This window comes from Eubalaena glacialis, chromosome 15 (assembly GCF_028564815.1).
Source record: "Eubalaena glacialis isolate mEubGla1 chromosome 15, mEubGla1.1.hap2.+ XY, whole genome shotgun sequence".
Taxonomy (NCBI): domain Eukaryota; kingdom Metazoa; phylum Chordata; class Mammalia; order Artiodactyla; family Balaenidae; genus Eubalaena; species Eubalaena glacialis.
Window position 1 is genome coordinate 13,962,807 of NC_083730.1, and position 144,179 is coordinate 14,106,985.

The window sequence follows — 144,179 nt, forward strand, 5'->3', positions numbered from 1 at the left end:
CCTGTGTCCTCCTTATAAGGATCCTTGTGATTACGTCGGGCTCACCTGGATAATCCAGAATAATCTGCCCATCTCAACATCCTTAACTTTATCGCCACCACAACCCACAGATCAACAAGTATCCCAGCAAAAAAGGAAAAAAGTCATCACTGCAGCCATGGTCAGAGAGTTAAGCAACTCCATCTCAGAACTGCATCCTATCTTCTCCAAAGCCCATGTTCTTGCTATTTCTAACATGCCATTTGTTTCACCTATTAACTGTTTTTAAGGTCCTCCCTGACGGACTCTACATTTTCTATCTAATCTTATATCCCCTATATCTTAACTTGGTCTTCCCATCATACTTTTTCAATACTCTTCTCCCTCTTGTTTGCAAATACCAAATGCATGCTGGATTGTGTTCCTTTGTTATGTTATTCTCAGCCTCTCCTCACTTTTCTTTGAAATGTCCGCCCTTTGATTATTTTTTGTGTAATGTATAAGAAAATAGATACATAAGTGTTAAACTAAAAAAGAGGGTCATCTCTGTGTCAGTCACTGAAATTGCCTTGAACACCAGCAGTGGTACACATCACATTCTTGAAACTCTGAGCTGGGTTGAGAAGCAGGGGCTTCACCTCACTGTGGGGGTCAGAGGATCCGCAGTGAGCTGTCTGGGATGTTATCAGAAGGACTTATGCGTCTAACAGCATTACACCACACGACCTGTACAGTCCTTTACATTTTGAGATTCTCATTCCAGTTTCAAAATCTAAAAACTAGCACACAATTCTGGAAACATTTGTTTCATTTAGGTATAACTCAAAAATTAAATATATGCTCTACAGCCCTCTTCCGAAGCTAGGAATTACAGGCCTCCCTCGAAGATGGGTAACACTCTTAATTAGAGACATAAATAACTGTAACATTTATATCAATGGGTTCCACAGGATTGCTCATATTTGATTGGATCCTGGGGAGAGGGCAGTCTGTAGTAATTGCTCGATTCCCCACATCAAAAAGCAAGCAAACAAATTAAAAAACCCTGTTCTGGTGAAAATGGACGTGGTGAAATGCTTGCAGTGTGACGGGTTTATTATTTCTTTGAGACTTATTTGAAGAGTAATGCCAACCATCCCAGGTAGACTAAAATCTATGTGAACTGTCTAGCCCATCAAGAGAAGACCCCTCCACCGAGCCCCTGTGTCACCCATACCAAGACTCAATCCCTCTGCTGTAGCCTCAGGCTATTTCCTCTCCTTTTCTCAGCAGAAATGGACACTAGCTGGTCACTAAGTCTGTAAAATAACCCCCAGGGCTTTGGTCACCACAGCTATAACCTGCTCCTCAACCCTGTCCCTCCCATAATCCTCCTCTCCGTAACCTTTCCTTAGCTGGCGCTGTGTGAAAACTGATCCCATCCCTCATCTTGGAATCTTCCCTGAATCTGTCTCCCCCTAAAGAGGACAGAAGTGAAACCAGCGCTGGGTGTGACACTGGGACAAAGACAGGGACTGTCTCAGCCCAGAATTATGCATGCTGTGAAAAACAGGGCTACTCGATTGTGTCTTCAGAGGATATCATTACAATGAAGAAAACACAGCTCCTGCTGGATGAGATGCCTGACAAGGCGCAGCCAACACAATGATGCCATACCCAGGGGAGGAACACAAACGTCCCAGGGTTTGAGCATAACTCCCCAGGGAGATGAAGCCAACAGGGCAGGAGGGCCCTTGCCAGCAAAACCAGTTGTAAACAAGTCAAGGTAAATGTGAATGAGTCCTTTTGTTCAATGAGATTCTAAACCCTGGGAAAGCTGAGAAGCATCATATATGTGTCATATATCATAGAAGTATCATACATCAAGACACAGATGACAAATACTTGCACTGCTGTCGTATACCTCACAAGCAGGAAGTAAATGCACCAATTGATAACAAGAAGCAATTTCTTCAGCCCCCTTTCCTTATGTAAAATTGAAGACATGCAGTCAGAGCAGACAGATGGAGAATTATTCAAGTTCTGCCTTGGTTTTCTACTTCTGTTAGGGTCTTTGAGGGGCCCCAAGAGATAACACTCTTCTTTCTTGCCTGCTTTATGAGCCAATTGAGAAACAGATCAAGAAAGATGGCAGGTGAAGGCTACAACGACACCTTTATTAAGCTGATACTGAGGACATAGCTTATATCTGCGAGCAAATAAACTTTCCAGTACTGAACCGCAGTCACAGCAGCCTGGACCATGGCAGCCTCCCACCCGGCCCTGCCCCTCCCCAGCCCACCGCTCAGTTCACGTCTCCCTGAGGGCAGGGTAGCTCCCAAAAAGGAAAACAGAGAGGGGCTGAGCCAGTCACATTGGTTTGTTCTCTCTAAATTTCCTATCAGCCAAATCACTCCATCTTCTCTGAGCAGAGGGTGAGACAGCCCCGGGTGTTACATAGTGAATAAATGAATGAATATGTAAGCAAGTGTAAGGTGTGCATTGCATGCATGTGCATATGTGTGCCTGCACAGGTGTACATGTGTGTCTGAATGTACATGTATGCCTGTATCGAGCACTAGAGCCAGGTGTACATATTTGGGCAGATTCATTTCAACAAACATTCCTTGAGTACCAATGATTATGGCAACTGTGAAGAGGAGTATTACATTTCTCTACAGGCAAAAAGCTTATAAGCTGGTAGGAAAGATAGATACGTAAGCAACCATTTGTAGCACAAGATCAAAGATGCTAAATGCAGTAACAGCACAAAGAAGAGGAGAGTTGTTCTGATCTGCAGGATGGCAGGGATATTTGAGATCAGCTTGAGAGGAGACGGGAGGTGCCTGAGGGCATTCCAGGCAAAGGCATAGCAGGAGCTCAGGCCAGAGGTGGAAATACAGGGCATGTTTAAGCAATAAGTCATTTGTCGTGCCAGGGCAGAAATTAATATGAGAGTTACTACACCAGACCAGACCAGACCAGGGATAACATCTTGCCTTTTTTCACCTGATTTCATAGGGTACACGGTAATGAATGATGGGAGATGGCCAACTTGTGAAGAACTTCGACTGTTGTACTAAGAAATGTGAACTTCCTTTCTTAAAGCAAAGGGAAACCATTATGTCCAAGCGGAGAAAGGCAATGGCAAGAGTGGATTGGAAATTTCAGGGTGAAGGGGTTATTACGTTGGCTTGGGTGAGAGAAAATGAGGGCCTGAACTAGGTGACAGAAAGGAGGGATCAAAGAGGTGACACTTTTACCGATACACTCGAAAGTATTCTATTAGCTGAGGAGGTTGCTTTCGGATCAGGGGACTGGCTGTATGATGATGTCACCCACACGAGGAGGAAGAGGATGATGGGGTAAGAAAGATGAAGTTAATTCCGAACTACTGTGTCTGCCCTGAACTTTGTAACCCCAAAGCCTACACAGATGTTGACTTCGGGGGACTGTGTCCTCTAGCTGGTCAGGCAGCAAAGAATGAACGTTTTCTCTCGTCACTATGCTTCGCCTTCCAGAGAAAACTGTTTACTTCTGGAGGAGGCCAGTTCCTCTCCCATCTGGAACCTTTCGTCTCTAATGAATTCACCTCTGTAGCTCAAACTCAAGAAAAGTCTCAATTTGCATCCTCAGTGGGAGCCCTGAAGCAGCAGCGTTCCTAGAACAGGGGATGTATTGCTCTTGCTCTGGTCTGCTCTGCTCAGAGTCTAGCAAGTCACTACGGTGGGCACGTCCAGGGGTGTATGACCTGAGAGAGTGATAAAGGGACCTAAAGCACATCAGCTGTGAATAGGCACGTTTGTGGGTCCAAGGAGAAGTCAAGTTCCAGGAGAGGGCAGGCTGCCTGGTGGCTCCAGTCAACAGATGAGGCTCTGCTGGGCCAGCTGGGATGCAGAAGCAGAAGAAAGCACCCTCAATCTGCCACATCAGCCCGGAAGGATGCGGAGAAGGCCTTCAGCTGCAGGATTCAGTAGAACCAGGGTCTAAAGAAAGGATGAAGATGGAAGGGCAAACACAATAGCAACTGAGGTGGATTCCGAGAATGAAGAGTGGTTAGCCAGAAATATGGCAGCTAAAAGCCAACAGTGGGTGGATTCCCAAAGGAGGGACCTGAGAATTGAAAGGGATTGAAAAATCAAAGATCCAGTGATACAAAGACATATGCGCTATGGGCTGCTGCTGGTTCTAAGGGGTGTGGTGCCGTCTGCGAAAGCTCAGCAGGCACTGGGGTCACTGGTCTGCAGAAGAGTTGATCGCTGTTAACTAAACTATAAGCTCCTGGAAGGCACAGAGTGCAGAGGTGAGGTCTTGACCAGCAGGCCATCAATGGATATTGGTTGATCAATTGCTTAAATAATACTTTCAAGAGGACAGTCTCTTAATTGGTACTTTATACTTTTGAAATGGCTTTGATTTTTCTAGTTTCTCTCTTTCTCTCTTTCTTTCCCCCTGGCAGCTGTTATTGCTTCAGCAAACTGAAGCTGCTGCTATTTCAGCATCATTGCTAAGAAGGGCATCGGAGCATCTTAATGTCAGGCTGAGCTCACTCATCCAGATTAATTCCTTAGATGTTCAGCAGAATTTCGAGTGAAGTCACCTTTTGGTCGGAACAAAAGGCAGATAACTCACTTTATCCGTGAGCCTTTTATCTTGTTGACAAACTGCAATTCTCATCCATTCCAATTTTCATGGCAATCCAAGAAATTGCCAGAAGAATAAATGTGGACTTTGGAAAGATACACTTTGCTCCTTGCTGTCATGTGAAGTCCTCATCGTCCTGGCAGTTTCTGATTCAGTTCCAAGAGGACTACAGAAACATGATTACTGTGTTCCCTAAGCTTCTCACTGGTTTTAAAGAAGTAGCTGGTTTCCACTTTCTTTATGGAAACTTTACGAATTATCTCCAAAGGCCAAGAGTCCAAGAAGACATGCAGAATCTTGGAGTTTGAGAGGACATGTGAGGTCACCTAACCCCTCCTGTGTCAGATGGGTAAGCTGAGGCTCAGAGAATGATCCTTGCCTAAGGTCCCACTAAGTGGAATGCTGGCACTTGGAACTGAGCTGCCCATGTTCTAAATAGCATGACTCCTCATTGACAGAAATACAGTGGATCCAAATATTTAAAAATGAATGCAAAAAATGATTGAAATATAATAAAAAGCAATCAAAACAAAAAACGCAAAAATAAGGGGGGAAGTCTTAAACAAAAAAATAATGCATATGGCGTTTGCTGCCCAGACCAGGTAATCATTCTGCTTAACACACTTATGCATCCATAAGATAAAGCACTCTCAAGCTGTCTATACATGTAGACCTCAAAAGGCACGTTATATTCCCTTTTTCTCTACAAAAATGACAAGCAGTTATAATCTTTTTCTGAGCAAGTGATGACCATCCCTAGCACGCAGCATCATGAAAACTCGGGTAGATAAGTTTCACTTTCCATCTCTCAGTTTTTATCCCCAGAACAAAGGGAAGTTATAAGGCATTGCACTAACAATGGAAGCGTAATCTCTTTTTTTTTTTTTCCTGTTTTTTTGTTGCTAGGGATAAGACCACGTGTGCCATAAAACTCTCTCCCGTCTAGCTGGTTTTGCAAACTTCTCTGGGACCCGGTTTTTACAGTTGAGCAATTAATTCTCTCTAACACTTGGGAGCTGCTGAAATAAAGATTTCAGAGAGAGCAGTTCATGACCTTATGCCTTTGTGAGCTGTACTGAAAACTGACTTCCTGCATTACTGGGAGAGAAAAGTCTATTAAAATCTCTTGGGTGAATACTTCAACAGCCTGATTTCATTTTGAAACTAATCATTTGTTATAGTTTAGAAGGCATGATGAATGATGCCACTTCAAATATTAATATTGTTATAACCCTAGATAACATGCTTTTTCCTCGATTCAGAGCTTTTTTACAACATGTCAACAATTTCATAAAGCCCCTCCTATAACATTTGAAATCTGGTCAAATACAAGAAAACAAAAAACCCCGTTGTTTGATATTGTTGAAAAAAGTATCAAAAACTGTTAAATATCTATAAACCTAACCCCCCAAAATCACATGAAGTTATGGAAAAAACTTAAAACTCTAATAAAGGATATAAAAGACCACCTAAATAAGCTGACATATGTACCATATTTATGAGTGGGCCAACTTAGCACAGAATAGACGATAATTTTCCTTAAATTAATCTCTAAATTAATGCAATTTAAGTCAAAATCTCAAGATGATTTTTTCCAGCTTTACTGAGATACAATTGACACATAATAGTATTTAAGCTTAAGGTGTGCAATGTGATGACTTGATACACATGTGTATATACTGTGAAATGATTACCGCTCTAAAAAATGAAGCTTATTAAAACAGACAGACATTCTACAGCTCCTCCCATCAGGAGATAGGTGGAGTCTTTTTTGCCACTTCTTGAATTTGGGCTTGGTCATATGACTTGCTCTGGCCCACTGGGTACTAGCAATTTGAAGAAGCAGAGGCTTGAAAAGCATGTGTACATGGGGGCTTGCCCTGCCCCCAGCTGCTGGAGACCCCGAGATCATCACGTGAAGAGGCCTGGGCTAGCCTCCTGGAGGATGAGAGGTCCACCCATCCCAGCTGAGGTCCCCATGATGTGAGACCACACCTCGACCATCCATCCCCAGGAAGCAGGCCCAGTCCAGAAGGACCACCCTGCCAGCCCATCGCAATTCATCACTGTTGGCTTAAGCCACTATGCTTTGGATTGGGTCTGTTATTACAGCAAAAGGTAGCTGATTCAAGCAGGGGCACAAAAAGTAGAAACTGCAAAGGAAAAAAAAAGAAAAGGATGAATTTAATGACATCAAAAGTAAAACTTTCTTCAAAATAAGACAACCCTAGACAAAGGTAACAGAGAGGAGATGTGCTGGAAGAAGATATTTTGCAAAACTAGGACAAAGGATTAAAATCCAGAACATCTAAGGAACTCCTGCAATTTAGCAAGAAAAAAACAGAAAAATGGGCAAAAATATGAAAAAGGAATTCACAGAAGTAAATGCAGAATGGCCAATAAATAGATGAGGAGACTCTCAAACTCACTAGTAATCAGAGAAATGCAGATTGTGTTAAAAATGAGATACTACATGGCGGTGTCTCAAAAAACTAAAAACAGAACTACCATATGATCCAACAATTCCACTCCTGGGTATCTATCCGGAAAAACAAAAACGCTAATTCAAAAAGATACATGCACCCCAATGTTCATAGCAGCACTATTCACAACAGCCAAGACAAGGAAACAACCTAAATGTCCATCAACAGATGAATGGATAAAGAAGATGTGGTACATATATAAAATGGAATATTACTCAACCATAAAAAGAGGGAAATAATGCCATTTGCAGCTACATGGATGGACTTGGAAGATATTATGCTAACTGAAGTAAGTCAGACAGAGAAAGACAAATACTGTATGATATCACTTGTATGTGGAATCTAAAAAATACAACAAACTAGTGATTATAACAAAAAAGAAGCAGACTCACGGATACAGAGAACAAACTAGTGGTTACCAGTGGGGAAAGGGAAAGGGGAGGGTCATTATAGGGGTAAGGGATTAAGCGGTACAAACTGTTATGTATAAAATAAGCTACAAGGATATAACGTACAACACAGGGAAAATAGCCAATATTTTATAATAACCATAAATGGAGTATAACCTTTAAAAATTGTGAATCATTATATCGTACACTTGTAACTTACATAATATTGTACATCAACTAAACTTCAATAAAAAAATGAGATACTACCTTATAACCATTCGACTGGTAAAAAATATAATGTTGTGTAACAGCAAGTGCTGACAAGGACGTGGGGAAATGGAAGTCCTTATTGCACTACAGATGGGCAGGAGTCACTTGTTGCTGCCATTTTTGGAGGTCAGTTGGGCAATATTAGTGAAAACATGTATATGTATATTCTCCATGTGACCCAGAAATACTGTTCCTGGGTGACAGCCCAGAGGAACTGAGAGGTGCTGAAAGAGACTCATGTCGGTGTGTCTGCACTAGCATTGTCAATGTAAATGGCTGTAAACAGTCTAACTGTCCTTCAGTGAAAGAGTGGACATGTTATCTGTGGTACATGCACAGGATGGAAAAACTAGACAACAGTCATAAGCAGTAAATAAATTTGACTTATACCAACATGGTTACATCTCAGAAACATCATGACGAGTGAAAAAATAAGTACAATGAGACATATAGCACAAAACTGGTTATGTGAATGAAAGTCTACTTTATATATATGAAGGTATGGAAGGTGAGTTAGAAGAACACGTGATAAAACCCAGAATGGATGTTTATAAGAGGAGAATAATATGAGCAATTAAGGGACTATAATAAAATAAAATCAGAAATTTAGTTTTATATGTGTACCTACTGCTATGACAACATGAGTTTTACTGACAAAATTGTGATTTGGAAGACCAAGTAAAAACATATTTCTAAACCAAAAAAGAGCTTCTTTTACGTAAGTAGAAAAAAATGCAGAGTGATCTCCCCAACTTTGGCAACACTTTGCTGGTACCACTAGCATCACTATTAGCCTATAACTAAATGGATGCCCAGTGGAAAACAAAACAGGACAAAAGGCATCTTTCCTCTTGTTAAAGGAAGAATCCGTGTAGGGAACTCCCAGGCTTGTTGCTGAAATCATATATTAAAGGGCTAGTGGTCCCCTTCCCTCTTACCACAGACTGGCCTCCACAGTGCACTCTGTTCTACGGCTGTGCTTTGTAACAACTATTTCTTTAAATATGAATTCAATATCTGTGCAGGGCCTCCTACGCTATACCTCTCTTGAGTATAATTTCATTGAATTTACATCCAAAGGTGAAACCAAAATTTTTTTATATTCTTACCTGAGAACAGCCACTCATGTAAGAAATAAGGTGTTGTTTCTTGGGTTAGTTAAGAATTTGTCCTGGCTCTGGTCTTATTACTTTGGTTATATCTGGTTGAGATTTTCACAGCCATTTGAATTTGTGAAATAGACCCTCCTTTGCCTTCTTCCCCAGAGAGCAGCCCATGATGAGATCATAGGTGTTCTGTGTAGTGGGTTGGGTGGGGTTAGGATGGGGGAGAGTGCTAAGCATGAGGAACAGACAAAATCCAATGTAATGACACATAATTAATATTATGTGTCAACGTGGCTGGGCCATGGTGTCCAGATATTTGGTAAAACATTATTCTCGATGTTTTGTGAGTGATTTTAGAGGAGATTAACATTTAAATCGGTGGCCTTTAATTGGACTGCCCTCCACACTGTGGGTGGGTCTCATCCAATCAGTCAAAGGCCTGAAGAGCATGGAGACTGACCTCTCTCCAGCCTGATGGCCTTTGGATATGAGCCTGACAGCTCATCCTACAGATTTTGGACTTGCCAGACAATTCTTTAAAATAATCTCTCTCTCTCTCTCTCTCTCTCTCTCCATATGTACATATCCTATTGGTTCTGTTTCCCTGGAGAACTCTAATATACCAAGGAACTCCTGTAAGGAGCTGATCAGAAGACAAAGAGTGTATGCCGTCAGCTTCTGATCTCAGGATTGGTGGTTTGGGATCAGTGATAAGGAACAATTTCAGAACAGCATAGTGGAAAGATGCTCAGATTTTGTGTAGGTAGTGCTCAATTTCCAACAAACAGAACTGTTTACATAAGAGGGGGAAACATCCCTAAAACAACAGGCACCCCCCCCCCCCAAAACCCTATCCATTTTAACCACAACGATTCACCAGATGGCTCGGCTTGATTTCCCAGAATGTGAAACAATTCTATGAGGGAAAATGAGCTGATTTTAAAAACTGGAAATAACATAGGATTTTTTTTTCATTTGTTTTGTTTTGCTTTTTACTCTCATCACTCAATATGATCCAGTTGCCATAATGTACGAGTCCTATGTGGGTCAGGTTGGATGCCAGGTTAAACATGAAGAAGTCAGAGGGAAATGTCAGGCCAGTGAGTGGAAAGGGAAGGTGGGTCACTCAGCCTGCTGGAGAAATAGGATAACAGGGAATTTTTCCCTGTTGTAAATTTCTAATATTGCCATCATGAAATTGTCTGACCAATAAATAACCTTGTCTAGATTTAAGCATTCCTTAGGAAAAACAAACTAACATGCTAACCTTTCATCTCCATTATGCTTTGGAGAAGCTCAACTGACTTCCCCACGAGATCACAATCACATCACTTTTTCCTGGTCATCGTTAGGTTTAACTACAGGCAAAAGAGGACACGTACACTAATCAGAGTCATAATAGACGTGTGGATGGAAACAGAATCCTAGGGTCAGAAGGAAACTTGGAAAAGTGTTTGGTCCATCCCCACGGCTCTTGGGCCGCACCTAAACTCTTTTTTTTTTTTTTAACATCTTCATTGGAGTATAACTGCTTTACAATGGTGTGTTAGTTTCTGCTTTATAACAAAGTTAATCCATTATACATATACATATATCCCCATATCTCTTCCCTCTTGTGTCTCCCTCCCTCCCACCCTCCCTATCCCACCCCTCTAGCTGGTCACAAAGCACCAAGCTGATCTCCCTGTGCTATGCAGCTGCTTCCCACTAGCTATCTATTTACATTTGGCAGTGTATATATGTCCATGCCACTCTCTCACTTTGTCCCATCTTACCCTTCCCCCTCCCCGTATCCTCAAGTCCATTCTCTAGTAGGTCTGCGTCTTTATTCCCGTCTTGCCCCTAGGTTCTTCATGACCATTTTTTGTTTGTTTTTTAGATTCCATATACATGTGTTAGCACACGGTATTTGTTTTTCTCTTTCTGACGTACTTCACTCTGTATGACAGACTCTAGGTCCATCCACCTCACTACAAATAACTCAATTTCGTTTCTTCTTATGGCTGAGTAATATTCCATTGTATGTATGTGCCACATCTTCTTTATCCATTCATCTGTTGATGGACACTTAGGTTGCTTCCATGTCCTGGCTATTGTAAATAGAGCTGCAATGAACATTGTGGTACAGGACTCTTTTTGAATTATGGTTTTCTCAGGATATATGCCCAGTAGTGGGATTGCTGGGTCGTATGGTAGTTCTATTTTTAGTTTTTTAAGAAACCTCCATACTGTTCTCCATGGTGGCTGTATCAATTTACATTCCCACCAACAGTGCAAGAGGGTTCCCTTTTCTCCACACCCTCTCCAGCATTTATTGTTTGTAGATTTTTTGATGATGGCCATTCTGACCGGTGTGAGATGATCTCATTGTAGTTTTGGTTTGCATTTCTCTAATGATTAATGAAGTTGAGCATTCTTTCATGTGTTTGTTGGCAATCTGTCTATCTTCTTTGGAGAAATGTCTATTTAGGTCTTCTGCCCATTTTTGGATTGGGTTTTTTGTTTTTGTGATATTGAGCTGCATGAGCTGCTTATAAATTTTGGAGATTAATCCTTTGCCAGTTGCTTCATTTGCAAATATTTTCTCCCATTCTGAAGGTTATCTTTTCGTCTTGTTTATGGTTTCCTTTGCTGTGCAAAAGCTTTTAAGTTTCGTTAGGTCCCATTTGTTTATTTTTGTTTTTATTTCCATTTCTCTAGGAGATGGGTCAAAAAGGATCTTGCTGTGATTTAGGTCATAGAGTGTTCTGCCTATGTTTTCCTCTGAGAGTCTGACAGTGTCTGGCCTTATATTTAGGTCTTTAATCCATTTTGAGTTTACTTTTGTGTATGATGTTAGGGAGTGTTCTAATTTCATTCTTTTACATGTATCTGTCCAGTTTTCCCAGCACCACTTATTGAAGAGACTGTCTTTTCTCCACTGTATATTCTTGCCTCCTTTATCAAAGATAAGGTGACCATATGGGGCCGCACCTAAACTCTTAAAGCCCTTAGGAATTTACTGTGTTGAAGACCTCCAAGGACAATACCTCATGTGTCTTCGAAACTCATTCTAGTGTCTAAGAATACATACTGTCAGGAAGTTCGGCGTTGTGAGCGAGTTTGGGCTCCGCTCACACCCACTTCCTCCGGCTCTGAGCTCGGGTGGAGATGGACGGCAGCGGTGCCCACAGTCCAGCCCGCCACACATGTGACGGCCGTCACCAAAACAGCCCCTGCCCACCCCCGCCCCTAGCCTTCTCTTCTCTGGGTTAAATGACTGCTGCCCCTTTAATATCTTCTCATTGGTTTCATTCTCTGGATTTAGGCCCACCTGTGCCTAATCTTGGACAAATAGTCCAGTGGAGCATTGGTCACTATCGGCTCTCCGGTGACCAACTGTCCCAGTTTGCCAGGGCCTTCCCAGGACATGGGACTTTCAGAGCTGAAACCAGGAAAGTCCTAGGCAAACCAGGACACACTGGCTGAGTTGGTTCTCTAAAGGGGAGAAATGTCTCACCCCCAAATTTCGAGGACACTGCAAAAATCATAGATTTGTATCTGTGCCTTGGCTCAAATCCTCAGAGTGTGTACAGAGCCTGACTTCTCTCCCTCAAATTCATTGCCCAAAAGGTGTCTCTCTTGTTGGAAGGGTTACGGGCAATGAGCCGTCCTCCGGTGCTGAAACAAAACATCTCAATTAATGACGTGTCACTGTCTGGACACGGCAAGACCAGTCTTAAGGTCCTCTTTTGTTGTTCTGTCCTCAGCACAGACCTCCGTCTGGAGGGGACACGGCAGAGTGTTTGCCCCGCAGGGCACAGCACCTGGGTGTCCTCCACCAGTCACCTGGGGGAATGGACACATGTGGGGATGCAGCACATCTGAGTACAAAAAAGAATCAGGAGCAAAAACAGGAACAGAAATGAAGTGTGTGAGGGGGAGGAGAAACAGAGCAGGGGGAATGAAAAAAACAAAACAAAATGTGGGGCATGGAAGGGGGAGAAAATGGCCAGAAGTGTATAGAAGAGGAAAAACGTAACTTTGCTTCCCTCTCCCCTCCTAGGTTCATTGGCTGGGGCCCTGTGAATTAGACTAACAAAAGACAGATTAACAAGAGAAAAACAAACAAGTTTATTAACATGTGCATCGCACATGCACAAGGGGGCACTCAGAGATGAGTGCTTCACGGGGTGGTCAGAACTTGGGCTTGTATGGCATCTTAACGAAAGAAAAATAAATGTCTAAGGAAGTGACAAGACAAAGGAAAAGGACTTTGAGTTTCTAGGGTGGCAAACTGTGGGAAGGTTAAGTATATGGGGAAATAACGGAAGATAAGGGTTCTTTAGGAAGTTTGTAACGTAGGTTACTAAGAGTATAGAGTTGTCACCAGTGCTGAACTTCTGTCCTTCCTGGTAAAGAGGGGAGGGGAGACATCTTTACAAATTTATGTCCTGCTTTTAGGTGAATACGGGGAGGGTGGAGCGCTTTTCTTATATCTGCTTCTTCTCAATTGCCTTCAGCTCAAAATAATCCTTATGCCAAAGTGGCATGATCTGGGGTGGCATATTCTGCTACCCTCCCAGGGCGGGAGCAAAAGCAATGGAGAAACTAAGGCTAGAAACATACTCAAAGGCAGGGAGAAATTGGCCAAGGACACAAAATGAAGAAATAAGGAGGAAGAACCTGAGAAGTCTGTGTTGGTAGGAGAAGTGAGAGCCTCCCCCGACCCTCTCTGTGTTTACCTTAACTTTTAGCAGAATGGTTCCCATTCTTGGAATTTCATAGACCAGAAAAAAAAAAAAAAAAATCAAGGCTGAAAAGAACATGAAACTGAAAGTACCTCCTACTATGCTCGTTATTTCCAAAAGCAAAGGGCACTGTACATTCTCTCAGTAGAGGAAAAAAACTGTCATCAGCAACCAAGTGCCAACATGCACACACAGGACATTGTCCTTATCCCTCCCGCTTTGCCAAGGGATGCTGAAAACTCTGTCACAGGCTGGTGCCAGGTGTCAGCCCGGCATTTGGGAGGCCCTGCTTCAGTGAATCTGAGTTCAGCCCTGCACTTCTTTAGAAAAGTGCTAAGAGCTAAGGTTTATCGATCACTTATGTGCCAGCCCCTGCCCTCAGTCACTGTCATCTCGTGAAATCGCATCAATGATCCAGTTCTATTTACTGTCCTCATATTCCAAATAAGAAAACTGCGGCCTGGAAGTGTTAAGAAACTTGTCCACAGTCAAGTGGTAGAGGAGGGATTTAACCCAAGTCACCTGACTCCACGGCCAGTGTTTTAAACCACGATGCTGCCCTTCGTAAACGTGCTCCTTGACTGAGGGAGCCTTCTGGACTTTCTGGACACCTCTGGAGGGTTTTCAGAAGCTCGACATCAGTTTTGCTTATGCCTCCAAGTGAAAAAATACGAGGGTCTCCCTACGACTATCTTTCCTGAAGCAGAAGTACTTAAGAGACTTGAAAGCAGCAACTGCAGCCTCTCCTTTGGTCCCACGTCCCTGCCCTGGCTGGATGTCAGCGCCTCACTTTCCTCCCAGGGTGGAGCCTATCCTCGCCAGTCGCTATTCATATCTATGTTTGTTCAGGGCCTTCCTTCCTGCCTCCCTTTTTGCCTCAAGATCTTCCCTTTTCAGCAGTGCTGGCCTTGATGCCTAACTCCAGCTGCACCTCAAAATCAGGACCACAGAAAGATACTGTCAGGTAGAAGTTTCTTACTTTTCTGCATTGGAGACTTGGTGCCCACAGAATGAGTGCTCAGACCAAAGCTGTGGGTGCACTGGGGATTAAGTGACAGGAAAACAAGAAACTGGATTGTCCTCCTATTCAAACCCCGTCTTGTAAGTGCAGGAGTATTTTATCTGTTCACCATTTGCTGACTGTTTCATTAACAATCTAATAATGACGGGAGCTTTCATTACGGCTCTTCTGGAAGCTTGAGGGCAACAGTCTGTATTAGTTTACTATCCTGTTGTGTAAATCAGAACATCCGCATCGGGGCTGGAAGAGAGTTTAAACTATCCCCAACATGGTTCCAAACAGATGAGAAGTCCTCCTAGCTTTAGAAATTTCTAGAGAAGAATCTTCCAGGATCGACTCTTTTAGCCCATCCCAATGTTTAATAATCCTCTTTGCTAAGAAATTTTTCTTCCTTTAATCCAAATCCTTTCTGCTGTAAACTTGTGTCTTATGGGTGCCCTTAGAGCTAAAAGCACCACCATCCCTACTACTTTTTAATGTAAACTTCTTATCTGAAGGAGAGAATTCTTTAATTTTTTCTCATTTTCCAACCTTTAGAAGTTAACTTCTCTATCCTCTTTTGTACAATTGGAAAGGGACAGCAAATAGGTCTGGTTTAGCAATTCTCAGACCTAGAACTCCAAATTAACCTGCAATGCCAGAGTCCCACCTCAGCTATGCCAAACCAGAATGTTTGTGAGGGGGACTCCAGAATTTAAACAACCCCAGGTCATTCTGATACTGACATTGTTCAGACAGGCATCTGGGAACCCCTGACCCAGTCTAGTTCATTCTTAGATTTCCTCACGGCATCCAGATGGAAGACCTCCAGTGAGACTGCAATCACTACATCCCAAGAAAACCCTTCCCAGAGGACGGCCAGAGCCCTCCAACCAGAAGAATGTTTTTCCTTTTACCAAGCCAAAATTTGCCTCCTTGAAGTTTCTATGAATTATGCTACATGCGGCCTCGGATGCCAGAGTATTTCTAATTCTCTTCATTAACTTTTCCAACCCTGGTAGTATACAAATCACATTTCCAGGTCAACATTAAAAAAATAAATAAATAAAAATAAACAGTCCCATTTTCCAGGAATTGGTTACATGCACCGGGAAACTACGTATCCGATTGTCCAAGAGCCCTGGTTTTGTCATCAGCACATCAATGAAAAAGAAGCTGTCGAAAGATCTAGCTCACTGGTTCTGAGACGTTAGTGTGAAGCGACCACCCTAAGGGCTCCGGCAGATTGCTGGGCCCTGCCCGGCTGTATCTGACTCAGCAGGTCTGGGGCCCGGCCTGAGAATGGGTTCTCTAACCAGTGCCCAGGTGCTGCTGGTCCACAGGCCACACTCTGAGAACCACTGGGCTAATTCCTGCATATACCACCCCATGGAATGAAAACCTACTGCATCAGAATCAGCTGGGGAAGCTTCAAAATGTACACGTCTATACGGCTCCGGACTCTGGAAGTGCAACCAACATTCCATGGAAATCTTCTTGCTAAAATCTGAGAATCCCTGGTCTGTGGTTTTGACACTTTAAAGAGCGTTGGGTTTGAGGCCTGTGGTCCTCAAAGTGTGTGGTCGCCGGATCAGCGGCGTCAGCATCACCTGGGAACTTGTTAGCGATGCAAACGTCATCTTGTTTTAACAAGCCCTCCGAGGGATTCTGAGGCACAAAACGTTGGCGCCATGGGCACAGGCTAAGCTCACAGACAGGGTCAACCTCTCACTACTTCCCCGGCTTCTGCTTCTTCCCAGTCTTGTTTTGTTTTGTTCCGTTTCACTAGAGAACATGTTAGTTTATTCTTTGGGAGGTTCCCAAACGTCAAGGAGTTGACAGGCCAGGTGGGGAAGGTGGCCTGGGAAAGAATTTTGAGTTTGAAGGAAGCTTTACCTACTCTATTGTGAGTTTAAAAAAAATTTTTTTTATTGTAAAATATACACAACATAAAATTTACCATTTTACTGAACACAAAAGTGTTCAGTTCAGTGGCATTAATTACATTCACACTGTTGTACAACCATCACCACCCATCCATCTCCAGAACTTTTTCAACCCCCTAAACTGAAACTTGGTCCCCATTAAGCACCAATTTTCCATCTGCCCTTTCCCCCAGCCCCTGGCAACCACCATCTTACTTCCTGTTTCTATGAATTTGACTGTTCCAGGTACTTCATATGAATGGAATCATACAGTAGTTGTCCTTTCGTGACTGACTTATTTCAATCAGCATAATGTCCTCAGGGTTCATTCATGCTGCAGCGTGTGTCAGAATTTCCTTCCTCTTTAAGGCTAATATTCCGTTGTATGTATCGGACACATTTTGTTTAGCCCTTCCTCCCCCCATCAGCATGCAGTTGGGTTGTTTCCACCTGTGGCCACTGTGAATCGTGCCGCCATGAACACAGGTGTGCAGAATCCACTGGAGACGTCTGCCCAGTTTCCCCAGCTGAGTCCAAAGATGCTCTCCCGCCCAGACAGTCCCATCTTGTTCTGGAGCCACATACGGTGAAGGCAGGAACTGATTAAGAATCTGACAGGTTGAGAATGAAGTCACTAGCTTAGGTGTCGGTTCCGGGGCCCAGTTAGAGCTGCTAAATTTTGCAGTGGAGCCCAACTCTTCCTCCTGAAAATCCTCCTTCACAGAATGTTTCTTCCACAAGGCCAGGAGCTGTGCCTTTCTTACTCACTGCTGTGTTCCCAGCTCCCAGGACACGGACCAGCCATGAGAGGAGCTCAGAGTAGATGCTGAATGAGTGAACCATACTAGGGCCAGTGTCTCCCAATAGGGATTTCTGGGTCACAGAATCTCCCTCCTCTGCTGATGCTGATTGGCAATGCAGCCCAGCCTAGAAGCCAGTTGTCTCCAGAAGCCCTTCCTGCTCCGGAGGCCCACTCTTTTCTTGCTCATGTTAGACCCCTTCCCTGGTCCTGATGGCCATCTGGGGTTCTATGTGGACGGCTGCCTGATGAGTGCTCTTTGGACTTCTGAGTGCACATCTCCCCCTCACCCTTCGACACAGGTGGGGTTCCTGACTTGCCATCTCTTCGGCCCCTGGGAGCAGTGACTCAGAGCCAACACGGGCTGAGTCCCCCACCTGCTCCATCCTGCTGGGTTTAAGGTCTGGAGCTCAGGTCATGTAGAAAGCAGGGAGAAAAACAAAACAGATACTACTTGCCGGTTGACCTGAAGCTCCTTGGCCTTAGTGCAGGCAAGCCACAGTGGTCCAAGCATGACTTCTGGGCAGCAGAAGAGAGCTGCGACATATAAAGTTGTCTGGACTTAGAAGGTCGCATCTGGGGCTGGTGCAGTAGAGTCAGGAGACAGGGGAAGATGTTTTGTACGACCTTAGATTCACTTCAGTCACTTAAGCTGATGTCCGGGGAGCCTACAAATGGGACAGATGATGTCTACCTTCCAAAGGATGCTTCTTCATTTATCTTGAATTCGTGGTTCAAGTTCTTTGGTGGGGAATTAAAAATTCTAGTGGACAGTGGAAGACAATTCCTGCCAGTTCAAGTTTACCATTTCATAAATGCTAAGCTACCTTCTTCATCCCTATTCACCCAACCCTTTACATGTTTCTGTCCATAGCAAAAGCTTGATTTTGAGTTGTAGGTTGAAGGATGGCCATGGTCTCCTGACATATTGAAGACTCTGTTAATTCAACCAGACTGCCTCCTGGAGACTTATACTAGGAGGAGGAATCTGGGAGAAAATGTTAAGTGCTGGGGTCTGTAATAAAGTCAGTGGAATGCAAAGCATTTAGACTCAAAGCATTTGCCAGAATTCTTCCCCTGATACCTTAGAGGATTTGCTGTATGGGTATGCTGCACTAGTACATAATTTCTAAGAGTGTTTATCATTTTCATCTTTATAATATTTATTGAAAGCTATGAATTCATAGCACTGCACTGAAAGATCTTTATATGATTGACACCTATAGCAAATATCTTTCGTTGGCCATGCCAACTTTCATTTGTATACTAAGCAAAAGCAGTGAAATTTGTGACTTTCAAGGACCACTCAGTTGCCAACAGCACCATGAAGTATTCAGAAGAATTAATTTGATAGGCAATGCTTACTGGTTACATTATTCCTTTTAGCTTCTATGGTGCCGCATATAAAACGTTAAGGAAAATTACATTTTCTGAACCCATTTTGACACGCACAGCCCTTGGAAGAGAGAGAAGAGACGGGTGCTATTTTAGGATCTGTATTTTCAAAGAACAGCAGCTCCCTAAGTGACGAGAGAGCAAGTAGAACCAATTTTAGAATGAAAGGATGGGTAGGTAGGAGGAAAGGGATGATACAGGTTTGGAATGATGAATAAGACACAGTCTTTGCTCTTAATAGGCTTGCGTTCTCGTGGAGTGGGTGAGCCGGATATACCAAAATAGTAGTAACCATACTTTCCAAATTCAAATTTGGGACACATGATCTGAAAAGAAGGGGTGCCCTTTATGGGGACAACTGGACCAAATGTTTGAAATGTTAGCAGATTTAGGACACGTGGTTGCCATACTCAGAATGGAAGACAGGGGAAGGAAAGCTCTGTAGGAGCCCACATATAGCCTACGTAGCTTCGGGCTGGAAAGGCCCAGGACACCACACTCTCCTTACTCCTCCCACCTCCTGACCGGCTACCCTTTGCCATGTACTGAATTAAGGGTTGTGGTGGATGCACCCTGGGCCAGCCATACACGTCCCTTCTCACCGGCCACATGCGTTCCTGAGCACGCCTGGGCTTAGGTCTTGAAGAGACTTCACTCTTTGGTTCAACACATGCATGCCATGAGGCTGTCAGGACGGAGAGGTGGCAACAGAAGCGCAGGCTATACCCTCATTTCAACTTCAGAAATACTAACACAATTCTTTAATGTAATATTGCATATCTACTAAACAAAAAAGGAAAGGAAGAGGCAGAAGAAGAAAGAAGTGGGGTTGGACAGGGACAAAAAGAGAAAGAAAGAGAAAACTCTGTTAGGCCCGAAGAGAAATTGGTAATCTATAAATTGCTAGTGGTACTAAGAATAAGTTTATTCTTGCAGACGAGGAATCTGACAATATGTGATGCAGTGTCAAAGGCTTTATACACTTTTTCACCCAGTAGTTTCACTTTGGGAAACGATACATCAAAATGGCAACAATTCTAGTAAAAAATCCATTGCAGCCCTATTTATAAAACAATAATGGGAAACAACCCATACTCAATAATAGGAAAATGTTAATCAATAAAATATTTTTAGACACGAGATACTGTGAGAATATACCCATAAATGGAAATGTGTAAATGAAATATTTAGTGAAGAAAAGCAGAACCTGAAATTATAGGTACATGTTGATTACAGCTTTGTAAGCTGATGTGTATATCACTATGTATCCAAACAGAATTTTTATGAAACAAATAGCTGTTTTGTTTTATCAAGTTTTTCTGAAAATCGCTTGCATTAATTTTTTTTTTAAGGGAAGAGTGAGTGTGCAAGGGTACTGGTTGAACTGTCACAGTTTTCAGCCTCACTAGGCTTCTTATAGGTTCATGTACTGAGAGGGCTGTTGCAGGTAGTTTGTTACTAATAGTTAAAGTATCAGTCTTTGGCTTATTCCAATAGTTTAATAATAATTTTAGAGGTGATTCAACCCTGTTGTCTGTATAGTAAAGTCACTACCACATGTGACTGTTTTGAGATGCGTATGTTTTGAGATGCTTTCTTTAGCGCAGACAGAAGGGACAGAGTCACACGTCACTCCCCGGCTAAGAGTTGGCTCCTGGACGTGTGTCACACATGTGAACATCAGCTGTCACGCGAGGGAGGTTGGAACTGATGAACTGTCGTGATATGTGTGACAGCCCTGTTCCCAAAATACTAATATCTAGTGCCTCCTGATCGCTTCAGTCTTAAAAAAAATTACATTTCCTCCTTCCTTGTCATTCAAATGCCTTCACTGGGTCCCTCCTGCTCCCATTTGCCTACATCGCGCCTTCTCGGCCAAGATCCCCAAAGGAGCCGTGGCCAGCTGTCCTCTGCAGAGTCTCTGTCTCGGGGACTTCCTAGTTATGCGATTTGGTAAGTGCTTCCCTGAGCTCTCTGCAACGTTGAACGCTGGGGGCCACTGGTCTCCCTGATCCTTTCCCCAGCTCAGGACTCTGCCCGACTTGCTGGCACTTGGGAGAAGCTAGTCCAGAGGACCAGCCAGACAAAGGCTCCCTGGAGGGGCTTCACCGGCAAGGCTGCAGAGCCACCCCCATGGCTGGCTGAGAACAGAGGAGGGACTCAGTCCCCTGGGGGCTGCTCCCTTGCCAGCTCACCCCGGGACCCCGCCCCCATCCCCTCTGGGCCATAGGCAGGTGACAGCAGTTCAGGAGACGTCTGACACCAGAAGGACCCAAGGGCAGGGAGCCTGTGGAAGCGTCAGCCCCGGCCACGGGTTTCCCTCCCACCTTCCTGCTCCTTCTTCCCTCCGAGATGATGGGATTGAGAGCTGGGCCTCAGAACAGCGCTCTGTGTACCTGCCGTGTAGCCAGGACTTTCTGAAGGAAGTGCTAGAAATTCCCCCTGGAATTGCTCAGCTTCTATCAGCTGTGTGTGACATGGATGGAAAGGCTTCCTACAACCCACCTCTCACCCTCCCCCACTCCTGCAGAGTCGCAAGTGGCTGCCAGGAAGGGATGCAGCCAGGACAGTGGCGGGGACTCGGGACTCTGGGAGCCATGGGAGGGCGGCAGGTTCTCAGCTCACAGTCTGCAGGGAGGATGCAGCTGACCCCGACTGGCTCAGGGCCTCCCCGGCAACCAACACTCCTGGGCTGTGGTTCTGCTCTGCAGTCAGAGGCTTGTTCCCAGCTGCCCTGGTTCAGTGGGAAAATCTGGGTTCGAACCGGCAAGCCCCGGCAGCTGTGGGCAGGAGGCCAAGGAGGGGGCCTCCTTCCTGATGTCCTGTGGCTGATGGCCCAGGCACGGACCCTGGAGGGTGTCCACTCCTGCACCTGTGTCTGGCTCTACTTGAAGGCTCCTCTCTGCATGTAATAAAGCAGACACCTGTCTCTGGGATTCCTGTTTTGACCCTTGAAACCCAGGAATGGAGCTAGGCCAGATGTCCCTGCACAGCCCTGGTCTCTGTGGGCCTTACAGCAGGACTTGCTGCTGGTGGTGACAAGGACCACCCAGCACAGGAACCCGAAAACAGAAGGAGGGAGAGGGGAGGAGCGGGGTGTGGGGCGGGAGGACCCTGAGCCGATCCCGGTGCCAGGCAGCTCCAGGAGCCAAAAGTCTCGAGGGAACCGCAACATCGGAGCCTTACTGACCATTCACTGGCTGCCTTGGGACCCTGAGAAAGAGCTAGAAAGTCACTTCTCCCACGTTTAGAGGTTTAGGTTACCAGACAGGCAGCCTGCAGCGCAGGTCAGCTGGCGAATGGCTTTCTGCTTCTCACCTTCACTTGCTGATGGGAGCCTGGCCCGGCTGCTATGAGGGTGGGTGGTCGGCAGCAGGTGGGCCCTGTCTGCAGCCTCAAGGACAGCCTTGAGCCCTAAAGCCTCCCCTCTCCCTGTGCCAAGGCTGTGGTTGCCCCGTGATGCCGATCAGCACAAACGGCTGGAGAATTGCCCGATCTTGGGAAAGAGCCTGCTCTGCACTGAATGCTTCTGGCCTCCTGAAATTCACACATTGAGATCCTACCCGCCAAGGTGATGCTATTAAGGGGTGGGGCCTTTCGGAGATGCTTAGTCCTGACGGTGGAGCCCTCGTGGATGGGATCAGCTGCCTCATTACAGACGCCCCACAGAGCTCCCTCCTTCCTCCCTGCGAGGACACAGCCAGGAGTCTGCTGTCCATGGCAGAGGGCCTTCACCGCAACCCGACCAGGCTGGCCCCCTGACCTTGGACTTCCAGCCTCCAGAATGGTGAGAAATAAACTTCTCTTGTTTACAAACCACCCAGTCTGTGGAGGTTTATTATAAATGGACCAGGACAAAGCCCACCTTGGGCAATCAGCCCCTCCACGCACCCAACTCCCCGTTACCACCCCCTTGTCTTCCCCTTTCTCCCCCCAGACCCCCCGCCCCCCCACTTCACTCCGACTCCACCTTTGGGGTGCTCTCTGCTGCTCTCCTCTCCTCTCGTCCCCTGTCTCTTGGCGCTTTCTCCTTCCTTCTTCCCTGGTGCCGGGAACTCCTGGTTCTAACCTGACGGAGCACGGTGCTGTGGCCTGATGATATCCAGCCCGGGGAATTTGGCAACACACAAAACAGAGACAAATGCACACACACACTCCCACTCCCCAAACCCCACTCCAGCCACCCACAGCTGCGCCCAGGGGCAACTGCCGTGCAGACCAGCTGCTGCCCATCTGCTGTCATTCCCCCTCTTTTCCAAATGACATCTTCCAATATCAAAGACACTGCCAGCTGTCAAAATCAGGTTCACATTTTCATATACAGGACAATGACTGCCGAAGAGAGACTGATGTAAACACATAAATAAAAGGAGGGGAGGAAGGGGAGGCCGCTGGGCTGTCTCCCTCCAGACTCATCATTTCTACAGAAGCAGGGACTGAAATGACCTCTGAGTTGTTAAAACAGCAACTGACAAGCACAGCCTCGCAGCCATCAAGGCTCGCATCAAAGGAAACTAGAAAAAGGCATAAAAGAGTTTGATCTCTGGAGGAAAAAGGCATGGAGGATGCAGAGTGCTGGGAACAAAGGGAGGCCAAGCCTGGGAGTGGATTATTCGTTCTGCCGCCAACATAACGAACGATGTGTTATGAGCATGGAAGAAAGCAAAGTGAATTTCTAACCGAGATAATGAGGAAGCCAAGACTGGGGAGCAGAGCCAGACAGGAGGGGGGTGACCTTCTTAATTAAGCTTCGAAGGATGTCATCCTTTCTTTCTTGAGAACCAGCCCTCGTGGACACATCTCCCTGATAAAAGTGTAAAGAGTTGCTCCCGCCAAGCTAAAGGCCCAGAATAGGGTTAGAAGTTAGGAAGTTAAAGTCCTTATTCTTGCCCTGTTACCTTGAACAAATCACTTAAATGTTCTCTGCCTCCGTTTCCCCATTTATAAGATGCAGAATCCTAAAAGCAGACTCGAGGATGGTTTGGAGCACGGTTGGGGAAGCAGAGTGTACAACTCCAGGGCCCATCGGGAGAGGCGGGGTGGTACCGTGGATGGAAATGGCACCCCACTGACAGCTTGCCGAAGGGACACGTTTATTTTTAAAGGGCGCTGAATTTCATAGGACATAATGACAGTCTGCAGTGTGTGTTCCCCGTGCCTGTCCCACCCACAGCGTCTATGATGAGGCTGTCCAGCCTACAATCATGCAACAAGGTCAAAGTCAGATCCAGGAGGAAAAGCACTTCAGCTGATAGGCTCTTATGCCCTTCCCCACCTCCACTAAAATGGGGAGGCCAGCCCAAGTTGTTGGTAAGCAACAAAGGCCTTACGGCAGTGGTCTTTTGGACCTAGTTGTGGCTATGACAGCTGGTGACTCCAAAGGGTGTGGTGATCCAAACGCCTGGAGAAGCAAAATCATTCATCTATAAGCCAAGAGATTCCAGAATGGGAACTGATGGGCAGCCCCTAGGGATTCTGCAGGAGCTGTAGCATCATAAAAGTCCTCAGCCTAATAAAAAGGGGTATGTCTCACTCAAACATTGCAGGGAATCTTGGTCCCTCAATTTATCCTGAGACCTCAGAACAGAGCTGGAAAGCCAGGCAGCTCTCCCTGTGATGTAGTGACACAACCCTGTCAACAGGCAGAAGCTCCAGAAGTCACATTGAGCAACCACAACTCACTGCAGTACAAAGAAGTGAGTTCACATGGGGTCTCCCAAATTCTCCCACCACCCACAGGTGGTCAATCTGACAGCGGAGGTCCCACACCATGAGGCTAGGATGGTGCCTGCAGGGCTCAGGGCAGTCTGGGGACAAGTCACAATGATGGTGCTGTCCCTGCCATCACTGGAATTTGTGGGTCCAGGAGCCAAGTGGAGGAGGTGGCTCCCTTTCTGCCCATGCAATTGCTTCAGTTCTGTGCCACTGTCATATGGGACCTATGTTGGCTGTGGTTACATGAGACATTTAGTACGTGGGTTACAGAATGGAGAGGGATATCTAGAAGGGATCTCAACATAACCAGGAGTGAGACTGACTCTGCTGAGCAGGTGGCTTCTGAAATGGCCCTGCCTAGTGATTCTAAGGCAATAACTAGACGTGGCCTTCGATGAGGTGTGTTTTGACAGCTGGATCATATTGGAAGGGAATACACTGATACTACATAGTGGAAGGCGTGTCATGGGGCGTCAGATCCACGCCCTTCCTGGGAGCAGCAAGCTGTCCCCACCTCTCACCATGTTGTATCACATAAGACACACTTCCGCACAGCTGACTGGAACAGAAGTGGCCTGAGCCAAGGGCAGCCCCAGAAAACTATCACATGGGCCAGGCCACCTGTCTCTCTCTTTGGAACTGGAGCTAAGAGGCCGTTGGCCATGGAAGGGGAATCTGAGGTGTGATGCTGGGAGGTCGGGAGGGAGTGGGACGGGCCACCTCCTGAGGAAGTGGCTCTGTGGACGGCTGAGGCAGTGGGGCGGAGGAGAGAGGAACACCCAGCAGAGGGAGAAGCAGAGGCTCACAGCAGGAGAGCGGGGTCCTGCCGGCCACCACGCAGAGCCCTCACAACCCCCGACAGTGACCCAGGCCAGTTCTCGCTGGTCATGGGTATCCTTAAAATAAACCCCCTTTTATAAAAAAAAAATTATTTTATTTTTTTTTCAGTAACTTAAGACTCTTGCTATGAAAAGAGCCTAACTAGAGCACATTTCCTACTGGACTAGGAAATGATCTATTCTACATGGGTGCTAGGAATCTGGTGACATAGTAACTGCCTAGAAATCAGGCTTTGGTTTTCTCATCAGAACACAAGTCCTGGTTTCTCAGCATATCCAGCCTGAGGACATTTAACACCCTAATGACTAAGACACCTGCTTTACTTCAGTGTTCCTTATTCTTGTCATCATTGATAAGATTAAGGACTGCTTTCACTGTAGTTACTGTATGGAGAGCTTTTACATTTTCTTAGGTGAAAAGGGGGGTGGATAGGAGGGGATGGGGAGAAAGAAAAAGGATTGTTTCCTTTCCAGAGAAAGAATCGAGAGCGAGAAACAATGGCTGGGTCTCTCCAGCATTAAATGAAAAGACAGAGAAATCCAGGGAGTCCTGCGGGATCTCGAACAATGAGGCACTTTTGGCCAGCAAGCTAATTCAAGGTTCTGCTAATTCCCGAGGGTATCTGCTGCAAACCTTTTCAGAAGCCTCACACAGGCTGCCCTTCCTGCTGCCCTCACAGGTGTTAAGCAGTGGTTTCCAGGTGCAGATGGCTGTTACTTTGGAGACTAGACAAGAGCATAAGGCATCCTTGGAGGAGCTCTGCCCTGGGGTTCAGGGAACGAAGAAATCCTAGCCACCCCCGAGCCAGGCCTAGCTTCTTGGAGTTGTGTCCACAGAGAGGGGTCCCTGGAAGCTTCCCAGACAGGGCTGGTCTGCTGAGTGCTGACGCAGCCCCGAAGGGTTCGTGGCCAGGCCAGGGGACCTGCTCAGCACCTCTTGGGTGCAGCAGGACACACCGTGAAGAGCCCCGAGCTGCGGCGGGTGGCAGTGGCACACCGCTGGCTCCCGGCTGAGGGGCGCTCCTCCCACTTCCATCCACCATCTCCTCCTTTGTCCCAGTGTCCAGGCAACTGCAGGGAGATCCCGACAGGGCAGCGGGGTGCCCAAATGGCGGCTTAGCCACCTGGCCTTTAGTAACTGGGCGCTGCTAGTCGCGGTCACGTCAGGGCGGCTGGACCATTTCGTTTCAGGATCGACGTCCAGCTCACCTCAGCTCCACCTCCTGACACTCAGAGGCCACAGGGCGGGATGTGTCAACCTGAGGGCTCTGGATGGATCCTGAAGGGTCCACGACCCCTGCAATGCACAGGCTTCGTGCACATGCACATTTTTCTGGGGAAAATCCGCAGACTTTATCCAGCATCTTGAAGAGATCTGGGAGCCCAGAGAGCGACATGGGCTCTCCATAGTAGGAAAGGAAAGGTGATTGGAGTGCTGGGGTTTTCTGGAACAGGAGGCAGACAAGTGACTTCCGTGTTGCTCACAGAAAAGCCTGGACTCAGAGGAGAGAGTCCAGGCTTTGGCATCAGGACCGCTTCCCTGTCACTGAGTAGTCTGGTGACCCTGGGTGAGTTTCTTATCCTCCCTGAGGAAGGACAGTGCATTCATTAAACATCTACGATCCAAACCTCTTCCCCACTGCACGAAGCCTTCCGCGGGCCCTGCGACCCCATCTCCACCCCCCCCCCAATTCCCCAGTTCCTACATCTGCAACCTCTTCTCTGAATGTTCTCTTCACCTGCACGTTCAAACCTCAGCCTGGCTCCCTCCAGCGGGCGCTGCGGCTCCGCAGCCTCTCAAGTGACACTTGTCCTCCCGCCTCCTTGCTCCTGCTTGGCCCCCAGGACTTTCCCCTCCTCCCTGAGCCGGCCACACCCCCCCCCATCACCTCCCCCACTATGCCTTGGATTAGTCAGGGTTCTCCAGGAAACAGAACGAAGAGGATGGATGTAGATATACACAAAGAGATCCATTATGAGGGACTGGCTCATGCAATGGTGAGGCTGAGAAGCCCCACGATCTGCCCTCTGCAAGCTGGGGGCCCAGGAAAGCCGGCGTGTAGTTCCAGCCCAAACCTAAGGCCTGAGAACCAGGGGAGCCGACGGTGGCAAAACCCCCAAACTTGGTTAAATACAGCTCTGCCTGCTCCACACCCGTGCTCACGTGGCTGTGCTCTGCCGAAGAGGCACAGCCACGACAGGGACGGGGCAGGGGTGTCTCTCCTTAAAGACATGACCACGGCCGTCCGGGGGGCCTTCCTGCCGCTCAGCGTCACAGGTCCCGAGTCCACCCACTCTCCGCTCTCCAACCACTCCTGCGTAGCATTTTCCTCTCTCCTCGGACCCCCGAGATGCCCCTTCATCCTCACTCTCAGCTGCTGCCCTGGCTCTACTTTCACTCTACACATTTCGCTTCCCCGGGCTCTCGCTGCCCCGTCTCCCGGCGGCTCCGGCCACATCCTCTGCGCCGTCTCAGGGCGGTTACCAGGGGCGAAGTGTCCCTGCTGCCCTTGCGCACCAGACCCCTGCCCACGTCCCCGCTCCCCTTCACAGCAAGACCACCCCGTCCGCAGTCACGTCCACTCATGCTCCCCTCCCGCTGTTGGCTGAACCCACTTCAGTGGGACTGCCACTCCACTGCTCCAGAGGAGCAGCTCTTGCCCAAGTCACCGATGACCGCCTCAGGTGTCCACTCTCGGCCCTCATCTTACTGATCCCTCAGCACCACTGGATTAGTTGGGGACACCCTCCTCCTTGAGACGTGTTCTTCTTTCTTATTCTGAGACACCACACTCTTCTGGATTTTTACTTACCTCCCAGGCCCTCCTTTTCATCTCCCGGCTTGTGGCACGCACCCCTCGTCCCCACCTCTGGCCACTGGAGGGACCCAGGCTGAGTCTTTGGACCTCTTCTCTTCTGACTACACGTGCCAGCCTCCTGATAAATGCCAGCCAGATGGTGATGGCTCCCCACGTATCTCTCCAGCCTGGACTCCTCCCCGATGCCAGGCTCCTACATCCAACTAGTCTACATCTGTGCAAGGATTTCCGGTCGGCATCTCAAATCTACCCTTCCCAGAGTTTTCCCTATTTCGCTCAGCCCACTACCTTTCTGAGAAGATTATTGCCAGAGAAATCACAAAGTCACCCTGAAAATGTCTTTGACTATGCATACAGCAGACTTAAAACATCCCTTTGGGTTCCATGAGCAGGAAGAACGCTCCAAGAACCAGATGAGGAAGCCAAGGAGAAGGGCTTACTCCCCAAGGAGAACTTCAGGTGTAGTCAGGGAAGATAATGAAATAGGAGAAACTCCTTTGAGATGCAGCTGGGGTGCCCTTTGGAGGCCAGATCAGAAACCTAAGGGAACGTTCCCCTTGTCAGGGCTGGGAACCCTCACAAAACCTGTCTCTCAGGAAAGAATCTGTCACTTCTGTGAACCAGGGGCTACTGCGCCCTCCCTTTGCTCAATGCGAATCTGTCACTTCTATTTCAGCTCTGTACGTTGGGTGTCAGGAGGGCAGGCAGACAACTCACCCCCCCTTAGTTCACTGGTCACCAGAACACAGGATCGGAACCTAGCCCTGATGGAGAAGAAGGTGTGACCCGGATAGCCTGGATGTAACTTTGGGTCGTCTCCCGAGAGAAGGGGATGAGACTGTGTGTGGAGGGGAAGGAGAATGAGATGGCTGGTGACCAAAAGGATGTACTGGGGCAGAGACAACGCCATTTCCTTTCCTTCTGGGCACACAGGAAGAGGATGTTTCCCAGTCTCCTCTGCAGTGGGTGAGGCTGAAGCACAACTTTAGGTTGATGCGATACAGGCAAAGACTGGTCCCTAAAACGATGCCCTTGTGTAATGCTCCCTTTTATCCAGTCCTTTGGTAACCTTGGAGGCCACATGTTGAGGATGTCAAGTGTCACAGAATGGATGCAGCCGAGGTCTCTGAATGACTATGTCACTCAGAGTCCCCAAATGACATACTGTCCCTCCATAAGTCCTGCCCTTCCCCCACCTCTGCCTCAGACCACCATGGACTTGAAGTAAGCGAGCAACGTTTATTGTACTAGGTCACTTTTAGGGTTGTATGTTAGAGTAGTTACCTTACCCCGACTTATACAGTAGGTACTCAATAATTACGGTGACTGAGTGTTCTAATTCCAGAGCCCAAAGCTTTTAACCACCACACTCTCTTTAACTGGCTTTCTATATGCATTTTTCCCATTTCTTCATAAAATAAAATTCTTTCCTGATTTTAAAAGTAATACGTGCCCAGAACCCAACACCAACAACAGAAGCAAACAAGCTGATGAAAAATGGACACAGCCCTTGACTAGACATTTCTCCTAAGAAAATATACATATAGCCAACAAACACATGAAAAGATGTTGTTGACATCATTTTTCATTAGGGAAATACAAATTAAAACCACAAAAAGATACCACCTCACATCCATAGGATGGTTGCAATCAAAAAACCAGAAAATGTCAAGTGCTGGCGAGAATGTGGAGAAACGGGAACACTTGTGCACTGCTGCTGGGAATGTAAAATGATGCAGATGCTGTGGAAAACAGCATGGCAGTTCCTCAAAAAATTAAACAGAATTATCATCTGATCCAACAATTCCACTTCTGGTTACTACCCAAAAGAATTGAAAGCAGGGTCTCAAAGATATACCCACATACACATTTTCACAGCAGCATTATTTACAATAGCCAAAGGTTGGAAGCAACTCAAGTGTCCATCGACGGATGAATGGATAAACAAAATGTGGTTTAACATACAGTGGACTATTATTCAGCCAGAAAAAGGAAGGAAGTTCTCACACATGCTACAACATGAATGAACCTTGAACACATTATGCTAAGTGAAATAAACCAGTCACTAGGACAAATACTGTATTACAGATTCCACTTACATAAGGTTCCATAGTAGTCAAATTCATAAAGACATAAAGTAGAATGATGGTTGCCAAGGATGGGGGGGGAGAGGGGATGGGGGACTTGTTTAATGGCTACAGAGTTTCAGTTTTGCAAGCTGAAAAGAGTTCTGGAGATGGGCTGCACAACAATGTGAAGGTACTTAGAACCATTAAACTGTATGTACACTTAAAATAATTTATTAAGATGGTAAATTTCATGTTATGTGTATTTTATCACAATTAAAAAAATTTTTTTTTAAGTACTATCTGCTCATTTTTAAAACATGACAAAATATAAAGGAAGTTTTAAAACCATCATCCTCTATCACTCCAACAGAGTCTACCACTGTTGAGAGAGTCTTTTTATGTAGCCAAAGTGGAGCTGTTTTATAAAACATTGATTCAAGACTATAAAGCGAAAGCCCAGTCTTGGTGGAGAAAGCAATCCTGTTATAGAGGGGGAGAATTAGCCCACTTTTTGCTTCCAGGCAGACTGGAACAACTCCAGTATTTCTTTCTAAATCTTCACATTTGAATTTGGTGAATATTGTCTTTGTAACCAATAGCGCAGAGGCCTCTGGCGTGTTTGGATGACTATAATTAGTTTTGGATTCAGGACCATACAAATTGATACCTGGGGCATTTCTTCCTTTCATTCACACATGTATGCATTCATTGAATAAATATTTGTTGACTGTCTACATATGCTAGACAATGGGCTAGGGGTTCAGGAGACAGCAGTGAACAGGAGAGGACACTTACCTTCCAGTTGGGGAGACAAACAGTAAACAAGTAAACAAATTGCAAACCGTGAAGGGCTCTGAAGGAAAGGCACAGGATACTGCTACGGATACTGCTATCGAAAGGAACAGGAGAGGAGATGACATCTGAGCTGAGACCTGGAGGATGGGAATGAGCTCCCAAAGAAAGTGCTGGAGACTCCGAAGGACATTAGGACATTTATAGGGACAAAAGGAATCTGCCGCGATGGAGGTCAGAACAGTGCTTACCTCTGGGGAGGGTACTGACTTTGGGAGGTACGGGGGGCAGGCTTCGCGTGCTGGAGATGGTCTGCATCTGAATCTGGGTGAATATATATGCAGAAAAGTATGTAAAAATTCATCCAGCGGCACACTGTTTGTGCACTTATCTTACAAATAAAATTAAATACCCCTTCCCCCAAAAAAGGGAAACGAAAGGGAGGGGGTGGCTTTCCAGGTGGAGGGAATAATAAGCAAGACGCTTGCAGGTGGACTGTCCCTCGTGGAGAACAGCCAGAAACCCGCAGCTGGAGCTGCGCAGAGGGTAAGGAGGGCCGTGGGGTGAGGTTACACCTGGGGAGAAAATTAAGACTAGGGCTCTAGGGCCAGGGATTTTAACTGTTTACACTTTTCAGAAATATATTCTTTTTGAACATATCTTCATGTTTTACGTGTATCATTTTTAAAAGTAAATAAGGCCATTTGCTTTTGTTTTCAAAGCGTTGCTTTCCACCTTTCCTATCTGCTTGTTCTAAGGAGGTTAATGGCTTTGAACATCCTTTTCTTGTCTCAAGGGGAAAAAAAAAAACCCCAGGAGTGTAAAGTCCTCATAATTCTTTCTCATTAGGGCTGCGGTCCTAGAATGCCCACTCAGAATACACAGGTCATTTTCTGGTTCGTGGAAGAACAAAGGGAACCGTGGCGGCTGGGGGATGGTTCCTCACTTCATTCATTGCTGTAACATTTACCGAGTCTGTTAGATACAGACACCGCTTGTTTTCCAGATATTCCCAAGTCCAAATCTCTCCCTGCTCAATTCAGCATGGAACCAAAAGCTGTGACGCTAAGTCTGAGGCATTAGGATCCGGGGTGAGGGCGGGCCGCGTGCACAGAGGGACAAGCCCATCCAAGGGGAAAGTGTCCTGGCCTCGCGGTCAGGACGGTTCCAGTTGCGGCGCCCGGAACCAGTTGAAGGGACGCGGAGCACTTTCTAGACCAACCCTGGGGAAACTGTCCCGAGCCTATTGGAAAGGCCCCTTTCTCACCGTCTTCGAGACCCGCACACACTGATGCTCCGAAGGGCAGGTGGCGCGGGGTTGGGGCCCACCTCCCCGGCTCTTCGGTTCTTTGGGGCCGCCGCGCAGGGCGAGGAGGCGCGAGCGGGCGGGGCGAGGCCCCCACGTGGACCCAGCGCGGGCGGGCGGGGCGAGGCCCCCACGTGGACCCCGCGCGCGCGCGGGCGGGCGGGGCGAGGCCCCCACGTGGACCACGCGCACGGGCGGACGGGCGGGCGGGGCGGGGCGGGGCCTCCTCCGGGGCCCGGTCGCTTTTCCGGAGGGACCGTCCTTGGCGGTGCGGGCCTCTGTCAGGACATTTCGCATCCTCAGCTCTGGCAGGATAACACCCCTGGGGGCGGCGCGCCGGGGGAAGATCCTCTGGGCGGCTCTCTCTGTCCTAAAATGGGTTCGGAGAAGCGCAGAGGGGCGTCCACGCGGACGGGGGAAGGGGGGCCGAGGCCGCGGGGGTCGCTGAGAAGGACCCTCCTCGCCCGCCCCGCCGCCGCCCCCAGCTCTGCAGCCGGTCAGTCCCTGGGCGTCCGAGGTCAGCCGGCTGCACCCGCCGAGGCACCTTTGTCAATAGTCAGTTTTTGGCATATGTGTGGGTCTATATTCGGACTCTCTAGTCTCTTCCAGGGATTGATTGACTTACATTTAAATAACTATCTGTGGCTACTGGCTACCAGATTGGACAGCTCGGGTTTAGACTGAGCATCTCAGAAAGGATACTGTTTGTAAGGCTCGTCAGAGAAAACATTGTTCTGCCTTGGGCTCCACAATAATAATTATTTGAACATTCCATGCTTACCATGTGGTTGCTGAAGAGGAGTTAAACTTCCACTGAAGTCCAGAAAAATGGACTTCCATTTTTCTCTATCAGTTTACTGTCAGGTCTTTAAGGGCTAGAGGCCCAAGGAGAAGAGAGCTCCAGGCTCTGAGGTCCCGCATTCAAATGCCGACTTCGCAACTTAGTGGGCAAGTTCCTTAACCTGTCCTTGACTCGACTTCTCCATCTATAAAGTGGGTATCATAATTATACGTATTTCATAGGCTTGTTTGAGGGTTAATAATACGTGGAAGTGCTCAGGATGATGCCTGGTGCATGATATGGACTCAAATAAAAGCTAGTCATTATTACTTCGTGTAAAACAAACAAAACCCCACAGTAGAGGAGGGGGACAGCCTACACTTTCTGAAGCCCCTTTTCTTGTCTTCTGAGGACCTCTTGTGTGTATCAGTACATGTTTCAAGCACTTTAGCTTTGGTAGCTGTGCAGGCACTGGGGGGTCTCCACGACCCCATTGTTATTATTCCCATTTTGCAGATACGAACGAAGCCATTTAAATATTTGTCCAAAGTCACACGGCTACTGGGTGACAGAGTCAAGATCTAAAGCCAGCTTTTTAGGCTTCTGAAGTTTGTGCTTTTAACTTAATGATTTTCGAAATTTTGTGCATCGGAATGGAGAGCTTGTGAAGGGCTCGCTCTTGCGCCCTCCGCCGGCATCCTGTGCAGGGGGGGCCGGGGGTGGAGGTGGTGGTGCTGGAGTCTGTATTTCACAGGCCCCCCAAGGGGCTCCCCAGACGGCACTGGGAGAAACACCGCGCTCCACCAATTTCCCTCCACGTGACGGGCCTTTTCCAACTGTTTTCAATCAAGAGACCATCTTTGCTAGAGTAAACACACCTCCACTTTCCATTAGGTGGAAAGCCTGGTTTAAGAGGAAACTGGGACTCAGAACGAGCTGGGCACAATGATTTATTTCCACTGAGATCACACACACTCGAGAGTAGTTCACTTCCTCCTCGCCAGGTTTTTCAATGTAGCCAGAAATATGCCTATTTTGATACTGAACTCCAGAGAAGATGCTCAGCTATGTGGAAGCATTAGGACATCGCATCAATTTATCATGAGGTGGGTGGGGTGGGAGAGGAGATCTGAAGACCCACAGGCAAAGCCCCTCTGTGGAGCTGAACTTCCCGTCCGCTGCGGGGTGACGACTTTCCATCCTGGGGGAAGCACTATTGTCTCTTGTTCCGCCGAGGCCCCGCCAAGGTCTGTTTGTGTCTGGCGGAAAGGAAGCTCATCCACACCGAGGAGCACAGGCAACGCCGGCAGCCCTGCTTGAAGCCCGGCGTGGAAACGGCTTGCTTCCTTTGCCGTGCACGTCTCTGTAAACACACTGGGGAGGAACTCGGTCCTGTGTGTCCCAAATAAGGTTGAAGAAGTTACGAAGGGATGTCGCTGTAGACCCACAATTTCTGTTCTCTGGGAAAGTAATAAAAGGGCCAGCGGTGGCCCAGCCGCTTAATCTTGCCGTTGTCCCTTCAGAGGAGGTACTTGGAAGCCTCCAGGGTCCCACCCCAGCTGCCAAGTGCGCCCCCAGCTCTGGACTGAGGACCTGGCAACCACTGCGGGATCCTGCTTCTGACATGTTGCCGGATGCCCGCTGGAGATGTCTGGCGCTGCGTCTGAGAAGAGCAAAGACGCAGGGGGACCCTCTGGGCTCTGTCCCTTGGTGGCCTCACATTCCCGTTTCATCCCAATAAAAAGAAAAAAGCGTTAAAAGAATGCTTTTAAGGAGAAAATATTTGCAAAGCACAAAGGACTGGTGTCCAAAATATAGAGAATGCTTAAAACTCAATAATAAGGAAACAAACAGCCCAATTTAAAAATATCAGCAAAAGATCTGGACACCTCACCAAAAAAGACAAACACGTGAAAAATGCTCCCCATCATATGTCATTAGAGAATTGCAAGTTCACACAATAAGGTGCTACTACGTACTTCTTGTAATGGCTAAAATCCACCCAAGGACAACAACAAATGTTGGTAAGGGTGCGGAGCAACAAGGACTCCTGTTCACCGCTGGTGGGAACGAAAACGGGGCGCCACTTCGGAAGACAGTTTGGCAGATTCTTACAAAACTAAACATAGCTTACCATATGATCCAGCAATCGCACTCTTTGGTATTTACCCAAGTAAGATGAAAACTTACATCCACACAAAAACCTGCACATGGATGTTTAGAGCAGCTTTATTTATAATTGCCAAAACCTGGAAGCAGACAAGATGTCCTTCAGTAGGTGAGTGGATTAACAAACTGGCACATCCAGACAGTGGATTATTCAGAGAAAAAAAAAAAAAAAAAGCTATTGAGCCATGAAAAGAGATAGAGGAAACTTACAAACTTACATGCATATTACTAAGTGAAAGAAGCCAATTTGAAAAGGCTACATACGGTGTGATTCCAACTCTATGACCACCTGGAAAAGGCAGAACTATAGAGACAGTAAAAAGATCAGTGGATGCCAGGGGTGGGAGGGAGGGGTGAATAGGCAGAGCATGGGATGTTTCGGGCAGGGAAACTACTCTGTATGATACTACAATGCTGGATACATGTCACCATACATTTGTCAAAACCCACTGAATGTACAAGACCAAGAGTGAACCTTGATGTAAACTGTGGACTTCAGTTAGTAATAACGTGTCGATACTGGCTCATCAGTTGTAAACAAAAAACAGATATAAAATGCATGTATAGGATGACTGCAATTATGTAAAACAAAAATAGCAGCTAACAGAAAAGAACAAAGCACAGTCATAATCCAAAGGGAGGCATGCCTAATTTTGACAGGCCCTAAAATAGGAAGGCAGGTTCTGAATAAGAAAATATTTTTAAAGGAAATATAACATTGTGTTAGTGCTCCCTGTATGCCTGGCACCACGTTGGAACGTTTTAACCCTCACAAAAACCCTAGAAGGTTGACACTCTTGTAATCTTTGTTTACGGGTAAGGGAACTTGCTCAGAGGCCCCGGCTCAAGTGACAACCTTGGGATTCAAAGCACTACATTATACTGCCTTTAAAAATTAGTAGCAACTACGGGCTTCCCTGGTGGTACAGTGGTTAAGAATCCGCCCACCAATGCAGGGGACACGGGTTCGAGCCCTGGTCTGGGAAGATCCCACATGCCGCGGAGCAGCTAGGCCCATGCGCCACAACTACTGAGCCTGTGCTCTAGAGCCCGCGAGCCACAACTACTAAGCCCGCATGTCACAACTACTGAAGCCCACACGCCTAAAGCCCGTGCTCCGCAACAAGAGAAGCCCGCACACCGCAATGAAGAGTAGCCCCCGCTCGCCACAACTAGAGAAGTGCCACGCGCAGCAACGAGGACACAATGCAGCCAAAAATAATTAAAAAAAAAAAAAAAGTATCAACTAGAGTGAGGTTAGTTGTCCATCCTCACATCCTTCTGTCTGTCTTCCTCTGGCTCTCCTCTCAATCCCCTGTAACTGTCGTCTTAAAGTTACCAGTGACCTCGTGACCGTCAAGCTCATGGCCATACCTCCTGATCTCTACTGTATGTGGCAATAACGACCATTTCATTCTCCAAGTTTATCTTCCGGTGTTCAGGGAACATTCTCCGCTATCTGGATTCTCCTTCTCAGCCTTCCTTGACGGATCGGCTTTGCCCTCCCCTGCACCCACCAAAATATACATTGGGAACTTCCATTCTCTAGGTGTGTGTTTGGGGGGAGGGAGAGTTGAGGAGTCCGTGTTTTAGTCACGCCCTTCAGGTGACTCTGCTGCAGGTGACCCAAGGCCACACTGTGAGACAAACACTGCATGACCAGGTGTCACTCAAGCACCACAAATTCAGCAAGAGCAAAAGAATCCATGTTCTTTTCTTCCAAACCCCTGCCCGTCCTGGCTCCCTCCCGTCTTCGTGCCCTGCTGCCCCGCACCTGCCCTTGCCTGTCCCTCCCACCCTCTCACCTCCCTACCCAACACTCCTGAAGTCCATCTTCGATGACATTTTCTTTGCCATCTCTTTACCTCTTCACTAAGAATATCTCACTTCTTCCTTTCTGGCCCAGCGGAAATGCTGTCCTTTGAAAACCCTTTCCCAGTTCTCAGCAGGCAGAGTTCACCTGTCCACCCGCTGGGATCCCACAGCTTGTGACCAGGCTGTAGCTGGTTATGCCCCTCGTGACACTCAGCTCCCAGCCAAGAGATATTTGCTAAACGGCTGATGGAATGTGTGCACCAGAGGTGATCTCATTTTGCTAAGAAGACCCAGCAGCAAAAAGGAGAGAGTGAAATTCCTGCACTCGCACGTAGGACCTGAAAGACACCAGAGAGCGCACCTTTACTTAGAGAAGGTTGCTGTGTGTCAGGGGTCAGCAAGCTTTTTCCATAAAGGCACAGACAGTACCTCAGGCTCTGAGGGCCACGTGGTCTCTGTCGTAACTGCTCAACTTGGCCATTTCCGACGAAAGCAGCCACAACGAGACAAACGAGTGGCCGTGTTCCAAGAAACTTTATTTGTGCACACTGAAATGTGAATTTCATATCATTTTTTATGCGTCATGAAAACGTATTCTTTTCAACCATTTAAAGATGTAAAAACCATTCTTAGCTGTGGACCGTAGTTTGTCCATCTCTACGCATTGCCGACCTGTGAGCTACGGCTAACCCTGTGTCCTTCAGCACAGGACTCAGTATGCGAGCTTCGTTTTTTGACTAGAAGGCCCGCCTAAGTGAAAACTTTATCAGTACAAGTAGAGGAGAGCCTAGAATCTTGATGACAGAGGACAGAGCACCTGCTCCTCCGCTGGACCAGACACAGTCAGAACCCGGTGCTGCCACCTAGTGCCCAGCCAGCCCCAATTGGGGTCTTTCCTCTCGCCGTTCCCTAAGGACCTGGAAACATTTCCTGTCCTGTTAGCACATGGTGACAGCTGGGGTTTGTGCTCCTGACCACACCCAAAAAGGACTTCAAATCAGTTAAAAAAGTGTAAAGGTAAAGAATTATAAAAACTTGATAAATCACTTAAAGTGAAAAAGTAAGCTTCAAGCCACAGAATTCTAAGGTCATTTAGCTCAGTTTCTACCACTCTTTTCCAAGCAACACTCAGCTTTCGGGTAAGAAAAATGAAGGTCCGGGAGGGCCAGGTGTTCAAGACGACAGAGTTTACGGCAGAGCCGGCCTGAGTCCTGCCTACCTGACCCCCATGCGGGGTGCCCTGCACTGTCACGCCATGCCTGTAGCATCCTGTGACCTGGGCACAAAGAATTGGAGGAGCCTGGGGGCTAAGAGCGGCGGGTACCAGTCCCAGCCCTGCCACTGAACCGCTCTGTACCCTCAGACACTTGGGCGGCCTTCATGCCTCAACCTCCCCAACGGTAAGATGGAACGGAGTACCCACCTCGTATGGCTGCAGTGAGGCTGAAATGTGTCTGCCCCCCGCTGGGCATGAAGGCGTTCGCCACCATCACGAATTTCCTGAGCACCTACTGTGTGCCAGACGCTGAGTGCTTTATGTATTTTGCCAGATTCAATCCTTGTAACTATTCTAACAAAGTGGATGTTATCCCCATTCTGTAAATGAGCCTGAGAAAGGTCATGCGTACCGTGGGTGGGTGCTGAAAATAAGGCTTTACCAGCACCACCTCTTGTACAAGTTCATCTGATGGAGGCTTCCAATGCAAAAGTGAGTTACCATGTCACAAATACCCAACCCTGATATGCTAGCAAGAATGAGCACCGAGTACTAGGTGACCTAGTGGCATTCTTAACATCCAGAAAGGCTTTTGGGGTGGGTGTGACTGTCACTGTTCCTGCTTGAAGGTGACTTTGCCTCCGTCATTTTTGGTCTTTGGAGTGTCTTTGAGTTGCGGTGGCTGGTAGAGGGAGTGCTTGGGACAATCTATATATAACTGTCAGAGCTTTGCAAACATCAGCAGTGAAGTGTCTTTTCTGTGTGCCCTGCTACTGCATTTCTTAAGTTCTGAAGTCTTAAAATTAATGGAATAGTCACCAAATGCTCAATAGTCACCGAGACATCTGGGGATAATAAAAACCTTTGCAGAGCAAGACTCAGAGTTCCAACAGAGTATGTTGGTGCATGTTTCAAACCTTGGATGTAGGCAACAGTTGCTGCTCCTTGAACTCATCTGAGACAGGCAAACGCTGAAAGCCTAGTTCTAAAAGGCCTGAGGTCTCCCAGCTCTGCAAACTTTCCCTCACCCCTTCAACAGAGATACAGAAAAGAGGCATTCTGACTGACCAGGACCCAGCCCACTCCTCTCTCAGGAATCCAGAGGCCCCATGGTTCTTAAGACCAGGGGTGCCTATCGCTTTATATGGTTTAAAAGGTCATTGCCCTGGGTTCAGTGGAGAAGCAGTTGCAGGCCAGGAAGTGGGGCAGGAGGTAAGCACTAATCTGAAGTGGGGGCCTGGCCTTCATCACTGGCGGCATGTCTGTGGCACTTAACCCCTCTGAACCCTGAGCTCCTAATCTGTAAGACAGGGAGGAGGAAGACCCCATACCCTTCACAGTTGTGCAGGCCAATAAGCACAGGGAACAGTGCAAAGGAAACTCTAAAGTACCATCAATGCGTTTAAGATGTTTATAACAAACTGAGATTGCAATGGCTGAAAGAGGAGACCGCTCAAATTGCTTTTATGGCCAGTTGCCTGCATTCTTTAAGGTTTTGAGCACAGGTTTACAATCTCAAATGTTTTCTGCCTTACGTTCAATTTTCTCTACATCAGGTCAAGTGGGCAATGACGTTGGCTTGCTTGCATTGTCCTCGTCTCCCACCAGGTGGCGCCGCTTCCCAATTAGCAATTTCTTTTGGTGAGAGGCTGGCCGAGCGAGACCTTTTACAGTGGATCAAGTTGGAGCTGCAAGAGGAAAAAGAAAGACAATGAAGAGCCACCCAGCCCCCCCACCTCACCCCTACCCCCAAATTTCAAGTAGCAAATCAGGATCTTGGAATTAAGAGCTCTGGAAACTTGAGGCCAGCAGTCACTGAAGAAGAGGTGTGACTGCAGGGAGGAAGGATTTTTGATGCCCACACTTGTGATGTACCCCACTTTCCAGAGCAGGAAAGAGGGAGCCTAAAGCTATCTTGCTTCCAAGATGGACAGACATTTGCATACACACAGAGTTCACGTCATGTGTACCCATGCTCCAATGTAGGGGCTCACAGTTTTCAAAAGAGGACAGCATTTAAGAATTAGGTCAATTTTTCCTGAAACGTGGAAAAGTTATTTTTGCACATATGAGTACAACAGCTGTGATTCATAAGCAGTGGTATACTAAAATACTGATGTTAGATTGACCTTAGGTATCCAAACCGTGCAAGCGGATGGGCGTGCTCTGGGAAAGGATGGTGCTGCCCTCTGCAGGCGGTCTAGGGCACTGCAGTGAGAACACGCCCTCATCTGAGTTTACACCTGCCTCTCAACCTCGGGCCCCAGAGCCCTTCACTCTCATAATAGAACCCAACTTCAGACTGTCTTCCATCGCCGAGGAAAGGTCCAGAGATGCAGCCACCATGTTTAAAGTCAGGGCACCTCTCTCTTCCTTCATCCCCCAGACCTCAACTCATTTCTCTGGACAGAAACGGGCCCTTTCTATGGGTGGGGTAGGCGGGGGGAGTCAGCATTTTTCTTTATCCTTTGAGAGGAAAGATGGAAGGGTTATGGGGTTAACTACTGTCACAGCTTGCCTCCATTTGGTTTCACTGCCTTAACCTTAAATGTTTTTGTAATCAGTATGTAGAATTGAAAAAAGGTGTCCTCCAAGCTCACATGGATGGTGGTGCTCAAGTACTAGATGCCACCTGTTAAAAAAAAAAAAGAGAGAGAGAAATTATTTTACACTGTGCTTTAATCTTTTTGGAAACTTCTCAGAAAAATTAGATGTTTAGCACTTACATAAAAAATTAAATGTGGATTTGCCTTTGTTAAGACCTTGTTCTACTTTGGTACTGCAAGGCTCAGCCCATGGATATAGAGCCCATAGCTACCTCCAAATAGATTTACTTTTTGAGCACAAGAAATATTTTGTCCTTTATAAGTGGATAGAGCTGAAACAACTAAGCTTGATATAATGAAGAACTACAGTTACCAGGCTCCTCACCACCCAGCGAACCACTGCCTTCACACAGACTTAACTCTCGTCCGCACTTCCCTCGTCTCTGAAAACAGAATCACAATTCTCCTCCTGTTCACTGAAACGGAATTCAACTAACACTTGGGCGCCTCCTTGGTGCTACTTCATCCCGCTGGACCTTTCCCACGTATCATGTAATCCTCACAGCCGTAACTTCTACAAGCTCATCTTCCATCTGGGGAAAACGTGGCTCTGAAGCCCAGGGCTCCTTCCATCCTCCTCCTTCCCGTCGCCTCACCCTAACCGGTCTCTCAACTTCCAAGCCTTCTTTCAACCACCCGACACTTTCAAAAACTATCGTCAACGTATTTTTTCTCTACTTAAAACTTGGCAACTTCCAATTTTTCATTCAATCAACTCCAAATTCTCCAGTCTGGCTCTATTTTACCTACTGAACCACAAATCTCGTAAATCTTTCAAGATGTTCCCTCTACGACAGCTGCCTGTGTCACCTCCCGACCTCACAACCCATCACCTCGGGTCCTGTGCCTTTACACACACCTTCTGCCTAGAGCGCGTCCCTTGGTCCACACTGGTCCAAACCCCGCCCATACTGTCATGTCAGGCTCTCCTCCACACTCACCTCCTCCATGAAGCCTCACACAAATCCCTCCAAGCCTACACTTATTTCTCCCTCGCCAAGCCGCCCCGGGCACTATCACAGCATCGGGATGTGGACTGAGGGGCATGCAGGCTGCTGGTGAGAGTGTAAACCGCTTGGAAAACCACATGGCGAATTTGGGAAAACTGAATACTTGGCATGTCCTACAACCCAGCACTTGCATTCCTAGATGTATATCCCAGGGAACTCTCGCACATACAAGCCAGGAGACTGGTACAAAAACTGCTCCTGTTACAAGAGCAAACGAGTGAAAACCACCCAAATGTCTGTTGACAGAATGGATAAATTGTGTGTGTGTGTGTATTGTTCTCCCCCAATGCAACGGAATATTGTAAAGTTAGTGAAAATGAATAAACTGAAGGAATGCAACATCAGGACTGTAAAACCAGATGAGTAGAGATAGTCACAGAAGATGAGGTAAAGGGTACCCTTTCTATAAAGCTCAAGAAAAGTAAAAATACACTATATTTGGGGAAGGAGGATGTAAAACGTGAGGGGAAAAGAGGAATAGTGAAATTGATAGTAGTGGTGACCTTGCACAGTGGGGGAAGGAAGAAGGGTCGGTTAAGGGACACAGGTGATGACACTGGAGGTGTGTGTTAACTGGAGGCGGGTCCATAACTGCCGTGTGTTACGTATAGGTGCCTGTTTGCTGGCTAACGGAAAAGCCATCAGGGGTCCTGTGATCTTTTCAAACCCACTGCCCAACTGGGTACAGAGGGAACGTGTGTTAGGTGGCTCAGGACAATCATTCTTAGTGTCCATCACTGCACGGAACGTTGGGGACAACTGGAGGGGCTGGGCCGAGTGACATCAGTCATCACCAGAGGACATGACTGATGCATGGATACGTGGAAAGCGCCTCCCCACAATCTCTTACAAAATTACTGATTGTGTAAAGACTGACTTGAGTCTGGATTACAGAAGACAGAACCAATGTAATCAAAGGTACTGTATTGGGAGAGTTGCCTGGAAAACAAAATGGTATTAACAAATTTGAGGAAGTAAGTTAGGTCCTCTACGCTTTTGGTGAGGGAGGGCCTGAACCAGAAACACCGCTCTCGGGTGATAAGGACTCTGTCTGAGCCGCCACGGTGCCCTCTGGCACACAGTGTGTGCTCAGGAAGCACAGAAGTGCAGACTCTTCTTTCAGCGGTCACACAGGTGACCCATATATATAGTAAGGCTGCTTGTGGGAAACATTTCCAGATGGTAAATAACTTCGGGATTCACTGCCCACATTGCAGGAAAATAACGGGTCGATTCTCTAAAAAGGGAAAAAACCCCAAACCCACCAGGTATGATGTCCTCCTATCTTTCACTTGTACAAAATTTGCAATAAAGCACAATTCTTAAGCCGTTTTTCACTTTTTTATTGCTGTTAATTCAAGGAAAAAAGGTTGCATAAAATCCAATCTGTTCTAGAAATATAAGTGGCCTTTCCAGTACATAACATTTCAAATATCAAAGTATATGGTAAACATACAAATAAGGAGAAGGTAACATACCTCCTATGTACAGTACAGTCTTTTAAATCATAAAATAAGCTCCATAAAGTACAACTGGCAAGTGGTTCACAACGCGGTCCAGATGGGGCTTATCAAACTCTCACGTGAACAACCCGACTGCAGCTCAACAATTAATTTAATAATGTGGTCCAAAAATACCCAGGTCAAACAAAATACATTTAATCAAAATAATTTCCTTTACTCGGACTTCTTCTCTTTTTAAATTAAAGCTTTCGTCTACCCCCCTTCACACCACCCCCCTTCCTTCCCCTTTAACTCCCACCCCGGAAAGAAGGTTTCAAAATGTACATTGGTGCTATAAATATAAATTCTATCTGTGAAGCATTACACAAAGCTTCTTTCTTCAAGTGTTTCCTTTTGTCTGGCAATCTGTTAGGCTTCTGAACCGAGACCAGATATTCAAGTTCCTCCTCTGCTGCACACCAACGTGACCCCACACAACAAACATCTGTCGATTCTGCCCTGTACTGAGGATGGGGAAACAAACCCAACCCCAAGCCCTCAACCTGCGACTCTACAGTGGTAGCTGCTCACTGCTGTTGGATGCAGCAGTCCAAACCTACACCCCGTCTTCCAGATAACCTCAGTGCACTTTAGGAAATCAAAAATTACCTGGAAGCAATTTAGTACATAGATAGGCTTTAAAAAAACTTTTGTTTTTAAACAGCAGCATTAAACTTAGTGATGTGACACTGACATGATTCATACCATCTTAACATACTCAGAATTCAGTCTTTCACATTATAATCAAGCATAGTGGTAAACTGTTATAAAAGTGACTTTGCTATGAGACAAGTTAGGGAACAAATACCTGACTTTTGTAGAAACGCAGAGCTTCTGTTCAGATTGCAATAAAGCATACACATTTTTAACACAATGGAACACTGTAACAGTTGGTGTAGGAAAAGAAATCTTGACTCAAGTGTCTCTTTTACATGACACAGTGGTAGACTACAGGTAAAACTGGCTGTTGATTTTCATGACAAACACAAACACACAGAAGAACCACACTCACACTAGTTTGTTCACTTTATGTCTCTCTGAAGCAACAGGCTAAAAAAGTATGATAAAGTAAAAAGTTTGTTTTTTTTTTAAAGAAAAGGCTCTTTGTCCACTTCACATGTCATATTTTCTCAGTTTCATATGATTTTACTTCCTCCTCTCTCTTCCACTTATTTTAATTTTTATTTGGACAACAAGCGCTGCATATATGTATTTACGTGGTGCTGTTTATTACATATATACACACTATTTTGGGAATGCGATTCTCCCTTATGATTAAGGTGAAACATTTTACCCTCAATTTATATGCAGAGCAGTTTACAAAGTGTGGACAATGCAGTGCCAACCACTCCTGCGGCCACTGGAAAGAGTGAGGGCAGGGGAGAAAAGCGGAGTGTAGGACCAAAGTGAGAAAAACTGGGGAAGAAGCAAAGTTTTTTTTCAAAACCATAGGACTGTCACCAGTGTTATTAAGAAAGGTCAAATACACAGTTTTAAAGATTCAGTAAACATTGCACACAGCAAGTATTCAGTGTAAAAAAAAAAAAAAAAAAGCACGCATCAACATTTTCCTTTTGGTAGTTTGTCTGGATGTTTAAATTACATGTATCATACAGATAAGCCTGTTGTTGTACCAGGAGACCAGAGGCTCAAAAAGCAATGCATTCTTTTTTGTTTTGGACATTGGTACAAGAGAAATGAAAAACCCCAACTGCATAGAAATCTAGGAAATGTATAGACAAAGAAACACAAACAAAATACCTTTCCTTTCCTCCCCTCCACACCCCAACCATGACTCCCCACACTTCAGTGTATTAAGTAGGCAAGCTTTACTTGTTTCAGTCTGCAGAATCCAACGTATCATTAGAAGGGGGGAGGGGAGGTGCGTATCTCAGTCTGTAAGTGCCTAAAATGGGAAAGACAGAACTGCTAAGTCACTGCGTACAATGCAATGCATCACAAACCACTACAAGATATCAATGGGCACGCTCCTCAGGCGCTGCTCCTTCTGCAATACTCTGACCGCAAAACGGTCCATGAAATGACTTTTAAAAAGTAATAATGAAGTTTGTGCTTTAAGTTCAACCTAAAGCTATCAAACTCAATTTTCCCTTAAAAATGTCAAGCACATACTCCCAAGTCAAGACTTTTTTTCTGTGTGAGATTTGGCAAAATGACAAAAGCCTAACGTGAGTGAAAGGTAACAGTTTCTCAGGTCTACATTGAATTTGGTATCTTACACGTACTTATTTAAGAACAATTTCTTTATTCTGGTGGTAATAATATTAAACTTAGTTTGAATTTCCTTACTCCAAAAACCAGTGCTTAAATATTTTGTTCCTTTTAAAATGCAATAGCACTGAAAAAAAAAACGTCTGCTGGGAAGGAAGGGTATAGCATGAGGCCAGTTGCTTATGCATAGATAGACCCAAACAACTAAAAATCTTCCATGTCAGATGACTATCACTTCCTAGTTTTTCAGCATTTAAAAATTTTGCTTACTCTATGACATAGGATTGTAGCTTTAAAAAAAAGTGCTGCTAGCAAGAGATTTGCAAATCCCCATTATATTCCTTAAGAAGTGCCTTAATGGTTTATTCCTTAATTGGAAACTGAATTTCTCTGAACTTCCTTGTGCTGTGTGTGTGACCTGTGTGTGTCCACACTAGGTTCTGCCGTTTGCATTTTACGATTTGTCACCGAAATCACAACCTCCGTAAACAAACACACAACAGCTCTTTCTGCTCCAACAGGATCACCGTGATCACCAGGGGAGGGAGGAACGGGCACACTCAGAAACAAGTCCTCTGGGAGCTCTCATGATTACCTTGTTGACTGGCCTCCATGGACGACTGCTTACACTCCTGCGCATAGTGCCCGCTTACACCACAGTTGTAACATGAAACGTTCCCGTTCTTCTTGGGCCCCGAACCACTCGTGTTGGCAACTACATTGGGTGCTGGGTACACAGGATAGAATCTCCCGAATCCTGCCATCTGCTGCATGCCATAGTTGGCTTGGCTCCCCATGACTGGGTCATGCACCAGTCCATTTGCATATGGAGTCTGAGGCAGAAAAAAAGGAAGTTGGTTTCCATTGCTCTGATGTGCTTGGTTGAGGTAGCTGCCATTGCAGATGGATGGCAGAGTAAAGAACGATGGGACTCGGTACATTGGTCCAGGCATTGGATTAGGATAATAGTAACTATTTAGCTGAAGGTTTCCATTAGTCCCACAGCTGCACCTTCGCCCACAGGAACCACAAGGACCTGAGCCCATCTGCTGCGGAGGCAACACTGTCCCGCTGGCGTTCGTGTTTCCCACGGCACTGATGTAAGACGTGCTGTCGCCCTGCGCAGTACTGTGTGTCAGAGCAGGGCTCGGGCTTGGGGCGGGGCCGGGGGTGTGGGTAGGAACCGCGGGAGGAACACTCGACTGGGCCTGGCTGACGCCTGCTCCCGCTGACTGGGCAGACGTTGCCGCCGTGCTGAGGACGGTGGAATTCTGGCTGGGTAACACCCCGGCCGCAAGGGGAGAGCCTGGCAAGGGGTAGGAAGCTGGTGGCTGTACGGCCGAGAGGCCGGCTGCTGGAAGAACTACCTTCACATTGGCAGGCTGAGGGGCTGTCCCCGTGTTGCCCTCAATCTGAGGCACCATTTGATTTAGTCCTGCCACTGGAGATGCAGATTTTGTGATGGGGTCTGTGGCAGCCACAGGAGATCCTGGAAAACTACCTGGATTATGAACAGGAATAAAGGCAGTGTTTGGTGATCCGACGCTCAGACTCCCGGTTGGTTGCTGGGAGAGGTTCACTGTGCAACTCTCGGAAGATCCCGGCGGCGGCGGCAGTTTTAGCCTCTGAATTGTGAGGTGCAAAGCGGGAGTACTACTGTGTGGAAGGAATGTTGATGGAACAGGTAAAGGGGACGCCAGTAATTCAAGGTGCTTTTCTGATTCTGCAGTAGAAGCTGTTGGCCCTAGTATTCCGACAGGGGTTGAGTTCGTGGACTCCCTTCCTGCAGAGATAGCAACAGGGCTAGGAACAAGCACCCCTATTGTTTTACCATCAGCAGATCTGGGTGGAGGAACGACCACCTCAGACTTCTGGGCACCATTGTGCATGACACAGTGTAAAGTTGGCATAAAAGAAATATGCTGATACTTGGGTGAGCTTAAGGGATCTTCTAAAAGGCTTGCATCGTCGTTTCCTAATGAAGCAATCTGAACAGGTGGCTTGACAGTGACAGTCTGGTTGACAGAACCATAACCTGTAAACCTGGTTGTTGATGGATTTCCAGAATCCTCAGAATTGCTGTCTGTGTCTGAGGGAAACAAACATAAGTAGATGTTAACACAAGCAAAATCTCCCAACCTTCTTGCTAGAAATAAAATTTAAGTATATCTAAAATAAACACTGAAGTTTGGACTAATAAATGTATCCCTAAGCTTCCTGACTACCAAGCTGAACTTCTTTTAATTTTTGGCTTTCTGTGGACTTCACTGTAAACATATGGAGAGTCTGGAAAAGAGGCAAGACTATGGAAACAATAAAAGCTTGGTGGCTGCCAGGGGTAGGGGCCCCGGAGAAGGATGAACGGGCAGAGCCCGGGGGGTTTTCAGGGCAGTGGAAATACTCTGTGTGATGCTGTAATGATGGATATGTATCATTATACATTTGTCCAAAGCCACTGAAGGTGAACCCTTAGATAAACCATGGACTTTGGGTGGTAATGATGCGTCAAAGTAGACTGGTTCATTCTTGGTAAAAAATGTGCCATTCTAGGGAGCAATGTTGATAACAGGGCAGACTATATATGTGTGAGAGCAGGGAATACATGGGAAATTTCTGTATCTGTCTCTCAATTTTATAGTAAACCCAAAACTGCTCTAAAAAAATTAAATCTTAAATTAAAAAAAAAATCCAAGGAGAGGTAAGAAACAAAACGTTAATGGAGACTGAATGAAGCACAGTATAAAATACAGACCTTTATTACAGAGAAAGGGATCAGATATTTTTAACCTTAATCAATTTTAGGCAATTCACTTGATTTATATTCTGTACCACTAAACCCGAGGTCTTCACATTTGTCTCACATAAATAATACAACTTAAAGGAGTTCAATCAAGACTATATTTAACTCGGGACTTCCCTGGTGGCGCAGTGGTTAAGAATCCACCTGCCAATGCATGGGGACACGGGTTCGAGCCCCGGTCCAGTAAGATCCCACATGCCACGGAGCAGCTAAGCCCGTGCACCACAACTATTGAGCCCACGTGCTGTAACTACTGAATCCCGCATGCCTAGAGTCCATGCTCTGCAAGGAGAGGCCACCGCAATGAGAAGCCCGCACACCACAACTAGAGAAAGACCGCGTGCAGCAACGAAGACCCAACACAGCCGAAAATAAATAAATAAGTAAAAAAAAAAAAAAAAAAAGACTATATTTAACTCAAATATCCAGAGATAGGGAAGGGAAGAGAGTTTTCTTAGAATGGAATAAATATTCTTACTTTTAAATATTTCAGTGGGGGAAAGAAAATTTAAAGCTACCATTACAGTCATAAAACAAGTGTGCTAGAACACAAGCAGCAGCGCAAATATGAGAGCAGTGCCATTTCTCCTAAAACAAAAGAGCGAAGTGGCAGATACAAAATTGTACTGCATTTGTTTTTATTACTGCATCACTCTTCCGCTTGTAAACAGAAATAACTTCAACCTAGACTTCCCCTGGATTTCTTGACTTTTGCTATAAAGGGGACAAAAGACAAAATCTAACTCACAATGTTTAAATATCGTAAACCCAGATACTGCAGTACTATGTATAGAGACCATTCAGTTAAATGTAGTGCCTAATTTAACATCTTTCTGCTCACAAATATAAGCAGAATTGCATTGTGTACTTAAAATGTTTATATTTGTTAAGGTAATAACTAGTTATATTCAGCTAAGATGCTAAAATTTTTTGAAACAATACTAAAAACAAATCATACTAGTCTTCCTGGAGAAAGGTTAAACCTGAACCAACCTACAGAATGTCAACAATGTTATTAATTCAACAATAATAATTTATATTAGAAAAGATTCAACTTATGAGTAAATGGTTCTAACATATACTCTCCTTAATAGCTGAGGAGTTTCTTGTTAAACTTTGCAAAACACAAGGTATCCAAAAATTAGTAACTTATTTAAGGCACTGTATTTATATCTGTACCTTCATACAAGTATAGAGTTAAAAATAAATATTTAAGTTCAAAAGAAGCTGTAACATTTTTCAGATGATCAATTAAATTTCTATAGGAATTGGGCTTTGTTTAAATCTTCTTAAGTCATAGCAAATGGCCCCATGATCCCAAATGGTTTTCTAAGCATTATAAGGACTCACCCAGCTATTTAGAGAGAGGTCCTCCATTTTTGCACTGACTCTGAAAAGTATGAAGTCTTACAACAAAACCCCTTTATGACCAACAAGAACAACAAAGCCCCATGCTTTTCAAAGCAACCTTTTCATGCACTCCAAATTCTAAAGATGATCAACACTTGTTATCACAGTGGACATTCTCCCCCCTGGTTGGTTTCAGAGAGCCCTTAATGATCCTTCATTTAGGGAAAGCTCATTTAGTCACGCGATAACGGAGCCTATCTGAAAAAGGGCAAGCTCCTCTATACAGGCCCACCAACTCACCCTATCTGATGACAGGAAAGGACTGCTGCAAAGTCATCTAGGCATGCAGATGTACCCTTAATTCTGACAAAGAGGCAAATCTGCATTGTTAGCTTAAGAGCCATGGATTACTGGTACATCCTACAGAACTGAGCATAGCATATTGAAAGCTTTTCTATTCTGGATAAGGCATAAAAATTCTCTCATTTAACCTTCATAGGAGCTCTGGGCAGTTACTTTCATTTTTCTTCTTTCAGGAGGAAACTGCAGATCAGAAGTGCAGTGTTGCCTCAGATTAGCAGAACTGGCAGTAGTCACTGCATGCTACATTTGTTATGACTTCAAAATAACTTCAAAGTAAAAACTGGCTTTAACTGTATGTGATGCAGCAGAATCATTGTCATAGCTCCCTAAGATGTGACCTGACGCTGTAACACAAAGGCTAAGGTCTTGAAGAGTTGTGGACCGTGCAGGAAAAAGCCACGTGTCTGAAATGCTGTTGTCAAAGGATCTTTATGATCTTTAAGTGGCCCAAGAGAAACCATTTATTACTGCCCACCAGCATGGACACACCTTATAACCAAGACAGTATTACTCAGACGTTTATAGCCAAGATGTTATCAGATAGCATTATCATTGTAAAGAATGACATCCTCATTCAGCATATACATTTTTTGTGTGTCTGTGGACCACTTTTAAAGTCTTTATTGAATTTGTTACAATATTGCTTCTGTTTTTTTATGTTTCCATTTTTTTTGGCTGCGAGGCATGGGGGATCTTAGCTCCCCGACCAGGGATCAAACCCCGCACCCCCTGCATTGGAAGGGGGAGTCTTAATCACTGGACCACCAGGGAAGTCCCAACATATACATTTTTGATACCTCATTTCTGGAATGGCAGGGTAAGAACCTCTGACACTCCACTCCTCCATAAAAGCAACAAAAATCCTGGCAAAAACTATCAAAATCAACTTTTTCAGAACTCTGGAAATCAATTAAAGGCTTGCAGCAATGTGAAGAGTGTTTATTAAAGAAAAACAGCTGAATCTTGTAAGAATAGCAACCACTGCGGTATTTCACCTTGCCCTAATTCTTGCTCACATTCTCCATCTCTGAAGTAGCCTTGTAAACTAATAGTCTTGCAACTACAATAGCGATGAAAACAAGCAGCCTACCTACGAAAACAAGCAGCCTAGCAGCCACTCTAAGAAACATGGATTTGGAACTCTATAAAAGCACGTCACTATCTGTCTGGCAACTTGAGTTCACTCTGTGTTAACAGCTGCTTACCCACAGGGCATTTGTCACAATCAATCTGCGGCAACTGTTTAACAATTTGGCTGCCTGGGCTGGCATTACCAGTTGAGGCTAACAATAGTCTGACCAAAAAACTTAAAAGGAAAAACTGAAAATGAGATGTTCACAGGGAGCTCTGAAAAGCTTCAATATATTCCTGGGAATCTAAAAGGCCATGCTCATATCTAGGGCTATATATGCATGCCCAGGAGAGACCTAAGAAGGCTCTAAACTCTCATTTCTGGCTGACTCTGAGCCTCCATTTAAGGAGGAATTGAAGACATAGTACATACAGAAAACAAAGCGCAAAATAGCAGACGTAAATCCTACCTTATCAGTAATTACAGTAAATTTCAATAGGTTAAACACTCCAATCAAATGGCAGAGATGGGCAGAATTGCTAAAAAACCATAATCCAACTATAAGGTGTCTTTAAGAGACACTTTAGAGTCAAAGACACAAATAGGCTTAAAGTAAAAGGATGGAAAAAGAGGTACCCTGCAAACACCCAAAAGAGAGCTAAAGTGGCTATATTATTATTAGACAAAATAGATTTTAAGACAAAACTTGTCATTAGAGACAAAGAAGGATATTTATAATGATAAAAAGGGTCAATCCATCAGGAAGACATAAACGTTACCAATATATGTGCATCCAACAATATGCAAGTTTTCAATCTTTCTACATTAACTCCACATTTTGTTGTGACTGTCTTCTTTCTCTTTAATTTCATATGAAGTGAAATAGGCTTAAAAAAATCAACATCACTAGAAACTGCTAAGTCAGTGGTCTACAAGACACCCTTTATACCAATTAAAGTCAATAATGACATTTACAGTAACATAAAAATACTTATGTTTGACTGATTTTAAGAGCACACATTTTCCTCTGACACCCCCAAATCCCTCCAAAGAGCAAACCTCTGTCTTTTTCTTCTTCACTTTCAAAACTTTCTCTTCCATCATGTCGTGGGCTAGACGGAGAACTGTAACTCTCTGAAGATGTTTCTCCACATGTGTCATGTCCAGATCCAATGTCCAAATTCACATCTAAAAATAACGTGATTTTTAAAAAATAGAATTGTTTAGTTAAATAAATTTCTGAATTGAACCATCAGAAATTAGTTAACACCCTTAAATTTTTTTTTTCCAAGTTTTTCTATAATTACCTAAAAAGCTGGCCTCTAACCTAGGTAAAAATTCATTACTGAAGCACAATATTATTTGAAAATAATTGACGGCTTTTCTTTGGGGGGACAAATGTATTCTTAAAACAAAGGCAGAGGAAAAAATCAATAATAACCGACTTCAAAAAATCAGAAATAAGATTCTTTGTAGGATCTGTCCAATATTAGCACATTGAGCCACTTCTTAAGTCTATACATTTTAACTCCTCAGAGCATGTTGTAAAATTCTTTCTTTAAAAGAGTAAATTGCTTCCCATCAAGTGGACTGAGTAACCCCTGAGTTCGAACCAGAAATGACGGACTGGGGAAAAAAAAAAAACAAAACAAAACCATTGGGATAGAGTGAGCCAAGATTTGCTCACTAAAATGCAGTGATGACTTTGATACTCTAAAGAGTAAGTTTCAGAAATGTAAAAAGAAAAATAAAAAAAGGCAGCTATTTCTCAAAATCAATTTATGAAATGATTTTGTTTAGATTATATAGCTAGCAAATATTCTAATCACCAAATGTCATATATTAATTTGCAATATTCAAAGAACTAAATACATAAATGTAAATCTATACTGAACATAATTTTCCCTTTCTGACAATCCAGGTGCTTCAGAATTGTGTAGAGTCTTTGGAATTTTTATAATAAAAAAATATGTGATCCTTTGGAGTCAGAGGTGTGGCTGGAAGGTGAGGATGAAATAACTATGCCAAAGGCTATTCCACAAATTGCCCTTTTAAACAGAGAGATAAACTGTTTTATTTATCATGTCTCAAAGAGATTTTAAAAGCAAATATACTGCAAAAACACAGAGGATGAACAGCACTGACTGCTTTGGGGAGAAGACAACATGGAGGGACGCAGTGAGGGATTTATTTTGTTCCCTCTTGTACCTTCAGAATTTTGAACTACATAAATGTATATTACTCAAAATAGAAGTTAAATTTTAAATTAAAAATAAATAATACTTATCTTTAACTGAGTTATTTAAAATTTTCAGCTTCAATATAGTATCTACATTTATGATATGTGTGATTGTTCTATTAAAAAAAATCTTAAATATATCTTAAGTTTACTGAATGCTTAAAGGTAATCACCTTCTTAAAGGTAATTCCTTAGTATTTCAAAGGGGAATTAATAAATAGAGGGTTTTCCCTTTAAGTTGGAGGCAGCAAACATCTGAGCTATACTAGACAATAAGACAAGTTGTACAAAGTATTGACATATATATTTATAGTCGTACTCTATAAATATAAATATATATGAATCAGTGACATATACAGAGAACAAAATAGACAGAAAAGGTTAATCTTGAATCAAAAATCCTGAGATTGTACTTTCATAATATTTAAAAATAAAGAAATAAAGGAATTAGAGCCTGAGATGTTATCAAAATTTCTTACAGATAGCTAGTAGGAAGCAGTCACATAGCACAGGGAGATCAGCTCGGTGCTTGTGACCACCTAGGGGGTGGGATAGGGAGGGTGGGAGGGAGACACAAGAGGGAGGGGATATGGGGATATATTTTTATGTATAGCTGATTGACTTTGTTATAAAGCAGAAACACACCACTGTAAAGCAATTATACTCCAATAAAGATGTTTAAAAAAAAAAGTTCTTAATAACCTATACAGCACATGTTTTCTTCTAACTTATTAAATAGGGAAAAGGAACCACATTATTGAACACCTCTGTGCTTGATACTAGCTAAATGCTTTTCATGTTATCACATTTAAGTTCTACAGTCTGGTGAGGTAGATATTCTTCTTCTTTTACAAATTTAAGAAACTGGTGGAGTAAGGATTCAAACCCACATCTGCCTGAGATCAAAGTCCACACACTTCTCTGAAAATATGAGGCTAAAAGGGAAAGAACTGTTACAAGCTTTTTTGGCGTAGTTCCCAAATCATGTGAGAGACGAGAGAGAGTGATGTCATGAGGGTGGTATATATTTGACAAGAATTTCAACTATAGAATGACCTGATTTAGTGTGTGCTTTAGAAGACAGTGCAGAAAATAAACCAGAAGGAGGAAACAGACAGGGAGGCCTGGCAGAAGCTATTTCTAATCATCCACTGACAGAGAACTCTTGTCTTCCTTATTTTAGCTTCTCCCCCTCCTTTTAGCTGCCATCACCACAGGAAACCTCAAAGATACTGAAGTGTTACAATATACTCATAAACATGGTTTTTTCCCCATGTCATTTTCCCCCCAAAGACAGCTCAGTTAATTAATTCAATGAGTGGGCCAGATCATTTTAGAGTCAAAATGCAACTATATTTCCTTATAAATATTAAATCTCTCTAAACAAACAGCTAGTTTAAAAATACACTCCATTAAAAAAATGGATATATTCTGGTTATTTATGTGGCATCACAACTGAAGGTACTAACATTTGAATAAAATTTAAATTAAACAAATCTTATTTGTAGGGTCAGCTGTCAACATTATGTGTTAGACACACACATGGACAAACACTTTCCTAGAGGTCTGTGAGCTTTTATTCTTTTTTTAAAAATCTTTACTATTAGTGGTGAAGGTAAATGTAACACAGAAAAGTTACCAATGAACCAGCACAAGGGACATTTCTCAGTCAAATGAACATAAAATCTTTCACTTAAAAATAAAAGGACCGGGGCTTCCCTGGTGGCGCAGTGATTGGGAATCTGCCTGCCAATGCAGGGGACACGGGTTCGAGCCCTGGCCTGGGAAGATCCCACATGCCGCGAAACAACTAAGCCCGTGCGCCACAACTACTGAGCCTGCGCGTCTGGAGCCTGTGCTCCGCAGCAAGAGAGGCCACGATAGTGAGAGGCCTGCGCACCGCGATGAAGAGTGGTCCCCGCTCGCCGCAATTGGAGAAAGCCCTCGCACAGAAACGAAGACCCAACACAGCCAAAAATAAATAAATAAATTTATAAAAAAAAATAAATAAATAAATAAAAAATAAAAGGACCTTAAAATAATGGTGGGTAGATGGAAGCCACACAAATCTAGTACAACGAAAATCTGAGGGTCTGAATTCCCCTGAAGGCCCATAAAACTCCACAAAGGACAGTCATTAAAACATAAAAAAGTCAACAAGATTTTTAAAAGTGACTTTACACAAGAACTACAGGCTTTCACGAGGGTGGAAAGACCCCGCAGGTCCTGCGGCCTCTGCTCTGGAGCAGGGATTGGCTGAGAAGGAAACAATCGAGGAGACCGCTGCTACCAGGGGAAGGAAAAGGTGCCAGAGTGTCACTGTGGCAAAGAAGAAATTTACCTCCGTGGCCGAATCAAATTTCTTGCATTAAACAATTCTGAAGTATTAATGGAGTTAATTCAGAAATCACTATTCACATCAACGCAGGAAAAAAGTGTTATCAGGCTTTGACACAACAACCTAATACCTACTCTAATAGGTACCCCGCTAAATATATTTAGGTGACGCGTATTTGAAAGAAAAACACCCTTACCTTTCACAGAACCACCATGGGCGTGCTGAGGAGCGGAGATTCGAATACCATTTATTCTACTATTCAATCTGTTGTCAGTTTTCTTAATTTTCTCCCTAAGCCGAAAGTATACATGTTACCCACATTGTTTATAAGAGTCCCTAGAGAACACACTAAGTACAGTATTAATAAAAGTCCCCTCAAAATTTTTTATAATTAAAAAAAAAATGTTTAGTAAGGCACAATGTAAATCCAAGATTCACCCTTTAGTTTACAGGGCTGAGAATTTTGCCCCTCCAAACTGAATATAATATTTGACAATAGCTTTCTTTTTATCACCTGCATGTGTTGATTATTTAGAACTGAAAAAATTAAGTCCAGAGTAAAAATATAAAGAAAACTAATGGAAAAATACTATTTATACTACATAAATTAAACATGCCCATTATCAAATGTTGTCTCTTCTTACCAATTTCTATTACTGGAAAGATTAAATTGAACCTACTTTTCTATTTGTGGCTTTCCTTTCTTCTTATTTATTGAAGGTAAACTTCGTTTTTCAGTTGAATGCTAGGGAAAAGAATAAAAAAAAAATCAGACTAAAGCGAGACCATACTCGTGTAGGTATCCTCTTATTCTGATACAAAACATTAAAATGATGCAGTCCCAGTTGTATATTCTAACACATTTTTATTTCCAACCTATTTTTTGAAGTTACCTACTTGACCCACTAAAATCTGCATATTCTGACAAATACTTAATATTAATTATGAGAAAAATATCTATTTCGTATTTTGCTTTTAAAATGGATGTGTATTTTTTCTTCTTATCACAAAATAAAACACAATCAAGTAACCGGTATTTGCTATATGTTTACTAATATTCTTGTAAAGTTCAGGTTGGTAAAACTGCAACACACAATTGCGTCAACTCTAAGAAGAAAAGGTGCTGGCACTGAAGTAGAGGGAGAAAAAGTATAATCACATAGACCTGAAACTCGGCCATTAAATAAGTATGACTCCGATAACACACAATTTCTCAAAGTATGTTTTAATGCTTTAGTTCGTAAAAACACATTCCAGTAAAGGTTAACATTTGGATCTGAGTGTTGGTCAGTAATAAAAATCAATTTTCTAGAGAGAAGGTGGTTCTCTCCATAGCTGTACCAGTAAGTATCTCTCATGTATCTGTGGTGCCATGTTACCTAAACACACTTGAGAGCATTCTGTTCTCTGATTACACCAACTCCTAAAAACCAAGTATTTCCTAAGTACATTCAGGACTGCTGGTAAACTGGCCCAACAACTCATGAGGGAAGGTCCGTTTCAAAATTCACATCACCAATAGCAAGACAGTGACTGAAATGTGAATAATTCAAAAGCAAAAAACCTGGCATAACAATGCATCCCTAGTGAAACATTTTAGGCATCACAATAAAATGTACTAATATTTTTGAGCAATAAAAGTAATACGGGGCTTCCCTCGTGGCGCAGTGGTTAAGAATCTGCCTGCCAGTGCAGGGGACACGGGTTCGAGCCCTGGTCCGGGAAGATCCCACATGCCATGGAGCAGCTAAGCCCACGTGCCACAACTACTGAGCCTGCGCTCTAGAACCCGCGAGCCACAACGACTGAGCACGCGTGCCACAACTACTGAAGCTCGCACGCCTAGAGCCCGTGCTCCGCAACAAGAGAAGCCACCGCAACGAGAAGCCCGCGCACCGCAACGAAGAGTAGCCCCCGCTCGCCTCAGCTAGAGAAAGCCCGTGTGCAGCAACGAAGACCCAACACAGCCAAAAATAAATAAATTAATTAAATTTAAAAAAACCCAAAAAACAAAAAAACAAAGTAATACATATACACTTCTTCAGGTCACAGAGGAGCTTAGATCATGTACACCAATTAACTTTGAAGTCTTACATTCAAACATTCCTTCATTTCTTCTTACCAGAGACACTATCTGACATAATATGCTTAAAGAACTCGACTCTCATGCAGTGACAATGCTTGAACAGTATGGCACGAAGACAAAACAAAGCCGCCGTACCTGGTCAGCTAAGGCCACACAGTGCTCCGGGTGCCGAACGGTGGTGCAGGTCTGCTTCCTCCAATCCATGATTCCATTCTGTTCAGAATACTGCATGGTGAGCCCATCCAATGGAGAACAACTTGTACCAATAGTGCTATCAAAAGAAGAGTTCACACAAGTATGAAACTCTGTCCTCAGTCAGCTAACCTTCTCATCTCATAATGAAGAAGCTATACTAACCCTTTCTTCAGTATATTAGTTTTTTATAGAATGCCTAGCAACAGCTCTAAGGAAAAAAGTCTACTATAAGAATAAACCAGTTCATACCTCTCTTACCTATTTAATAATTAATACCCGCCTCTGAGGAGGTTGACAACAGAAGCACAGTCTGTCTTTAGACTCATCCTGCACCACTCACAGCTGGGGTGTTAACCCCAATCTCAAGAGAACCATTATGTACTGTGTGTTTCTAAGGCAAGTGAAGGGACAGGATAATGTGACTGAAAACCAAGAGAAACACACAACAGAAACAGATTCAGAGAGAATCCAGAGAATGAAGGGATTGGACACGGACTCTGAATTAACAGTGTTTCACATCGGTCAAGGACTACAAGACGACAGAATTTTGGAAGAATACTGGAAAATATAAAAAAAGAACCAAATTTAAATTCTAGAACTGTACAATAAACTGAAATTAAGAACTCAATGGATGGAAACAGATGAAAAAAATCACTGAAGAGGAAATCTGACCATGAGAGAATAGATGGGAACACTGAGAGGAAAAAAATGTGGAAAACAAAAAAAATTTGAGAGAACACCTAGGACATGGTGAAAAGTCTAACCTGTAAGCACCCCGAGCCTCAGAAGAGGGAACAAGAGAACAGGCAGAAGCGACATGTGAAGAGAGAATGGCCTGGGCTTCTCTAAAACAAAACCGTATCAAGTTTCAGACTCAGGAAGCAGAACTCATTCAAAGAAAGCTACAAATATATCATAGGAAACTGCTGAAAACCAGACAATGGGAAAATTCAAAAACACAGTCAGTTTGGAAAAGCACACTAACTTTCAAAGAGCAGCAATAAGATTGAAGAACAATGGATACCCACTGTCCACTGTTGCCCCTAAAAGCAGAATCTGGGGATGACGCAGTTGACTTGGGAGGTGATCCAGAAGTGGGAGCAAGGAGTGGGGAGAATGAAACAGGAAAGGAGGAAAAACCAGCGTGTGGGTCCATTAGTGAGGCTGCCGCTATAAGCGACAGAGGCTCAAACCAGCTGGGACCTCCCAGAATTATCTCCCCAAAGGGCAGGAAGCTGGAGCTCCCCACCAGTTGAGGGTTGACCCCTGGGGCAAATTAACGTGCAGCTCTGAACTGGGCTGGTTCAAGGGCTAAGCAGGCTCACAGAAGCAGCGCGGGCCCTGAGGCAGGAGGCGGACAGTCACGAGGCAGGGCCTGCGGAGGGACGGTCGCAGTGTGAGGGGGGTCAGAAGTCACATAAATGATTTTATGTGGCTTGCAGCAGAAATCAAACTGGGCTGAGGGGATATGATGTGAAGGACCAAGGGCACTAGACCGGAGACAGCGACACTGGAGCTTCTGAGCACTAACAGAAAGTAACTGCCAGCCTGGAGTCCTATGTCGTATGAACAAAAAAGTCTTTCAAAAATGAAGGCAAAATAGACATTTTTTCCAGATAAAAACAAAGTGATTTCATTACTGGCAGATATGATGACAGGGAATTCTCAAGTGTTCTTCAGTTAGAAGGACGCTCAGACACACTGGAAGGAATGCACAACAGTGGAATGGTAAAAACTAAATGATGAATGCAAAAAGGTTCATGAGGTTTAAAACAGAATTAAGATGCATGACAGCTACAGTTTATAAGCTGGGAGGAGGTAAGTGAAGTTACAGTGATCCAAGGCCCTCACGAGGGAAATGGTACAAGCACAAGTATCAGACCGTCCTAAGTCAAAGATGTAGAATAAAACCTCTAGGTAACCATCAGAAGAATCGAAAAACAATGTACGGAAAACTATCAAGGCTAACAGAAGAGAAAAACAGAATTTTAAAAAAACGCCCAAAAGCAAGAAAGGAGAGAAAGGAAAACACAGAAAAGGTGAGACAAATAACAAGCAAACAGTAAAACGGCAGAATTACAGCCAAATACATCAGTAAGTAAACGTGATGCTGATTTAAAAACGCACAAAGTCATTCATGTTTTAGGAACTAGATACCTACTTCACAAGGGGACTTTTCCCAGTATGTTTCTTGTGGATTATGGTGTGCTGTAACACATCTAGAGTGGAGGAAAAAAACAATTTATTATCCCAGATGCTTCTGCAAAATCCAAAAGGAAGACGCAACTAAAGTATGTGACCATAACAGTGTTGACAGACCACGTAGAGCACTTCCAAGCATTTTTCACAGAAAATTCCTTAAAGAAACAATTTTTCAAAGACACAGTAAGACACAGTAATTTCCTTAAATATCCTCTCAAATATGTTCCACCTAATAGCAAAATCAATTTTGTCCAAGACTACGAAATTTGACTATGAGCATTAAGCTACAAAACCACACATTCAATTTCAGGCTCTTTTTTAACCATGAGAAAAAAAAAGAAGTGTCTCAAATATCAAAAAACCACATATTAATAAAACCAACACCCATGTACCCACCTCCCAGGTATCTCTGTATTTGCCTCTTTTTAGTAGGAAAGGAAATATCCCAGAAACAACTGAAGGCCTCCCTCCATTCCATTCAGCTCCCTCCCTCTACAGAGGTTAACTAGTTGAAATAATCTAGTGCATGTTTTTATTTTAACTATCCCTGTGTGTATTCACAAACACACAGTGGTGCTACATGTTTGAATATACTATAAATACCCTTTATTTTAATTGCCACCTGGCATGAAGGTACCACAATCTGTTTATAACTTTATTAACATTTGAAACATTTGGGTTAACATCCAGGTGCTTGCTGTTACCCATAAGCTGCTGGGAGAGCCTGAATCCCTGTCCCCTGAACACACGGATGACAATTTTCATAGAAGCAGAACTGCTGGGTAGTAGCATTAATCACCTCCAACTTCACGAGAGTGTCAAATTTTTGTCCAAAATAGTTGTACCAATAGTTGTACCAATCTAAATTCCCATCAACAGTAGATGAGGATTCCCATTACTTATCTTTGATAATGTCAGGCTTGAAAATGGTTTGCCAATCTGATGAGTGTGAACTAATCTCTCATTGATTTTTTGTTTTTTAATTATTTTATTTATTTTTGGCTGCATTGGGTCTTCGTTGCTGCACGTGGGCTTTCTCTAGTTGCGGCGAGCGGGGTGCTACTCTTCGTTGCGGTGCATGGGCTTCTCATTGCAGTGGCTTCTCTTGTTGCAGAGCACGGGCTCTAGGCACATGGGCTTCAGTAGTTGTGGCACACGGGCTCAGTGGTTGTGGCTCGCGGGCTCTAGAGCACAGGCTCAGTAGTTGTGGTGCACGGGCTTAGTTGCTCCGCGGCATGTGGGATCTTCCCGGACCAGGGCTCAAACCCGTGTCCCCTGCATTGGCAGGCGGATTCTTAACCACTGCGCAACCAGGGAAGCCCCTCTCATTGTTTTTAGTTTGCATTTTCTGGACTACTCGTGAGGCTGAACGATTCAAGGTTCTTCTGTGAGAACTGCCTATGTTTATCTTTCCCCATATTGTTGACCAGACTGATCTTCTCAATGATTTTTAGAAGAATCTATAGTCTGGATGTATAGTCTTTACACCTGTAAATATCCTGCAAATGTCCTCTGAATGGTAACCTCTTGTCACGTGTTAAGCTTTAATTTAGATTAGAAAGATCTCCACTATGGTCATGCTCTGTCCTGTCAAGAAAGCCTTCTCATCCCAGACTATTAACATTTAAAAATTTAAGTTTTACATTTTACATATTACATTAAGTTTATATATGTTGCAAATAATTTGTATTCATTTGAAATTTTCTGTGCCCAAGAGAAGTAGGGATCTAATTAACATTTTTTTTTTGACTGGAAAGCCAGCCAATACCATTTATTGCATATTCTTTCCCCACTTTTCTGTAAGGCCACCTGTCACATTCCAAGTTCCCATATGTCTGTTTCTCAGTTCCTTAATCTGTTCTAACGGTTTGTTTACCTATCCCTGTGACAATATCACGCAGAATGACTTATTCCAGTGAATCAGCGTTTACCTTCTTCTTGACTTGAAGCTTCTGAGCTGTCTTCTTTTAAGTGTTCTAATATCTTAGAAGTCTTCAGATTGGATTGTAAGTTATCTGCGGGAAGTATTAAATACCATTAACTTTTAGGGAAAATTATAATAGTGAGAAAAACAAATATAATGATTACTCTTCTCCCATGGAGGATGAGAGTGGAGAGTTAATGGTAAAGAGAACATGTCTAGTAGTTAGGACTTTGAAGAAAGCTAGAGGACATAGCACAAAACCCTGGACTGGGAGTGGGGACCCTGAAGCATGGAGCCGGCTCTCACCATAAAAGCCACAGGAGTGAAGCAAGCTGCTTCACATCTGCCTGCCCCCGCGTGCTCCTGTGCAAAATGAGGAGATGGACTAGATCAGTGCTTCTCAACTATCTGTGCTGTGTAAGGTTTTTCAGAATTTCCAGTTCGTGTGGATCGCTCCTTTTATGAAAGACAGTATAATGTGGCAACGTCAGATTACTCCCAGCGTCTCCTCTCTGTTCCTGTTCTTCTACCACAGACCAGTGACCGGCAATCATGGACCAGCACTGACCCACGGAACCCACCCTGATGCACTGGATTACGTCTCCATTAAAATACAGACCAGTAGGCTTCTGGAGGTCAACATTTTAAGTGATTCAGGAGTTTAACATTTGTTCTCTCAGCTGTCAGGATACGGAATATTGCTCTCTATTGTGGGGGCAGGGGAAGTTAGAGCTGTCATTTCTTAAAAGAGTAAGTGCAAATGAACTTTGCCAATGATGTGTTCTTTGGTGAAATAATCTGAACATCCTGACCAGATTTTCCACAATCTCAAAACATGTCCTTTAATACACTATTTTGATTTCATAACGATTTGATATCTTAAAATCTACCAGCCTCTTTAGCATTGCTCATGTAATTTAGATACTGCCAAACTCTCCAGACGGGTTTTCTGTTATTTATGTGTGTACTACTCACTTGGGTACATTTTCCTAGGCAGCCTGCTAAAATCTGAATTAAAAGTTTAACTTCATGCTTCACTGCTTTTTTAGAATTAGATGCTATTTATAGATATTCATTAAAAACCACACTTGGTTCAAGTGGAAAGCACTGACTGTTAAATCTATTAACGACTCTAGAATGATCAGGGATTCTCTTTTTAAAAAGCTATTGCCACTATTCAGACATGAATTTAAACATGGAGTTGTTCATCTTGTCTTAGTCATGAAGAGTCATTCATTCTAGTTGCTACTTTTTGTTTAAAATGTTTAAGGCATATATACATACACACAAATGATTAGAAAAACTAAAAGTTAACCCCTTTGTTACAATAAATATCCAATCATACTATTTTTTTTTTACCTCTTTTTTTTCCTCCCACTTCAAACTGAGGAAAAATGCATTTTCTTTCCCCTTTAGGTACAGGGAGACATGGCTTTGTTGAAAGCAGAAGGAAAGATTCAAAAAACCAGAAAAATACATAGCGACTTGCCATAGTGGCTGTGCTTAAAGTTAGCAGAAATTCTCCTAAAGCACACATCAATGTTACTGGCAAAATATTTGCTAAAAAAGGCAGCTGAGATAGACGTGTATAAAACTAAACTCCAGGCAGACCATGATGAATGCTGAAACATGCGGGCAAAACCAAAACACAGGAACGTAAGAGAAAGCTAGGAAATCCTCATGAGGTGTTATTTCAGTTGGGTCCTGAAACAGGTGTGATTTTAACAGGCTGTAACAAAAGATAGGGTGCAGAACAAGCCAAGACCCTGGGACAGGAAACGGCAGGGTGTCCTGAGTGGCGGCCAATGGGAGCCTGAGAGAGGTGAGAGGCGGCTCAAGGGGCTCACGGCAGGGCTTGAATTTCACAGCAAACGTTTAAGGTTCTAAATAGAGGATTAACAAATTGATCCCCGAGATAATCCCAGGACAGGTTATAGTACAGTAAGAAACCAGAATCTGAGAGAAGTGAGGCTTTGCACAGTCTATGCATGAAAAAAAGACCTAACTAACAATGGGATTGGTGAGGAGGGGTAAAAAGGATGATGTCCTTTGTCTGGCATGGCTTGGCCTTTAAATGACTGAATACAAAGAGGAAAGGTGAAAAGAGTAAGGCCAGAGTTTCCAGCCTGGGAGGCTGGGGAGGTCATTATGGGAACAGGGGCAGATCATGAGAGGTTATCCATCATGCAAGCAGCACTGAAGCATCTCTACAACCTGTAAGCCAGATCTCTCAAGGAACTTGAGGATCCAGTATGCACACGACTTTGAGATACTTGGCCCTTGCCTTGGAATCAGTCTGTTTTGTGACATTAGCTTTTTTAAAATTTTTTAAAATTTTTAAATTTTTACTAGAGTATAGCTGATTTACAGTGTTGTGTTAGTTTCTGCTGTACAGCAAAGTGTATCAGTTATATATATACATACATACACTCTTTTTTATTATTCTTTTTGCATACAGGTCATTACTGTTTTGTCACATTAGCTGTTGTTATTTTCTTTAAAACTGCAGTGTAAAATTCACTAAAAACTACAAATGTTTCTAATTTTGTATGCCACTATTCCTTGACCTTAACTAAAGTGACAATCCCATACAAGATGGCATGGTAAAGCAAGAAATCCAAGCAAAGAAAAGGCCAATTTCTACAGAGAAGCAGAGGGGCACTTACTGAGGCTGTGGAAAGGGTCTGATGATATGGACTGAAAAAAGCTGTGTACTTTCTGATTCTGTAGAAAAGCTCGTGACGAAGTTGAAAATAGCTGCCTGCACATAAAAAGAAAAGAGATTCATTAATTTCATGTACTATAAATCCACGAGATAGTTTAGATTGTAAACAAACCCAGTGGCAGTTTAATTCAGGTATAAAAAATTGCCTTCCTAAGGAAAAGAATATTATTTTCTAATGTATTTCCCATAGGAGGAAGTGAATAAAAGACTTATTTACAAGAATCTAATAAAAAGGCTTATTTTTAATTTTATATAATCTAGTGGTAACGCTTCAATTCTGACCAACTATGTATTATTTCAGCCTTTTACCCAAGTGGTCCAATAGTCGCCTTTCTGCTCAGAAAAACAACTTCAGTTTCTTTACCCTTCCTCATAGGTGTTACTTTTCATCATTTGGGTGTACCATGAAGGCACCTTCCCACAGTCTGAAAGTAAGAGGTTGGGAAGTTCGGGATGCAGGAGTTCTGGAAACTACAAACGGAACGCAACGGCCAGGTTAGTTACAAGTATTACTACAGACTAAGGTATGACTGATGACTCACCTCAATATGTATCATACCACAATTCTAAGCTGTTATTTTTAAAAAACAGCTTTCCTCATGTTTTATTAATGTCATTAAAAGATTCCAACTGGAGGTCTTCCCTACAAAAGGGACTCTGCCAAAAGGGGCATAGTTACAGCACAGTCTAATGTAAAGTTTACTTGGGATCTGAATACCAGCTCAATCACTTAAAAGCTGCATCACCCTAAACAAGTTATCTGGCCTTTCAGTTCCGATTTCTTCTTAGGGGCTATACTAACATTCTTCAAGGTTATGACACTCAAATAGTATCCGCATATTAAACTGTCACCCTGCTCAACATCCAAACCCCCTTGCATTACTTTTGAACATTTTAAATGCTCATTTAAAAATTTAATTCTTAATGTCTCCCCAAGGTTTTGGACCTATCATTCAGATTAGTTAAAAAGTCATCAAAATACCACATGAAGAGATGACCCTTATGGACCAAAGTTGCCTTGTGCGTTAGACAAAATTGCTTCTTGGTTCTCAAATGTGGAGGTAAATATTCAATAGGAAGACAAAGGGAGGAAATGAAGAGATGGAAGAGAAATTGAGATACGAAGTATGGAGCTAATCTAAATTTCCAGGCCTGAACACATTACCTAAGGCTGAGGATTAAAATCCAAAGGCATCTACTGCCCAGTTACATTTACAAACCAAATTAACTGGTCAAAAGTACAGGCATATCCAGTATAGGAAAACCACATCTGAGATAAAGGCAGGGGCTTGGTTGGAATCAGCATACAGACTCAAGTCAGGGTTCATTGCTGCATAACCACAAGATGGCACTTATACCCAACTAGAACCCAAAGTGGCCATATACTACTCAAGCAATCAAATAAGAAAAACAGGATTACATTTTGACATAACAGAAGTCATCCAACCCCAAATGTACATTTCAGCACCATATCTTCATTTTCCTAATTTACAGTGTACTTGGAAGTACAGTATGTCCTGTACCAATCCAATCTCCACTTCACTTATAAATTCATTACCTACCTCTCGCTTTCATTTCTCCCCCTCCTTTATAATTGCTACATTTCTTAAGTGAATTACAGCGATACTAATCTAAAATTCACAAACTGAGAATAAGTGTCCTAAAATCCATTTAATGGTGTTGAGACCACAGGCTAGCCATACAAAAGAATCAAAGATGTTTTTAAAAGGAAGTATTATGAAGAAAACATTTTAAAAATATAATTTTTGAAGAGAAAAAGTCTTTTCAAGCTGGACACAAAACCCTGAACCCGTATGAGAGAAGACTGATAAATCCAACTACATAAAAATTTAAACCTTCTGCATGGTCAAGAAATAATGACAAACAGTGCTCCTTTCTTTTATCTAACAAATAACTCTTATAAATTAGTAATCAATAAAAAAGTGAAAGGGACTGAAAAATTCATTCATAGGAAAGTACAAATGGCCACTCAAATACAGATTAAAATGAGATACAGTCTTCCTTTTTGAGAGACTGGCAAAGATGAGAAGTTGAGAGTATTTATGTCTGCTGAGGTGTGGGGGAGATGCGAAAACGAGGCTTCTGAGGGTATAAAGTGCTGCTGCCTCCTGAGAAGTAATCTGGAAGTACCGCATATTAAAAAATGCACACTGTACTTCTGACCAAAAATTCCAATTCCAGACATTTCTCTTACAGGGAAGTGTGTTAAGAAACATATATGTGGACAGTCACTGTAATATTCTTGTAGCTTTAAAATATTTAGGAAGAACCAAAACAGCCATAAAATACACTGATTAGTTTAGTTATGGTACAACTAAAAATGGAACATTATGTAGCAAATAAAAAATGAGGCAGCAATCTTTTTACATGTACTGATGCTTTACCACGTCCAATATTATTTAATGAAAAGACTAAACGGCAAAAAAGTGTGCAAAGGAGAGTTCATTTGCGCAAAGGAAATACACACAAATACACAAATTCAGGGATGTGTACATGCACAGAAAATTTTTGGAAAGGTATGTAAGTTTTTAATGAAGGCCACTTCTAGTGACTAGACTTGAAGAAAGGGATATTAGGGACTTTTCATATTACACCTTCCTTTGCATTCTCCACAAATAGCTTGAATAACATCTTTACAGTAAAAAAGCTATCCACACACACACACACACACACACGAGATCGTAACTGAGGAGAACCCTAAAAGCTATAACAAGGAGTAGAACACATACTTCTTAATTGTGGTGCTGGCCAAGAGCCAAATTTCTGAAAGTGGCTCCTTGTGGAAGTATTTTTTTCCCTCTGAAAACCTCAAACTTAGAGAAGTTGCAAATAGAGTAAAGAGAATTTTCTTTCTAAACCATAAATAACTGACCTCTGCTGCCCCAACACCGGGTGAAACATGAGTATTCCTACAAAGACATTCTCCTACAATCAAAATCAGGACGTTAACACTGATAAATTATGACCTCCTAACCCCCAGATACCATTTAAATTTTGCCAATTGATCCCAAAGTATCCTTTTTACCACAAAGACCCAGTTCAGATCCTGCGCTGCATCCAGCTAGCCGTGCTACCTTCTCAGCCCTCCCTCGACTGTCCTGGCTTTAAGACGACAGCGCAGATATTTTGTGGAATGGTCACAATTTGGGTTTGCCTGCTGCTTCCTCGAGATTAGGTTCACAGCAGGAATATCACAGGAGTGAGGCAGTGCTCCTTCGTTGCAGCCTATTGTGCGGTGGGCGATCCTGAGTCAAGTTCGCTCTCCTGGATCCAAGTAGCATCTGTCAGACTTCTCCACCCAGAGTTACTCTCCCTCCTTTAGAAGTAATAAGCACTGGGAAATGACTCTGACAATGTAAATATCCTAGTCCTCAAATGTTCAATCTATTCGTTTATTATTTATTTCAACACGGACCCATGGTTTCCTATTTCATTCAATGTTACTGTTATTATTTATTTTGATGTTCAGTTTGCTCCAGACTTGACCACTAGGAGCCCTTCAGGCTGGCCTCTGTCCTCGTGACCGAGCCAAACATCCCTTGAGCGCTTCCTTGCTCTCTGGCACAACGGGCTCATCTTGTATTTCTCCTCCTCCAGCCCTGCAATCAGCTTCTCCTCCAAGGAGCCCTAGCTCTGTTCAGTGGAGAACGGAGTTACAAGTCAAGCTCTGGATACCAGGGATGCCCACCGCTACTGGGGTGTGGCTGCTTCCCGACCCTTTCAATGACCAGAGCCAGGGAACACATGTGTACACACACAACCATATCTATTTCTGTATCTACCTATATATACTGAAAATCATGAGTCTGCCCCGATATCTTCAACTCCAATGAGACACTCCAGGGTTCATTCTGGTTTTCTCCTTTCCATACCATAACTCTCTTCTCCAACAGAGAAACTTGGTTCTCATGATTCTTAAGATACACCCTAACTAGGCCCATCCCCCTGTAGTCAGCTCATCTGTCTCCCACCGTCACTGCTTCTCCCTTCGGAGCCCTGCGCATACGCCCTCCTGACCCCATTTGGGCCCCACGCCCTGCCGGGCCACCTGTCACGTGTGCACCCTCTGGAACATGAGGCCAGGCTTCCCCGCACCGTCACCCGGGGGGCGAATGACTTCCCTCCCCAGAGGCTGTCACCCAGTGCAGACACCAGGCTCGTGCTGCCACCCCCCACCCCCGTATCACAGCTGCACAAGCCCCTCCTGAGCCACCTGTATGTGCGGGGGCCTGAGAGCTCGCCACCCTCTAGGGCGTGCTCTGCGGACCCCGCGCCTCCAGCAGCCTAGAATCCCAGCACTGCGCTCACCCCAGTACTGCGGGGCACGACTCTGCCCTTTAACAGGCTCCCCAGGGATGCGCACGCCCCGATGCTTGAGCAGCAGCACGGGGGCCTCAGGAGCTCAGCCAACTCCTCCTCACCCAGCCCCACCCCAGCTCAGCCCTGGAATGCTCTCTGTGCCCACCCCCAACAGACCAGCCCCTCCCACTTCTCCTGTCCTTCTCTGGACCCTCCCACTGTGCCCTCTGAGTCCTGCCGGCCGGCCCGCTTTCCTCACAGCCCATCGTGCGCAGGCTGCGCGGGAGGGGCGCTCCCCTGAAGCTGCTCCCCAGCCACTCCACGTCTGGCTCCAGCCTCCAGGTCGCTCTTCAGTCCCTCCACGCCTTCCATCGTGCTCGTGCTCGTAGGGGGGCTTCAAATCGGACCCTCCACCTCTCTGCTCTGCTGCCTTTTCCCAGTCACTCCCTCCATCTCCTCTCTGGTTTCCCTCATTTGTTTCCAAATCACACCCTAAATCTTGTCATACAATGGAAATACCCTCCCTCCCGGATTTCTGCTTCTGTCCCCAGCCCCACCCTGTCCTGAGAATACTCAGGGGGCCTGGGTGGGAGCAGGAGGGTCACTGCATGACATGGCCCGCACCTCTGCCCCAGCAAGTCTTCCTCCCAGGTTGGGCCCGCTGAGCTTCAGAGGGCAGATCAGTCTCACCTAAGCCCCGACTCTAAGCCACATATGCGCCAACACTGCTTTCACTTATTTTACTTATTGATAACTGCAAGTTTCCAGTATAACAGCCTTTGTTCCCTTGGCCATTATTCCTTAGTTTCTCTCTCCTAAAGGGGGGCCTCAGAGAGGGATAAGCGCCAACAATGACCAAAACCACACTGCAGACCTCGGCCGCCCCTCACTTTCCCACCCATTAGCCTAACCTTACTCAACAACTTAAATCCAAAACCATCTTCAAAGGCGAGCTCTTGGACAAGGGCCTCTTTCAATAAATATTTTATGGTGAAAATAAGAGGTTTCACTGAATATTTGCATACTTTAGAAACGATTTTTATGATAACAGACAGCTGAAAAGTACAATGATACGAGAAATTCGTTTGGTGTCTACTACTAGCCTAGATCTAAATAACACAAGGATTAAAAAGTCCATTCTGAAAAGTACTCCAGAGGAGGAATCTCTGTGATCGCCCCTAGAACTCCATCCTCAGCCCCGGGATGGCCGTGGCCCAGCCTGTGAGGCTGCCAGGGAGGTGCCAGTAAACTGTTACCTCAGGATGGGCTCCAGGTCAGGGTGCCGCCGTTCTTCCCTCTTCAATGAGCCCTGATTAAGAGCTCTTAAGATGGTCTTGTCAAAAGTCTCCGAGGACAACTCCTTTGGAAGCTAGGAAAGAAAAAACGCACGACCAACGTTAAGTTTCTCACTTACTGGCAAATATGTCACACACCAGAGGCACAAAAGGAAGATGAATGCCTCCTACTCAGAAATCATCCAGAAGCAGTTCCTTTTCTAAATCTTCCCGACATAGGGCTGCAGCCCGAAGCGTCACTGCACAGGGAACCCACTGCACACGGAACTGCAGGGTCCCGAGGGAAGGGGAGGGGCCGAGGGTGCCGGCAGCGCTAAGCCTGCTCTGGGCCCCCCGGCACTCCCCTCCCATCCCATCCCAGGACACCGCACCAAGGTTCTTTAGTGAAATGGAGCCTTTCGCAGAGCACAGGGAGTATTATTTTTATCCTCAAATAGTATTCTGAAAACGTGATCTCTGCCTTTGTAGTCACCACTTTTGTGCCTTCTGTATCACGTGTGAACCTCAGGCCATGTCAGGCTGTCAACGCTACACACCAAATAAAGACCTGGGTGTGAAAGATGGGGTGAAAACTCAGAATCTTACATTAGAAGATTAATTGGAGGTTTAGGAACCTTTTCCTCAATGTGATGGAGGTGGCCTCAGAGCCATGCACAAGAAATCACAAAAAAATCATCAGTTGACCAAGAAAAATTTTAAATTAAATAAAATGACTTAAAACTTTGTTTTTATTAACTAGTTTACCTATTAAAATGCCTAATAAATTGATCCCTTATAAAACTAATTTTCCAAGTCTTTCAAGAAGTCAAAGTTTTAAATTTGACTTTTGATAACTAGTCTTTGCAATTAACTCGTGAACTGCAGGCACTTTCACTAAAATTAAGAATAGAACCATTAACACATTTATCTAAGGTGCCACGGGAATATAACAATCTATACAAATTTGTCAGTTTACATATTAATTTTTAATTGGAGAACCCAAAGTAAGTATTCTTCTGACAAATAAGCATTTTGAGTCAACAATTCAGAAATGGAACATTTAACAAAGGTCGCGTAAGTATTACTATTTTAGGCACAGTAAGACTATGGAATCAAGATGTTATAACAGAATGAAGCTCTTCCTGGTCCTTTTATTAACCTGGTAAGGTCAAACGCTCTGCTGGCATCCCACACACCCACTGTGTAAAGCATGTCCTCAGACCACTAACAGGAAGAAACACGTTCTGGATCTACACATTTTTCCAAACAAGGAAATGACCATTCATTTCAGTATTTATACTTTGATGTTATCATTTTAATACAGATTTAGAACATTAGGCATATATCACATTACCCATTTTAAACACAATTTCTCCTGAATATCTGTACACGGCCAAAACCAGCTTCAGTGGAGAAGCTTATTTCAACTACCGAATGACTGATGGCTCTTCTCAACACAGGAAGGTGAGAATATATACATTTTCACCTGGTCAGTGACTGCTCACGTGACTGGGCAGAGTGCGGATATGCAGCCATCAGTATTTGCAAACTGATTTATTTTCAAGTGCTTTTATCTTCGATATCCAGGGACTACTTCCAGTGCTAGAGGAAGGCACATTCGCTAAAAATACACGTCTCTTCTATACCAGTCCCCCGAACTTTCTCACTTGTCTTTGTTCCAGTATACCCAGTCCCCCACCTCCGGAGCCCCAGCTCAGCCACAGCACAAGCTCAGCGTGCTGGAAGGCATTCACACCTCGCTACACGTTTTTCTTTAAGAACACTGAGGCCTGACGGATAACCATCTACAAAATCTCATTACAATTTGGTTTTTGCAACTCTCCTCATTAATCCATTCATTCATTCAGTCAACATAGAGTTCAAACTCCGACCCTGCCCTAAGTACTCTTTCTGGCACCATGGATACAGCAGTGAGGATGAAACAAGAACCCCGCCTTCATGGAGCTTCCCTTCTGGTAAGGAGAAACAACACAGGTGGCAGACACAGCTGTCAAGGAGCAGCATGGGAAGGAGGCCAGGATGTGAGGACAGAGGCTGCTACTGATATGGAAAAAAGGACTGGAAAGCACTGACCTCGAACTCACTGACCTGCCTCACTGTAGCGAACTCACTGACCTCCCTCACTGTAGCGAACTCACTGACCTCCCTCACTGTAGCGAACTCACTGACCTGCCTCACTGTAGCGAACTCACTGACCTCCCTCACTGTAGCGAACTCACTGACCTCCCTCACTGTAGCGAACTCACTGACCTCCCTCACTGTAGCGAACTCACTGACCTCCCTCACTGTAGCGAACTCACTGACCTTCCTCACTGTAGCGAACTCACTGACCTTCCTCACTATAGCAAACTTTAGGTGCAGTTCAACCGCCTCCACAGAAGTCAAAGACTGTTAGCATGTACAGGTTGTCAAGCGGACAGCTTATGCTCTTACCTTTTGTAGATGATTTTAAAAGGAAGATGAAAAGGAAAAAGACATATGGTAAACTTGAAAGGATATTTCATAATCGGCAATTCGTTCCTAGAAGTACGCTAGTTGCCAATTATTTCATGTAACCTGATAAGGCATTGGTCCTATGGAAAAAACACTATATTCAAATGTTGGCTAAGCAGGGGGACCATTAATTACTGTGATTCTAAAGAGCAAATTATTTATTTCGGGCTGCATTTTTTTTTAAAAAAACACCTAAGCCTTTAGAGAAATTCTGTCACTGAAAAATGAAATCTGTCAAGACAAAGAGTAGATAAAGTTTAGGGGAACCCAGAGGAGAGACCCTGTCGGGCACCAGGTGCAGAGCCACCAACAATATACATCTCAGCAAGGAACTAGGAATAAGGTTCCCTTTTTTTTTTTCTTTTTTTAAATGTGGAAAACCATCAATTCCTTATATTGGTAATGTAAGGTAACAAAATCTATGTTTAGAATAACATGACATTTTCTACAGCAATGTTCATGAAGAGTTGTAAGCCAGCCTCTATATACACGCTTTAATTTTCCTGGTGTTTGTTTTGGTACTAAGGTTTTCGGATTCTGTGTATCAGTGGTCCCCAACCTTTTGGGCACCAGGGACCGGTTTCGTGGAAGAAATTTTTCCATGGACCGGGGCGGGGCGTGGTGGGGTGGCGTGGCGGGAGGGATGGTTCAGGCAGTAATGCCAGCGATGGGGAGTGGCAGACGAAGCTTCGCTCACTGCCACTCACCTCCCGCCGCGCGGCCAGCTCCTAACAGGCCGAGGACTGCTACCTGCCCGCTGCCCGGGGCTTGGGGACCCCTGCTGTATACCACGTAAAAACCATTTTAACAACAAATCTATACTTTTACCTTCAGCAGAAATTCCTGTAGTTCTTGGTGGGTTTTTGTTACTGTTGTGACTGAAAGATCAGACCAATTTACCTGATTTTAAAAAAAAAACACGTTATACAGTTATTTCTTAGGCAGGAACTGACTGGAAAAAAGCCATGTGTAAAACAAATGACCTTACTTTATCAAGATTAACAATTAGAAATATAAAGTTAATCTGGTATTGTCATAATTGCTTCAAAACTGTTAAAATTAACTGTACATTGACATTCTACTTAAAAAAATTTTAATAACTCCTTTCAAAGCGCATGGTTTTCAAAACAAGCTGTCTTCTAAAAATGTGACTATACTTTAGTAATTCTTCAGAAAGGGAAATGTCTTACGTTCCTTTTGGTGAAGTTGTAGGGACTCTAAAATGACACTTCGACAGCATAGATCTATGCCCCAAGAAAAAAGAAAAACTCTATCTCCTGGAACTTATTAAATATACATTAAGAGAAATACCAAGTTTACTGCCCTTCTTTGGTAGTACTGTATTGCATTTTTATGGGGACTTATGGTTTATGAAAAGATTTCATCTTTATCTTAATGCTTTACAATCCTACTAACGTAGATGGGGCAGATATGACTACCTCCGTTTTCAGATGGAGAAACTAAAACTCAGAAAGGTTAACTTACTTAGATTCAACTCTAGGTAAGCAGAAGAGCCAGAACTAAAATCTATTACCCACCTACTTCTTGGATACCTTTAACTCAGTGGACTCGATGGTAGCCCACTAATAATTTCTACTTCACAATTATTTGAGCTGAGTGAATACTTGAACTATGCTAATACATAAGCCTTACCAACCAATCATGCCACAATTAACCAGATACTTAAGAATACATACAAAATTTTATCTAGCAACCCTCAAACAAATATCCTTATTAACTGGCACATCTTTTAAATGATTTTTAATTATTCAAATGTTTGTTGAGCAGCTACTTGTGTCAGACACTGTTCTTATGAAAGGATACAGGAGTGGATGAGACAGTGAAGCCTCTGCTGGCTGAGGTCAGAGTCTAGGGCAGGAGTCAGATTAGAGCCAATAAATGTACAAGGAGCTCCATCAGTGATCAGTGCTCCAAAGAAAACGAGCTGGGCATGGAGCAGGAGCAGGAGCTGGGAGAAGCAGGTCAGACGGGTGCCAAGAAAGGCCTCAGAGTAGGGGCCGTCGAGCCTGTGTGTGAGCTGAAGGGACGTCAGCTCTGCCAGGGTCCGGGGGAATATCGTTCCAGAGCTAGAGGACAACGAAGGCCTTAAGGAAGGAATGCGCTTAGAGCTCCAGCAACAAAAGGAGAGCTGGTCCAACTGAATGAAGACAGCAGGGGGGCTTGTGTTAAATGTTACAAAACGTAGGTGAACATGGAGATAAGGACTTAAAATTTGAAAATTGAGGAAATTTCTCACAGAAGGCAGAAGCCAGAGTCCTGAAACTCCAACTAATGTACTAATAAGCAAGTCAGATATGGCGAGATGCAGAGGATGAAGATTCCTGCTCTCTATGAGATGACAGCCTTCTGGAAAGAAAAATCATGTAACCCAAATTAAGAAGCTGGGAAAGGGATGATGGTGGTACACCTGGGATGAATGAAAAAACATTCTGCTAGAGGATTAGAAATGACTTTGTGAGGCAAGTACAGCTAAAGTTGGGCAAGCAACACCTTTGGGTAGGAAGTGAAGTGAGGATGCACAGAAACACAGCGTCCTTCCACGTGGCTTCCAGGCGTGGGCAGTCCCACGTCAGAAGAGAGGGCTTGACAGCGAAGCCCGAGCAGGGAGGAAGGAAGACGTGGACACGGAATCCACATCACAGTCAACAGGCAAAGAGGAGCCGTGGGGACTAACAGAGCTGGGCTCCGCAGTTAATCAGAAAGCTGTGTGAAGGACAGAATGGCAGCAGAGCAAGCAGAGATAAGAAAAGCCAACAAAGGCCAGAAAATCAAAGCCTCAGAGAAAGAAGAGGAGGAGAAAAATACCAGGAAAAGACAATGCCTGTGATCTTGATTTTTAAAAATACTGGTGAATGTTTACTTTCACTTTTTAAAGATATATCTTACACCTTAAATCTAAGGCTCTTATTTCTTTTTAATAAAACTGTCAGAGTAACTTTAATGTGATACAATTTTTAACACTTGGCAAACCATGCAGTATATACTGAAAACAGTACATTCCCTTAACTAAGACAAACACAGACATGTGTATAGCTTCCCTTAAATTAGCAAACCTGCCATTAAGTTTTTCCAAAGATCAATTTTCATTCTTTCCAAAAGATCATTTAACATAGTATGAGATATCTTTTTGGGTGAGAGTAGCTTACTTTGAAGGTGTACTCCCAATATTTGTCAGCCCTTTTTCTCTGGACTCCTTTCAACATTATCTTCTCAATGTGTACAGCTGAAAGAAAGAAAACATGCTGACTTGTTCTACAGAGACTAGATACATATTTCAGTTACCCAACCTGACAAAGCCAAACGATTAAGCTATTTATCTTCATCTTTACTACTAGCCTTAATCATGAAATAAAACAAAAAAACCCAGAAGCACAGCAATGTGCTGTCCATCCATGAAGTAATTTATTTCTATATCCACTAAGCATGCTGAGTGGCTGAAGTCATTTCAAGCACTCTTGTAAGCACCAAAGATAAATAATAAAAGGCGCCTGCAGTGAAGATTATTTTTCTAGATGAAATCTTCAAAACTGTTAATTCAGATTACCACAAATACAGCACTTTAGAGTCATTCAGTTATTTATGCATATTAGGTGTAAACTAGAAAATGTTTTTTGTTTTTGTTTTTTTTTAATTGGGGGGAAAAAGCCCTTCAAAAGTAATATGAACTGGTAAAAATTTCCTTCCAATTGAGAATTTAAAAATTGTTTCTCTCGAATGTGACCCTTAATATCATATAACAGTAACACAAACTTAACATTATAACGAACTATGATGGTTCACTGTAGCAAAATTTTTCACAATTTATTATACAGATAAAATAGTGATTATAAATTACACTAATGGCTTAAGAACAATTACTCTGAATTGAATTAGATAAGATGGTCAGCTTACTCGTGAAGTAATAAGCAAAAGTGCAAATCCCCAAACTACTCATTTCATACATCCTTCAGTAAAAGTTATCACCTTAGCAAGCAAATCTCTTTACAAATTGAAAAGAGCCAGTCTACTAAGCATAATATAAGGACTTAAGGAAAAAAAAAAAAAGATTGTTGCTCACGGTGTAAGTAGAAGAAATAGTCATGAAGATGATAAAGGTCACAGGGAAGAAGTTAGGAAAGTGACTCAACAGAAGGTCACTGTTGGATTCAGGGGACAGGAGATGGAGAAGAAAAGGGAAGGACTCACTCTGTCTTAAAAGAAGAAGTTAAAATAGGCGAAGTAGAATATACAAAGTAACAAAAGTATACAGGAAGAATTAAGATTGCTGTAGATCACAGAAGGTGGGCACTGAGAAAGCAGGAAACATAAGATTACAGAAATTTGCTGGTAAACAGGCATAATAAACTAAGGAGATACCATTACCAGTATTTCGTGTTAACTTTCCAAATGTATAGTGTTTGGTGGCCTGCTTCTGGGCCAATTTCCCTTGGTGGGTGAGAAATGTTGAGAATGGGACAAAAGGAAATCTCAGAAGCCAGGTGAGAAGCCTTCAATTGCTCACAACTGCTGCAGTATGATAAAGGCCAAAGTGGGGAAGGGAGAGTCTGCTGTTTCCAAAAGCTGTTCTATTAAATTATGTGAAGGATGATGCTATTAAATAAAAACCACCTGAACTAATCAATGTTCCAAAATATGAAGCAGCTTTACTTCTAGGGAAGGGGACCACTGGGGCAGTGTGGGTACGGGAACATGGCTATGGCTTCAGCCTTGATTTCAAGTTATACCTGCTGTGATCTATCAGAATCAAGATGAGGAAAACAAAGGGGTATGTGGTGAGGAATGGCTGATAACAGGAGATCCCCTAACCCTCATAAATTAAAACTGAAAAGCATGGACTGTGTACATTTGTTTACAAATTAAGAATAAAGGAAAAACCATCTATGAGTACCACATTACAGTTAATTGCTACCTTTTTGATGTAGTCTTTATGTTTTTTTTTTAATATCTTTACTTTTTTTTAAAAAAGGACCTTCACTGCAAAACCAAACTCTGCTTTAGGTTATTGGTAGGCTCACTGGGCCTGGCTGAAGCAGTTCATTCATGACTCGAGTAGTTTAATAGTCTTGAATAGAAGTGGTAATTCTGTAAACATTTTCTGAACATTAAACATTCACACCTATTTTTCCTCCGTGAAGAAAAATGCACTACACAAAAGGATTATTACTGGAATTAAAAGGAAGCAAAACGACATCAATTCAAAGCTGTTATAACTGAGTGTGATGCTAACTGCACATCCTTCACCCTTCCAAGGCCGCCCAGGTGGCAGTCTACATTTGCCATTTCAAATTTCCCTCAATACAGGTTAATGGACTCCCCAGATGTGAGGAGAAGAGAAAATCTGAACTCATTTCTTCTCAGGTGGCAACGTCCTTTCACTCCTCCACCCGGTCCTCCTGAAAACTGCATTACTGCAGGAAGAACGGGCTTGTAAGGAATTTCTTCACTCTCTTGCAGTGAACTTCCGTAAAATTAATTTCTTCAGTAGACACTGAGCACATTCTACAGATAAAGCACTAGGCTAATACTCTGGGAGTAGGTTAAGGTCTTTGTCCTCCAGAAGTATGCAATCAGATTTAAGACAAGGGACCACAAGGCAGAACCAAGTAAGCGTGGGCTGGGACAGGCCAGGGGCTGCAGAGCCAGAGCCCAGACACAGACTCAAGGAAGTGGGAGGGCTGGCATTTGAGCTAACCCCAGGACCTGTAGGATTTCTCTACTTCAAAAAGGAGAAAGAGGAGTGAGTTAACCAATGTCAATAGCACTCTGCAATCTTTTCGTGTACAGATGTTTTAAAGTTTAGGAAAAATACAGCATACCTTCTCGCTGGGTTCTATGAGGTGCCACAGTAAGTCCATCATGAGGTATCGGGGCTTGTTCCATTAAACTGGCCTCATTACTTTGCATATAATCACCATGAGCAGAGTCATTCTAGAGGAGAAAGAAGGGCACATGTTAATCTATATCAGAGACTAAGAATAGCGAATGGCACAAAAATAAACCAGATTAAAGTCTTACTTTTAATAGCAATAATTTTAATAGCAATTTTTAGAGATAAAATAGGTGATTACACATTAAGAGCAGAAAGGTACAGTGTCAGAGCAGTGGGGAAAGAAGTATCAATATTTATCTTCATTTAATGGCAATATTCTATCCATTATTCACTGTCCCAGTTTCTTGGGACACCTTGCAAACTGCTATTCAGAACTGCCAATGATGTCAGTTCTTTACCAAAGTGAACCAGGAATGAAGGAATAAATATAAAAAGATGGTACCCTTTATGCCATTCCCCAGATGCAAGGGTATTTGTATTTTTTATATAATATGCAATTTTGATTCATTACTTGGTCTTAGTGACAGTCTAACAAGATGCTTTGTTAGGAAAAAGTTTTTTAAAAGGTATCATCAATACACAATTCTAAACAAGAATGTGTGTTGACAATGAGTTTACTATTAATGTTAAACCATCTAATAGCAACTGGGTGCTCTAAATCTGAATTTGCTCAGCCAATCACTACTATTAGTGAACTAGAGGTAAGTTCTACCCCAGAACTGCTACTTGGAGTAATGAAGAGCATGCTAATCTTACACACAGCGCTCAGAATTCAAGTATTGTCTTGTATATATTGTTACTATAACCCACTGGGTAAGCCAAAAATTAAAACAGCTTTATCACAGTTCCTTATCACAACTCACACCTTATCCTCCCCTTTATGTTCAGAATCTCAAAACCCTACTCAGACCAAAATTATCTGTTACAGGAACCAATTACAATTTTGCAAATCTGCAATAAATAATATACATTAATTTTTTTAATTGTATAAAGAAATGAAGTAAACAGAAGACCCTAAACTTTCCAAGAATCCTAATTTAAAGACACAGAGAATGCACTTGAGGACACGGGGAGGGGAAAGGGTAACCTGGGACGAAGTGAGAGTGGCATGGACATATATACACTACCAAATGTAAAACAGATAGCTAGTGGGAAGCAGCCACATAGCACAGGGAGATCAGCTCGCTGCTTTGTGACCACCTAGAGGGGTGGGATAGGGAGGGTTGGAGGGAGACGCAAGAGGGAGGAGAAATGGGGATAAATGTATACGTATAGCTGATTCACTTTGTTATACAGCAGAAACTAACACGGCATTGTAAAGCAATTATACTCCAATAAAGCTGTTAAAAAAATATATTTTGTTCTATAGTCTCATCATTCATCCTGGCCTGTCAATGAGTATGGGTTGCCAGTTGACACCTCTATTTCTAGGAATAAGGCATCATAATAGATACTCTTGGGAGCAAAGCTTCAGTCTTACAGTATGTCTTGTTCTAGAAACCCAAGGAAATAAAGACTGTCTACACAGAAACACTTAAGAAGGAGAGCACCGACCTCTTAAGTCAACATCCAACTTTCGAATGGCATTCACCAACTTTCAATATTACTGAATAAAAAAAAGCGGATACAGGAATTCTTCTAACAATAACAAAATCATGTATTTCCTAACCCAAACCATATAATCATTACTACAAAGTAATACAACCACATTGGCCTAAAATTGCTGTAAATACTTCAAAAATCAAAATAAATAAAGCACTGTAATCCTCTCAAATACTTGTGTAAATTGGAAGTTTAGCTGAATAGGTCAACCATTTTATATAGAGTATTTTCCACACTGTTCATATGTAGTTCTTGAATTAAAAATAACCTTTAAATATAAATGAATGCAAAATATAAAAGAAACAACAGTTTTCATTAGGGAAATGCGAAGCAAAACTACAATGAGATACCACTTCATACCCATCAGAATGGCTATTATCCAAAAAACGGACAAGTACTGGTGAAGATGTGGAGAAATTGGAGCCCTTGTGCATTGCTGGTGGGAGTGTAAAACAGTGCAGCCACTGTGGAAGACAGTACAGCAGTTCCTCAAAAAAATAAAATTATCATATGATCCAGCAATTCCACTCCTAGGTATATACCCAAAAGAACTGAAAGCAGAGGCTCAAGCAGATAATTAGTACTCCAATGTTCATAGCAGCATTATGCACAATAGCCAAAAGGTGGAAACAATTCAAATGTCCACTGATGAACAGATAAACAAAATGTGGTATATATACAACTGAACATTACTCAGCCTTAAAAAGGAATAAAATTGACACATGGATGAATCTTGAGGGCATTATGCTAAGTGAAATAAGCCAGACACAAGAAGACAAATACTGTATGATTCTACTTATATGGGGTACCTCAGAGTAGTCAAATTCATGGAGAAAGTAGAATGGTGGCTACCAGGGGCTTCAGAGAGAGGGGAATGAGGGATAGCTGCTTAATGGATACAGAGGTTCATTGTGGGATAAAAGAAAAGTTCTGGATATGGATGGTGGTGATGGTTGCACAACAGTGTGAACGTACTTACTACCACTGAACTGTATGCTCAAAAAAGGTTAAAACAGCAAATTTTGTTATTATATTTTACCACAATAAAAAATTAAGAAGAATCATTTTATCATGTTGTCTCCACAAATTTGATATTGAAGCAACTGTGTGAAAGTAGTTTGCTTCACAATCAAAATCCCATTTTTAAAGCCTGAAGTTACTTCAAAGAACACAATTTAACAACCAAGTAAAAACCCTCCTAGTTTAATAAGATAGGCAGAAAAATGGTATTTGAGTTTCTATCCAAGGACCTAAGTTCGTCAACCCATGAAATATCTACTAATTAAGTTTTCTGCCCCCTCCCAACACCAAGTCTCAGCATGTACCAATGCTATAAAATCATTTAGACTAAATTTAGAAACTATAAAATTTTAAATTTTATTAATTTAACAAAAATTTAATGCCTCATGAGCTACAGAGATCAGAATCACGGCGTTTATTGGTCCCAGCGTGAACGGTGGTCAGTTCTGCCGTCTCCCCTCTCCATGTCATGTGTGCTTTACTCTGCGTAGAAGGTGCCATAAAATCTGAGAACTACTGGTTCAATGGAACCGTACAGGAAGGAATTATGCCCACTTTTTCTATTAAGTTCAGATTCCCATGCAAATGCAATATAGATGACATGCCAGAATTGGCATTTTACAAAAAGAATCAGGACCAAGTGGAAAGTGGGAGAATTTTCTCTGCTTGGATTAAGAAGACGAAGTTTAAAAATTCTAAGCCGGCAAAAGAATGCACAGGAACAAAAAAAGCATTAGTATGTGTGTGCCCTTCTCCTTTCTATAACTCATTTGAGTGTGTAAAGCTTTTTCTGAACTATGGCGTGCTCCTGGTTAGCTCAAATCCACATGTCATGTAATGTATCTCATTCATTCTAGAGATTGCTCAGATTTCAATTTTACACATGTAGAGCCATCACAATTACATACTTGAGATCTCTTAAATGTGGAGAAAGTTTGTGAAATAGTCAAGTGACTGGACAGTCCTAAAAAGACTCTTCTCTGAAAACACATCATTGGAACAAAAATCACACTGGTCTCATTTTACTTTAACAAAGGTCAAACTGTAGGTAGAGTTTATTTTAGCTCATCTACCAATGTTCTAAACGTTTCCTCTAGTCCTTTGATGCGGACTGTACATTTTAAAATACCAAGACATTCTTTCTAAGAAAGAAACAAAAGCAGAAAATGAATTGCTTAGTTTGTTTTTTTTTTACTAATTTTACTAACTTCAGAAGTTTTTACACTCATCAAATCAGACTTAGAATTTAACACTAGTATATAAAACAACAACACCCTGTTAAGTTTTTGTGGTAGAGGAAAGATAGCCAAAAATACTTTTGATACTCCTCCCACTGAAAGGTGGGTCTAATTCCCCAACCAGTGGATCTGGGCTGACTTTAGAGACCTGACTGACCAGTAGGATGGGATGGAAGGGATGTTCCGCGATGGCTATGGATAGGTCATAAGAAGCCTTGCAGCTGGGCCTCTGGGAACACTTGCTCTTGGAGTCCTGAGCCAGCCTGTGAGGAGTGCAATTCCCCTGTGGCTGCCGTGCCAGAGACCATGCAGAGAGAGGAGAGGGGGAGAGATGCCCCCAGTCCCCAGCTGTGTCTCCAGACATCCTGGAGTAGAGACAAGTCGCCCCTGCTGTTAGTTACCTGTTTAAATTCCTGGGCCACAGAATTATGAGAAATAATAATAAAATGGCTGTTGCTTTAAGCCACTAAGTTTTGGGGTAATCTGTTACAGTTCTAGGTTTCAGATTCTCTTCTTTAAATAACCAGGGTTGTACCTAAAGCATATGCTATTATTTAAGCAAGATTCATAGAATGTCTTCCTGTGAATGTCAGAAAATGATTCATTATTAGAAACATTACTGAGATGTCAAATTTCATCTATTTTGGTAGAAAAAGAGGGAAGAAGCTGAGGCGAATTTAAGAATTATTGTCTGTCTCTTTAATTGAGAGGATGTGGTAGAAAAGCAGATATCTGTCTCATCTTTACTCAATGAAACAGTATAACCCAACCCAAAGAAATGCCTTGAATCAATCTATAGCATCTGATAAAAGGCAAATTCTGGTGTGAGAAGAAACATGGATGGTAAATGTATTAAAGTTATGCTGCAGAGAACAAAACTGACCCAACAGTGCAGAAAGGAGGGAGCAATGAATCAGCAGCTTAGAAACAGTATGCCATGGATTTCTGCTATGATCATGGACTCACTTCCTATGTGATTTACTGTTTAACTAGAAATGTGCAAATAACGTGATTCAGCAAGACGAGTGTGGTAGAATTCACTATGCTAAAGCATGGGTAAGTGCGCTCTAGTTATTGAATGTGGGAGGAAGTGCTAAACTATGTACTGAATCCGTGTATACACTTTGCCATCACAGCCCACAGACAAGACCTGGCTCTGTTAAGTTCTTCCTAACATGACATCTCTGAACTGACAGTGGCTACCTGTATAGAGTAGGAGTGGCCTGGAACTGGGTGCATCAAACAAAGATGGGAGTGGGAAACTTGATTCACTGTAACTTTCTATGTATTCTGGGGAACTCTGAATTTATTACAAATAAAAAACATTAAAATTGTCGATGTCATCGTCTTTTCTAGAGAACTGAACTTGTAGGATGCACAATTAGGGAAGATCTAGCAGAAGAACCCTGATACAAAAGCCTACTGGGGATGAGGGGAGTAGAGAATGAAAGAAGTGAGGGCAGCAGTTTTTACCCGATAACCAGCCTGGATGTGATGTTTATGAAACTCCCTTTGTGTTTCTGCTCTTTGAACCTCAATAGCGCCATCTGTAGTTGACAGGTGGACTGGTGAAAAAATATAAACTGTATTGGACCACAAAGCTACAAAGGTATAGAATGCAGGGAGTAGTGGTAATGGCTTCCGGCCTAGACCAAAGCTGGGGTACTCCCCCCTCTATAACATCAGTGTCTGTTTCCTTTACCAACCTTCTGCTCTCCTACCACAGAAGGGGAAAGATCTCTTCTTTTACCCTGGAATTAGGAGGCTGAACAAGAACTGCTACATCCCTGGGCTAGCAGCCCCCAGATCTTTAAATCCCCACTTTGCCAGAATGTTTCTTGGGTGAGTTGAAAAGAACGCACCCATGAGCATGAGTACAGAAGGATCTAGCGAGGATGTGTCTCTCCTCCCCAGCCTGTATATGACCAAACTGCCCGCTCCTACACAGCCCCACCCCACAGGAGACACCAAAGGATCTTGGTAGGAGATGAGCCTGGGCTCAGGAGCCTGACCGCCAAATGGCACTGCAGGGACTTCTAGCTGAAGCACAGCCTTCACCCCCAGTGGAGAAATGTTCCTGGGACCATGTGGAAATTGTAGCTTATAAAGTTTATGAAGCATCCTTGACAGAAAGTGACTTACAGGTCGGTAATTATTAGTGTTGGGAAACACTGCATTAGGACTTGTGTTTAATACCAACTGGGAGAACAGGCACCTTCCCCAAACTAACAAAACCACTCAACATCCCCCTCTCTGTAAGTGTTTGACCTCTTTCCTGAGGAAGTCTTCTCCAAGCACCACAGCACTGTGGCTGACACACGACCATGCTGTTCCTTCCAGGACCACTAGAGAATTTCAAGCGTTTGATACCCAAAACAAAAATCAATTATACTGAGGGAACATTATGCTTCTTAACTCTCCCCATTTAAACGTTCCTAACAAGAAACATAAAAACCCCACAATTCTTAGATTATAAACTGCTCACTTGAGTGACCAAAGTTTTTAACTTTCCGATCATAAGCAAGGTACTATCTCAATTCCACAGCTGGCTCCCACCACCCCTCAAGCAAATCACGATCAGAGATCAACACTGGGCGACAGTAACTACAACTACCCAAACAATAATACAGTTTGTAAGTTGTGACTTTTTCCATCCTATCAAAACATCACCCATAGGTTTGCACCAATATGCACCCCTACACACAAAAGCTTAGTTAATTTAGGGAGTGGTGTACATAACACACGACCTGATTTTGAAAGAATAATTAACAAGCACAACTACTCAGCATTCACTCATTGAAGCTTCAGTTCAAATCTATACTGCTCCATGCTTTCTACCTAAAGGAACAATTCCTTCTATTATTTCCAAAACAACTGTGCCTATACTACATGGCTGCAAGTAACCATAAAGTAGCTGAGAATTCACCAAACCCCCCCCCAAAAATCACTTCCTGATGCACTTTGTCTTAGAGCAATTAATCATAATGGTATTTTTCAGAGCTATATTTGAAATATACTAAGCATAGGAAATTCTGACTGAACACTTACAATATATGCAATGTTGACAAAAAAATGAGACGTCATGCCTGAGTCTTTGGGGAACTTATAAAATTGACCTTCCCTCCTGGATTTTAAGTTAAAAATAATTCAAAGTTAAAGAAAAAAAAAAAAAAAGAATCATAGGATACGTACCGAAATTGTAACACAGAATATACACGCTACTGGAATGCAGAGGCAGCAAAGACTCTTAGGAGAAGATTACCATAGGGACAATTCCAGAGAACAACATGCAAGAAGTGATGGCATGAGTCAGCCTTGAATAAAAGAACAGACGTGAGAGGAAGGAGCAGAAGAAAGATTTTGAGTCCAAAGACCTATTAGAAACCACGTTCCATCAGTCACTGTAAGAAAACCTGATATGATTAAATATTGCTTTAGGAAGATGTATCTGGCAGTGGTATCCAACAGGTAAAAAGTCGGAAGGCTGAAAGCAAGGGAATCAGAGATAAAAGTCCCAGAACAGAATGGTGTCAGCAAGGATGAGAAAAGGGTGGATTCAGCATATGAGGGGTGGAGAGGATTAAGATTATCAAGCAAATCAGAGTGACTAGGAATAGAATGGTGCCATTGAGAAAACTGGATGAGTCTGGAAGATCTTTTTTTTTTTTACATATCAGTGATGCATTCTTTTCATACATATGAATTTAAAGTGACAGTGAACATTTCAGGGAGACACACAAATTTCCACCTGCTCCCACTGCAACCAGCTTTTTTCATCTGACCTTCAAGGCCCTCTGTAACCCAACCCCTATCATCTCTTCAGGCTTCTGTATTTCTGTTCATCCACTGCAACCAAATTGTGCTATCCACTCTTGGAACCATCAACAGACAGATGGGTTGACCTATCTCACTCGTGTTTACCAAGCATTTTCACGTACGTTATCACGTTCATCTTCACAGCAGTTACATGCAATAAATGGTGATGAGATCCCTATTCAATACTAGACAGTCTGAAACTTGAAAGACCAAATAACTTGCAAAAATGACCTCTTCAAAACCTAAACCTGACCTCAAATTATTTCTTGAATGAGCATTAAACAGGCCTAATGAACTAAGACATTTAGAAGGGCATTAAAGCCAAATGTTCCCTGGAGCGTAGGAAGAACAGAAGGAAACGGACTACCGAGCACCCAGCAGCTCTGCCACCTGTGACATAAACACCCAATTAGGCACTTCCCTTCTGGAGTGACTGTCTACACAGCCTGGATGAAGGTGGCTTGTGTAACAAAGCGCTCTCTGTGAAGAAGAGGAGCGCTGTGACAACACAGTCCTCCATAATGGAAAACACGGTTGATAAAAGTGAAGCTCAGTCTGCTTTGAGGGTAGTTCAGGCTTCTTTTGCTTTTCTTAAAAAAAAAAAAATTAAGCTTAATATTTCTCAAGAAGAACAAAAATATTAAATATGCTTAAACATTAGCCAATTTAATAGCTTCTATAAAAAAGGCATAAAATGTTTAATTATCCATGGATTCCAGGCTGTACTCTGAAATAAATGAAAAATTACATAACTTAACAAAACTGAAAAATAGCTTTACATCATCCTAACTAAATGTGAAAAAGATTTAAGTAGATTATGGTTGCACGGGAGTTCATGATAACCCAAATTCAAAATACGTATTTCCTCTATTCCCATCCCCAAATCCAATATGGGGAAAATACATATTTTAATGATTTGTGACCCAGAGAAATGCTTCCTTTGGGCTTATCTGTAGCATACCAGATCTTTACAATGTAAGAATTAACAAAACTGCCCCAAATGTGTCTCACACACCAGCTTAATTACTTATCCTTCCTGAACACCAATCAATTTAGAGGTATGGTAATAGAGAATATAGAAAATACTATTATGTATAGACTTCTATTAGGTTAAAAAAAAAAAAAAGGAAAGAAAACCTACTCCTGAAAACAACTGATGTAACAATCTGGATGGCTACATCTTAGTGGAAAAGAAAATGCATTGAACGTCATTCTCAAAGAATTTGTGCTCAAGACAGTGTGAATTATTTTGCATCGTATCTCCTTAATTCAATCACCATAACCTTAAGAATAAGTTATTATTCCCATTTTACAGATCAGAGTGAGGCTCACGGATTTAAGTGGCCTGGTTAATATTACAAAGTAAGTGGCAGAGCTGGAATTTAAGCCTCCAAGTCTAAGTGCTCTACTAAACATGGCTATCACTCTTCAACGCTTTGATAGCCTCTACAACACACTTCCTGTCCCCTACCCCACAAAAAAACCCACAAAAGGTAATTAAAAAGAAACAAACACGATATATATTACATTAGTTAATTTGCAGAAAAATTAATGGTATATTAACTTACGGTATAAGTGAGATTTTCCCTGAGTTCTCCTTACCTGAGAAAACCACTGCAGAGAAAAATGTAAGTAACTGGAGGAGGATACCCAATAGCTCCCATTTGCTACTAAAATAATCACTGCTTAACTGTGATCTTCTAAAAGCCTCTCCCAAAAGGCATTTATTAAGTGAACTGTTTGTATTCTTTGCTGCAGTCAAACCAACCTAAAACTTTCCATAAAAGTCATGGCTAGTATACCCTTACTCTAACAGAAAATTAAAAGAAAATTAGTTCTACTTCATCCATTTAGTATAGGTGATGCTTAAGACACTAATGAAGAAATAGAATTATTCCTAAGCAATGAAAAAGTTACAAGTATGGGTCTAAAAGGTTACTTCCGGGGCCAAAAAAGGCTGCCACAAGAACTCCCCTTTGCCATTCCCAGAGGGCACCATGCAATCCACCGGGTTCTTCGCTCGACCCTCCGTCTCCGCCTCGCCCAGCGAAGGCCTAAGGGACACCCCCTTGGAAGCGCGGCCCGTCCTCAGCCCGCTCCCTCGGGGGCGGGGCCAGCGCCAGTCACGTGGGAGGCGCGCGGCCGCCATCTTGCAGGGCGGGGGAGGGGAGGAGCCCCGCAGGACGGGCCCCCAGTCGCCGTCCGCCGGTCCGCGGCGGCGCGTGACCGCGCGGCCCTCGGGCGCGAGCCTCGGGCACCTCCCTGCAGAGTCGGAGGTGGGCCGTCCCTCCCCCGAGTGCATCGACGGCGCAAGGCCGCGGAACAGCTGGTTTGGACTGCAGTGAACAGGGACTGAAATCAATCCACCCGCATCTGCCGCCTCTAGAGAGCGAGCCTGGGAGCAATAAGATCCGCGGAAATGTCTTCAAGGCCAGAACAAGCCACAGCTGAGGGCCTCCGAGTCCACGCCAACCAGCAGAAAGTGTGGGGCAGTAACAATTTAGTGAGACGTAAGTGACTTGTTACGGTAACCCTAAATAACTACTGGAGAAAAAAAGTTCATCACAACACCAACGTCTAGAAATAGCTTTCAGTGTCACCTGTAGTGTGTGTATCCCCTATTATTTATTCCCCCACTTCTACTGATGGCCACAGCACAAGGCACTGCCTGAGAAGTAATGATGTGCTGAAATTAATGGCAGGATGCCCAGCCTCACTTTGTCCACTCTTCCCAGCACTCACTGGTTGCCAGAAAAGGCCACACACTGCAGTCAAGATAAAAATTTCATTACTGTGGTTTTCATGCTTCTCTCTCCTTGTCTAGTCACCTTCCAACACACTATAAGCAAATTTTAAAGGCAAAAAAAAAGACTCAGCATTTAAAACCAGAAATCGGTTACCCTTGTTGGAATGATACGAATGGAATAATATAAACTGCTCCACTGTGGGACATTTTGATTATATCTACACTCTAAGGTTATCTTTACAATATATACTATTACAAGAAAAAAAATTTTTTTAAGATATATAAGTACTGCTTCTGAGTTCAGACTTGCTTCTCTAAATTTAATGACGGGCGCAGGATTTTTTTGGAATTATTTTAGTGAGTAGGCTGAAGAAGAGTGGTAAGGTCTTATACCATCAGTATACACAGTTGCATGCTAGTAGTAAATAGACATTGGAAGATAATATTTCAAGCTCACCAAGAAAATTCTGGATACTAGCGTTACTACATCTGAGTTTGATAAAGTATGTACTAAAATGTGAGTTAGTCACTTCACAGAAGCCTCGTTTTAAAAAGGAGGGGTTCAGCCTAGATTATCCCTAAATCCCTTCCAGCCCCCAAATTCCTTTGATTCTATGGGTGCTGAGTCCACACAGCCATTAGAGAAATACAATGCCCAGTTTTAATTCCAAGGTATTGAACGGCAGCAGATATATAAGTTGAATTAACTTTCAAGCAAGGAGTGAAAAAACTCCCCCTTTCCAATATATCATCCTGGAGATCACCCAAGTTGAAAAACATGGCATCCAAATAAATACTTTTTAAATAGTTGTGAACCACGAAAATAAACTTACTGTTCGGGTTTTACTCTAAATAACAGCTACTACTCCATAAAATTGTGACGCTCAAGGACTTTATATTGGGCCTAGATTATTATTAAATTGCTTTCGTGGCCATATAAAATTATTTTCTTTAATGTTTGCGACTAATAACTTATCTTAATTCTCGTCTTCTACACTTTGGCGTTTAATAACTTTTTAGAAAACACTTATGCCTCAGCAAAGGACCAACAAACATCCCCGTACCCAAATGTGTAAGCACAACTCAAACCCGTTAGAAACCAGGACACGCCAGAGGCAAAGGGCATAACCAACCGCCCCAGGAGGGGTTTCTTTACTCAGACAACCTGCGCTACGACTTATCTAATTTGAGTCATTTCGCGGGTCTCGACATCTGACGTTTTTCTGGGAACATCAAGTTCTCTGAGCAGGAGCCAAAAGACCCTACAACTCCCTTTAACTCAGGCATACACTGAGCAAAAACAGCCCCTCTGTATCAAAGACAGGGCCACACGCCGGGAGCGCACCTTTAGGACGCCTCACCGAGGGGCAAGGCAGAGCTTTACAACGTGTGACCAGAGCGCCAGGCGGCAGGAAAGGGAAAGCTCAGCCCAGGGCTGACTGCGGCCAACACACAGGCTCCCCTAGCGCTTCGCCTTTCCCAACACGTCGAGATGCTCAAAGCCAAAAAGGTCCCGAGACCCTTCATCCGAGAGGGGGACGGGGCTGAGAGCTCCATGTTTTCCGTGGCAACTCCGGCACGGAAGAGACTTCTAGAGCATTCTGTTATGGCGGGTACCCGTGTGTGTAGGGGCGGGGGGGGGGGGGGGAGTGCAACCGAGCGGCCCAGCAAAACGCAGATTAGTGCTCTGGGGCTGGGAGCCTGGGCTGGGGATGCCGAGCCACCTGCGCCGGGGTGAGGCTCGGCCAAGGGGCGTCCGAAAGGCAGGCGGGGGAGGCCGCCGGGGCAGTGACCGCCCCGCGGGCGCAGGGAGGCTGGCGCGCCTTACCTGGGCCCTGGGGCCGGCAAAGTTGCACGGCTCCGCCTCCCCGTCTTCGGGGCTCCGGCGGAGCGCGGCGCGGAGCCTCTCCAGGTGCTCCCTCAGGGTGACCCGCTGGTGGAAGGAGAACGCCGGGTGCAGCGAGGCCATGGTGAAGAGCAGCAGCAGTTCCTCCTGGGCCCTGAAGCCCAGCCCGCCTCCGGGCTGGGACTCGGCGCCGCCGCCTTCCGGGCCGGAGCCGTCCTTCTCGGCGTCCTCCTCGTTGTCGCCGTCCTCGCCGGGCTCGTCCTCCGCGCCGCCCCGCGAGACGTCGCCCCGGGCCGCGCGCAGGCTCTTAAGCACCGAGTCCACCTGGGGCAGGAGACGGTGCAGGCGGCCGGCGGCCTCACGGTTCTCGGAACCCAGCAGCGCCAGGTAGACGATGAGGCGCGAGCGCACGGCGGGCTCTCGGAAGTCGGCCAGCGGCCCCGGGTCCGAGAGGCCGTTGGCCTTGGCCTCCGAGTCGCGCAGGTAGTGGTAGTCCTTGCGCGCCAAGTCCTCCAGGCACGAGCCGAGGAAGCGCAGCTCCAGCGGGTTGCACAGGTCCAGCAGCCCGCACATGAACTCCAGTCGCTGCGCCGAGCCCAGCACCAGCCCGAACCACTCATACACCCGCTCCTGCTCGCGCAGCGCCGCCGTGGGCCCGCCGCCGCCGCTCGGCATGCCCGCCCCCGCCGCCGATCCGCCAGCAACAGGCTGCCCGAGCCCCCCGGGTGGCGGCGGCGGCTGTGGCGGGGGGCCCCGCGGCGGGCCCGAGAGCGGCGGCGGCGGCGGCGGCGGCGGGTGGCGGCAGTCGCGGCGGCGGCGCGGCGGCGCCTTCGCGCCTGGCCGCGCGTCCGCCTCGGGCTCCTCCGCCTCGGGCGGCGGCTCCGCGGGGTGCGTCGGCTTCAGCGGCAGCTTCATCCTCAGCATCCTCGGCTAAGGCGGTGCGGACATGCGAGCGGGGGCGGGAGGGAGGGGCCAGGAGGAGGGGCGGGGGCCGAGACGGCGGCGCGGCCGTCAAGAGCGGGGCCCCTCCATGCCGCCAAGGGAGGGCCGAGGGAGGGCCGGGGGCGGGTCTCGGCCGGCAAGGGGGGCGGTGGCCAGCCGGCGGGGTCGCCGGCGTAGTCTTCCCGGGCCGGAGGCGGGGCGTGCCCGCAGTGACTCCTCCCCCCTGGGTCCGCGCCGGGTGCGGGTGGGAGAGAGCAAGCGAGCGAGCGTGTCCTCCTTCCGCCTTCCTCTCCCGTCGTCCGCACTGGGCTGTGGCGGCGGTACCTGAGCGGTTCCCTCGCGAACCGGTGCGGACCGAGCGGCTGGGAGAAGAGGAGGAGCGGCTGGTCCGGGCGGAGACGCTTGCGGGCTCCACTCAGGCACTTCAGCCAATCAGCAGCCCGAACCAATGGTTGCGTAGATCTCCCCGCCCCCGGGGCCCGCCTCTCTCCGAGAAGCCACGCCCAACTGCCCTCTAGGCGCCTTCCCTCTGGACGGCTTCCGCGTGGTCCTAATGTCTGGTGGTTGCCTGCGGGTCGTGGGGAGGACGCTGTGGGACCGTGGGTGGCGGCTAGATGGGCAGGAGCGCGGCGAGGAGGGTGCACGGTCCACGTGTGAAGAGGGAAGTGGGGAATTGCACCTTTTCCAAGGGCCCGAGCACGGCTTGTGACTACCGACTCTGCCCTACCTCATCGTGGGGGCCGCCGCCCCACAGCGCCGCCGGGCTCCCTTCGCGGCCGCGTGGTACATGTCCCAGGAACCGGGCTTCCTCCGGAGGGAGCGCGCTAACCCGCACTTCTTCGGTCCACAGCCCGGCCGACTGTCTGGAAGTCAGCGACAGGACAGTTCCCTCCGCAGCTTTACCGGGATCTCTGTGTCGACTCTCCGGATTGCGGATCGGGGAACAGCGTGGGGAAGCTGGGCTGCGGCTGTGGGCTGGGGGGCCTGGACACCTCGATACCGGGCGAGCGCTCACCCGGGGCGCGGGCGGCACGGGGCGACGCCGGGGGCGCAGGGGCGACCCGACCTGCGGGAGTTCCACGGCCTCTGGGCCGAATCGGGACGCGCTGGTGTGGACGCCCCTGGCCTAACAGTTGCCTCTGGTCTGTAACGCTCTTTGGAAATTATTTTCACGACAGTTAGCAAAAGCCCCCCAAAGCCCCCATCTTTGGGGGATTATTTTATTTGCTACAAAACGTTTCTGTGCCTAATGCTAACATTTTGAATTCCCATGCCGGTGCGAATTCCCTGTGACCTGACAGGCTTTCAACTTTTTTTTTTTTTTAAGTTTTGTTGCATTTTTAAGGTTTAAAGACCTCCAAAATGTCTCTCTCTCTCACTTTTGTTGCTGTTTAAAAAACAGTGGAGACTAAATTTTTAAGGTCCCACTGGACCTTTTGAGGGTTAACTTTAAAAAGGTGGATTTAAAAAAAAAATCCTTAATGTTTTAAATTAGGAAGTCCTGTTATAGCTATATTGTGGCAGTATGTAAAAAAAGAATCACTTTTTACGAAAGTCTTTCTGAAAGTATTTGGACGTCTGTTGGGAGAGCATATGCTGAGCCCTCTTTACCCCACAGCTTTATGCCCTAAGAAGCTAATTTATAATTCAGTAAAAGGCTGAACTAAAGCCTAAATCAGTTTCAGTGATAAAATAGGGAGGCAATTGTTTTCAACACACTTGAGATTAGTAAAATATATGAAAGCCATTCTTTCCTGTAATGCTATTTCCTTGTGTTCTTTTGGTGTGATGTAGAAATCATTACAATCAGGAGAAAACTTTACAAGGACTTTTATTATTACAGTCCTTGCCCCTTTTTGCTGTCAACCTCACCTGCCCTGGAATCTTCTATCTCATCTGTTCCCACATTTCTGAAGCTTAGGGTGAAATACTTTAGGCAACCAATAATAATCTTGCTAGATACTCACAGGTCCACAGTGAGTCACCCTGTTTAGATGAGGATCGAGGTGATCCAGGCATATGGTCTTCACCTCTTCCTTGGCAACAAGAAGCCATTTGGTATGAACTCCCCACGATATTTGATCCATAAATTTTGGGTCTGAATTCAGATTTGTAATCAATGATGATTACTTTTGTCCTTCTATCTTTCGTCCATATTAGAAAATGCAGTGATCAAAGCTCCTACACATACATGACACACAGTGATTTAATGATTCTGGTCATCATCCATCAGCTGGATAATTTGCTATTTATGCCCCAGTACATGGTTTCAGAGGTCCCTCTCCACACCGCTACTCATTAGACCAGGCCTCTGTTTTTTTCCACCCCATCCTAAGTGAGAGAGAACACCTTCAGTTAAGACTAATGTACTACAACAGGGAGGGGCCCAGATGGAAATCCCAAGATGAGGTGTAGGCGTGTTTATTGGAAAAAACTGTCCAGATGATTCTAATAAGACATCCTAGGAAGGTATTCCTCCCACCGGGCCTACCTATTGGGAACACCTGCTCTAGATTCCCTGGTATTTTATATATTTTCTATATAATCATTCAGATGGGCCAAATAGTATTGCTGTGGTAATGGTGGGTGTGTGTTTGTATCCAGATCTTTCAGAGGAATATATCCTGTAAAAGACATCTTTAAGGACACAATGTGCTATTGTGTCTTGTCCCTAGATGATATTTATGCGTATTCAATATACTTCGTTTTATTTGCCTCTTTAACAATGAAAGATGGTGTACCCAGAAGACTGGTTTCAAGTTAAGATTATACTTTGCATTAAGACACCAGCCAGTGGTTGAAGATTGAGGAGACTTTGTAACCCTTTTGCAATTGGGTTACTGCAAGAAATTTCACTGAAACCACAATTAATTGGATGGTTCAAGGCAGACTGGTAATGACATCTACTCCATATAAAGGATGCCTAGATACAGCCATGTCTACCTCAGATGATATCCTGCAACAGCTAACCTGATCCGTACCAAGAATTTGTTCTCTTAGTCTTTGTGAATGTTGACCTATCTGCCCCCTCCCCCATTATACCTCCCTGTTTCCTCCATTACAATATAAATATCTTAATATCGACAACCATGTTTTATTCACTTTTATATTTTCACATCTGGAACACAGTAGTTGTTACTAAATGTTTGTTAAATAAACAATGAATGAATAATGCTCCAGGGACCAAAAGTAACTGCTAACAGCTCCGGGGATCACCTGAACCCTTTTCACCTCTAGCAGGGAAGAGAAAACATCGGCGTCCCAACCTTGCCAGGCTAGTCCTGAGATTTATTCTAACTGACCTGGCTTCGGTTACATGCCTCTTCCTGATCAATCCTGGAGCCAGAGAAGTGGAGGCAGCTTCTTCAGAACTGTGTGGATCCCCCAAAAGAAATCCAGGGCTGTTGGAAAGAAGGGAAACATGGATGCTGCGGAAGCACCCAACATGTGTCCAGTGTCACTGTACTTACAATCTATAGTTTTGATCACTTAAGTTGTCATGGGTTTAAGGTACCTCAAAAAAATTTTTTGTTTAGTTAGGTCACATATTTTCTTTTTGTTACATCATATTTATTTTAAGAGATTAAATATTAAATTGTCTTTAGAGATTACAGTTAAAAAGCTGGTCTAAAAGTCTTGCAAACAACGCAGGTAAATTATTCATTGACATACAACTTAAGGGGAGAAATATTGCATATTTAAAATTAAAAGGATACATTTTTGTAAGGTTTACAAAAACACCCAATATGACAGATTTGAGATAAAAAGAAATCCTCAGTATTTATGCTGTGACAGTATTCTCATTGATCAGCTGGAAGTCCATGCCCAATACTGTGGTATATGGCACCTTTTCTGGAAGACTACCATCGGGTAAAATTCAGAGTCTCGCTGGAGTTATGGTTCCACTTGTCAGAAAGGTTCTTAGGGACTTAGATTGACCAGGCTGCCCGAGTTTTCCCACTTGTACATCAAAACTTTTAGAGAAACCCTGAAATCCACCAGTCTTTGAGGCCTGTCCGGAAATAAACTTGATTCTGAAGTGGTTTGGTTTGGAAAATCCTCAGGCTTCTAATTTGTGTTAGAAATTAAGGAGCTGGATGACCTTAGGCACTTGTGTGGTTCTTTGGTAGCTTTGCAAATAGACCTTGTACCCAATCGCTCAAAAAGGCAAGGGCTGTCTCTCCCCCACCACCACCACCCCGCCAAAAAAAATCACACTGCCTTCTAGGGACCTGTGGAAAGGTAGAATTGAAGTTCTGGAAGGCTGACTTGCTAGATAGAAAAATAACCTCTGCTCCAGCAGCATCTCTGGAATGGAATTTGCTGAATTCGTGTACTTCTTTAAACATATGGTAACATCATATTATTGGTGAGCTGTTGATTGTCAACCCACCTTAAACCCGCCATCTCTTACCCTTTCATCTTCATAAAAGAAGCCTGATTTTTTTTCTTCAAGTATCCAGGCTTCTCCCAAAGACCCTGTGTGGCTTGGGGGATACCTTTGCCAGCTCCGTGGATCTTGAACAGTAACCCAATCAGGAAAGCCCATACTTCTCTCCAATTGGTTCAGAAACCCAGAATGACTAGGATATGTCAAATGGACATACGAGCCAACAAACTCTATAAAATTGGTACGTGAAGGGGCTCCCACTGGCCAAATCTAGCAGAGTTTGAATATCAAAAAGAATAAGATGGAGCCAGTGAATAAAAAAGAATCCAAGTTCATAGGGATTCTCAAAGAAAAAGGGGTGGAGAAGGGTGCATGGAAAGCGCTTTTTTATAGAAGAACGCCAGCTGAAAATTTTAGAAGGAAAGTATCATTTTGCAACCACCAAATGCAAAAATTGATCCCGGCATTTTCACCACTGGGTGCAAAGTTGTTGGGAAGCAAAACATTCACACGTCCTCAAAATAACACCTCACTTAATTAAAAGGGAGGGATGGTACTTTTACATTAATAAATCTGATGGATACCACCTTAACCATGTGGTCACGATTAGCATCACCAATAATGAGACAGTCTAACATTCCTCCTCCTGTCATGGATGTCATTGGAAGCACACGCTATTTGCAGTATTCTTGCCAAAATGTCTACACTGAATCTAATCATGGGGAAAGAGACCAAATCTGGATTGGGGACATTATACGAGACACAGGCCTGAATCATCCAAAATATCAATGTCATGAAAGCAAACACAGGCAGGGGACTGTTGTAGCTTAAAGAAAACTAAAGAGACATGACAACCAAATGCAATTCATGATCTATGATTGGATTCTGGGTTTAAAAAACTCTAAAAGACATTTTGGGAATAATTAGGTAAATTTGAATATGGACTTCTTATTTGATATGGTTACTGTATCAATGCTAACTTTCTTGGGTGAGAATGACATCATGGTTGTATAGTAAAATGTTTTCAGTTGGTTCATGCCAAAGTACTGAACGTTGAAATGTCATGATATCTACAATTTAATCTTTTAATTTAAAAATTATATATAGAGAAATAAAGCAAATGTGACAAAATATTAACAGTAGACAAATCTAGGTGAAGGGTATATGGGTGAACATTGTACAATTTCACCTTTCTTTAGGTGCGATTTTTTTTTTTCAAAATAAAGTGGGAAAAAATGGCGATTGCAAATACACATCCACAGGATGAGTAAAAAAATAAAATTTGTTAAATTTATGAATGGAGTTTAGCACATTTAAAGTCGCTTTTTAAAAACTATTTATTTATTTATTTGGCTGCTCCAGGTCTTAGTTGCGGCACACAGGATCTTCGTTGCCGCGTGCAGGATCTTCATTGCTGCATGCGGGATCTTTTAGTTGTGGCACGCGGGGTCTAGTTCCCTGACCAGGGATTGATCCTGGGCCCCCTGCATTGGGAGCTCGGAGTCTTAACCACTGCACCAGCAGGGAAGTCCCTAAAGTTGCTTAATTAACTGGTCTTGTCAATGGGACAAAACATTAATCAAAGTCCCCTTAAAACTATATATAAAATAGAATAATAAGATTTGTAAAAGGAACACAAGCCTAATGGAGAATGGGTTTTCTGAATTTGTTACCTCAATATATTGACCTTTCAAAAAATTAGAGAGTGAAGCTGGTTAGAATCAACTTGAAATGGCTTGCAGAGTCATAAGGTGTCCCAAGAGTCAGTTTGTCAATGCATTCTGAAGGAAACCTGGGCCACAGCCAAATGCAAGCAAGGTCATCCTCAGACAGAAATGTTCCTAAAGAAGAGTGCAAAATCAGACTTCCCTGGTGGCACAGTGGTTAAGAATCCACCTGCCAATTAATCTTCGTAACATTCTATAAAATGGTATATGCCATTTTATAAATGAGAAAAGCGAGACTAAAATGTTAAGCTATTTTCCCAAGGTCTCATGCTAGAAGGTGACTGATACATGATTCAAACCCTGATTGGCCACCCTACACTGTTTTCAACCATTATACCATCTAGATAATGAATAATTTACCACGTGTTTCCTGACTATAAAAGCCACACACAGTCACTATTAAAATTTTGATTAATAAAAAAAATTTGATTAAAATTAAAATTTTTAAGTAAGCCATAATTCCACTGCCTAGAGGTAACTTATACAATTTATTTCCAATATTTTCCTGTGATTGTATGTGTTTGAGTATGCACACACATATGTGTGTATATTTGTGCAGGGTATATATATTATACACTATAGTTTTGTGGGTGCTACATTTTTAACTTAAGACTATGTTGATTTCTTAATTTTAATCTTGGATTGTTCATTGCTAGTATATGGAAATACAATTGATTTTTGTATGTTGATCTTGCAAGTTTGCACCTTGCTGACTTGTTCATTCTACTAGTTGTGTGAGTGTTTGTGTATGTGTGTGTTTTAAGATTTTTTACGTACAGGATCATGAGTCTGAATAAAGATAAGTTTTATTTTTCCTTTCTGATCAGTATGCCTTTTTTTTCTTCCCTGTCCGCACTGGCTAGAATTTCTAGCACAATGTTGAATAGAAGTGGTGAGAGTAGACATCCTTACCTTATTCCCAATTTGGTGGGGAAAAAATTCAGACTTTCATTGCTGAGTATGATGTTAGTTGTACATTTTTCATAAATGCCCTTTAATAGACTGCAGAGGTCCCTTTCTAGTCCTAGTTTGCTGAGAGTTTTTATCATGAATAGGTATTGGATTTTGTCCTATACTTTTTCTGGGTCTTTTGAGGTGATCATGTGGTGTATGCACTTTATTCTATTATATGCTGTATTATATTAAATGATATTTAGATGTTGAACCAACCTTACATTCCTGGGATAAATCCCACTTGATCATAATGTATCATTCTTTTTATATGTTACTGGATGCTGCCCTGCTCTGGCAGCTGTCTCTCATCACTTACTCTGCCTGAGTAGAGCTACCTCTCCATGAAGCTGAGGAAAGGGGTGGCTGGGAGCAGCCCCAGGCTAAAATGCCATAAACTTCCACTGATCTCACTGAAGTTCAGTAGTTGTCTCAAATAAATTCTTCTCAACTTTTTGTATTTACAGAGTACTGAGATGGTTGTTTTTGATAATTTTGTCCAATTTTATTGTTGCTGTTTGGGGAAAAGATTTGCTGTGCTTCTCCCTCAGTCATTTGGGTAATCCTGCCCCTGCCTTACCCCCTGCCTCCCCAGTTCTTTCTATAGGGATACAATACACATCCTTAACTTTTCATTCTACTTTATTTAATGTTTCCACTTCATACAAAATGTAGAAACCTTGTTATATATAGGTTGATTTACTACTGCTTAGGTTCCTATATAGGTTCCTTTGTCGTGGAATATGTAGGTTCATTTACCACTTAGAGACTGTAAACACCCCTACCTCCTGTCCTTTACACTGTGTTATCACATATCTACACACATGTACAAACAACTTTCAGGATTTAGATTAAATAACTAGTAAGCCCCCTTTCACTCAAAATAAGACAAATGCTTTTAGCAGAAAAAAAAAGTTACAACAAAAACTCTTTACATGTGTTCTGCATCTATAAATAGCACATGTCTTTGCCTATAGTTTAAAATTCTGCAAAGAGGAAAGAACGACTTTATATTTTAGGAACTAGTGCCTAGAATAGTAGCTCTAATTCTTTCACTGTATAAAAGGTGCAGAAGGTTATTTGGGGCAAAGGTATTGTGTGCGGAGTGAGTGATCTGTGTATATTTGTAACACCTTTGCCCTCATGCAATCTCACAGAACTGAACTGACATATCTTTTACACCAGGAGAGAATCAGCATCCACCAGTATTTTGCAACTATGTGATCACTAATCATTAATATCCCTTAGGCTGTTCAGGAAATGGTATATTTTCTATTCCGGACTATTCTAGTTTATAGCAACATAATTGAGGAAAAGTTTTCAGGGTGTGTTTTTTTGTTTTGTTGTGTTTATTTTTTTGAGGAGAAAGAGTTTATTTTTCAGTGCTATCTTTTAGAATGTATTTTTCCCCTAGCCCTAAAAATCACCTCTTGGTGAGGTGTACTGTTAATTTTATCCTATGTGTATGTTCACATGCCTCTGTGTATACCACATTTATCTGTTTAAGAAAGTTAATTTTTAGTGATCAGAGAGCACGTTTATCTAACTTGCCAAAAATAGGCACATTAGACTTCTGTTTCATTCCTTGTCTGTAATGTTTCTTACATCCTCCTAATTCTTCTAAATCTTAACCACTCTCAAGGACCAATGTCAAATCTTCACTCTTTCAGGAACTCTCCCATTGCTATCCCACCTGGAAATGGTCTTTTTTTCCTTCCTTCATTTATTTGTTTAGCAAATATGTATCGAGTACCTACTCTTTGTAAGACACTGATTATGTGATAGAAGATAGGTAAAAGTTATCTGTATCAAAGCTATCTGTGTATCTGTATGCACATTGTAGATATATGTTTCTAAATCTTATTTTCTCAGTTAAATTGTGAGTTGCCTGGGGCTACACCCTCCATCTTATTATTTATTGCATTCCTCATAAAATTTAGCAGAGTGACTTCTATTAAGACTTAAAGGAAAAGTTTAATTTGTATGATGATTATATTTGCACTCTTTCTTTAAATATACTTAAGTATGAAAGACATAAATAGTTCTAATATTTAGTTATGCATCATTTAATCATTCCACACAAAATATTCTAATACGGGTATGGAACTAAACTTTAAAGTTGATGAAAACTCAGTCCCCTCTTCACATCTATATAATCACTCCTACCTGGCACCCCCCTCCCCCCAATTATTTTCCCAGGCTCTGTAAGAATGTTGTGTGTGTGTGTTTAAACATATAAATATAAGGCATTAAATAAACCTGGTCTCTGTCAGATTCCCATCTGGTGTGCCTGAGTGTAGGACCCCATAGAAAAAGCACTGTCCTAGGAATTAGAACATATAGCTTCTAATCCTTCCCTCTTTTCTACTTCCTCCTTTGAAAAATATAGAATACGGGAGATATTGGGCTAAGATCTCTTCTAGCTCTAAAATTAGATGAGCTTATGTGGACTGACTTCTTTGAGTACAAATCAGGAGATGGAACATCAGAATTTAGTGTACAAATGGAGGTTACATCACTTGTACATTTTAGCCTACTGTCTCCTCATTTCCTTTTATGGCAAACCTTCTTTGTAAATCCTGTTTTCCCAGTCTCGAAGGCCCTCCTCATGTCATCTGTGTTTATCTAGGTCTTACCGTCCTTCAGTGTCAGATTCCACCACTTCCAGAGGAACAGAACTCACCTGTCTCCCCAGGCATTTCAGTCCCCGTGAGTCTCATCTCCCTCCGAACTATGGGGGCCCTTACCACCCACTTCAGCAATGCTGTCTTCCCCCAATTATTTCTATATGTAATTCTTGTCTATCCTATGGGACACAGACCACATTCTGTACTCCTCTTTAGGCCTCCATGTCACACAAATAAACTGATTAAAGCTTGATTTTTAAATTCAAATATGGTCACAGTAGTGAACTGCTAAAAACCTTTCAGAGGCATAGGTAAAATAAAGGACATTTTTGTATAAATTAGATGTGTGGGAGACTTCTTTTAAGGGACTATTTGCTTCAAACAACTTTAAGTAACTGATTTTGCTAGGAACCCTGATGTTAAATAGGTTACTTTAGAGTGTAAACTGCTACAATCATTTTGTAAAGCAACGTGACACTATGTGTCAAGAATCTTAAAACTTTTTGTACCATTTAGTATAGGTTCCAGAACCCCCTTGGATACTAAATCTGAGGATGCTCAGGTCCCTTATATACAATGGCATAGTATTTGCCTATAACCTATGCACATCCTCTCGTATACTTTAAATCACCTCTAGATTACTTATAATACCTAATGCAATGTAAATACTGTGTAAATAATTGCCAGCCTATGGAAAATTCAAGTTCTGCTTTTTGGAACTTTCTGAAATTTATTTTTTCCGAATATTTTTGATCCGAGGTTAGTTGAATTGTGTATGCAGAACCCACAGATACGGAATGCCTGACTATACACCTATTTCTGGGATTGATTCCTAAGGAAATAATTCTAAAAAACAAACAAAACAAACAAACAAAAACACAAACTTTATATGCAAACATGTTCATAACAGGATAATTTGTAATATTAATGTCCAAAAATAAGTGAATGGCAAATGCATTATATTCAAATGAAAGAATATTATGTAACCATTACAAAAATGGGGTTGGTAAAATTTGTACCAACACAGGGAAATGCTATAATATAATGTTAAGTGAAAAAAATCAGGGTATAAAATTTTACAAGTAGCATGGTCAAGACAATACGCAAAAAATATGAGTAGAAAAAAGAAATGGAGAAGAATACCTGAAAATGTTAAGAGGAGTTATCTTTAATGGTGAAATTACAATTTGAATTTTTTTCTCTTTCTACTTTCATCTGTTTTCCAAATTGTCAAAAATGGGGCATATATTAATTTTGGAAAGGAAAACCATGTACTTTCACATACAGGGTCATCGGACTTCCCAGGTGGCACCGTGGTTAAGAATCTGCCTGCCAATGCAGGGAACACGGGTTCGAGCCCTGGTCCGGGAAGATCCCACATGCCGCGGAGCAACTAAGCCCGAGCGCCACAACTACTGAGCCTGAGCCCGCGAACCACAGCTACTGAAGCCCGCGCGGCTAGAGCCCGTGCTCCGCAGCAAGAGAAGCCACCGCAATGAGAAGCCCGTGCACGATAACAAAGAGTAGCCCCCGCTCGCCGCAACTAGAAAAAGCCCGCATGCAGCAACGAAGGCCCAACGCAGCCAAAAATAATAATAATTAATTAATTTTAAAAAATACAGGGTCATCAAGGATTCAAGTTTCAAGCAGAAATTTTTTAGAGTTTAAATATCTTAATGATTTAGTGTCTGAAGTATGTGTTGGCTATCTAAATAGAAGTTCAATCTTTCTTTTTCCCTAAGTGCTGTCAAGTCTGAAGAGCTTTCTAACCACTTGGTCACTATTTCAGTCCTTTCCTCACACTTTCCAGTTCATGTTGTCCCATGGAGTCCTTGGCCTGTTTGGCTTTGATAGATTTGAGAATAAGCTGTGAATGAGGAGGCTCACAGGCTCCTTTCCTCCACTTTATGCCCAGAATACCAGCAAGTTCAGGAAGTTCTCAATCAGTCCTTTTTCTGGCAAAGGCAGAAACCTTGGATATGGTTCATTCACAATAGGCTGATTAGGGTGTCAGAGATTCCTGGTGGCCTTTTCATATCAAGGAATGTATAGATGGGGTAAGTTAAGCCATGGATGCATAGATACCAAAGCAGCTACTGGGAAACTTTATGGTAATAATAAAGTAGATGCACTTTGCTTAATGCTAGAATAAATACGCATGATGCTAAGCTTTAAATCTGTTTAAACTTCTTGTTTAGGAATATCTGCCATAGAATAACTTGTGTATCTTAATCAGGTTCAAGGGCACAAATGAACAATTATCATAAACAGGATCAGATAATACCACTAAAAAGGGAAAGAGAATATCCTGAGAACAGAACTGAAACTTAAATGATAGAAAGAAAATGAAATGAAACTGAAACTTAGCCAGCAAAGCTATTTGAAAAAAAAAGTCCTGATCTTAACAGAGTTCTAGCAGGTAACTATATATTATCCAGTATTACCAAGAGTAAAGATGTCTTAAGTTATCCTAAGTTACATTTAGACTCAAAATGAAAATGAAACATGTATCCAGCTGTGTGATCTTGCTGAAGTTACTTAACCTCTCTGAGTCTCAGTTTACTCATCTGTGAAAATAGGGATAACGGTACACGTCGGCCTAGATTCAATATAGACTCTCAGGGTTCTAAGGGGACTTAGAGACCAGCAGGCCTGACCCCCTCCATTGATTCAGGGCCTCAGTCTTGCCATGCTTCCTCCCAGCCTCCTCACATTCAGGGCCCATCTCTCCTGTTCCTATAGTGAGTTCTAGAGGCAGCCGAGGTTTCTGTTGGGCCCACTGAAGCTCTCAGGCAAACTGAATGCCAAGCAATGTGAGGGAGGGGGTGAGAGGGGAAAGGCTGGGAGGACATTAAACTGATCTGGCTTCGGAAGGTGGCTCTGGGGGGACAGCTGAGTGGTCCCAGGCAGCTTGGACAGGATACAACATTCATTGTAGTCAGAGAGGGGGTCTATATAGTGCTATAAAGTGACGACGGAGCCAGAAACAGGAGACAGGGGTGGGGTACCACCAGGGCACATGACCTGGGCAGACAGAACACCATGCTCAGAAATGAAGAGCCCTATGCTTCTTTGGATGCTCTGCTATCCCCATCTTGAAATTCTTAATCTTTTCACAGAGGGCCTGGCAATTTCACTTTGCACTGGGCTCCCCAAATTGTGTAGCCAGTCCTGATACAAAGTCCAAGATTTGCTTAGCTGAGGGCTGGTGGGGAGACGAAGAGGGGGGACACAGGTTGACCAGGAACTGCCCTGGTGTGTGTGATTTTTTCCCTAAACTCCAGTAAATGGTAGGACAGGGCTGCACTGTGCTTCCTGCCCCCTGAGGATGGGCTGGGCACCTGAAGGAGTTTGTGGAGCCTGAGGCTCGTTCCCATAGAAGCAGCTGCACAGAGGCACCTGGGAGAGGGGCAAGGAAGGGTCTGGTGGTTGTCTTTTTTTCCCTTTATTTTGTTGAAGTAAAATTCACATAACATAAAAGTAACCATTTAAAAGTATAGCATTCAGGGAATCCCCTGGCAGCCCAGTGGTTAGGACTCTGCGCTTCCACTGCTGAGGGCCCCAGTTTGATCCCCGGTGGGGGAACAAAGATCTCACAAGCCGCGCAGCGTGGCCAAAAAATAAATAAATAAAATAAAAGTATAGAGTTTAGTGGTATTTAGTACACTTACAATGTTGTACAACAATCACCTCTATCTAGTTGCATCACCTCAAAAGGAAACCCTGTACCCATTAAGCAGTCACTCCCTATTCCCCCTCCCCATGCCCACTGGCAACCACTTATTTTCTTTTCTGTCTCTATGGATTTACCTATTCTGGACGTATTGTATAAATGGAAGCATACACGATATGACCTTTTGTGTCTGGCTTCATTCACTTAGCATCATGTTTTGGGGGCTCATCCACATTGTAGGATACAGCAGATAGCAGGGTAGTATTATGGCTGAGTTATATACCCTTGTGTGGATATACCACATTTTGTTTATCCATTTATCCATTGAGGGACATATGGGTTGTTTCCACCATTTGGCTATTGTGAATAGTGTGGTAATGAGCATTCATGTACATGTATTTATTGGAGTATCTATTTTCAGTCTAGGATCATATGGTAATTCTATTTTTAACTTTTTGAGGAACTGCCAAACTGTTTTCCACAGCAACTGAACCATTTTACATTCTCACCAGCAATGAATGAGGGTTCCAATTTCTCCACATCTTTGCCAACACTTGTTATTTTTTTGTTTATTTTATTTTTGTAATTGTAGCCATCCTCCTGGGTGTGAAGTATATCTCATTGTGGTTTTGATTTACATTTCCTTAATGACTAATGATGTTGAGCATCTTTTCATGTGCCTGTTGGTCATTTATATATCTTTGGAGAAATATCAGGCTCTTTGCCCATTTTAAAATTTAGTTGTTTGTCTTTCTGTTGTTGAGTTCCAAGAGTTCTTTATATGTTCTGGATACAAGTCTCTTATCTGATACATGTTTTTTCAAATATTTTCTCCCATTGTGTACATTGTCTTTTCACTTTCTTGATAGCCCTTTAATACACAAAAGTTTTTAATTTTTATGAAGGCCAATTTGTTTGTTCTTTTGTTGCTTGTACTTTTAATGTAATTTCTAAGAATCCAGTGCCAAATCTGAAGTCAGGAAGATTTACCCCTATATTTCCTTCTAAGAATTTTATAATTTTAGCTTCTAAATTTAGGTCTTTGATCTATTTTTATTTTTTTTAAATGAACTTATTTATTTTTTGGCTGCGTTGGGTCTTAGTTGCTGCACGCGGGCTTTCTCTAGTTGCAGCGAGCGGGGGCTACTCTTCGTTGCCGTGCACGGGCTTCCCATTGCGGTGGCTTCTCCTGTTGCGGAGCACGGGCTCTAGGGTGCGCGGGCTTCAGTAGTTGTGGCTCACGGGCTCTAGATCACAGGCTCAGTAGTTGTGGCGCCCGGGCTTAGTTGCTCTGCAGCACATGGGATCTTCCCAGACCAGAGCTCGAACCCGTGTCCCCTGCGTTGGCAGGCGGATTCTTAACCACTGCGCCACCAGGGAAGCCCTGATCTGTTTTTTAGTTAATTTTTGTATATGCTATAAAATAGAGGTCCAGCTCATTCTTTTGCTTGTGGATATCCAGCTGTCCCAATACCATTTGTTGAAAGACTGTTCTTTCCCCATTTTATTGTCTTGACATCCTTGTCAATTAACCGTAGATATACGGGTTTATTTCTGGACTCTCATTTCTATTCCATTGATCTATACGTCTTATCATTTTTAATTGGTGTGGATAAATATGCATAAGAATGCCTTGCACTGAGTCATGGTAATGTATCAATAAATTCTGGCCGAAGATCAGATACATAGCACTTGGTAAACTTGATAAAATAGTAGAGCTGTACATGCCCACTATTGTTTGGGAATAATTCAGTTTCAATTTATAGAATTGCATCCGGTATTTTAGGGCTGGAGAGAAACTTGACAGGTCCTCTATTGAACCTAAATAAGGAGGCATTGCAGTAAGGTGCTCGTTCAAAAATCAAATAATGATGTGAATAGTGTTGATCATCTCTATTGGAAGAAAAAAATGCTACACATTAAACACATTACTCATTATATATTTATTTAACAATCTTGGACTTTATTAATAAAATGCTTTGTAGCAAAAAAAAAAAGAGTAGAGCTGTTAACATTAAGCATAAATACTGCAAACACGTATACTGAGACAGCAATTTAGGGACCTTTGCAAGAGCCTGAAATAAATATATAAAGAGACAACCTGAAGAGCCTTACTTGGAAGGCCTGGCCTAGATGTGATGGTGTTTATCTTGTTGGTTGAACTTGTTCTACGAATTCAAGCAAACACCTTACAGAAGGGCACATCCATCAAGGGCACATCCATCAAGGGCACTGCAAACAATTCAGACCACAGTGCTCCGTATGCTAAAACCAGGAAGCAATTATGATGCATTTGCTTGCAGCTCTTTTAGATCAGCCCCTCTTTTCAGTTTGGTAACATAATTTGCTCTTCTCTCTCTTTAGATGAAGTGGTGAAGCTTTCGAGGAGTGAATTTAGTTTAAATAAATTCAATGAAATGGTCTAAATAAATTGTTTACTATTTAAATTTTAACTAAATTAACAATTAATTATTAATTATATTTTAATTTTATTACCATGGATGCATATTATTTATATAATTATAATATATTATATTTACAGGTAACATTAATATTTATTGTTAATCACAGTTATTAGTACAATTTAATTAATTTAAATGCTTGAGAATAATTCTTTAACTCAACAATTTATTGAGTGTTTACTTGGTGTAGCAGGCTAGATGAGGACATTTGTTCGTTCATTGAACAAACATTGTCTGAGCACACACATGCCCTGGGCACGGGGGTGGGACAGGAACAGACCCTGCTTTCCTGAAGCTGCTGTAGGTAGCAGAGGTCACAGAATGTTTCCAGGGCTCCACCTGCCCTGGCTACTGCCTCTGTCCTCGTCTCAGGGCTCTGACCTCACCACTTACTCAAGCCCACAAGTGCACCGCCCCCTTAGCCTCTCAGCTTAGCCAAGACATGTAGGAGTTTTTCATATGAAATCTTACTTGGATGCTAAGGGAAAATCCCAAAAGAACAAGAACAAAAGAAACAACCAAAGCAGAGAAAAAGACATGGATCATTTATCTTGCGGGAACAAGAGTTCTTCATTTCAGTCTTACCAAGAGAATCTTTCCCCAAACCCCAGTTTTTCACACACCATCCCCAATACTCCTAGCAAACTCCTTCCTTGGCTGCCAGACTCTTAGAAGGCTCTCCAAGGGAGGGATAGGACGTTTTCTGGGACCCAACAGGCTGCTCTAGATAGGTTTCAGAAACTTCAAACTATCTCTAGGGGTAATTAACTTAGGAATAAACTCCCCTCCAGCCCTAGGTTCACCCCTAACCTTTGCAGGGGTGCAGGGTAAAGGTACAAAGGGAGGCCCACATGCCATAGGTCTATAAATCCAGATATAAATCAAGCTAACAAACTGTTAAATGGTATTCATATGCTCCTTCCCTGACAAATATAACTTCGCAATGACATGGCAAGCATGTTCCAATTTAGAATCCCCTGCCTCTGCCCGGGGCCTACCCTGTCACTCTTCTCGTCTTACCCCAGGAAGGACCTTTCATGTATGTGGGTGGACACTCCAGGCAACATGTCCAAGTTCTATATTAATTTCTTACAACTGCATTTGAGTCTACAATTATCTCAATAAAAATTTTAATTAAAAGAAAGAGAGTGTGTGTGAGTGTGTGTGTGTGTTTGCAGTATGGCCCATATACTCAAACTAGATGTGCCCCTGTGCTGTGTTGTCTGCTCTCAAGAGCCCCCTCTGGTCACTTTCAGCCTGGCCCCTCCTCAGAGGACAAGGAGCCCACAGGCTACGGGGTCTTGCCTAGGGCTGCTGGGTGCTTCCCCTTCCAAACCAAGGCCTTGGAATTCCCTGAGGAAATAGCCTCCAGCCCACTTCCGGGGCCTGCATGGCCTTTTCCTTTTGCCATCCTCCTGAGTGAATTGTCCTGCACTGCCGGTGTGTGTGCACTTCTAGGCCCAAGGGTAGCCTCAGGGGTGGCTGTTTGTGGAGCGTATGAACAAAGCTTGATTTGGAAAATGAAGGCTTAGAATGTTGGTAACCACTCATGGGTGTGACCAGTGAGGGGAAGGGGAGACAGGCAGGCACATGGTTTCTTTCCCTTTAAGATTCTGGAAAGGAAAGTGAGAAGACAAAGCCAGCCTTACACACACTCTCTGACCTCTAGTGAGTGGGACATGGTTCACAAAACACAGAGACAAAGAACAACTGCTCTGCTCCAATCAACCACAAACTATTGTGGCATCCAGCAAAATGTCAGGCACCGATGCAAAGAGTAAAATATTTAAACCTGAAATTGAACGAGGGATGCTTCATTATTTCAACCTTCAAATCACAAGCTGATTGTACTCCTCTGGAAAGAAGGGCTGTTGATTTTGGCATCCAACGCCCAACAGTTCAAAGCACAGTAAACTTTTCTACGTCCTTCTGGCCCCGCCAGGACATCTGACCAGGAGGCCCACAGTGGAGAGCTGTTTCTTATGTTAAATCCTGTCAGACACGAGGATTTCCTGCAACGTACAACAACCCCATTCTCTGAAGAAAACACAAATCTGAGACCTGACTGTCATGGCACAGAAGGAAATAGGACATAGGGGAGAGCTGATCTCGGAGTACAGTTTAGAAGTTTCTGGAGGTTTTTTTTTTTTTTAAATTATTATTTATTTTATTTATTTATTTTTTTGGCTGTGTTGGGTCTTCGTTTCTGTGCGAGGGCTTCCTCTAGTTGCGGCAAGCGGGGGCCACTCTTCATTGCGGTGCGAGGGCCTCTCACTATCGTGGCCTCTCTTGTTGCGGAGCACAGGCTCCAGACGCGCAGGCTCAGTAGTTGTGGCTCACGGGCCTAGTTGCTCCACGGCATGTGGGATCTTCCCAGACCAGGGCTCGAACCTGTGTCCCCTGCATTGGCAGGCAGATTCTCAACGACTGCGCCACCAGGGAAGCCCCTGGAGGTTTAATATTAGTAACGGAATCATCTGTCAATCATCAAGTGCCGAATGTTTTAGAGTTTGGAGCATTTCTTTTTCTATTCCAGACTAATTTATATTTCACAGTGGAGTTTTGGAATTACCATCTTAGGTATTTATACACTGCCTCATTCCCCTCCCAAAAGGATTCGAAACAGCTTATCTCCCTTTAAGGTTAATGTGTTTGCATCCTAGAACTCTACAAAATGCATTTGGTTTTATATTAGTCAGCCAGAAATTCTCTTGGGAAATTGTCAGAGAAAATAAATAACAGCACGGGGAAAGGCAGAGTTAAAGCAGGGGACACTTGGGTATGAGGGTACTGGAAACATGTTTCTGCTGTGTCTGTTCTGGGGGAAAGGGCAGCACACTTCAAAAACTAATTTCTAGGCGATCGTTCTGGAGAACACAGCCTGACACACAGACAGTGCTCAATAAATATTTGTTGAACGGAGCAGAGTCTCCCAATCAGCGTGCTACAGCCTGTGGAAGGGATGGGGTGGCCAGTGCCCTCTGCCACAAATATTACGACTTCCTATGTGAGCCATGCTGGAAATCAATCACCTGGTCCAGCCCCATCATACTCTCCTCGCTCTGATAGTACCATGCACTCCTCCAGGGCAGGGAAGAGAGCTCGTCTGTATTTATGTCCTAAGAACAAGGCATCGTGCCTGGCATCTGGTAGGTACTAAATAAACGTTGAGCAGAATTTGCAAGCATGCTTTTTATCATTTCCTCCAAGTCATCTATTAGAATGTTGAGCAGTAAAAGATCAAGAACAGAACTATTGATCCTCCAGGTGCCAGGCTGACAATAATTTATTAATCCATACTGGAGGGAGGTGAGGTCTAAAACGGAGGAGACTTTGCTGGGACATGACGATTTTGTTCAAACACTAGAACGGCTGTCCCAGGGGCAAGCTGGGCACAAATGAGTGAAAACTAGAAAAAAGGTAAAGTTCTCCCAAGAAGAGTATTGGGGGTAAGTCCTGGGGAAAGGGGCATTCTCATAACTGCTGGAATTAGAGTAGATGTTCAGTTTTTCTGGGACAGAATTTGGTGATTTACATGAAAAGCCTTAAATATGTGCCAAACTTTTGACCCAGGCATTTCACTTCTAAATTTTGATCGCTGAAATTAAATCAACTTCACAAAGATATATGTACAAGGATGTTTAATGGTGTATTGGTTATAATGGTGAAACATTTAGAATAATGTAAACTTTCAACAACAAGGCCTTAAATAGCTCATTGAATATAGTCAGTGAATGTAATATTACACAGCTATTAGAATGATGGAGAGGGCATTCCCTGGTAGTCCAGTGGTTAGGACTTGGCGCTCTCAATGCCAGGGGCCTGGGTTTGATCCCTGGTTGGGGGACTAAAATCCTGCAAGCCGTGTGGCGTGACCAAGAAAAAAAAAATGGTGATGGAGAGTTATACTTATTTGAATGAAAATACATTTGTACTATATGGTTAAGTAAAAAAAAAGTGAGATACAAATGGTGCCATTTTGGTTTGATAGAAATATATATATTATATACATTTTATATATATAATATATATGTGGGAAAGAGAGAGTGAGAAAGAGAGAGAGAGAAATTCTTGAAGAAAACATATCAAAACGCTTCTGGTGATTATCTCTCTGGGTATCAGGAATAAAACTAATTTAATATTTTCTTTTTTATCTGTTGTTTCTAAACTTCTAACTATGGATATGTAATACTGTAGTAATAATAATAATAATAAAAGTTAGGACTGATGAAAATGTGTCCTTGCTGTTCATTAAATTGGTGAGATTTCTGCTATCCAAAGTGCCCAGCTAGGGCTGAAACGGTTACCTGGCTGGATGCTCTGGGAGGGAAGCTGGAACAGAAGAGGCTAAAACCACTTCTAGCTGTCTATACTCTGATCCCATGGAGGAAGATGGTGACATTGGAAAATGTGCATAAGTTCTTGGCATACTTTGTCAGGCAAATGGGGTTTTTCAGGACTAGTATTTTAAATTTTTTTGCAAGGCTGTTTTGTTTTTGATGATGAGAATGTCTTTTAAAATCAGAAGTTATATTCTTAGTATTTGCCTCTTTCTATGACTTCTTAATGAGCAACAACATGAGAATTGGAATCTTCTCACTTTGTTCCCTGCTTTGGCACATAATACTCTAAACAGATACTTGTGTCTGGACCTGGAAACAGAAATAGTATTTGCCTCTCATCCCACAGGGTACACCGTAAGCTCCATGAGGCCAGGGATTTTGTTTGTTTTGTTTCAGAGCCCAGAAGAGTACCTGGCACACAGAAGGCACTCGGTAAATATCTTTCGAATGAGTCAGTGAACGTTGGCAGAGTGAAACAGGCAACTTGGAAGAAGCTGGTCTGCAAATACATGCTTTTGCTGTATTCATTTTACTTAAGTTTAAAAACATGAGTTTGTAAACAGAATTCCAAAAACTCATTTTTTTAATGTAATTAATTTTTCAAATTACTAACATTCTTTAAAAAGCAGGTATGATCATCACACAGCCATCTATTAAAAAATGAGAACTACAGGTTGTGTTCTAGATAACCACCGTTCAATAGAACTTGCTGTGACAAAAGAAATATTCTACATCTGCATTCTCCAGTATGGTAGCCACTAGCCATATGAGGTCTTGAGCACTTGAAATGTGGCTGGTTGAGAATGAGGAGGTGAATTTTACATTTTATTTAAATCTAATTAATTTACTTTTAAATTTGAATACCCACAGATTGTTGGTGGCTACGATATTGGGCAGTACAGTTCAAGACTGAACTTCTCATCCTAGTGTATGTGACATGGTAAATACCACGTGTTTGCCAAGACACTGTGTATAAACATGATTGGGTCTTGTATTGAAAGAAGAGGATGGAAATAACCCCAGGAAACCAGTATGCATGACAGTAGAGTATTTTTCATAAATTTTAAAAATGTCTTTACCACACAGCCTTCCTAATCTCCAGTGGTCCTGCTACCCTCTGGACATGCCACAGATTTATTTGTATCCAAGACAAGGTTTATAAGAGTTACAAAATCCAAAGCAAAGATCTGTGCAGTGCACACTGTCAGCATTAGAATGAAAAGTGCAATTTGTATGAAAAGTCTTATTTTTACTCTAGATTAGTTGATGATTCCACAATACTGCTTTGGTAATGTTAGCGATAAAGGTTTTTGTTTGTTTGCTTTCACTTAAAAATCCCCACATTATCTTCAAAGCAGATAACAGCATTGAGGAATTACATGAATGTAGAACTCAGGCAACCAATCAGAAGAGCTACCCCACTGCCTTCCTCAGAAACCTTCATAAAACATTCAGGCAAAGTGTTCTCCTTTAAATTAACTGAGTATTTATCTTAATTCTTCATCTTCTTGATGTATGACTGTTCTATGGCCTTTCTTAGTGATTTAGATATTACTGTAGGTCAAAGAACAGAAAGCCATTTCAGAGAAAAGCAAAAACGGAGGAAGAACACAAAGTGAATATATTTTTGTGGAATTAAACTGAAAAAATTGTTATAACTTTATGATGAATTATAACCAGTGGTTAAATGAGTGCAATCACTTCATTATAACTAAGCTGCTATAACAAAAATACCATAGACTGGGTGGCTTATAAACACCAGAAATTTATCTCTACAGTTCTAGAAGCTGGGAAGTCCAAGTTCAAGGCACTGTCAGATTCAGTGTTTGATGAGAGCCTCGTACACAGACTTTTTACCGTGTCCTCAGGTGGCAGAAGGGGTGAGGGAACTCTCTGGGGTCTCTTTTATCAGAGCACTAATCCCATTCATGAGGACAGGATCACCTATCAAATCACCTCCCAAGGTCCCCCTCCTAATACCATCACATTGGGGATTAGGCTTCAGTGTTTGAATTGCGGAGGGGGGGAACACATGCACTTTGAATGGATCTTCTGTCCATACCCTTGCATAATTTTATAACATCATGCATTGACTGTTTGGAAAATATTGGTTCCCTGAGTTGTGGACTTCTTCCAAATGTTGACCCATTTCATTACACAATATCAAAAAACCACATTCATTATTATCCACAACAATCTCATCTGAAAAGTCTTTAAGTATTGGGATGCTGTCAAGCTTATGATGCCCGATATGAGATTTTTAAAAATTTAATTTTTGCTTAAAAGCTCAAAGAAACAAATATTATCGGTTGCTTTTCCTTGGTGTGACAAGCTCACTTGGTTCATTTTCAAGAAAATGTCCACCAAGCAGTCAAGTCTGAATAATCCTAGTTGCCAGTTGTTCTTTCAAGTAAAAAGGATATTCCATGAAGAAAGCAGTTGGTTCAGCTCACCACTTAAATGGTGGTACAAATGCTTTTTCTGGAGATAACCATGATGGTTGGATACACGGCAGAGTGCTTTATGCATACTTTCTATTTCATCTTCTGTGACTTTCAAAGTGGGCCCCTGTACCCTATAGATGCACAAGAAACCCTACTGGGGTACTGGAAGGAAATAACAGAACTTCTACTTATATATATTTTTAATCTCATCCTTTTGTCATTTCTATTTTTGTGTATGGTTTATAACATACATACCATATAGGAGCTTATGTTTATAATTCATTTATAAATAAAGGCACACTGGGGTGCATGCTCACATTTTTTTGTTGGTGGAGCACGCAATCAAGAAAGTTTGGGGGGCTTCCCTGGTGGCGCAGTGGTTGAGAGTCTGCTTGCCAATGCAGGGGACACGGGTTCGAGCCCTGGTCTGGGAAGATCCCTCGTGCCGTGGGGCGGCTGGGCCCGTGAGCCACAATTGCTGAGCCTGCGCGTCTGGAGCCCGTGCTCCGCAACAGGAGAGGCCGCGATAATGGGAGGCCCGCGCACCGCGATGAAGAGTGGCCCCCGCTTGCCGCAACTGGAGAAAGCCCTCGCGCAGAAACGAAGACCCAACACAGCCATAAATAAAAAAAAAAATAATAATAATAATAAAAAAAAGAAAGTTTGGGGACACCATTATGAACAGCCAGGGTGAAAACAACTCATTGAAACAGGCTGGATGAAATCCTGTGGATGTCAGAACACAAGCAGCAGGTCACTTTGCCTTTCCTGGCCTGGAAGAGCATGAAGTAGGTGGTGTCGTGTGAGAATGTTGCCCATCCGTCCTTAGGGCCTGTGCTGCCTTCGCTGTGGAGTGAGTGATGGCAAGTCCCTCCTTGGGAGCTACCATCAGGTCTCCTGGGCTGTCTGTCGCATTGAAGGACTTCCTGGTGCTTCACTTGAATGTCCACCTGAAGTCACTGCCCTCCACTGTAGCTTTCAGGGCTGTACCTGCCCTGCTGTTTCCACTGCTCGGGCCCTTGAACCTTCTGCCCTCCCCACCTTCCAACCCCGCCCCGCTGAGCCTGGCCCTGAAGCAGTGACATCTGGTTGTAGTCACAGAACAAAGGCTTCCCAAAGCCTGCGGGATCTTGTGGCTTCCGGTCCCACAGGGCCTCACCCGCTGCCCGGTACCCTTGGGGGCTTGCAGGGAGACTGTGGAGTGCCCCAGGGCTGACCACATGGCTGAGCCCCGCCAGCTGTGCGGCCACTTGGCACAGGCAAAGCATCTCGACCTTCCGCAGTCTCTAGCCAGCATCCCTAATCCCCTACTTATGCCCCCAAGTGTGGGCTGTTGGCCCCAATGGACAGACAGCTTGTTGTGTTCAGACTCACCCATTGCCTCTGACAACTGACTTTTAAAAATTACTGAAGCTTACTGACTCTTTCCCTGAGACCTGTCACCAGGTTGCCTTAAACACCAGTCAGTGCAAAGAATCCTTCTCAAGATGAACCCCCCTCAGGTACAGTGGGGCGACTAGAACTCTACATCTCACTCTGAGGGTGGATGATGTAGTTGGTCAAGGCCTTAAATGCTTTCCAGAATATTCTTTCTAGTATTCATTTCATTTCATTCCCTTTCCCTCACAATGAGCTGTTAACGATTCCAGTTATGCAAGAATGTGATTACCTTTTCAAGATAAGAAGAGCTTTTCTGTTCTCTAATCTTTCTCAGGTAATATACTTCTGTATTTTCTTCCCTGGCTCCATCCCCAGGCCCAGACAAAGGCCTTACACATGTGTTTACATTTCGTTCTAAGACACTGGTTTTAGCCTCCCCATGGGTTTAGGGACCTGATAGGAAGGAACAGTGTATTGAGTAGCTTTCACTTGCTTTTCATCTTAGTTCTTAAAAATGCTTCACCTTGACAATGATGCAGTCAGTAAATTGTTTACGTGGGAGTGTGTCCTGTTGTTCTCCTGAAAGACACATGACTGAAATCTCTCTAGCCTTCCAAGCTTTCTTTTTCTCTTTTCTCTTTATGGCTAGAGGGGAGGTTTCCCTCTCAGGCATTCTGACTCATTTTGTTGTGCCTTTCTCCTAAGAGCCTGAAGCATGTTTATTGGAGGGTGTGGGACACAACTGCGTATTCTGTCTCATATCTCAGCAATGCCGGCAAGATTTTTTTACCCGCATTACCACTCATTCTAAATCTTTCTCTTTACCTGATTTCTAGATCCCAAATAAAAATCCAATGGATGCAATAAAAGGTTATATTTATCTGTGAGACCCACAAAAGGTAGAGTGTGATAATAAAAGGTGAAAAACATAAGCCTTGAAGACAGAGATTTTAAAGGTATATGAAATAATAAAATAAAAATAAATTCACCATCAAATACTAGAAACCCATACATGGTCGAAGAAAAAACAAGATTTTATAGCTTACGAATCACTCCTCCTCCACAATATTCAACTTTTTTCTCATGAGGCTCTTGTTTCACTGTGTTGTGAGTATTTATTTACATGGCTTGTTCTATATTCGATTTTGGTTACTCAGGGATAAAAACCAGGTTTTGTTTACCTCCGTGTCTCCAGTACCCAGCACTGTGCTTAGAAAACAGTGGATGCTCAATCAAGGTTTATTAATGGGAAGAAGAAAAGAAAGTGTTTCTGAGAGAAGAATGGAGAAAGCCTATTGAGAGAGAAAATCGGAGTCTAGCACATTAACTAAAAGAAACTCAGTGACTTTCTGCAACACAGAAGAGGTTATTTTATGCAGCTACAATGCCATGTTTTCCCGCCAGCTTATTGGAAATGCACCAAGGATTACCTATCAAACTGAGAGGGGAGGGGTGACTGGGGAATGGGATCAGAGTCATTGCAGTTGGTGAATTTCAGAGTGGTGTTTTTCCCATCCACGATGTCTTGTAGGCTATAAGAATGAAAGCAAATTAAATTAATCGCCAAGTATAAAATGCCTTTGAATTCAGCAGGAATAATTTGGGGATATTTTGAAAAGTTAAGACGAGCAAAAGAATCAGCCCAAAATAGTAGGTAATTTAATGGTCTTTAATAGGAGCTGGAGGAAAGAGAGCTTTTACCATCATCACCATCATGATCACCGTCCTCAACACCATCATTAAACAAGCAGAAAACAATGTCACTGTTAGTACACAGGCAAACATGCTCATTAGGAGATGCATTTCAGAGTTAGACGCCCTTTTCATCACTACATTCAAGAGGCAAATGAGGTAGAGAGGTAATGAGATGTAGCTTAGTGCTTGTTTTACACTGTGATTTTAGGAGAGTCATTACTGAGAACCTCCATTGATATAAGATTCCCCAAGGGGTTAGTATGCTGTTAATATGGAAGGAGATGGAGTTCAGGATTTTTATATCTTCTGAAACAGACGGTTATAAATTAAACTTCATGAAATACCGGAAAGAGGAAATGCAATCAAAACCCTTAAAGTCCTATTTTCTTATTTTCCAGGCCAAAGCCTGCTGTATAGTTGTATAAATAGTTCTGAGACTCTCTTCTATTTTTCTTCCTTCCTGGAGATAATCCACAATGTGTCTGCCTGGACACATCTAATGGTTAGCCAGATGGCATTCCAACATCCCTTTTCTAAAAGTTTGAGCTCTCGTCAGATACATTGGAATGATCTTGAGCTGGTGGAGGAGAAGCAGCATTAAGTGTAGAAACTTTGGAATGAAAGGAAAGGAAGGGAAGAGCATAAAAGAATGCCTTGGGAGGGATATTTCCTTTAAAAGGCAGAAAGAACATTTGAGAGTGAGATGAGTAAAACCCCATACGTATTAAATCTGTCATGATCCTTATGACGCAGTGTTGCCCTGAGCCAGTCTCAACATTATCAACATACCTTAACAGCAGTGTAAATGCTATATTAGGGTTTATAAATATTTCACAATCAGGCTTGTTAACTGCATGACTTTCCTAACTGAAGTCAAACAGGTTTGAAAGCAAATTATAATGGTTTAAGCAAAGCTAATGAGCCTTCCCTTTAGGAACAGCCAGATGCTATTCCAGGAGACCCCAAACCTCACTTCAGACTCATGATTTAAGGTGGGAAATTAACCCAGAGCTTTAGTATTTTAATTTACGGCTCTACTGTCTGTTAAAACACACCCTTCTTATAACCACTTTTTATTCACATCCTCCCAGAGACAGTACAAAATAAGCTATAGACTGATCACTTAGAGGTTAGTGAATCACTCAGCACTTCAGGTTTGGTCCTGAGTATAAGTTTTTTAAGTGTATACTTCAATGATTTTAGTACATTCTCAGATTTGTGCAACCAAACTCTTTTTTATGGCTGAATAATATTCCATTGTGTGGCTATACCACATTTTGTTTATCCATTCACTCACTGGCAGACATTTGGGTTGTTTCTGCCTACTGTAAATACTGCTGCTATGAACACTCATGTACAAATACTTGTTTTCAGATCTTTTGAGTATATACCTAAGAGTGGAATTGCTGGATCATATGGTAATTCTATGTTTACATTTTAGAGGAACTGCCAAACTGTTTTTCACAGTGGCTGTACCATCTTACACTTCTACCAGCAATGTACAGGGGTCCCAATTTCTCCTTATCCTAACCAACACTTGTTATTTTCTGGTTCTGTTTTTGTTTTGCTTTATTTATAATGGCCATCCTAGTTTGGTATGAAGTGGTATCTCACTGTGGTTTTGATTTGCATTTCTATAATGACTAATGATGTTGAGCATATTTTAAGGTGCTTGTTGTCTATATATCTTCTTTGGAGACATGTCTATTCAAGTCTTTGGCCAATTTTAGATTGGGTTGTTTGTCTTTTAGTTGTTAGAGTTCTTTAAATATTCTAGATTCTAAACACTTATGGAAGACACTACAAATATTTTCTTCCATTAGCACAGATCACTATTATCTGGGCTGAAAAGGAGACACTGCTAAAGATCTTACAGACTTGAAAAAGATACTATAGGGACTTCCCTGGTGGTCCAGTGGCTAGGATTCCGCACTCCCAATGCAGGGGGCCCGGGTTCGGTCCCTGGTTGGGGAGCTGGATCCTGCATGCCGCAGCTGAAGGATCCTGCATGCTGCAGCGACGATCCCGCGAGTTGCAACTGAGACACCCAGCACAGCCAAATAAATAAATACGAAAAAAAAGAGATATTATAATTCTAAGATAATATGTGTGCACTAAAAGACATGTTCCAGAATGGTCATAGTAGCATTTTTCATAATGGCCATAAATTGGAAACAATCCCAAATATCCATCAACAGTAAGAGGAATAGTTATATACTCATGCAACAGAACATTGTGATGTCAATGACAATGAACTATTGCACCCAAAGTAACACTGACATATCTCACAAACATAATTTTGAGCCAAAGAAGCCAGATCCTAAAAAGTATTTATGGTACCATCTCAGTTAATTTACATGTAAATGTAATACAAGGTTCAAAAACAAACAGGCAAAACTAATCCATTATGTAGAAGTTAGGATAGTAATTATTTTTCGAGGAGTCATTACTGGGCGGAGGATAGGAAACGAACTGGGAGATTTGGGGGTGCTAAGAATGTCCCATTTCCTGTCCTGGGTAGTGGTTCCACTAATGTGTTTACTTTGTGAAAACTCGTCAAGTTGTGCATTTATGACCTGTTCACTTTTCCATATGTTATGCTACCATAAAAAAAATATTCAAACAAACAAATCTTCCCTTTAGCCCTCTGTACATGGGCTCCCGGGACCCGAGTTCTGGGCAAATTAGCTGTTACCTAACTTGAATCTCTCTTCATCTGTTTCCACTTTATTTTCCTTTTGCCCTGAGCAGCTGACAGACAAACAATCCAGCTCTCACTTCAGAATGTGTGGAAGCTTCTCCTTCCCAGTATGTCTCCGTCTCTTTCTGTCTCTGTCTCTTCGGAAACTCTCAGTCTGCTTCTGTCTCCTCCTTTGCCCTCTCTACTTCCTGCTCTTCTGCTCACCCCTGCCTTTTTCTCTCCATCCTGCTCCCCTTTCTTTCTCTTCTTTCCCCATTTCTCTTCTCTTCTTCACTCTCTTCATAAACGACGTATGTGCAGGACAGGGGAGGAAGTCTGCTGCTTTCAATGCAGAAAAATTTACACTCTATACTCTTCTGTTTAAAAGCAGTTAAGTTGAGACTTCCCTGGTGGTGCAGTGGTTAAGAATCCGCCTGCCAATGTAGGGGACACGGGTTCAAGCCCTGGTCCGGGAAGATCCCACATGCCGCGGAGCAACTAAGCCATGCGCCGCAACTACTGAGCCTGCGCTCTAGAGCCCACGAGCCACAATTATTGAGCCTGTGTGCCACAACTACCGAAGCCCGTGTGACTAGAGCCTGTGCTCCGCAACAAGAGAAGTCACCGCAATGAGAAGCCCGCGCACCGCAATGAAGAGTAGCCCCCGCTCGCCGCAACTAGAGAAAGCCCACCAGCACCAACAAAGACCCAACACGGCCAAAAATAAATAAATAAAATAAATTTATTTTAAAAAACAAAGCCAATTAAAAAAAAAAAAAAAAAGCAGGTAAGTTGAAAGTACTCATTCCCTAAGAAGCACTCTGGCATTTAGGTTGTTCCATTTTAACTTTCCAAGTTGAATGCTGCTAAAATACAAATTGTAAGAAAATGCCCCGCATATTAACAATGATTGCCTCTGGGTGGCAAGATTATAGGTGTTTTTTATTTTCCATATATATATTTCATACATATATATTTATGATTTTTAAAAACTTCTACATTCTTTATAAATATTTTCATTAAGATGTAACAAATTGCCATGTTTGTTATTAATTCTTTTAGGCTTTGCATTTTTTTAATTTTGGAAATTAAATCTTTTAGAAAAAATAAAATTTTTAGCCAGTTCAAGTGTTCCTCTTTGGTGCTATGGAACATTCTAGACAGAGAAAACAGCTTGCACCAAATCATGAAGATGGGAAAATAGGAGATATGTACAGGGAAAAGCAAATGTCTTTCTTTGAAGAAAAGCAAGACTAAGGAGGTGTGTCAGGTGACCTATGAGTCTGGACTTAATTTCACATCCATGGGGTGCTGGTGTCTTAGCAGCACCACGACAAGATGAGGATACTTAAAAGATCACTCTGCAGCGATGCATCGAAAGGACTGAAAGGGAGATTTCCTGGTGGTCTGGGGTGTGGGTACTGAGTTCAGGATCCACTGGAATAAGGCTGATCTCATGATTCTCCTGCTTAAAGCTCTTTTGTGGCTTCCCACTGCCCACGGGATCAAGTCCAAATGCTTTAGGTGGTGTAAAAGCCCTGCACATTTTGGCTCCTACCTGCTCCTCTCACTGGCTGTCCGGCATCTCTGCGCTCTGGCCATGTGAGCTGTCCCACATTTCCGCTTTCACATCTGCTGTTCCCCCTTCTCTCAGCACGTGGCCCAGGCCACCCCTGCTCATCATTCAGATCGCAGCTTCACTGACCCTCCCACGGAAGCTGTCTCTGAACCTCCGATGGGGTTAGGCCCTCCTGTTATACGCTCCCAGAGCACCCTACAGCTCTCCTGCACGCACTTGTCATTATTCACATATTTGTAATGGTTTCCTGACGGCCTGTAACCCTAGAAGGGCAGGAATGTGGGGGCTGGGGGGTGCTCCCTTAATGCGTTCTAGGCACAAATGCATAGCCACAGGCTTTCAGTAAATGTTGACCAGTGAACGTGGAGAACAGTGATGAGAGTCTTCCGTTAGGATGATGGCAATGGAAATGTCAAGGGCAGGAGGGGAAATACGAATTTATAAGTCCATGCTTCCCCCTCTCCAAACTGAACGCTCTAGAATAGGGGGTCGGCAAACTGTGGACGGGACCAAATCAGGGGTGCTGCCTGTTTCTGTAAACGCAGTTTTGTGGGGACAGAGCCACGCTCGTTCATTTAGGTGTTGTGTACCTCTGCTCTCCCACTAACCAGAGGTGGGTAGTTGCCTGTACAGCTTAAAATATTTATTATCTGGCCCTATGCCAAAAAAGCTTGCCAACCCCTGCTCTAGAAGAAAGGTTGCAGACAGGTTCACCATAATAATAACTGTGGTTATCTTTAATCCTGTGCCAGGATTACAGATGAGCTTTATATTCTTCTTAATTTTCTGCATTATTCATATTTTCTACAAAGAACATATTTTTATAATCGGTAAAACAATAAAAGTTATTAAAAACCAGATTGAGTACCCCACTAATTATTTTTAATTTTTAATTTCTACATGTTTTATACATCTTTCAGGGAAAAACTTCGTTAATCAGAGCAATTTTCCTTGCTGGCTCTGGAGAACATAGGAAGATAGCCCTAAGAGCTAGAGGAAATCTCTGTTACCCTCATTTCCTGCAGCAGTGGGACAATGTCTTTCAGCTATTTTGAGTCTAGCTTTTGATTCGGAGTTCAGAGAACCAAGCTGAACATTTCTGTGAAACTTGGATTCCAGTAAATGTATACCTGTCACATACTGTACATATCCATGGTCAGTATCTTGATGAGAACACTGGTTACTCTCTAGCAACATTCTGATTGGAACTTATTTTCTATATTTTAGTAACAATTATTAATATTAAGTAAAACTGCAAAACATAGACACAACTCCTAAGAGTGATTGCAGATTTTTAAAAAAGTGTTAGCAAATGACTTTAATTAAAACAGAAAACGAATAACCCAGATCTTTAAACATCTGATGAAAAAACAAGGTCCAATTTCCCATTTATATAGATACCGCTCTCCTTCCTTTCCTTCCAAGAAGTCTCAAAATGATTGACGTAAGTGATTATTATGGAAATTTTCTGCTTATAATTTTCCATTAGATGTAAGCTCTATGAGAACAGAAACATTATTGTCTGTATTGTTCACAACTGTGTTCTGGTGTGTAGAACCATAAGAAGAACATAGAAAGTGCTCAATAATAAACATTTCTTGAAGAAATAACTATAAAAGAAGTAGATAAGAAAAAATGGGTTCCCAAGGAAAGTGGTCTTTTGCAAAAGTTTTGTTTATTATAAGAACGATGCACCCACAACATTGTAAAGCAACTATACTCCAATAAATAAAATATAATAATCTCCAAAAAAAAAGAATGACACGCACTTTAAAAACACTTAGAAAGGGACTTCCCTGGTGGCACAGTGGTTAAGAATCCACCTGCCAATGCAGGGAACGTGGGTTCCATCCCTGGTCCGGGAAGATCCCACATACCGCGGAGCAACTAAGCCCGTGCGCCACAACTACTGAGCCCCCGTGCCACAACTACTGAAGTCCGTGCACCTACCCCGTGCTCCGCAACAAGAGAAGCCACCGCAATGAGAAGCCCGCGCACCGCAATGAAGAGTAGTCCCTGCTCACCGCAACTAGAGAAAGCCCGCACACAGCAACGAAGACCCAACACAACCAAAAATAAATAAAAAATAAACTAAATTTATAAAAAACAAACAAAAGACACTTAGAAAATTAAGAAAAGTAGAAAAAAGGACAAAAACCAACTCTGTTCTCTCAGCTTTAAAGCTATCGTTATTTTGTTGCATTGCTTTTATTTCTTTTCCATATGTATAAATTTTAATGTAATGTTAACCATGTTTTTATGTATCTATATCTATATTGTTTTCCCTTTAAAATTAATCTTACACTATAAGAATTCTCCATGTAATTTCAAGGTCTTTATAAACATTCATTTTAATGATTATATAATAAATTGAGTGGAATTGCATCCTTTACCTAATAATTTCCAGTTTCTTTTATTTTGCAACTATAAACAATGATGCAATACCTTTGTACATTTAGCCATTTTTCATAGAAAGCACATGACAAGTGGTATATCAGCCCAGAGAGTCTTGGTTATGCTCAGTAACAAAAACCCCCCAGATCTCTGTGCTTACAACAACAGTGGTCTATTTCTTGCTCACGCTATATGTCCAATGCAAAAATCGGAAAAATTTTAAATTATAAAAATTCAGTTCCCTTCAATTCAATTCAACAAATATTTGTTGAGTGCCTGTTTTTATAAGGCCCACTGCTGATTTTCTGATTTTCTGATGAGTCACAGATAAATGAAAGCTGGGAACTCTATTTTCATAACATGCTGTACAACAGCAGAAAACAAAAATCAATGAAGGCAAAAGATCATTTTTCTAGTCTAGTCATTTGTATGCCATGTCTGTATTGTTTTAGATGTGAGTCTCTTTTTCTGTCTGCCTCCTAAAAACCCTCCTTTGTGTGTAAAGGTCAGCCTGGTATGTCCTTATGCCAGTGATACAGCTTGAGCAGACTCAACGCCAGCCACTAGGATCACCAGCCTTGGGTTTTGCAACACCCTCGTGCCCCCATGACCTCAAAAGCTGTTGTGAAATTTTCCAAACAAAACACATTTTAATTTACCAAAAATAATAAAATAATATTTAAAAGACCCTTTAGACCAATAATCCTAATTGTAGAAATTTTCCTAAGGAAATATTCCACCAAAGGAAAAAATGATATACACGTGAAGATCTTAATTGCAGATATTTATAACAGCAAATAATGGTAGGTAAGTTATGGCATATTTACTAGATTGAATATCATGAATCAGAAAACATTCATAAGCATGAAATTGATATAGATGCTTATGATTTAAGGTAAAAATGGGAAATTTGTGATTTATGCTTACGATTTAAGGTAAAAATGGGAGAAAGACAATAAAATTCCATTTATGTTGTGCAGTTATGTATAAAATAGGAATACATTAAAAAGAGACTAGTAGGAAATATGGCAAATGAAATGGTTGGTTTGTTAGGTCATGGGAATTTTGTATTTTTTAAAGATTTAATATTTCGATTACGGTTATTTTTAATATTTGACACAATAAAGCATTTTTAACAAATACATAAAATCCATTCCTGGGAGGGACCCTGTATCAAATTAATGTTTTTAAAAATTGGAAATAAAGCCTTAGGGAGATAACTAATATTGTGCTGTGATGTTGGTTTGCTAGCTCTTCTGGAAGCATCTTATCAATTCCTCCTTTTTCTGATACGTTATTTTTCATTACTCAGGAATTGAATGATTTAGATAAAATTTTTTGGAAATAGGGTTGTTTGGAGACAGAACACCACTTGCTATCTAATTTCTTGCTATCACTTTCCAAAACTCAGGAAGTGAATAGAGTTGAATACTGAGGGATGCTTCTATATGAAATACATGGACCTACATAACATAAGACATTTTCCAGAACTGAGTATACCTAAGTCTTTCCTTTTGCTTTGGACTGGACACACAGTAGACACCCAACAAATTGCTGACAGAATGCAAAGGAGAAGAAATTCTATCACGCACCCCAAACCTGAGGGAGGGAGGGAGGGAGGGACTGTGTCCTCCAGGGCAGCAGGCATCCCAAAGTGGGAGGCAGGAAGGCCGATGGGGAGGCGTAGGAGCCCCGTGGAGAGCACAGCTCAACACGCCATCTCCACACAGATCTTCTGGAGAAACAAGTGAGCAAAAGCGGCCCCAGCGTTGATGGAGGTGACATGCAATGTTCTGGGGCCTGTCCACCCATTTTCACACCCTGTTGACAAAAGGTGGAAGAAGTTGGCCAATGAAAGTTAGCAAAGAGCGGCTGGATTCGGGTAACTCATGTCAGCCTATTAGATTCTTTATTGGAAGCTCTCCTGGGCCTGGACGCTGAAGGGACAGACTCCTGGAACCACTATTTATCCTTGAATCAAAAACCCTTTGGAAACATTCTTGTGCTTTGCCATTTGAATCCATAATGCACCAACAAGGCTGGAGACGTTTGCTTTCAGTAGCTTTAACGACTCCCCTTGTTGTTGGTTGGTTAGTTTTGGGGGTTTTAGGTTTGCCTGGAGCAGATCCAATCTCCTCACTTGGTAAGCTGGCGACTTATCATAGCAGCAGGAGCCTTCCACATAATACCGGTGGCATCAGTCTCTGCAGCCAGTGGCCGCTTTGCCACAATGTCACCTTGGCTGTGCTCCTGAAGACAGCGTGGTGGCTCTTGACGGTGGCATCTGTTGGGCTGCTTCTCCGTGCTAAGCGTGAGCAGTGCAAGGACCAGCATGGGTTTGTCGGGGACCAGGACGAGGCTCAAAGAGACGATGAGCGTATTCTCAGGGTAGTGATATTTGATATACTTGCACGGAGCGACCGTGGTGTGATTGTTCAGGCCGAGCTGCCTTGGGAAGGTGCTGGAGCAGGGGCCCGGCCAATCTGGATGGCCCAACTGGCTGACCTGGCCCTGTCTCCTATGCTTTTTGCCCTACTTTGTTGCAAATTTAGCTGAACTATGTCTATCCCTGGGGTCACTGTGAAGTTTCAATTCCCTTTGCAAAATATTCTGAGGTCCTCATTAGAGATGAGAAGAGTATTTTTGTTAAATATGGGTAATGAATTAGACTTGGGCCTTCTCTTCTGGGTAGCTAGCAGGTAATTTATTCTCTTTTCACACTGCAGTGAAGTCCCGAAATGCTGACAGCTGCAGGACGACCAACTCACCTGCATTCCGTTTTCAGTTTGTTTCTTAGGACCCTTGATGAGGAAGCTTGAAAACGAAAAACAGATAAAAGAACCCCAAAACTTTGTTATTTAAATTATCTGATGTTTCCTTTGCCAAAGATTTAAAAGATGCAAAGATTTCAGAAAACTGTGGGAATGAGCCTTCCGCTGCCAAGTTTCAGGAAGGAGAGAACACTCTTTCTGAGTGGTTTTCAATTGTCTGCTGTGATAAATGATTCATTTCCCCATCACATTACATTAAAGGGATTAAAAATGACACTATCCTCCTTTGCATCCAATTTTTATGAGTCACTTGTATGATGGTGTGTCATGAGTAATAAAGATGGACCAGACGGTTAAATAAACTATGCCCCTGCAGAAGTCTGGATGTGTGGTGTAGAACTTGCAATATACTTTTACAACGAATCCAAGTTCACTTTCAAATAACACTATACCACTTCACAGGTATTACGAGTACCTTATAAGAACGAAATAATCCTAATTCTTTCCTCCTGTCCCTTGTATCATTGGTGTCATTCATTCCACTTATATATAAGTATATATGTATATAAATATATATATATATATATATATACACATGCACACAAGCATATATAATTGAATACATTGTTGCTATTATTTTTTTGAACAAAATGTTAACTGTTAGAGCAATTAAAAATAAGAAAAATAAAAGTTTATGTTATCTTCACTTATTCTTCCTTCGATGTTGATGTTCTTCCTTTCTTTATGCAGATCCAAGTTTCTGACCTGGATTATTTTCCCTCTCTCTAAAGAACTTCTTTCAACATTTCTTGCACAGCAGGTTTACTAGGAACAAGTTCTCAGTTTTTGTTTGTCAGAGAAGGTATTTGTTTCTCCTTCACTTTTTTTTTTTAAAAATAAATTTATTTATTTATTTTTGGCTGTATTGGGTCTTTCTTGCTGTGCGCGGGCTTTCTCTATTTGCGGTGAGCGGGGGCTACTCTTCATTGGGGTGCGCAGGCTTCTCATTGCGGTGGCTTCTCTTGTTGCGGAGCACGGGCTCTAGGCGCGCAGGCTTCAGTAGCTGTGGTACGCAGGCTCCGTAGTTGTGGCTCACAGGCTCTAGAATGTAGGCTCAGTAGTTGTGGTGCACGGGCTTAGCTGCTCCGCAGCATGTGGGATCTTCCCATACCAGGGCTCGAACGCGTGTGCCCCGCATTGGCAGGCGGATTCTTAACCACTGCGCCACCAGGGAAGTCCCGGAATTTTTCCTTAATTTCTGACTTTCTGTAATTTGAAAATGATATGCCTAGATGTAGTTTGGGGGTGGCATTTATCCTACTTGGTTTTCTGAGCTTCCTAAATCTATGGTTTGGTGTCTGATATTAATTTGAGGAAATTCTCAGTCGTTGTTTCAAATATTTCTCCTCTACCTTTTTTCCTCCCCTTCTGATATTCTCATTATGCTATACCTTTCGTAGTTGTCCTACAGTCCTTGAATACTGTTTTTTTTTTAAGTCTTTGTTCTCTTTTCAGTTTTAGAGGATTCTATTGACATATCCTCCAGCTCAGAGACCCTTTCCTCAGCCATATCCAGTTTACTAATAAGATCACCAAAAGCATTCATTTCTGTTAGTGATTTTTTAATCTCTAGGATTTCTTTTTGGTTCCTTCTTAGGATTTCCATCTCTCTGCGGACATTGCCCACCTGCTCTTATGTGCTGTCCACTTTATCCGCTAGAGCCCTTAGCACATTCATCATAGTTGTTTACAATTTCCAGTCTGATTATCCCAACATACCTATCATGTCTGGTTCTGACACTTGTTCTGTCTCTTCAAATTGTGCGGTTTTTTTTTTTTTTTTTTGCCTTTTGGCATACCTTACAATTTTTTCTTGATAGCCAGACATGATATACTGGGTCAAAGGAATTGATGTAAACAGGCCTTTGTGGTTTCTTTTGGCCACACCGCACAGCTTGTGGGATCTTAGTCCCCCAACCAGGGATGGAACCTGGGGCCCCAGCAGTGAGAGCGAGGAGTCCTAACCACTGGACCACCAGGGAATTCCCCGAACAGGCCTTTCGTAATGTGGTGGTGAGGTGCCGGGAGAGGGGAGGCTATGGTCAATGGTCCGACAATTAGGTCTCAGTCTTCAGGGGCCTGTGCCTCTGGATTGTGAACTTCCCAAGTGTCTCTCACTTTTTTTTCTCCCCCCTTAAGTGGGATAGGATGACTAGAGTGGCCTGGAGTTGGGTATTTCCCTTCCCCAGGTCAGTTGGTTAGGCTCTGGTTAACTAGTTTCCCCTGAAGGCAGAAGCTCTGTTAAGAACAGAACGCTCTGGTGTATTTCAGAATGGTCCCTTTTTCCCTTCCCCCGGCTGGAAGCAGGAGGAAGCTGATTAAGCTCCTGGAGGTAAAACTCACCGTATTTTGGGGACCCCCCCCCCGGCCACCCCAACCATGAATGGATCTCTCTGGAGTTTATACTCTCAAAGTTGTCCACACTGAGCCTCCAGCATCTTGTCAAATACAGTTCAGGCTTCCCTACCAGGGCAAGGAAGGGATATTAAGGTCTCTGCTTACAGCCTGGAACAAGGAGACCCAGAAGAGAATTGTGGAAGAGCATTCTCTAACCCACCTCGTTTACCTGTTTCTCAATCCAATGTGTTTTTCTTTTAATAACTTTTCCCCTAATTTTTAAAGTAATACATAGTCATTGTATAAAACTTTGGCAAAACCATTACAGTATATTTTTAAATTTCTATGATCCCTTTCTTTACCCAGAGATCACTACTGCTAACAGTCCTATATATTTTATTTCTGATTTTCTCCTATGTATCTGCGTAGACAGACAGATGGTAGATAAATGTATAGAATAGAGTTGGTATTGTAGTTATAGTTTCATATCCTGCTTCTTCCAATTAAACTGTTGTTATGTCTCCTCTGTCACTCTTATGCATATCATATTCAATGGCTGCTTAATTGTACGTTATTTGGGTTTTCTATAATTTTATTAACTGGTCCTTTTTAGGGAACTTTAGGTTTGTTTTGTAATTTGGGGGCATAAATATTTGATAACATTTGACCGTTTCCTTTGGTTAGTGTTCTAAAAGTGGAATTGCTGGGTTAAAGGGCATGGGCATTTGAAAGGATTTGATAAAGAGTAATTCATTTCCAGAGAGAGTTTGTACTTGTGTCCTTTCCACATCCTAGTGTTGTCTTACCCTTGTATTACAACTGCCCAACCTATGGATGGACACTTCATGGAGAAAGAGGCCATTGTCCTGATACGGACGGGCTATGGAACTTTCCCATCATTTTTGTTACAGGACCATGATGTCGATAAGCCCGCAATAGCAGCCTACCTCCTCTTTTATTCAAATGCTTTGTTTCTTCCACTGCTGCTGGAGAAGGCTAGTGAGCACAAGACCAAGAACTCAGAAAGAAGAAAACATTGTCAGAAATCAGTTACCTATTTTTTTTCTCCAAAACAAATCCAATCCATAACAGGAAAGAGATGGAAAGGAGAAGATGAAATGAACCAAAGTGATTGTTAGCTGCTCACATTTCCTCTCAACAAATCATGTAACTTAAGCTGCAGGAGGCAGATTTAGTATCAATAGAATCATTAGTTCATGAAACAGGAAACGGGGTGATGTTGGTGGAAATGTTGGCCAAATTAATCCCGAGGCAACTTCTAGAAAAATCACTGTTTGCAAAACCTGTAGCTGCCCCTGAGTGACCTGGGAAACCCTCTCTGGCTGACCCCTTCTTCCTAATCCCTTTGTTTCATTAAGTTTTTACTATGAAATATTTTAGATATGTGAAAAAGGTGAACCCACAACCCAACTTGTTAAACATAAAAGCCTTTTGCTCATTACTATACCTCCTCTTTCCACCTTCACACCCCTGTACCCAGAAATAACAATTATTCATAATTTAGTGTCCATCATGCCCATGTATCTTATACTTTACTATGCACATTTGTATCCCTAAAGAAAATGTAGCATTTCTTCCCTTTTTTTTTTTTTTTTTAACTTTTACAAGGATACTGAATGCTTCTTTCTGTAACTTGTTTTGTTCCACATACTGTCCGTGAAACTTATTCATGTTGAACACGTAGCTCAAGTTCATTGATTTTTGCTGCTGTTAATACTCCTTTGTATGTATATACCATTCATCCACTCTCTAAGGATGAATATTTAGGTGGTTTCTAGTTTATCATCATTAAAAACAACGATGCTACATATATTCTTGTGCAAGTTCCTTCGGGTTTCTATACAGCTGTGGTCAAAAGGTCTGCACAGCATTAACTTTTCTAATTACTGCCCATTTGCTGTTCAAGAGAGCTGTATCTTCTAGTTCCCCTTGCCCCACGCCTCATCAGCTCAGTAGTACCAGACTTAGTTTTGTTAATCTGATGGGTTTTAATATGCATGCCCCTAATTACTAATTTTACTATCTTTGCATGTGTTTATTGGCCATTAGTGCTGCTTCTATGAACCCCTTTCTGTTCGTATCATTTGCTCACTTTAATTTTTAGGTTGTGTGCCCCATTTTTGAATGGCCAAATCTGGACAGAACGAACATGGTCAACCCTGAAATGGAGGAAGAGAGGCACCATTGGGAAGAGAGGCTGGTTTGTCTTGATGGTGGTAATAGGTCATTCTTCAGCCCTCAGCAGATGGAACTACAATACTACTCCACCCCTCCGGGTGGTGTGGAGCCCGGAGAAATCCCCCAAATCACTGTATTCCAGGAATGACTCCACAGAACCAAGTCAGTCTAGCTCCCCCAATGAATCAGTTCAGGGCTCTTTACTACAAATATCAGAAACCAGCTCTAGCTAATGTAATCCAAAATGGAATTTATTAAAAGGATGCCAACAACGTTCAGAAGGTTAGAGAACCAGGCTTGGACAATGGCTTCTGAAACAGGAAAGATGCCCCAAAACATTTCCCAGAACTGGCCTGGTAGAGATACCACCCTCAACTCAGACACTGGATACTGCATGGACTTTGGCATTGGGGACCATATTTTGACTTAGACAAGAGTGGTTTCACTGTTGTAATGAGAACAAAAGGCTGGTTTAAGTGGGTTTAGCAGAAAATGGGAAGAAAGGAGGTGAAGGGGAAGCAGAGAAGTGAGACTGTGGCTGGAAGGGGATGTGGGGTCAGGAGGGTTTTTTAAAAGAGGAAATATGACAGCACATTTGTATGCTCGTGGGAAGGACCCAGTGCTCAAAAGAGAGCAGAGACTCATGGAAGCAAAGATTTAAGTAGATAGGAGAGGATGGGATACCTTGTATGGGGAGGAAGGACAGGTCATCAGAGTAATGGAAGGAAACTGAAGCAAGAGGGGACCAATGCAGGCAGCCTAATAGATTGGGGGAGGCGGACATAGAAGGAATCAGAAACGAACATCTGTTTTCTAGGTGGAGCAGTAAGACCAATTGCCGATAATTAAGAGGGGAGCAGAATATTGGAGGCTTGGGAACACGAGAGAAACAGATAAGGTTAATCAAATTTCAAAGGTTTTGGTTTTTTATTCCTGATTTTTTCATATTCTACGATAAAAATCAAATGAAATAAATCCCTTAAAATGGTTCACCAATGAATAAAAATTACGTATCAGGTTTCATCTTTGGAATGAGCTGCCGGTCTACAAGAACAGTTTCTCTATCAAAGAACACCATCAAGTTCTGGAGAAACTCTCACAAACCACAATCTATTTACTTTTCTCCAGAAAGGAAAATGATGGGATAGTTAACCTCTGGTTGTTCTAAGCTTAAAGTCCAAATTGTAATATTTATTCTGACTAATCTTGTGAGAACGAGGAGGGAATCTTTCAGAGCAAAGGGAAAACTGACCAATTACAGTGCACCGAGACAAGTGCTGCACTGAAGAGAAAAAGAGGCCAGTTTTGCTCTTCTAGAACTGGAATGGTCTTCTCCTACTGGGAGAATCCGAACCATCTTCCATGGATGTTAAACAGCACCGGTGATTCTGTCTGCCACAGAGCCTGTGATGCTAGGCACCGTGGGTGTTTCAAAACGAATGTTTTGAAACTTGCCGCCCACACTGGCCACCTCCCTGCACCCTCTGAATTTCAACACTGGGCTAGTGGAGCAATGTCAATATTCCCCTGGCAGAAACTCCTTCCCAGAGGCTAGAGGATGAAGCAGCTCTCCTCGTAGCAGCTTCCCTGCATAATGATTTGATAGTGTGGAGCAGACTTGCAAATTAATTTGATTCGAAATTTTATTTTCAGCACAGAATTTTGCCAGGCCATGCATTCTCTCTACTGGCCCTTTCCCCAGTGTCATGTCTCTGACGCTGCTTGCTTCGGGCACCAACAAGAGTATGGATTTGTCCGTCAATGGTCTGTTCCGTTTCGTTTAAAATGATTATCGACCCTCCCCTCCCCCAAGCCTGGTTTCTTTCAGAGCTGATCTAATTTCTTGAGCGATCTGTGCCTGTAGACTCGTGTTAATTTGTTAATTGAGTTAGATTGCTGCCAGAACATCAGAGGACCTTCGCTTGGGTTTATCCTGTGTCTAACTGAAACGCTGACTGTAATGAAGCTGTATTGGTTGGGAAAAAATGAGGGCTGATGAATTAAAGCCAGAATGTGACATTGATGAGCCTCGATCATTCCGGGCGGTGCGGGGGTGGGGTGGGGGTGGGGGAGGGGGGAGGGGGGCGGAGCGGGGAGGGGATGCACGTGGGTCTCAGAACTGCAGAGCTCACAGAGCAGGCCTGGGATGGGGGAGACTGGTGGCTTCTAAGCAGTGTCTCCTTCTGGAAGCTTTGACACTTTGACACAGAGCAGGTAACACTGGGCTGAGAGGTGTGACTCAGCGCTCTAGCTCCACTCCTGGGAGACACTCTCCTTTCCCCAGGACAGCAGTTTAAATGCTATTCTCCGTGACTCAGCTGACACGACCTCTTTGGATAAGTTCCACTGTATGTTTTGTGGGCCAGAGCTCTTAATCTAAATGCAAAGGCCCTATCGGCCGAGCACATGGACGGAGCAGCTGCCACTTCCCAGGGAAACCAGGAGATCCCCCTGGGCCGGGGGTAGGGGTTTCCTGCGAGGATACCACGTGTGAAGTCCTCCGGGAGGCAAGGCATTCTGAGGATGTGAGTTACCACGGCAAAGCTCACCAAGGCTTCCCTGATTTGATATAAATAACTCTGCACTGGCAGCCAGTGGGAGGAGAGCCAAGTAGTAATGAATACTAGGACAAACAAACAGGCCTCCGGGATGCAGGCCCAACCACTCCAAACCACGGCTGGCAGCAGGCTCGGAGGTGGCGGGTGAGATCATACCAACCATATTGCATTAATCCTTGTGAGCGAAGGGAGGAAGCTCTTTAGAAGAATTCAAGCTCAAACAATTAGGGAAGGCCATGCCACATGGAACTAGAGCACTGACGTAAAGGAGCGCAACTGAAGCATGCTGATTTGCCCGATTTGATGTTTAATGTTAGCCGACACACCAGGAGTTATAAATGGGACACTTCCTATTTATGAAGCACTGTGTTGAGAGGTAACCAAAAGGCGTGAGACAGTTTCAGCACCACCCCAACTAGAGCTTAGAATTCAATGGAAATGCCTGGGAGAAGGACAAACGAGATGTAGTCTAGCAGTATTGTATCCTATCCAACACCTAACTCCTGTATACAACAGACTTTTTATTGCATTGTGGGGCTCATGTTAAGGGGGAAAAAAAGTGAGACGAACCCAGAGTGGGAACACTGGGGAACAAGCCAATAAGGAAGGCAGAGTTGTCTTGAGCTCGGCCGCCAGGGTTAGCCCCGTCATGATCAGGCTAAGCCAAGGCCGCAGTGAAAGGGGATGGGGGGAAGGGAAACGGAGATTCGAGTTAGTCTGGGGTGCTTGAGTCCCCTCTGGATAAAAGCATCCCCATCTTAGGCCCTCGGGAGTCCCCCAGATTAAGATCAACCAATGAGCTCAGAATCAACCAACATGAAAAATACAGGCAAACAGGCCACCATGCGTGAGAATCAGCAGAAACTATGAACCACAGAATCAAACTCCCTTCCTTCAGGTTAATGAATTAATCGGACACAAAAACATAAAATAATGATGTATCAATGTTTAAAGGCGGAACAAAGGAATCACAAAATAAGTAAGCAATAAGAGACTATAAAATGACCAGGAAGATTATGGGAAAAAAAGTCAGTTTGAAAAATGAAAAATTATAAAAGTTAACAAAACACACCTCAATTGAGTAGGTAAAAGAGAAAATTAGTATAGCTGAAGAGATTATTTTTATTTAATCCTTGAATATTTATTGAATCTTTACCACAAGTCAATTACTGTTCTAGGCCAGGGGTGTATAGCAGTGAACAAAACAGACAAAAGTCCTTGCCCACACACAGGTTACAAAATAGATAACAAATAAAGTACATAGCATAATACTTTGAAAACCATAAATCAGGGGAAAAGGATAGAGAATGCCAGGTGTGAGTAGAGCTGTATTTTAAATAGGAAGGACAGAAAAGTCCTCGCCAAGAAATTGACATTTGGGTAAAGATTTGAAAGAGATGAAGGAACAGCCCATGAAAATACTGGGGCGGGGGGAAGCATTTCAGGCCAAAGGAACAGTGAGTATTGTGGTCCAGAGGTAGGGGTGGGGATGCACTGGATAAATCTGACCTCCTGGAAAAGAGGTCTGTATGGGTGGAAAGACGGGGCGGGGGTCCAAGAGGTAGTAGGGGGCAGGTCCTGGGGCCTTGCAGGATAGCAAGGGATGATGCCAGGTGGCAATCACACCTTAAATGCCCATATGCAGTCAGTGCTTATGAATTTAAATTTGAATTTAACTGTCAAATGCAGCTCACAAGTGACCCGAAAGCTCCTTCCATCCCGGCTTGCCTGGCATTCCTTCTCTTGTATCTGGAATCCTCTCCTTCCTCTAGTCCTTCGTCTTTGATGTTTTCCCTGACCTTTTCTGTCTGATTTATTTGCACCCCCGTCCCTGTTCCTATCTCAGTCTGTACTTAAAGAATGGCCATTATATCATGTTTACTGTTTTATGCCTTCAACCAGGAGCTCCTTAAGGATGAGGATGAGCCACGGTCATCAAAGGCAACACTCAATATACTGAAATGTGCTCTACAAAATCCCAGATTATTGCAGGAAAGGGCTAAATGGTGACTGTTTGCAATAAGATTCTGTTACCAGATTTGGTTTGCCTCTAATTTAAGTGTACTGTTGAATGTGCAATCAAGATTTTAGTAATTATATACAAATAGTTCTTGTTATAAATCAAAGTTGTTATTACTGCCTTAAGCTCTGGCTTTGGTAACAAGTCTTTTCTTGGAGACAGTGCTGTTCTCCCTGTGTCAGCTGCTTCACTCGACTCTCAGGACCATTCTCCTACAAAGCTGCACGTTGGGGTTAGCTGGTTATGCAGGGTAGATACTACTTTCCCAACACAGTCAGAGTAAATCTTAAGCAGCTCCCTCACCAAGGAGAGAATCAGGCCTCTAGTCCTGAAGGCAGGATTCTAGCCAGAAGGCTGGGATGTTTTGTCCAGGCCACCATGACCTCCTGCACAAAGCTCTCCAAGGAATTATTGGGATCTAAGTTCATTCAACTTGAAGAAAGCTCTGGAACACAAGCTGCAGGGCAGAGCTGTGCCATCTTGATGTAAAGGGACCGGCTTTTTGTACCCCTGCCATCGTGCCCTGGCAGTTCATCAGGCTGCTGCTGGCAGGGGCAGCATGATTCTGGGAGTAGGGGGTAGCCTCTGAGGCAAGGCAGCTCCCGGGTGCCCTGAGCAGCTGGGGGACAGGTGCGCGGGCCAGGTAAAGAACACCTGGGTGGGCATCCACAGCCACCAATTCACACTTTCAGAAGATTCAAACTGGAACTAGATGGCTTCGCCAACAAAGGTGAAGAAAGCACAAAAACCTATATATTTGTCCTTCTTTTCCCATGAGGAACTAGGCTTAGTAGCAAACCAAGAGGAAGGTGTTCTTTAAGGAGTGGTGTCCTATGATGAGGTAATCCACCCGTAGCCCAAGATTTCCATGAAAGTTCTTCCCTGTCACCATCAAATGGCTCAGCTTTATATAAACTTGTCTAAAGCATGACAACATATACTTTTCCATCTTCACCAAAGGACCCCGTCTCTGCGTTCTCCAGCATCTCTCTGCCAGAGTCTCCACAGCTCCCCACTGGGCTAGGACAGACAGGTCTCTACTATTTTTAGCCCCAAGTCCCCATTATCACCCCCATTTCCAGCCATGGCAATTTAAATTCCCTAAACCTGTACCAGCTGGGCGAGAAGACCCAGATGTGGTCATGACCAAGAGCAACTCCGGAGTAGGAAACCTTCCATCGGAGGCCAGCACCCCCAGAGGATGATCCATTCCTTCATTTTTTAATCAGAGAGAGAGCTGTGGTTTAAACCAACAGCCGAATCGACATCAACCACACACACAGGCTTTGATTTGACTTATAATCAAAAGGGAAAAATACTGCTCACCTCTCCCCTTTCTCTTGACATTGTATCTGCTATTATTGTCCACAAAGCCTTCGTTTTCAGCCCAGCAGAGACATTATAAAAGGACTTCTAACTACTCTTTAAAAAAACAAACCAGTGTGTCTGAAGCTCTACTGTCCGCCTCCCTTCTTGTTCCAGGCACATTCATGTACTTCCCTGGTTCCTTGTGAGCTGGACCCAGGGAAACCCCACTGGGTTTGCATCTCTTCTACAAAACACACCCAGTTCTCACCTAGGTCACACTGAGAAGCCTGTATGTTCCCCTCCATTCTGGCCTTTGGTTCAAAATAAATTAAAAACCCCAAACAAAAATTCTAATAAGAGATGAAAACAAAAACCTAATGTATCAAAAGAACTAGTCATTTACCCACTGCAGGTATGAATAGCTCATGCCTTGCTCTGCATCAAGGTGCTGAATAGAAAAACGCATATGTTAAATATATATTTAAGCCCTACCTCAGACAGATGACTAATGGGTGTTATGCTGTGTTGTGTTTTTTTGTTCAACCCACAGAGATAATTATTTACTCAATAAAATTTAAACAGTTATCATAGCATAATTGGAAGCCGAGGGTAGCATTTTTCTCTTCCCGCCCCTTCCCAGCTGCAGTTGACAGAATCATGCCGTAGACAACATGATTATTAGTTTGCTTCTCTAGTTTTGTGACAGTTTATGAAGAGGAAATCCACAGCCCTCATCTTCTTTCACAGCCCTCCTGAAGCTGTCCTTGCAAATTCTTTCCTGACCTGAACTGTCACCCCTTATTTCTAACTGATTTGTTTTCTCCACTCCTCAGGAAGGTGGCTGTTCAAGCTTACTATTTGGGAAGGGGTGACCAGCCAGCTATACAGTTCTCTTCTGTCTCATTTATGAGCTTTCCAGGGCTAGGAAGGTTTTGAACCATCCAAGAGAACCACTGGGCCTCTGTCCAGCAGTCTGAGGGTAACCAGGATGCTTAGAGGGTTTCAAGATCAGGAAATATTAGGAATAGCTGGCACCTGGGGAATCACAGGACAGCTTGCCCATCCAGCAGGTGAGCTAACCAGAGCCCAAGGGAGGGATATTTCCACAGCTGACAGCTAGTTAGTAGTTAATAGCTAGTTAGTAGAAAAGCCGGGTCAAGATCCAGACTAGGTCATGGTCACTCCCCCATGGGGCTCCTGTCCCCTCCCCCCCACCCTATACGATGGCAGTTTCCTGGGCAGCTCCGGGAGTCTCTCTTGACTTTTTGGGAGGTACCATCCTTCTGGAGTGACTGAATTTCCACACTGCATCCTGGGCAATATGAAACCCAGAGTGGGGCAAATTAACCTCTATTTGGAATGTAACCAATAAATCACTCCAGTTCATCAAAATATGGTTCAGAAATCATGAAAATACAGGACTTCCCTGGTGGCACAGTGGTTAAGAATCTGCCTGCCAATGCAGGGAACACAGGTTCGAGCCCTGGTCCAGGAAGATCCCACATGCCGCAGAGCAACTAAGCCCGTGCACCACAACTACTGAGCCTCCGTCCTAGAGCCCATGAGCCACAACTACTGAGCCCACGTGCCACAACTACTGAGCCCACGTGCCACAACTACTGAAGCCTGTACGCCTAGAGCCTGTGCTCTGCAACAGAGGGAAGCCACTGCAATGAGAAGCCCGCGCACCACAACAAAGGGTAGCCCCCGCTCACCTCAACTAGAGAAAGCCCGCATGCAGCAATGAAGACCCAATGCAGCCAAAAATAAATTAATTAATAAGTTAATTAAAAAATAAAGAAATCATGAAAATAAAGCATATGTTTGGTGCATATCTTGAGAATACACAATGGCCCTTCCTGAACCCACTTTAGCAGGTGGCAATAATTCAGCCATTTTCTGTGCTTTCCTGTAGCTCTTCTGTTAGTGGGATGGGCAGTGGATCCTACTAGAAAGGAGGTGCAAGCAGCCCCAAGATTTCAATCTGTCTTTCGTTTGGCATGATATCACCTGCTGCCTTTCTTGGAAAGGCCAGAGGCCTCACTGCCTTCTCTTCCCACTCAGTCAGGCCTTCCTCTACCTGCGTATCATTGCTACAGAGCTCGAATGCCTGCCATGCCAGCCTGCAGAAAGTCCTCAGCTCACCAGTGCCTCTGAGTCATCCTTAGAGAGGCACCAGGAGCAAACAGGCAGATGAGCACATATAGGTGGGCTTTGTTCCAGGGAAGAAGGTGGATGAAAATGCAGCAACCCAAGGACACAGAGACTCTGCTGGCAGATGTCCTGTCCTCCTTTTCATGTGCTTCTGTTGGTCCCTCCACCCCTGATGTCTTCAGACACCAGCCGCTGCTGGCTGGGAGCACAGGACACCAGGTGACTGTCCTGTCTAGAATCTACCAGTGCTCTGAAAATGGCCTCTCTCCCATCCACCAGAGGGGAATAAACAGTGCCATGGAGATGTAAGTCATCATTCATGGGGACACTGCTTTATTGGAAAAGGTATTTTTCTTTTCCAAAGGGGATGAAGGAGTACTGGCCAACTGGTTATTTGAGTTTATGGAAACATACAGCATAAGTCGCTAATGTTTTCCGATTATTTTCAGTGATAATTGTAAATTAAGGAAAAGGCAAGACGGCTTGAGGATTTTTCCCCCTAAAGACAAAATATCGGTTGCACCCAGGAGCTCTCAAAAAATAGTAAGAAATGTTACCTTGAAAAATACATCAAACAAGAGAAAGAAAAGTACCTTTGTGTTGCCTTCTGAGCTATTAATTGTTAAAGCAGTTTTCTCGGACAAAATGCTCTGATTAACTGTATCCTTACAACCAACGACCATACACGTGAAATAGAACACCTGGTGATTAAGCCTGTTAAAGATCTGTTTAGGCAAGCTATAAGAAATTAAGCCCCACTTCCCCACGGTCCTTCTCACTGCAACCATCGCTTACAAAAAGGATCCTATGTTTTTACGTCCCTATTTCCAGCACCCAATAGCCCACGGTTGCCCCCATCTTTCTCAAGTCATTGGCCGAGCTCCTAAAGCTGCTGTGGGCCTTCAGCTTACATCCAGCCTCCCTGATGCTCTCGAGCAGGCCGCTTAGGGGATGGGCTATAGCTCTGGAAGGCTACAGCGAAACGGCTAGGTGCTGGCGCCCACAGCTGCTTCGTGAGCAGAACTGTGCCCCAGTCTGTAATCTCAGGATATTTATACCTACTGTCTTGGTTTGGATTTCCTCTTTCCCAAGAGCAGAGCCCGAGTAAAGAATTGGGAGCAGATAGAGCATTTGGAAAACGTAATCACTTCCTCAGGCTGCTGTAACAAATTAGTACAAACTGGGTGGCTTAAAATAACACAAATGTGTTTGCTCACAGTTTTAGAGGCCTGAAGTCCAAACTCAAGATGTTTGCAGGGCCACGCTCCCTCTGAAGGTTCTAAGGGAAAATACTTCCTCGCCTCTTCCAGGCTCCAGGCAGTTGCTCACAACCCTTGGCATTCTCTGGCTTGTAACCGCATCACGTGGCCTTGCGCTGCGTGTTTCTCTTATAAGGACACACTCGTTGGATTTAGGGTCCACCTGAACCCAATCATCTCCATCCTTACCTTAATTACATTCTGAGGTTCTGGGGGAATGTGAAATTTCAACCCAGCACAGGGCTCAAGGATCCTTAACTCTGGAATTACCTAATGTTGACAGTGAGACTAAGCTGAAAGGGTAGGGAGAGAGGATGTCGTGGAAGGGGATACATAGCTGGTACCTCCCTCACCGCTTACTCCTATGGCTGAAATTTTCCCATGAACAATTTCTAAACAACTTGACTCAGTTTTCAAGATGCAGTCCTCTGAGAAATGGCAAATACCTCTGAGAAATAATTTCTCAAGCTACTATTCTCAAAGGGATGGGGCAATTAGAATCATGTGACAGGGAGTCTTATCTGGCCCGGGGCCTGGGGTGGGAGGAAGAAGTACCTTGCAAATAAATCATTTCCATAGTGAAATGCTGGCACTCCTGCAAATGTTTTCTACATCTCTACATCAAATGTTTTCTACCTCTCTACATCAAATGTTTTCTACAGGAGTAGCCGCCTGAAAGGGCCAACCATCCACACTTCACTCATTTCATATTTCCTAGAATAATAAACCTAAAATTTGTAGCAGGGATGGCAAATCCAGTTGAAATCTGGTGAGAAAACGTGTGACTGAGCAGAGTGCTGTGTTAGGAAAGATTCTGAGGCTGCATCTGTGTGCTAAGTGGGAAGAGAGTCACGATAAAGTCACCATCTGCCACAAACATCCCCAGGGACTCTCGGGGCACGTGCCGCAAACCTGTCATCCCTGGTGTATAGCTTTGTTTGGACCATTTCCTAAATATGTTGTTGCCATACATAGGTGACAGATTTTTATGTCCTGATATAAAAACATACAAAGTCATAGAAACAAGTTATTTCTATGCTATCGCTACTTTTTCTTATTTCTGAAGACATCTTGATACTCAATGTACAAGTTGACTTTTGAATCGTAAATTCTTAGAGGCAAGGCACTGTGTCTGTTTATTCTCTCCAGCTGAGTGCATGCTAGGTATCACGTGTGACCAGGATTACTGGGCTTGGGCCAGGCCTGAGCTAAGCTCGTTGAAGTGGGGGTGGATGAGTGAATAAGAAATTGGGGATGGGAGTGTTTTAGTCCCAGTTCTGTCCCTAAGGGCAGCTGCATGCACCCCCAGGGGTAATTTCAACCCTTAGCAGTCGTGTAGCCTAGGAACAGAGTGGGAGTTTATCTTGTAGAAATCATTCCTGCACGGTCTGAGGGCAGTGCCGTGACAAATAAGAATGTTTGCATGAGGAGGGCACTACCCAGGAAATCCGGCTCTGATTGTTAAAGAGAGACATCTGGAGGTCTCCAGGGCCCAACCGTTCTGAGGATGCCAAACAAGGAAACGTGATAATCTGAAAAGTCAGCAGTGCCCCCGGGACGGGGAACACTCCGAGAGAGACGGTGCCGGGAGCTGACCTTTCCCCACGTGGGCACCGTCTGCAGGCGCCCTGGACCGGCGGCCAAGGTCATCTGACCTCACGGCCAGCCCCAGAGGACACTATCAGGGGCTTTAGAAATTACTCAGTTAAACGTTTGCATGTTGAGGAAGCAGTAGAAAAAGTCATTTTTGCCAGGATCCCAAATGAGTGGCTAAAAGGGGACAAGAACCTTACTTTCCAGATGCCAGGGAAAAAGAGAATGTCCAGGGAGCTGGAGGGAAAGTCCGTCTTCCCTGTGAAGAGCTCGCTTTGGGAGATGAGCCTTGAGACTAGAGAGATGCCTGCTGGACTTTGATACCCGCGGGTCCCTTCCCAGGGAAAGGGTGGTAGCTTGAGCAGGAAAAAAATCCACCTGTGGGATTTCCGTTGTTTAAATCTGTTGAATCCTGTGCAATGAAACTAGCTTGACGGTAAGAAGTCATGGATGGGGTCCTGGGAGCAAAAGGGGTTGGTCCTGAGATCCAAACCCCAGGGGTGAGGCCACTGAATTTTCTGGTGAAAGGTTGTGAGTTAAAGGCAGGCAAGTGGGAACAGCCTGCCTGGTGTAGGGGGAAGGGGAGGGAGCACTGTCTGTAGAATAGGGGTCGCCAACCCGCAGGCCGTGGACCAGTAACAGCCCTCAGCCTGTTGGGAACGGGCCGCGCAGCAGGAGGCGAGCGGTGGTTGAGCGAGCAGTTTCATCGGCTGTTCCCCATCGCTCCCCATCGCTCCCGTTATTGCCTGAACTATCCCCCAACCCCCGTGGAAAAAGTGTCTTCCATGCAACCGGTCTCTTGTGCCAAAAAGGTTGGGGACCCCTGCTGTAGAGAATTTTAAAACGCTAGTAAAACCATCTAAAAGTTGGTCTGCCTTTCATTACCAGCATGCACTGGCAATTCTAAATGTTAATGATACAAGATTCCTCCCCAAATCATCTTTTGTTGGTCTACGTTCTAAACAGTTGTGGTTACTGTAGAGTTTAATATTCTATACTTAAGCCTCAATTAGCACATTTGTGTTGTTTATGCTTTAATACATATTCCACGTGGAAGTTAATCTGGCTGTCACCTGGAGAGGACTCAGCTACATGCGTTTGTTCCCAAACAGGGCATGAGACGTTAACAATGGGGGTGATGGTAGACAGAGATGCGAACTTGAGTGACTTTAATTCTGCTGTTCTATGTAAGCATACAAAAATATTTGCAAACTGTCAGAATCCACCTTGAACAAGGTACACAATGCTTCAAAATTGTTCCTGGAAGATCAGTGCGAAGAAACTGGAAAGAGGCTGCTACTTCTGCCAAAAAAAAAAAAAAGGTGAGGAAATGGACAGTTATATAGAAAACTATATATGTAGTTTATATAGGAAAGAAAATCAAATTCAAAGAAAATCATATTCAAAGAAGAAATGTTGGGAGAAATGACTGAAGATGTCAATCTTACATTTGCCAGATGAAAGGGCAGCGTTTGAAGCCTGAGTCACTGTGGCCAGAAACTGGACAAGTACTTGGTGCTTCAGATAAGTCCAGTTTGCCGT

At 43.3% G+C, this 144,179-nt stretch overlaps 1 protein-coding gene across 9 annotated transcripts; it reads right to left on the reverse strand.

The window, feature by feature from the left end:
- Positions 1–39,113: 39,113 nt before the first annotated feature.
- ZCCHC2 (zinc finger CCHC-type containing 2) lies at positions 39,114–92,015 on the reverse strand. Of its 9 annotated transcripts, XR_009697363.1 has the most exons (16): positions 91,074–92,015; positions 78,810–78,921; positions 76,140–76,216; positions 73,801–73,872; positions 70,441–70,553; positions 64,806–64,900; positions 62,147–62,230; positions 60,175–60,232; positions 57,954–58,089; positions 56,413–56,477; positions 55,929–56,023; positions 52,215–52,343; positions 46,166–47,659; positions 45,100–45,244; positions 40,821–40,852; positions 39,114–39,908 (listed from the first exon to the last, which is right to left on the reverse strand). XR_009697363.1 is itself a non-coding variant. In XM_061169756.1 (15 exons), exons 1-14 carry the CDS (start codon positions 92,013–92,015, stop codon positions 45,177–45,179), a joined length of 3,540 nt encoding a protein of 1,179 aa, XP_061025739.1. In that variant the 3' UTR covers positions 39,114–39,908; positions 45,172–45,176. The 9 variants fall into 9 exon arrangements, 6 of the variants coding, with proteins under 6 accessions (XP_061025739.1, XP_061025741.1, XP_061025738.1 ...); XR_009697364.1 differs by lacking the exon at positions 45,100–45,244 and having other exon boundaries at positions 40,764–40,852; positions 91,074–91,798; XM_061169756.1 differs by lacking the exon at positions 40,821–40,852 and having other exon boundaries at positions 45,172–45,244.
- Between the last annotated feature and the right edge of the window lie 52,164 nt (positions 92,016–144,179).

Bases quoted from the DNA above. Each gene is read 5' to 3' on its own strand.
- ZCCHC2 (XM_061169756.1), bottom strand. From the start codon at position 92,015: ATGCTGAGGATGAAGCTGCCGCTGAAGCCGACGCACCCCGCGGAGCCG. The intron at 52,344-55,928 runs GTAAGGGTGTTT...CGTTATTTTTAG, and splicing joins CCATGGTGGTTCTGTGAAAG to ATGTGAATTTGGACATTGGA. The intron at 47,660-52,214 runs GTTTGCTCTTTG...TGTTTCCCTCAG, and splicing joins TGAAGAAGAAAAAGACAGAG to ACACAGACAGCAATTCTGAG.